Here is a 142,842-nt window from a genome sequence, read left to right on the forward strand (position 1 = left end):
TGTCGTATGCCTGTAATCCCCGTGATTTAGGAGGCTGAGGCAGGGGGATGACAAGTTTGAGGCCAGCCTGGACAACTTAGTGAGATTCTGTCTCAAAATAAAAAATAAAAAGAACTAGAGTTATAGCTTCAATCCCTAGTACCTACAAAAAAGAAGAAAAAAAAAAAAGGTTAATATTTTTAAGCACTTATATAGTGCCAGCCACTTAAAATACATTTAAAAATAAAATTTTTTTTTGGATCAGGTCTCACTATGTTGCCTAGGTTGGGCAGGAACTCCTGGGTTCCAGCAGTCCTCCTGCCTCAGACTCCAGAGTAGCTGAGATTCCAGATATGCACCGTCTCCACTTCTTACCACCTGAAAGTATCCTATGTGCTGATTTACCTTTTTATTATTCCTTTCCCCAACAGAATGTTCTCTCCATGAGGGCAGACACTTCTATTTTATTTACTGCTGTATCCCCCATTCCTAAAATTATGCCTGACACATAGTAAGTGCTCATTAAACATTTTATTGAATATACGATTTGCAAGCCTCTAAAATTCATCTAGAAAGCAATCAACGTTCCCAAATGCCCAAACTTTAAATGCAAGGATTTGGAGTTTCCCAAATGGATTTTGCAGTAATTGTTTCATCCCAGGCTGCACATGGTCTCCCTAGTCTCCCTCCCACGCCGGATCCTCACCCTGGGCCAGCAGATGTCCAGACACAGCTCAGCTGCCTACTGTCTGACCTCTTCCACACCCACAGCTTCTTCCCAGCAGAAACCCATGGGTCAAGGCCCGGCCGTGCTCTGAGCAACCTCGGAGTGGAGCTGCCTACCAGGGATTTACAGAACCACTTTCTGAGGCTGCCAGCCCTGGGGTTCCGCAGGCTGCTGGATAGATGGCTTCTGGAAATAGCTGGGACTCTGGTTCCTTTTGCCTGAAATCCTCCAAGCCTGTGGTTCCGGAACTGGGCTTGCTGTCGGGGCTACGCCAGGCCCCTCTGCTCTCTGTTCTGTTAGCCCCTGAGTCTCTCTCCTCCTCCTCTTTAGACCTGCACCACCCAGAACCCAGAACCGGACAAGGGGGAAGTCCTAGGAGAGTCTTCCTGCTTCCCCAGGCTTGGCTTCCTCAGGTTGGAAGGCTTCCCTGGCTGGGAATGATGTGGATTCTGTCACCGACCTCAAAGCAGCGAGGCTCTTTGCCCTGGTGGCCTGCCACAGGCTCCCTCCCCATCCCTTCCCCATTGCGAGCCCTCTCCCTTTCCTCTTCCACCCTGATCCCCGACTTGTGCCCCTTTCTCCTCTTGGCAGCCCTCTCATCCCACCTGTAGACTCCTTCTTAGTCTGGCCCTGGGGCTCAGGCCTGTCATCCCAGCAACTGGCAAGGCTGAGGCAGCTGGAAGGCAAGTTTCTTAGTTTTTGGTACCTGGGATTGAACCCAGGGGGCACTTAACCACTGAGCCACATCCCCAGCCCTATTTTATATTTTATTTAGAGGCAGGGACTTGCTGAGTTGCTTAGGGGCTAAATTGCTGAGGCTGGATTTCAACTCTCAATCCTCCTGCCTCAGCCTCCGGAGCCGCTGAGATTACAGGTGTCCTCCACCGCACTCAAGTTTGTGGGCAGCCTCAGCAATTTAGTGAGGCCCTAAGCAATTTAGCAAGATCCCGACTCAAAATAAAACAAACGCAATTTGAAAAAGTAAACATGGCTGGGGATGGAGCTCAGTGGTTAAGGGCCCTTGGGTTCAATCCCCAGTGCCACAAAAACAAAATAAGAAAAAAAAAAAAAGAGCTTCTACTCTCTGAAGCTTCAATTATTTTAATTTCTGGAATAAATCTACAGTAGACAGATCAACAGGAGAAAAGCCATTTTAATTACGTGCACATGCCCAGGAGTTACGGAAAATAAGAGACTCCAAGAGGAACCAGATAATGAAGTTTTTAATACCATCCTGAGGCTACAGAGATGAATAGGCCCTTGGGATTTCTGGGGAGCGGAGCAGGGAGCCACAATTATGGGAGGGAGAGGGGAGGCACTGCATGGGGAACAAAGGTTGTCTTGCTCTGCAGATAAAGTCCGCAGTAATCTCAGAATAGCCCACAGCCTGTGACAAAGTCCAATTTCTCAGCCAGGGCAGGTGCCCAATGTCTGTGACCCCAGAGACTTGGAATTGGAGGATGTCAGTCTGGGCGATTTAGCAAGACTCCATCTCAAAAAGTATGAAAAAGGGCTGGGCGGGGGTCTTGCTGAGCATGAAGCACCCTGGGGTCAATCCCCAGTCCTGCAAAAATCAAAACAGAACCCCCCCAAAAAATAAAAAGTAAAAAAAAGAAAACAACAACAAAAAATGAAGTTCAACTTTCTCTCATGTGAATATGTGAGTTAGTCTATTTCCAGGGAGGGGGCAGGTACTGGGGATGGAACCCAGAGGCACTTAACCACTGAGCCACATCCCCAGCCCTTTTTATATTTTTAAATTTTGATACAGGGTCTTGCTAAGTTTCTTAGGGCCTCACTAAATTGCTGAGGCTGGCCTCAAACTTGTAATCCTCCTGCCTCAGCCTCTCAGAGCTGCTGGGATTATAGGTGTGCACCACCACGCCCAGCTCCTCTGAGTCAGCCTTACTTAGGTCCTTCTTTAGGCAGATAAGGGGACCTCAGAGAAAACCTCTGTTTGCATTTGGTGTTCCCTGATACTGCCTAATCAGCCTGTGAGTGCCACGGGATGGAGTATTGTTTTCTGAACCCCAACACACCCCTCTCCCACCCCTCACTTCACCCCTTCACTACATCCCTGTCCTTGTCCCTACTCCATTTCCTCACACCACTGTTTCCCTGACACCTTCTGGGTACCATTCCGTGTAGCTGGGTGAGCATGGGGTAGAAATTAAAAAAATAAGACTCTGCCCCCTCAAATTCACATCAGGAAGACAGGCATGAAAAAAAAATGAAATTATAGGCATCAGGGACGGCTCTTGCTCTGTGCCTACCGTTGCCATATGTATCCAACTGTCATCTGGTTCCTTCTCACATATTAATTTCTTACATATTAATGTCACCAATTCATGTCTTTACACATGTACTTTTTTTTGCATTACAATTCTTATTACACATATACAGCACAATTTTTCACATCTCTGAATGTAAAGAAGGTTGACACCCAATTCCGTGTCTTCATACATGTACTTTGGGTGATGATGTCCATCACATTCCACCATCTTTGCTAATCCCCTGCCTCCTCCCTTTCCCTCCCCCTTTCCCTATCTAGAGTTCATCTATTCATCCCAAGTCCCCCCTCCCTACTCCATTATGAGTCAGTCAGCCTCCTTATATCAGAGAAAACATTCGGCATTTGTTTTTTTGGGATTGGCTAACTTCGCTTAGCATTCTATTCTCCAACCCCATCCATTTACTGGCAAATGCCATGATTTTTAAAGATGGTTATTTCAAACACAGAGACAAGGAGGCCATGGTTTTGTACAGATCTTCTGTATTGGGCCCCAACAGACCAGACTGAAAAATATGAAAGTGGAGCCCGGCCTGGTGGCTCATGCCTGTAATCACAGCAGCTTTGGGGGCTGAGACAGGAGGATTGCAAGTTTGAGGCCAGCCTGGGAGTCTTAATGAGCAATGAGCAACTTAATGAGCCCCTTCTCAAAAAAAAAAAAAAAAAAAAAAAAAAAGGAGTCACTCATGTACTCACGCTAAAGCTCCCTGTTACCAAACCAAATGTAAGTTGTGATCTGACGTTCCAAGAGATTGAGAGGGAGAGAAAGAACAGTCAAGTTTCCGGAGCAGGCGAGTTCAATTGATTTAAGGAAGTTCCTCTGCCCTAATCCTCGAACCAAACAGACAACCCGATGTTAAGCAATCAGTTATTTTCTTATTCTTCTGTCTCGGCCTTACAAGGAAAGTAACTTTGAAAGGACCAACATGCTGTTCTTCATTTTTGCTTTCTTTAGCACTTTTTATAAAAATCCAACTTCCTCTGCTGGGTTCTTTGGAACACTTATTCTGTTTTGTTACCTGATTCTAGAATCATAAACAAAGCCAATTAAGATCTTTTAATTAAGGCCTGCTATGGTAGCAACTTGGGAGCTTGGGAGGCTGAGGCAGGAGGATGACAAATTCGAGGCCAGCCTGGGAAACCTAGACAGACCCTGTTTCCACACACAAGAGAAAAAAGGTTGGGGATGTAGTTTAGTGGTAGAATGTCTGTGGGTTCAATCCCAAGTAATGTGGGGCAATAAATAATTTAAGTTGCAATTTTGTTATTTGACATGTTTTCATAAATTATTGTGACTGGGTATAAAAAATAATATTTAAACATTTTTACCATTATTTGTTTAAAGGAAGAAGATGCTCATGACTGCGTTGGGATCCCCAATACCATATAGTCTTTCTCTTGCACGAGATAGCCATCACTTTACAGCCAATATTCCAAGGTACCTTTTAATTTTTTACCATGCAGAATATTGGGTAAATATTATTTTGCATGCTTAAAAACATAGAACAGCACACAGAATACATTCTTTTGCAACTGTTCATTTTCTTCAGTTTTTGCAAAAAAAAACCAACCAAACAAACAAAAAAACCCAAAAAACTAGTTCATTTATCTTAATTCCTGGAAGAGATTTCACAGAATGGCCTTGTCAAAAAGTCTCCATCTATTTTCCCCATGGACATATCTGATTTCTAGTTTGATTCTACTCTTTCCCTTTTTAAATCAGCAAGTCATGCCATGTGTGGTGCTGCAGGCCTGTAATCCCATGGCTCAGGAGCCCGAGGCAGGAAGATGACAGATTCAAAGGCAGCCTCATCAACTTAGCAAGGCTGTGAGCAACATAGTGAGAGCCTGTCTCAAAATAAAAAAGTAAAAAGGATTGGGCATGTGGTTTAGGGTTAAGCACCTGGGGTTCAATCCCTAGTACAAAAACCAAAATAAAACAAAACACTTCAAAACAGCAACAACAACAACAAAACAACAAAAAGCCTCCAACATGTCAGAGGAGAAGAGATGTCTCCAAAGAGGGTCCTAGAAGTTCCCCAAGAGAAGAGGGAATTTCACTGAGGACCAGCGGCGTTATTGGCATACATGATAGAAAAGAATTTCAGCACATGCCAAAGACCCAGAGGTTTACTTAGGAAGGTAGATACATATTCAAGGGAGAGTGGGGCAATCTTAAGAGAGGCAGAGAGTGACATGCCTTTGTAAGTAGAGCAAGGAGTGCACATTCAAGGGACAATGAGGGTTATCACCAGAGGGAGGGACAGCGACCTGGTGGTTTGGGGTGTTAATATTTATACAGGGACGTTTGGTTGCTAGATGGGCTAGAAATGGAGCCAGTCTGGAGTTACACAAGGTCGCGCCTGTGCTTGTGCATTGCTGTGCATTGCATTATGTTTTCTTTGCAGACAAGGGCACGGGTAAGGGTGTGGGCCAAGAGCACAGAATGGGTCACTCAGGAATTACAACTGTTTGTGGGCGCTTCCTTTGAGACTCGTTATTTCTCCCTTTATCCCCAAATTCCTGTCGCAGGCACTGCATCTTTCTCTGGGTTGAGAATTGCATTTCACATGTCTGAGTCAGGGTGGTCTGATTTCTGGCTTCAGCTTCTGGCTTTGATCTGCCTCCTTCACTGGTCCAGCTGAGTCATGCTCCCACCAGGGCCCTTTCTGAATCTCCTCCCAAAGCTCCTGGCCTCTGGGCATTCCTCTCCCTGCTTCTCTGTATTTGCAGACAGATGTTCTTTTTTAAAAACAGGCTCAGCACTGGGGATGGGACCCAGGGCCTGTATCATCAAGCAGCATCCACAGCCAGGGCAGATGTGCTTGAAATCTTATATCTGAGCTTATTTGTCTAACTGGTTTCTCCACCTAGATCAGAGCTGGGCCCGGAGGAGGAACAGTTCCCATCAATCTTCCTCACCCTGGGAGCTTACCAGTCTCACTAGTGATCTGGGAGTTCTCCGAGGGCAAGAGCTATCTTGGTGGATGAAAGTATGTGGATCAGCCGGTTGGTGGAGGTGGGTGGTGGAGGCTGGAGAGGCAGTTTTAGAAAATGAGAGGTAGCAGGGGCGTGAGCTTAACGGTTTTGCAAGTTGACAAAGAACAGGAGAGGAGGGTGGAACCTCTGTTTTGGAAACTTTGGGTAGCTGCACTTACCGCAATTCAATTCTTTGCTATGGCCACTGCCTCTTTGTGAGACTTTGACCAAGTCTTCAACTTCTCAATTCTCCTCATCAGTAAATGGGCCTGAACAATTGGATCCATTCTCCACCTGTTAACTCCCCCCACCTTTTCTGGTACAGGGATTGGCTCTAGAGGTGCTTTGCCATTGAGCTACATCCCTAAATCCTTTTTCTTTTTCTTTTTTTTTGGGGGGGGGCGCTGGAGATTGAATCCAGGGCGTTTAATCACTGAACCACATCCCCAGCCCTTTTTAAAATTTATTTTGGGGTACCAAGGATTGAACTCAGGGGCACTGAGCCACTGAGCCACATCTCCAACCCTATTTTGTATTTTATTTAGAGACGGGACCTCACTGAGTTGATTAGTGCCCCACCAGGGTCTCACTGAATTGCTTAATACCTCCCCTTTGCTGAGGCTGGCTTTGATCCTCCTGTCTCAGCCTCCAGAGCCACTGTTTTATTTTTTATTTTGACACAGGCGTCTCTAAATTGCATAGAACTCGCTCAATTGCTGAGGCTGGTTTAGAATTTGGGATCCTCCTGCCTCAGCCTCCCGAGCCGCTGGGATTACAGGCGTGCGCCACCGCACCTGGCAAGTCCTTTTATTTTCTATTTCGAGACAGGGTCTCACTGAATCGCCCAGGCTGGCCTCCACCTTGGGATTTTTCCTGCCTCAGCCTGCCAAGTAGCTGGGATTACAGGTGCACGCCACCATGTCCAGCCTCAGTAGTTCTTTGAAGTAGGTATTACTCGTCATCTTGGATTGAGGAATTTGGGGCTGAAGGACGGAAGGTGATCTGCCCTGGTCACAGGGCTCCTAAGTGGCTATTGTTCTGGATGGTCCTTCACTTATCTGCCCTCCTTCCTTTTCCCAGTGCTCTCTGTCTGGGACTGTTTTGCTGCACTTCGCCCAGTCTAGAGCGGTACCTCCCAGCCCGGATAAAGTCATGAGTGCGCTCCACGCTGAGGACCACCTTTCCAAATCCGGGGGCGGGGGGGGGACTCTCCACGGTGCAGCTCTGTAATCCGCACTTGCCCTACGCCCAGTGGCGCCCTCCACACACGGTGTCCGTCGGGGGGCACCCCCGGCCTCTTAGCCGCTGCCGTGGGCTTTGTCCTTGCTGGTGGAGGGTGGGACCCAGGGCGGAGGAGGGGATGGTCCAGAGAGGGACTGAAAACCCTGGCCGGTGGAGAAGGATCGGGAATTGGAGAGAGATTGATAACCCTCTCCCTCCTTTCCTGCTTCCTGGGTTCCTACACGGGTAATCCCAACAGCTCAAGAGGCTGAGGCAGGAGGATCTCAAGTTGAAGGTCAGCCTGGGATATTTAGAGAGTTCTTGTCCTAAAATAAGACAAACAAGTGCTGATAAGAGTGCTCAAACAAATTGGTGGCGGCTCACCTGTAATCCCAGCCACTTGGGAGGCTGAGGCAGGAGGATTGTGAGTTGAGATCAGCCTCAGTAAATTAGCAGGCCCCAAGGATTTAGTGAGAACCTGTCTCAAAATAAAATATATAAAAAAGAAAGGGTTGGGGATGAGCCTCAGTGGTTAAGCGACATTGGGTTTAATCTCAGGTAACAACCACAACAAAAGACTACATTAAAATAAATTAATTAAAAAAAAAGAGAGAGAGAATTCCCTTTCTTCCTTCAACCCCTGTTCTAAGGTTTTCAGGCCATTTCAGCCCCCACCCAGGGCCCTGTCAGTCACCGGCAACTACAGCTGTTCTTGAAGTTCTTCAGCTTCCAGAACCAGCCAGAACCAGCCTGATCCTATATAATTTTTTTTGATCCAGAAGGGAGACCCGCCCTCAGAGAGCAGGAAAAGGTCGCCCGCTCCTGGATGTTACTTTGTGGAAATCACGACTCCCTTTACACACCCCAGTCTCCAAAGCTAAAGTGAATTCCATCTCCACTTAATTCTTTTATAAATTTCAACACACCTTGGCTTCCTCAATAAGGAGTGGTTGGAGAGGATCCAGCGGGTGAGAATGCAGAAGGCCCTCCCCAGGGTAGGTGTATCAGCTCTTGACAGGCAGGAGTGAGCCAGCCCTGAGCCCAGCTGGGCTGGGGGGTGCTGGGGACAGACACAGTGGGGGACAGAGACAGTCCTGATCTCAGGGACTCAGTCCAGTGGGGGAAACAGACTGGTCTACAATTTCTCTGAATAGCCAACTTGAAATATGCGAAAGAGATACATTTTGGATGGAAAACTTTGATCTCCTTCACCCTGAAAGAGTTTGAGTGAGATTGGCAAGCTTTCTTCCTTTAAACAGTCCATAAAATCCACTAGTGAAGCTGGGCCCAGTGAGCGGTGCCTGTAACTCTAGTTACTCTGGAGGCTGAGGCAGGAGGTTCACAAATTTGAGGCCAGCCATCTTCAATGCCCCCAGAAAGTTAGCAAGACCCTGTCTCAAATTTAAAAAAGAAGGGGAAAAAAAAAAAAGAAAGAAAGAAAGGAAAAAATAAAAAGAATAAGGGCTGGGGATTCGATTCAGTGATAGAGCGTCCCTGGGTTCCATCTCCAGTACAAACAAAACGAACGGGGGGAAGGTATTTAATTATAGATTATTCCTTTAATAATTTTAGGATTATTCATGTTTATTGCTTTTCTTTTTTAAAATATTTTTAAAGTTGGAGATGGACACAATATCTTTATTTATTTATTGTTACGCGGTGCTGAGGATCGAACCCAGCGCCTCACATGTGCGAGGCAGGTGCTCTGCCACTGAGCCCCAGCCCCAGCCCCAGCCCCACGTTTATTCCTTGTGTTAGTTTTGTTTTTTCTTTTTGTACTGGGGATTGAACTCAGGGATGCTTTACTACTAAGCTACACCCCTAATCCTTTTTTCTTTTTTTTTAAATTTTGGAACAGTGCTTTGCTAAATTGCCCAGGCTGGCCTCAAACTTGGGATCCTCCTGCTCAGCCTCCTGAGTTGCTGGGATTACAGGCCCTGTGCCACCACCCCTGGCTCTTGTTTCGGTTTTGTATTTATTTTTTTTTAAAGGAAATTTTTCCACTTACATTTTGCTGATATTCTTTCTTTGGTTTATTTTTGTTTAAACATTTCCCTCCCTCCTCTTGCTTCTGCTGCAAGCATGGAGAAAAGTGTTCACCTAACTAGATGGATAGGAATCCAGACTAGCAGTTCAGCGATTCCTTGAACTCTTTGAACTTCTAACCTGCATGCCAAAAATCAATTGTGACCTATCTCCAAAAAATTGCTTGGTGATTTCTCAATTGACAGGTAGCCTAGATCTTCCTCTGTTTTGTTTTGTTTTTGTTTACCAAATACAAAGTTTGGAAGCAAAGGTTTGTAAGAAGATTATATGACATACAGGAAACACCAAATATGTCCCAGTGACTCTTGAGGCTGAGGCAGGAGGATCACAAGTTCGAGGCCAGCCTCAGTAACTCAGCAAGACCCTGTCTCAAAATAAAAAAGGGCTGGGGATGTGGCTCAGTTGTAAAGCACCCCTGGGTTTGATTCTCAGAACAAACAAAACAAAACAAAACAAACCCCCAAACCAAAATGTGTTCCTCCTATTCTCCTCCTCCCCAACATGGGTGGTTTTCCTATAATCCAAACAATTCTGCAGCCAACACCAACTGGGTGTCCTCTAATGCAATTGTATCCTGATGCCATCTACCAGGAGATGGTGTCACATGCCACAGGTTGAGGGCTGAGTCCTAGAAGACTGCCCCCCACTGAAGATGCCAGTCCTAAGCTCTGGATGTTTAACCTGCGCCTCTGACTCACTGCCTGTTAATCCGGGTTCCCACAGCTCCCTCCTAGGGTTCAGCTAATTTTCTGGAATGACTCACAGAACTCAGGGAAGTGCTTATATTTCCTGGTGTATTAGAAAGTATATGATCAGTGATGAACAGGCAGTGAAGAGGTGCATGGGTGAGGGAGAAGAGGCCTGGAGCTTCCAAGTCCTCTGGGGGCGGCCACCACCCTCCTGGAACCTCCATGTGTCCAGCCCTCTGAACCCTGTCCTTTTAGGTACTGATGGAGGACTCATTACTTCATGAGCTGAGGCTGACAGTCCCAGCCCTCTGTTCCTGCCTTGGCCTTTCCAGTGACAGCCTTCATCCTGAGGCCTCCTCCGGAGCCTCCCACCACCATTCATCACTCTAAGTTTACAAAATACACTCTTATCACCGGAAATTCCAAGGGTTTCAAAAGCTGTAGTCAAGAAAACAAGAAGCAGACCAAGTGCATATTCCACATTATTACAGGGTTCATTACCAAGTTTTAGAGTTCTTCCATTCCTTTTTTAATTTTTGGTACTGAGGATTGAACCCAGGAGTGCTTAACACAGAGCCACATCCCCAGCCCTCTTTTATATTTTATTTAGAGACAGGGTCTCGCTGAGTTGCTTGGGGCCTTGCTAAATTGCTGAGACTGGCTTTGAGCTGGTGGTCCTCCTGCCTCAGCCTCCAGGGCCGCTGGGATTCCAGGTGTGTGTCACTGCACCTGGTGAGTTCTTCCATTGTTAATACCAGTATTTGTTGCTTAGGGCCTTGTTAAGTTGCTGAGGCTGGAAACTTGTACACCTCCTGCCTCAGCCTCCGAGGCAGCTGGGATTACAGGTGTGTCAACCATGCCCAGAGTCAGAACCTTTAAATATTAGGGCTGGAGCTCAGGTTAATCAGAATGTGAAGCCTTCGTCATGCTGCCTGAAGGCTCCGGACTCTCAAAATTGTGGAATTTTAATTTTTTTCTTTTGTTCTTTTTCCTTTATTTGGAATTTTAATCTTAGAGCCTCCTTAGAAGGCCTCATAAGAATCCAATGCTCTCGTTTTGCAAAGTAAGGACCTGGACCAAGAATTGGGAAGTGGCTTGTGTAGAACAGGTACAGGGGTGCGTGGGCTCTCTCTCCTCCAGCAAGGAGGTCCACAGAACAGGGTAGAGGAGAGCTTGGCTGCGGAATCGCTAATCAAGACCTCTGGAGACCAAGCAGGAAGCAGGTCTGATTTTACTGCACAGTTACCAAGCATATATATTCAGGCAGGAGCTAAGCAGATTACAGGCAGCCACCAATGCAATTTCTGGCCAAGTGTCCGTATAGTGACCCATGGAGGAGTGGGCTGTGGAGCAAGCACAGGGACTGCAACCCATGGCCTCATGCCCAGGGCTGTGCCTACGGGGTAAGTGGTTTACAGCTCAGACGCCTAGCACAAGGGGCGTGGCCTGCCACCCAGGTGCCCTTAACGTATGCCATGTATGCAGAACTCCATGCAGCTGTCCCCATACAAGGGGCATGGGAGAAGCTACAGGCAACAGTGGACGTCTCTCCCTGTTGACACTCATACCCAAGAGTTTGGCATAAGTTCTTTTGAAGATAAATACCCAGGGCAAGAAAGGTATTTACCAAGTTGAATGAATTCCTTATCTCTTGATAAATTTCTCTCAGGGACATGGCTGGGACGGCCTTGGGGAAGCCCAAACCAGGTGTCCCAACAGCTTAGATTCCCTGCCAGGGCTTGAGTGAGTGAGGTGGACAATCTCAGGATTGTTAAACCTTCAGGGAGTGTAAAAGCCAGCCAGCCACATCCTGCCCCAGTTGCAGACTGACCTCTGACCACAATTGGAATAGAAAAAAATTTATATGTATGTGTGTGTGTGTGTGTGTGTGTGTGTGTATATGTGTGTATATATATATATATATTTTTTTTTTGGGGGGGGGGAGTGTGATACTGGGGATTGAACCCATGGCCACTCTACCACTAAGCTCTACCCCTGCTCCCCAACATTTTTCCCCCTTTGGAGATAGAGACTCACTAAGTTGCCAAGGCTGGCCTTGAACTTATTGTTTTGTTACTAGGAATTAAACCTAGGGGCACTTAAGCACTGAACCACATCCTCAGACCTTTTTTTTTTTAGGGGGGGAGGTAACCAGGGACTGAACTCAGGGGCACTCAACCACTGAGCCATATCCCCAGCCCTATTTTGTATTTTATTTAAAGACAGGGTCTCACTGAGTTGCTTAGTGACTCGGTTTTTGCTGAAGGCTGGTTTTGAACTCATGATCCTCTTGCCTCAGCCTCCTGAGCCGCTGGGATTACAGGCATACACCACCACACCCAGCCCCAACCCTTTTTATTTTTGATTTTGAAATGGGGTCTTGCTAAGTTGCTGAGGCTAGCCTTGAACTTGTGATCCTCCTGCCTCAGCCTTCACAGTTGCTGGGATTACAGGTGCATGCTATCATACATGGTGTTGGAATGAATCTTTTTTTCCTCATGTTCTTATTAAAATTGTCATTTATTTAGGTTGTTCCCTTGGATGAATCTTAACTTTGGGCCTACACAGGATCCCAAGTCCAGCCACCAGATGGGTAGGGAAGAGCTCATGTAAAGACTAAGAGAAAGACTATATGGGATATGGCGGGGGAGTCTGGAGGGTTTCAGCCAGGGGGCCACCAGCTCCTTGTTGTCACATCAAAGCCACTGCAGCAGTACAGAGGGGAGGAGAGAAAGACTGGGACCATTCAGGCACCAGTCCTCCTTGCCTCCGGATCTGGAGAGATTTGATACTGTGGATGCTGTGACATATAACCACAAAGTTAGAGGCATCAACCAGCCCAGGTCTATTCTCTTACAGTTCTGGAGGCCAGAAGTCCCTCATGCATCAAAAGGGACTAAATCAAGGCACCGGCAGGTCTGGCTCCTCTGGAGCCTCTGGGGAGAGTCCAGCATTTAGAGGCTGCCCACATTCCTTGGCTCCTGGCTGCATCCTGCCAGGCTCTGCTTCTAACGTCCTCTCTCCTCCTTTTACTTTGACTGCTCTGCCTCCCTGTTATAGGGACCCTCATGATCACATAGGGTCACCAGGATAATCCAGAATAACTTCCATATCTCAAGACCCTTAATTCAATCACCTCTGCAGGATCTCTTTCACTACGTAGGGAAACACAGCTGCGGAGTCCAGATTCCTTCACTCGGCCTGCCACGCTGGACACGGGAGGTTCAGGGATCACAGTCTCCCAGGGCATTTCTCGAGGAGCCAGGTCCTGGGATGCCTTTGGTGAGAATTCCCTTCAGCAGTCACTCTCTTCCCTTCCCACAGTGACTCCATTTGACTTATCAGCCTTTCTAGTTAAATCAATATTGCCTGTTTACATGATCATGCTGTGTGACAGAGTCCAAGTTGGACCAGCAGCAACCTGTAAGCACATTTCTTTTCCCCTACAGGCATGTTTTCCCCAAGGTCGACCACAGCTTTGACTTTCATTTGCTTAATTTCCTAAACACTGGTCAGTATCCTTCTCCTCCACCCCACACGATTGGGGATTGAACCCAGGGGTGAGTTTCATCCCCAACCCTTTTTATTTTTTTATTTTGAAACAGGGACTTGCTAAATTGCACAGGCTGGTCTTGAACTTGTGATCCTGAGCTGCTGGGATTCCAGGCATGTGTCACCACGCCAGGCTCACGTTGAATTTTTCATATTTAGAAAGACTTTGGTGATAGACTCCAGCCATCTCAGACCTTCCTCTGCCCTTTGCCTACAGCCTGACACACACACACACACACACACACACACACACACACACACACACACGCTGGCTTGTTATCAGAGTCCTAGGCCAGAAGCCTCTGCAGGGGTCCTAATGAGCCAGGTCTGGCCACTCACCCCAAAAACCAAACTGAAAAGGTCATCATGGTAAAGATCTGGAAAGGAAACTTTAATCCACATGGCCTTATTGGGAGGGAGAGTGAGATCCAGCATAATTTCCAGGGGCAGTGACAGAAACTTTATTTATTTTTTACAAACTGGAGACTCAACTCAGGGGCACTTAACCACTGAGCCACATCCCAAATCCTTTTTTAAAACTTATTTAGAGGCAGGGTCTTGCTGAGTTGTTTAGGGCCTTTCTAAGTTGCTGAGGCTTTCTTTGAACTCCAGCCTCAGCCTCAGCCTCCCAAACTGCTGGAATTACAGTCGTAATTGGTGCCCAGCAGAAGCTTTGGTTTAAATAAAGGAATCATTTTTTGGGGGGGGGGGGAGGCTTGTGTAACTAAGCTGTCTTGGTCAGTGGTCTGGTTGGTCATTACTTCAGTTCTGGTTCTGGGAGGTGGTTCTGGAGAAGTCCTATTCCCATTGCTGCTCAGGCTGTTTATCCCGAGATCCAGGAAGGCTGGGATGCCTGGAGACTTCTAGGCACCACTCCAGGGAGCTGATGCTGCACGAGTGAGTTGACAGTCAATGTCCCTGCAGATCTTATCTCAGTCTCCTAGGGGATGAGATACCTTAGGTAAATTTAGGGCTAATAAACCTGGTATTACTAGGTTTTAGATGAACGTTCCTTAGTGCCTGAGTATAAGAGCTAAGCGGGACCTCACCCAAAGTTTAAGGTAATAAAGGAGACAGGTGCAAAAGGAAGGCAAAGATGTTAAGCTTTATCTTGCTTTGAGTTATCCCTAGGGCATCTGCAGACCTAAGAGTCTGTGCTTTTAGCAAAAACAGCTTCTCTAAATCCCTATTATACTTTCATGAAACCCTAGACCCACCCAGACTCAGACACAACATGCACAGGGTCACCCATTTCCCAGTTGACTAAGTGCTCCTCAGCTCCTTTCTAGTAACAACAGGGAATGTCTCAGGGCATCCCAGGGCTCTGTAACCCTCCACAGGTGAGCACCCCCTCCCAGGTACCCACTTCCAGTCTCATTGAACTCCTCTCCAAGGATCAGACCCTCCAGACCACCAGGTGGCGCTGTGAGCAAAAAAATGCTCCAGGGCAGGGCTGAGGTGTGGAGGAGGGGTGGGGTGGGAGAGGACAGAAATAACTTGAGTGGCAGGTGTAGAGCCAGAAAGGAAGGTACCAGGATCCCATTTAACTCTCAACAGTCCAAAGGGAAGTACGCTTGGGATTCCCTCTTAACAGATAAGAAAACTGATGCTCAGACAAGTGACACAGTTGCTTAAATTTACAACTGGACCAGGACTGAACTGAGATGTTCTGGCAATGACAAAATCCGTCCTTCCTTCCTTCCTCTCTCCCTCCCTCCGCTGAGCCACATCCCCAGTCCTATTTTGTATTTTATTTATATTAGAGACAGGGTCTTACTGAGTTGCTAAGCCCCTTGCTGTTACTGAGGCTGGCTTTGAACCTCCTCCTGCCTCAGCCTTCGGAGCTCCTGGGATTACAGGCCTGTGCCACTGCACCCAGTGAAGTTCTTTTCCTTAAGCGGGGTGTTTGACAATACGTGGCTCTGGTTTAGGGTATGGAGGTGGGTGAGGCTTTTGGTGGGTCGAAATTATCTGTGTTAGTCAGGCGTGGTGATGCATGCCTGTAATCTCAGCGACTCAGGAGGCTGAGGCAGGAGGATCTGAAGTTCAAAGCCAGCCTTGGCAATTTAGTGAGCCCCTGTTTAAAAATTTAAAAAAGTAAAAAGGACTTGGGGGGGGGTGCGGCTCAGTGGTAGGTTCAATACCTGGTACAAAAATAGAACAAACAGAACAAAACAATAAAACAACAACAACAAAAAACAATCTGTGTGGGCTGGGGCTGTAGCTTAGTGATAGGGTACATGGGTATATGCCTAGCATGTGAGGGGCCCTCAAAAAATCTGTATGCAAATATTAATATGGATATATTGTTAACATTAACAATAGCAGCAGTAGCTTCCTACCTCCAGCTTCACGGTAAACCCTTTGTTAAATCTTCACAATACCAGTGAGAAGTAGGTAGCATTTTATTTTTTTGGTACTGGGTATTGAACCCAGGAGCGCTTTCCTACTAGGGTCTTGCTAAGTTTCTGAGGCTGGCCTTGAACCTGAGATCCTCCTGCTTCAGCCTCCCAAGTTGCTGAGATGATAGGTGTGCGCCCCTGGACTTTAAAAAAAAGTCATTTAAGGGAAAACTAAAGACTTCATAGAAGTGTCAGGGGCTAGAAGGAAATTCTCCTTCAAAGAATAGTCTGACAGCCCCCTGGGAGACATCCTGCCTGGGAGACATCCTGAAGCTACCTATCTCCCTGGAACATCCTGCGGTTATCAGGATCATCAGACATCTTGCAGCTGGCAGTTTTACCACCCACATCCAGCAATTGCTGATTAGAGAGCTTCCCCATCCCCAGCATATAAATACCCCTGTGTGAACAATAAAAATTGGCAGCTTGATCCGAACTCCTGTCTCGCTGTCATCTCTCGTGTCTCTTGTCCCTTCATTCCTCCCCACCTAGGTTCGCTGCCCCGTTGATGTGTCCTGCCAGACGGGACATAGAAGAAAACCAGAAGTAGTTTTTTTATTTTTATTTTATTTTTTTTTAAGGCCATTGAACAACCATTGTCCTCCAAAGACCACGGGAAAGGCTTTTGTCTCTTCTGGGTCTCTTTTAACCAAGGACCCTCACTTGCTGGGCCCTGTCAGCCACCGAAGGCACTGCGGAGACGGGATGGCCTGGTGTTAGCCTGGTGTGTGGGGCCACAGGGGCGATAGGTAGAGTGTGGAACCAGGGATTAGGCCACTTCCCATCCTCTCCCCGAAATCTCATCGTGGTTTCAATTTTTTTTTTTTTTTTTTGAGTTTCCTAATTTTTTGGGTTGTTGAGCATCTTTCCCCACACTTTTTGGTCATCTGTGTATTTTCTTTGGTGCAAAGTCTGTTCAAATCTTTCATTTTCCACCTTTTGGCCAGGAATCCATCTTTCCCACTGAAATCAGGGAACTAATTTCAAAGGCTACACCAGCCACTTGAGTTTATTTTATTTTATTTTATTTACTAGTACCAGCCACCACTGGGCTCCTCAGCTGTTCCACCAGTGATGACCATTTCCTTCCCCACAAAGAAAAGCATTCCCCCCACTCCCCCGACTTTCATAGGATTTTAGCACTTCATGGTTGGTTTGGCATTTGATTTCCTCAGTATGATCATGAAGTGCCTGTTTTGGTATACTTTGCACGGTATGTATTGTAACTGGCTCCTTTGTTCAAAACTAGGTTTCTGAGATTCGTCTTTGTTGTCTAAAGCCGTAGTTCATTCATTCTCCTTGCTTTATAGTATGCCCTTATGAATGGATGGCAATTTATTCATTCTGCTTCTTTGCACTCATTTTGTTTAGGCATCACTTGTAAGCACACAGCTCACTGGGACATGTGCATAATAGGCACATGTGCTTAAATTGACCTTAAATGGCTCTGTCATGCCCCTTTTTCATGTGGTAACCACCAAATATAGACATTATTCTGACCTCTGTCACCTAAGGTACGTTTGCTTGTTTTTATTTTTTGGTACCAGGGATTGACCCTGGGAGTCTTTAGCCACTGAGCTACATCCCTAATTCTTTTTATTTTTTAATTTTGAGACTGGGTCTTGCTTAGTTGCTGAGGCTGGTTTTGAATTTGTGATTCTTTTGCCTCAGCCTCCCAGGTTGCTGGGATTACAGGTGTTTGCCATCACCCCAAACATTATATTGTTTACTTAGCCCACTCCTAGACCATTGTTCTTTCTTATCTATCCATCTGTCTATGGATCCATCTCGCTATGTTTGTTTTGTGTTGCTATAACCAAATACCACAGACTGGGTACATTATAAAGAACAGAAATATCCTCACAGATCTGGAGGCTGGAAATTCAAGGTCAAGGCACTGGTCGATTGAGTGCCTAGTAAGGGTTTGGCTTCTGTTTCCAAGATGGTGCCCTGAATTAAGTGTCCTTTAGAGGGGAAGGATGGAACATGGTGGTCAAGAGGAGTAAAGTCCCTTTATCAACTTCTATAAGGGCATCTCATCCCATTCATGAGGGTGGAGTCCTTAGGATGTAATCATCTCCCAAAGGCCACCCCTCCTGTGTTAGCCAGCTTTCCAGTGCTCTGACAACAACTTGAGATAAGTCAGTTTTGAAAGGGGAAAGGTTAGACAAGTATGGTGGCACATGTCTGTAGGGCTTGGGAGACTCAGGCAGGAGGATTGGAAATTTGAGGCCAGCCTCAGCAACTTAGTGAGGCCCTAAGAAACTTGGTGAGATCCTGTTTCAAAATAAAAAATTAAATAGGTCCCAGGATGTGGCTCAGAGGTTAAGCACTTCTGGGTCCAATCGTGGTACCAGTTCATGGTCACCTGATTTTTTCTTTCCTTTTTTCTTTATTTAACTCAGGGCCTTGTTTAGTTGCTGAGGCTGGCTTTGAACTCCTGCCTAGATCCTCCTGCCTCAGCCTCTGGAGCCCCTGGGATTACAGGTGTGCACCACTGCACTTGGCATACTTAGTTTTTTAGTAAGCAGGCAGACTACTGGAGTTCCATTTAGTTTGATCTGCACCCCATTAGCAAAGTGATTGATCAAGTTCTGAGACCTCCTTATACCTCCATTTCCCCAATGGCAAAATGGGGATAATTTTTAAAGTTTATTTTATTTTTTAAATTTATATATGGGGCTGGGGATGTGGCTCAAGCGGTAGCGCGCTCGCCTGGCATGCGTGCGGCCCGGGTTCTATCCTCAGCACCACATACAAAACAAAGATGTTGTGTCTGCCAATAACAACAACAACAAAAAAATAAAATAAAATAAAAAAATAAATAAATATTAAAATTCTCTCTCCTCTCTCACTCTCTCTTAAAAAAAAATTTATATATGACAGTGGAATGCATTACAATTCTTATTCCACATATAGAGCACAATTTTTCATATCTCTGGTTGTATACAAAGTATATTCACACCCATTCGTGTCTTCATACAAAATGGGGATAATTTTACAGATACATAGTGAAAATATTTACAGGTGAATGGATACAGTGTCTGGTCTTTGATTTAAATAATTATAGAAAAAAATTTTTTGGAGGGGCGTGGGGGGGACTATTGGGAGTATAGATAAGATTGGCCTTGAGTGGATTGTCATTAGAGCTGAATGATTGAAATCTCCCACAATGAAACGATTTTTTAAAAGAAAGAAAAGAAAAATAAAAGTGGGGATGGTGGTCGAAGCGATAAATCTCCTCAGAGGGATATTATGAGAAGGGATTAAAGAAATAAATTTAAATGAAATCGAAGCAAAGCGCCTGGAACAACGCCAGGCCCTCAGTTACGCTATCTTGTTGTAATTCGGCCAGTCGCCACCAGGGGGCGCTCACCACTGGGCGCTCAGACTTCGATGCTCTGAGCTTGAATCCCGGCTCGCACGGCCCAGCGGAGACCTCCTTCTCTCTCATCAGGTTGGGATGCAGCCTTTACCTTAGCCTCATTTTATTCATTTTAAAAATAGTATCGACTTCGAATTGTCGGGATAATTCAGAGACGGGGATGTATGGCGCCACCTAGATCCTGTGCGCGCCCCTCTCCCTGGACACCTCCTCCTGGACACGGACCTGCCTCCATCTTCCCTGTCTTTCCTACAGGACTCTCTCAACTGCCAAGTAGATCCGGAAATTCAGCAAAGACGACAAAGGGGAGTCGTTTGCAAAAATGGGAACTTTGGTTCGGAGTAGGGGGGAGTCTTCCTAGAAGCCGCAGGAACTTTTAGAAGCCGGTTTTCTTGAGAAGTGATTGAGATTTGAGGCTCTGTCAATCACACCTGAGTCAGAATTTTCAGTTCCAGCATCTACAATCTGCCTGACCTTGGACAAGTGACTTTGCCAGCCTACCCCTTAGTGTCCTCCTTTATAAAATGAATATTTTTAACAAGTATTTTGAAGTGAGCGTGTTCTCTGGATAACACACAGTTCACAGCAGACAACTCTCAGGACTCAGCATGATACTGTAGGGAAAGCATTTAGTACAAGTGCCTTGTTATCTTTCTGTCACTGTAACAAAACTCTTAGGCTTATTTTGGCTTATGGTTTCCTTGTTTTTGTATCAGGGATGTGGCCTGTGATTTTAGAGGTTACGGTCCATTGCTTTTCGGCTGGCTAGGCGGCCTCCGTGGGGAGCACAGGACAGGACAAGCTGTTTATCTCATGGCCCAGAGGGGGAGAACAAAGATCAAGGACGGAGCACACCCCAGTGACCTAAGGACTTCCGGTCAGACCCCGATTCCTAAAATTTCCATCACCTCCCAATATCTTCCCCCTGAGAAACAAGCCTTTAACACAGGACCTTCAAGTTTCTTCTGTCAATCCCGTCCCAGATTCCGCCAGTTTACCTCCTGGGATCTCTTGAATAGATCTCTGCATCTCTGCCACTGTTATTCTTTGAATTTGTCCCCCTGCAAAATGATATTGAAATCCTAACCTCTTCTGCCTGTGAAAATGGGAGCTTATTTGGAGATTGAGTCTTTACAGATGGTCAAGTTAAGGTGCCGGTAGGTCCTCAAGTGGCTTCATTGCAACACAGTTGTCTTCTTACCAAAGGGACGTTTGGACAGAGTGAAATGCACGGGGAGACGGCCATGCGAGGATGAAATCAGAGAGCAGGTCTATGTCTCCAGGCCACGGAGCACTAAAGGTTGGCAGCAAATCACCGGAAGGCGGGGGACTCCCCCAACAGCACTTGGAAGGAGCCATCGCCTCTGACATTTTGATCCTGGTGTCTATCCTCCAGTACTTTCTGTTGTTGGGGCCACCCAGTCGGTGGCACTTTGTTCTGCCAGCCTGGCTGACTTAAGCAGCCACCGTGGAGCAGGCTCCTTGCCTGCTTCCTGCCTTGGCTTCTCAAGAGCTCCCTCTGTCCCTCTTTTCACAGCAGCCACAGGCCTCTTGTCAAAATGCAGTTCTGATCATGCCCCTACCCTCTGCCTTTGGGGCGAAAGTTCAAGCTTTGGACAAGCTGCTGCTGCGCCAGCTTCATGTCCAGTCCCCCAGTATTTTCATGACTTGTGACCTCAGTGCCTCCAGGGGGCTCACCCTCTTGCCTGACTGCCTGGCTGAAGCCTGGCCAGGGCTCTTTGTTCTCCCACTTAGCTTTGTTCTTGTTCACACTATTCAACCAACTGACAAGGTGTTACTATTTGTTTACTAAACCCCCAGAAGGCAAGAAAGGGACATCAAGCCAGGAACGTGGCACATGCTGGCAATCCCAGCTACATGGGAGGCCGAGGCAGGAGGATTTCAAGTTTGAGGCCAGTCTGGGCAACTCAGTGAGACCCCCATCTCCAACTAAAAAATAAAAAGAGCTGGGGATGTAGCTCAGTGGTAGAGTGTCCATTGGTTCAATCGCTAGTGCTAAAAAAATGAAATAAAAATAAAAATGGATAACAGAAGTATTTTGGGGGGATAACATGGTGGGGACCTGCAGGCCCCAGTTCCTCTGAAGAGAGGATGGAGTACCTGCTCTGACCTCAGGGCCTCCTCCCAAGAGAAATTCCTCCAGAGATTAAGGCTTATTGTCCAGGGTGTTGTTTGTCCCCAGGGTTCAGATGGCCTGTGCCCAGGAGTGTCAACAGTGAAGAGGCCCCAGGCTTTGGCTCCTTTCTCTTTACCTTTTTGTGTGAACTTGACAGTTCTTCCCTGAGCTTCAATCCCCACCTCCAGCTAGAATTGTCCCATTATAGTTCTAAGCAGAGATTATGTTACCTGTACAATCAGGTTAGACTCTGTGCTGCCGAGGCAAGCATTAACCCTCTGAATGCTGGATTCTGGGGAGCTCTGAGGGTGCTGCGGTGGGCTCGGGACCCTCAGGTGGTGAGTATTTATCAGCCCATCCAGGAGGCGCTTCAGAATTTTACTAGCACACCAGCCATGTCAGCCTTGGCCCTAAGACCCTAAATTGCTGCAGTTCCACCATTTCAGAACTCCCTGGGTGTTCATGTAGCCCTGGCTGGTGAGACCCTGGACCCGACATTCAGAAGGACCCTCCCTCAGATCTGCTCCTGTTCATCCCTCCCTCCACCTCTTGGAGTGTCTGCTTTGCTACTTGTAAAATGCAATAATACCTGGCACACCTGAGTAAATGATCAATGAACGGGAATTGCTGCTGGGTTATTGAGGAGTCAAAACAATGTCATGGTTAAGGGTGAGTGTAGGCTGGGCACAGGAGTACAAGTCTGTCATCCTATTGACGTGGAGGCTGAGGCAGGAGGATTGCAAGTTCAAGACCAGTCCTAGCAATTTAGTGAGGCCCTAAGTAACTTTAGCAACACCCTGTCTCAAAAAAAAAAAAAAAAGGCTGGGGATATGGCTCAATGGTAAAGCACCCCTAGGTTCAGTTCCCAGTAACAAAAAAGCCAACCAACCAACCAACCAAACAAACAAACAAAAAACCCCAACGAGGCTGTAAAATTAAAGTGCATTTAAAAAAAGCCACCATATAACATATTGTCTGCACTGGGATTATTCAGAGAGTGGAAGAGGTGCTGTTAATAATGAAGCCAGGTCAGGATGTGTCAACTAGACGGAGTCTGGCAGATTCAGGCAAACAAATCACCTTGCAATAAACCCAGCAGCCAACAGGGGGCAGTAGGGAGCAGATGCTTCAGCCGTTGTCATGAAACCTGGTTCCCTGTGTGCCTTTGCCTAAGAGACCTTTTTACCTAACTTGAGACAGAGTTATGCAAAAGACAGGGGTGGGGAGTGTGTGTGTGTGTGTGTGTGTGTGTGTGTGTGTGTGTGTGTTGGTGGAGAGAAGGCGGAAGCACGTGATCCCTCTCTCCCCTAGGTTCCATGGCTCACAAGCAAGAGTGTGGCTACCTGGGCCTGGCACTCTGCTCCTGCAGGCTGTTGGTGGAGGCAGGGGGATGGAGGAAATGACTTTGGAGACCCTTGTTCCAGCACCTACTTCAGGGGCAACCTGGGCACAGACCAGTGTGCAGCTAGAGGGATTCCTTTAAAACGTAAACCAGGGGCTGGGAGTGTAGCTCAGTGGTAGAGTCCTTGCCTAGAATACCCTAGAGGCCCCGGATTCAGCCCCAGCACAACAAAACAAAAATACCAAAGCCAAAAGACCAAAAATCAGAGCAAGTCCCTTCTCTGGCCAAACTCTTTCTACAGGTTCCATCTGCACCACCTCTCTGTTCCCATCTGCAGAGCCCTGCTCACTCTCCTTCTTGCCTCTTCAAACTCCAGGCACATTTCTGCCAGGGGGCCTTTGCAGGGGCTGTTCCCGCTGCCTGGAGTTGTTCTCATTTAGACATCCATGCTGAGCACTCTCACCTTGACATTTCTGATCCATTGCTCTGTCCTCTGCAAGGTCTTCTCTGTCCCCCCCGACATGAAATGACAAACAGCCCCCTCCCATACTCCTGCTCCCCTCACCTGCTGCGATCCCCCCCCCCCCATAGATTTAATAACTTTCTGTCATTTCATACAATTTGGTAATTTCTAATGTCCTTTGATTACTCTTTATTCCCTTCCAGTCCCCTGTGGCAGGTCTGCAAGGACAAGAGTTTTGTCTGTTTTGCTGTGCTGTCCCACGCACCTTTGAAGCAGGTCTTTTTTATGACCCCATTTTACAGAGGAAGGAACTGAGGCTGTGAGAGGGGAGCCACTTGACCAGGGTCACATGGCCAGAATAAGTGTCAGGGCCAGGTTTCATTGAAAAACTTTCATTTATTCAGGAGATGTTTACTGAGCACCTACTGTGTGTCAGCTGCTCTTCCAGGAATCAGCAGTGGCCAGGGGAGGGAAGACCCAGACCGTGGAGTCAACAAAACCCTCTGCGTTGTGTACAGGGGGAGCCGAGGCCAGGCGCTGGGGGAGGCTCAGGCTCAGGCCAGGGGAGGGGGGCTGTCAGGGCGGGAGGTGTCCTTGGGTCTGTAGTGCTGTCGTGGCTGCAGGATGAGCTGGAAAGGGGGAGGCTGCTTCCCGAAGCCACTGTTCCGGGGCTGCAGGTGCAGGGCCGCAGGGGGCAGAGGCGAGGTGGGGGAGAAGCGCTGCAGCAGCCACGTCAGGTAGAGGAAGAGCTCGGCGCGGGGCCAGAGCCTCTCCTGGGCATGCGCGGCGCCCTGCAGGAGTGGGCGGCTCCGAGATTAGCGGGGAGGGAGGGGGCGGGGCGGGGCGCGATGGGGCGGGGCGGGGCGCGATGGGGCGGGGCGGGGCGCGATGGGGCGGGGCGGGGCGCGATGGGGCGGGGCGGGGCGGGGCGCGAGGGGGCGGGGCGGGGAGCGGAGGAGGGAGATCCGCCCGGAGGAGGCGGGGGGTACCGCGGAGAGGGTGGGGGGTTCGGAGATCAGGGCCCGGAGAGTCCGGTACCGACAAAGCAGATCTAAGGACCTCGGGGCCGCAGTCTGAGCCTGGTGCAGTGGGGCAAGCTGGCAATGCGGGCAACTTGGGAGGCTGACGCCGGAGGATCGCAGGTTCAAGGCCCGTCTCAGCAACTTAAGAGAGGCCCTAAGCAAAAGTGCCTCAAAATAAAAACTAAACAAGGGCTGGGGATGTAGCTCTTTGGTAAAGCGCATCTGGCTATCAAAAATAAAAATAAAAAGGGGGGGGGATTGTCGTTCAGAGGCTGGGTGATTGATAAAAATGGAAGTTTATTTATTTGGCTCATGGTTCTGGAGGCTTGAGGATCTAGAGTGTGGCGCCAGCATCTCACCGGGGCTTCTGTGTCCTGGTGACTCGTGGCAGAAGGGCAAGTGAGCAGGTATGTAAGGCAGAAGAAACTGGGGTGAATACATTCATATGAAATGAATGAGCCCCCTCGCAAAATTATGCTGAAATTGCATTGCCATTGTGACCGTATTAAGGGTGACCTTTAAGGGATGGCCAGAGCTTGACCTTCTCAACAGACTGATACCTGTTATTACAGGACAGTCAAACCAAAGACCATGAGTTCAGCTCCATATTCCCTGATTTCCTCCTTAAAGGGGTATTTTCTTTTTCTTTTTTGGTACTGGGGATTGAATCCAGGGGTGCTTAATCACTGAGCCACATCCTCAGCTCCTTCTTATATTTTATTTAGAGACAGGGTCTCACTGAGTTGCTTAGGGTCTTGCTAAGTTGCTGAGGCTTTGAACTTGCGATCCTGCCTCAACCTCCCAAGCTGCTGGGATATAGGCTGGCACTACAGGGCCTGGCTTTATTTATTTATTTGTTTATTTATTTGTTTTTGCTACATCTCCAGCCCCTGAACTTTCCACCTTCTAAAACTGAGCTGAACAGACTCTTTCCTTTAGAGCATACCCAGCCTCAGGTATTTTATTATTGGAACACAGACTATGACCCTAGGCTCACCTGGTTTTGTAAACTGTGTGCGTCAGTTGGTATTTGGGCTTGACTTTATTAAGACAAATTCCTGAAGGAGACACATAAAACCATAAGACGTGTTTACCTCTGGACTTAGGACCTTCAATAGGGGGAACAGAATCAAGGAGAGAGACTTCACATTCATTGTGGACTCTTGTTCTGCTTGACTTTCAAATCAAGTGTTTGCACTACACATACAATTAAAAACTGGTTTAAATAAAAATATTTGCCAGTGTTTACACAGCTTGTAACTTTTTGGTAACTCTAACAAAGTGATCATTGAAAAAGCATTGAGTATTTTCGATTAAATGTGCTTTGATTTAGAACTTGGGGAATTAGTCTTTTTTTTTTTTTTTTTTTAAACTAAGCTTTGGGTGTTTTTTATGGCCTAAGACAATTTATAGTTTCTGAGTGAACTGTGTGCTCTCAGGGTTCAGTGTAGCTGGGGCAGATTTGTATTTCCCTTCCCTGAGCCTGGCTGTAGCTTCTATCTTCCAAACCAGCAATCAGAAAAGCAGTAACTAGTTTAGGTTAACAAAAGAGGACCAGAGAGGGCAGGCATCCTCCCTGGAGTCACGCAGCATGGACACTGACCTGCAGAGAAGGGCAGGAAGGCAGGGCTTCTCCTAAAAGCTCCGCTGGCATCTAGGAACCTCTCAGGCTGGAAGCAGGACGGGTCTTGGAACTGGTCAGGGTCATGGAGGACGGAGTGGAGCAGTGGGAACACCATGGTGCCTTGTAGGAGGAGTCAGGACAGATCATCCACCCAGGTCAACACCTGGAGGGGGCTCCTGCCACCTGAGCCAAAGCTTCCTGGATCTAGTCCACCTGGGAACAGCAGCGGGGGCAGGGGGTGTGCTCTGGGGTCAGCGGAGTAAGTCCCAGCTCAGTTCCTTCCTAGCGGGGTGACCTGGCAGGTGACTTCTCTCTGAATCTTAGTCCCTCTCCTTGTAAAATGGGCATAATAACTCAGAGGGGTCAAGGAAATAGGGAGGGTGCCCCTCCAGTTGCCATGGGAACTGTCAATTGAAGACACATTTGCTCCACCTGAGCCGCCCACCGTGTGACCACCCTGCGGCTGACCCGGAGCTGTGGCCCCTGCCCCTTGTCTCCAGACTGCCTCACGTGGCCTGGGAAAGGTCAAAATTCAAAATTCCAAGAAGGGTTCCCAGTGAGGGTGCTTTGTTTTTGCACCACCGTGAGGTTGGAAGATGGCAAGTCGCCCCCATCTGCCGCGAGAAACGCCTGTCACCTAAACAGACTCAGCAAGCGCTTATTATTATTGCCGTCGGTATTGATGGTCATCGCCCTCGCTCAGGGCTACCCCTTAAGTAATAATAACCCGTGAGAACACAAGTCTGTGCCCGGCACTAGCAGGACCCGAGTCCCAGAAGGGCTTTTTGTTGATGCCAGGCATTTCAGAAGGGCCTTGTGCCCAGGGGAGGTGCCTTTGAAGTCTCACACAGGGGCCTCCCGAGGACCGTGGCGGCCCTGCTGTGCTTGTGCTGGCCGTGGTGACCGTGGAACAGCTGGAACAGCCCCCACGAGGGCGCTGTTTGGATCCTCCTTCGCTGTTCTCGCTGCTTTTGCAAAAGTCACCCATTTCCTGCTCCCTCTCCCAAAGGGCACCTTTTTTTTGCTGTCAGTTTGGGCAAGTGAGCCAGGCAGCCAATGCTAGGACATCTGGGGACACTGAACTGCTGAGGATCACGGCGGGTAGATTGCACCCACTCCCTAGGACAGACGCAGATGCCTGACTCGGACCAAAACCAACAGACACTCCCCTCGGCACCATGCCCAGTGGCTCTTGAGGTGCCAAGGAGGCCTCCCGGAGGAGGAGGAGGAGGAGGAGGAGGAGGAGGAGGAGGAGGAGGAGGAGACTGCTGGGTAAGTTCTGAAGGACAGGGGGAGCAGGCTGTGGGGCTGTCTGCAGGAAGAGCACTCAGGACAGAGGGAACAGTCCGTGACAAGGTCCTGAGGCAGAGGAGCCCTGGAACATGCAGGGATACTGAGCAAGAAAGAGAGTGTAATGAGCCCAGAGAGAGGTGTCAGAGCATGCAGGGTCTCCTGGACCATTTGGCTTTTATTTCCAGTGAGACGGGAGCCATGGAGGGCTTTTGAGCAGAGGCGGGATTTGGTCTAACAGGTTTTATTTTTTATTTATTAGTTTTGGTGGTACTGGGGACTGAACCCAGGGGCACTTAACCACTGAGATATATTCCCCAACCCTTTTTATTTCTTATTTTGAGACAAGGTCTTGCTTAGGTGCTGAGGGTGGCTTCAAACTTCTAATCCTCCTGCCTTAGTCTCCTGAGACACCAGGATTACAGGCCTGGCTCCCTAATGGGTTTTATAAGACCACTCTGACTTTGGTGTTGGGAACAGACATCTGGTTGTAGTCATAATAAAAAACAAACAACAACAACAACAAAAAAAACCCCTACAATTTTTAAGCATTTACTATGGATCCCAACTCACTGGATCTCTATAATCAGTGTAGGTAGTATATTAATGCACAGTGCATAGAAAAGGAGACTGGCGTTCAGAGAGGTTGAGTCACTTGCTCAGGGTCACACAATTTATACGTGGCAGTTCTGGGATTCTGGATGTCTCTAGGGCCCTAGTTCTAACTGATGTACTCTGGTACTCTGCAATCTCAGTCCTCCTTGGGTTGAGGGACATGGAGTGAGGGTCAGGTTCTGGGAGAATCTGAGAACCTAGTACTGGGAGGTCCAGCCTTGCAGCTCCATGTAGGAGACCTGACACTCCAGATGGACCAGAGGGACCCACACTCTGTACCTTGGGGATGTGGTAACCACGGAACTCGGTGTCTTGGGTGACGGCACGGGGCACTCCCAGAGGCATGATGCCCGCAAACCTCTGGATCTCATGGAGGGCCGCCTCTGTGTAGGGCATCCGGGGCCTGTCCCCGAGGCAGGGCCGTCTCTCTGGGCCCACTACTTGGTCAATCTCTTGCTGTATGAGTTCTGCTCCCTCCGAAAAAGGTGTGGGAAACAGACAGTCTTGACTGTGGGAAGGGCGATTGCCCTGGGCACCTGCCTGCCTTCCCACCTCGCCTTCCCAGACTTTAAACCCAGGATGTGTTAACTGTAATTTCCCTCCAGCTTCTAAAATGGATGTTCCCACCAGGCACCGTGGCTCATGCCTGTAATCCCAGAAACTCGGGAGGCTGAGGCAGGAGGATCGCAAGTTCAAGCCAGCCTCAACAACTTAGTGAGGTCTTAAGCAACTTAGCGAGCAACTGTCTTTAAATAAAAATCTAAAAAGGGCTGGGGATGTGGCTCAGTGGTTAAGCACCCCTGGGTTCAGCCCACAGTGCCAAAAAAAAAAAAAAAAAGGTTGTTCTCCAATTCCTAACCCAACCCCCCAGCAATACAAACTGGACCTTGTACCAATTTGACATCAGGCTGGGGAGGGAGAGGGCTGGTCCGGTAACCTGGGCTCCGTACCTGTAACCTGTGGGAACTTCAGGAGCATCAGGAGCCCATATCTGAGCGTGGTACTGGGTGTCTCCATCCCAGCAAAGAAGATGTCCAGAGCAGAATTGAGCAGATTCTCTTGGTTGAATTCTGTGTGAGGGTCTCCCTGCTCCTGCACACAAAAGCACAGAGTATCTGAGCTAGAGAAGGATCCAAAGGAACCATCCAGCCCAGGGGAGGCAAATATGTGGCATGTGTACATTCACTGCCAAATTATTTGCCCATAGCAGGCATTACCAATCAATTCCAGTACTTTTTTTTTTTTAGTTGTAGATGGACACAATACTTTTATTTTATTTGTTTATTTCCTTGTGGTGCTGAGGATTCAACCCAGGGCCTTGCACGTGCAAGGCAAGCACTCTATCACTGAGTCCCATCCCCAGCCCTTTTTATATTTTATTTACAGACAGGGTCTCACTGAGTCGCTTAGGGCCTCACTAAGTGGCTGAGGTCGGCTTTGAACTTGCGATCCTCCTGCCTCAGCCTCCCGAGCCACTAGGATTACAGGCGTGGGCCCCCACACCTGGCTGCAGGCATTTATTTCACAAAAAACCTCAGAAACCTCCTCAGATCCCTGTTGTCAACTGAACAAAGACAACACACGAGATGGAGCCTGGTTGCAAATCTAGACCAAAGCTCCACTGCCGGCCCCCGGATTTTATGAATAGAAAACTCGAGATTTGGAGAAAATTGCAACTGGTTACACAGGAACCTGAAAGGCCACAGGGAGGACCCCGTCTCATTCCAGGGCGCTCCAAGAACCTCAGGCCCCCGAAACCCAGAAAGGAGCGTGTCTTACTGCAAGCCCACCTGCTGCCTGCGGATGAGGGAAGCATCAATGAAGTCCCGAGGCTGAGCTGTGTCGAGAGAGTCCTGGTGCTCCTTCACCACCCGGGCCACAGACTCCTTCTGCTTCTCAAAGACCTCAAAGAGCCGGTTATGTGGTCCAGGAAGGTGCCTCAGGAGAGCGGGGAAAAGACCATATGCCTAGAGGGAGAAGGAGGCCATGGAGAGGAAATGTCTTAGCACCTGCTGTTCCCTCTGCCTTCAATGCTGTTCCACACACTTCCTCTCTGCCCCCACCCCGACATCAGCTTGCTCCTGTTCACTGCTTAGGTCTTCACCGGGATGGAATGTCCTCTCTGTCCTCCAGAGAGCCTCCCCTGACCTCTGGACCCTGCCGGGCAGTGCCTCTGAGGTGCCACAGAGCCTCCCCATCCTGGCCCCGACTCTTCAGCCTGTGCCCTTCCCATCCTGACCTCCTCTCTGTGCCTCCCCTCCCTGGCACTGTCCATCCTAAGGGGTTCACCTGCCCCCCTGGAGTGAGGGCTTCACGAGGGAGTCCCTGGTCACCTCTGTGTCCTTGGCAGCCCCCAGCACAGGCTGGCTCTGAGCGGGGGGTTCAGTGGGTGCTGGCTGGCTGTCACAGCCTGACGACTCTGGGTCACCCGGGTCTGGCGATGGGTCTGTGTGTCCCCCCCCCCCAAGGCTGTGGGCCCCATAAGGACAGGGTGGGGGCTGCACCCAGTGGAGGTGATCACGGTGGCCCTGAGAGTTTGACGGGACCTGGGAGGAGGCCTGTGGCCCTGGGGTGGTGGGGGGACTGGAGAGGGGACTTAGGCACCTGCACCCAGAACGTGTCCATCTGCTTGAGGTTTTCGGCCAGCAGCCCCAGGAAGGTCCTGAAGTCCTCCTCCTGGTAGTGGAAACGGCGGCCAAAGACCACAGAGCAGACGATGTTGGCCGTGGAGCGGCAAATGGGGAAGGTGGGGTCAAAGGGCGTTCCTGGGGGGGGGCAGCATGTGAGAGCCTGGGGATGCCTGCTGGGCACTCATCTGACCACTCACTCCCCTGCTCTAAAACATTCCATGGCTCCCGTGCACCCTCCAGGCAGCCGGCAAGCCCTTAACAAGGACAAAGAGGCCTCTGTCCGGCCCTGCCTGTCACTCTAACCTCGCTCTTGCCACCACCCTGTCGGCCTCAGGAAGTTGGAACTTAGAGTAGGCTCAGACAGCTCCTCCGGAGAGCCTCCTCCAAGCCCCCCAGCCTGGTCGAGAGCCTCTCCTGCGGTCCCCATCATGGTCCAGGAATGTCTGTGCTGCGAGGGGAAGCACAGCGCTCCTGGGAGCCCAGAGGTGGCCCCGACAGCCTGGCATGGAGGGGGACAGGGTTGGTCAGCGGAGACTTCCTGGAGCAGTGCGTCTGAGCCGAGACCTGAATGTGCAGGATTTGCAGCTGGACAGGCTCAGGAGGGGGACACACATTCTGGGTCAAGGGTTTGGTTCTGTTAAGGTCCTGCGGACAGGCATCCGGGAGATGGTGCAGGTTGTGCACTGCTCCAAGGTGCGGCATCTGAGGGGCTCCAGTGACACTGCAGACGCCTGGATTCATAATGTTGTAGGGACAGACGACGCAGGGCACCGGAGACAGCAGGACACAGTTTTATTTGGCTGGAGCCAGGTTCAGAGGGCACAGCTTCTGCTGTCATCAATCAACCCCCTGAACCCCGAGTTCAGGAGTTTTATACCCAGCATGTAAGGGGAGGGGCTCAGAAGTTCCCAGTCTGCAGAAGTTCACATAAAGCAGCTTTTTCTCTCACTGTTCTGGGCAAGTTAACCCTTCAAGGACAGCACCTGAGAAGGGGGGAGCCTCTCCTCCCCCTCCTTCCTCCCCTGCCAGCGGTTACCATGGAGCCCAGGTGGTAACGTCTCTCCTCTTAGGAATGCAGACATCTCTGTGAAGCCCAGCCCAAGGCCAGAGGTCTTGTTTGCACATTTCTACAAACTACTCTACTGGATACGTTTGTGAAAACTAGTGACCGATGTCCAGCACCTGGAGGGCTGGTGTCTTCCTGGCCAGTGGCCAAGTAAACAGGGCGACAGGAAAATAGGAAGTTTATCTCCACTGGACTCTTTTGCAGAGACTCTTCTGCTGACAGTCCTAAGCCGGCCGTGGTGGGGCTGTCTGGAGCAGCCCAGTTAGGACTCTTCTGTGGAGGAGGGGGCGCCACTTCAATATACCTATGATGACCGCCCAGGTGTCCTGAGAGAGGGGCACCCTTTCTAATTCACAGAGGGGAACCTGTGGCCCCAGCAGTAGCTCTGCCCTGAAGCTCCCGGAGGTTTTAAATTTAACATAAAACTTACTCTCCTATTGGCCAAGGAAAAGGAATGGATGTGCTCTCTTTAAGGACAGGGGCCACCAGGAACGGAAGGGGCAGGGGCTGGTCAAGGCCACAGGGGAGGGGGTCCGGACTCTCAGTACGAACTGGATTCCCACCCGCAGGAGCCCTCGGACGCACGCGTGTGTGCACCACGCCCCCTCCCGGCCCGGCTCTCACCGCACGTGCTCTGCAGCTCCCGCTCCCGGCAGCCCACCTCCTCCTGGATCCCCTCTTCCAGGCTCCGCCTCCCCAGGCCCAGGTCGCGAAGAGTGGTCAGAGCGAACCTCCGCAGGGTCCTCCACCGCTCGCCCTGACTGAAAGCGATGCCTGCAGGGAGCAAGTAGAATATTCTCACAGATAGGGAGGGGAGGCACAGAGAGGTTAGGTAACCTGCCGGCTGTCACACTGCAGGAAGGGGCCACATCTTCTGGCTCCCAGCACGTGGGCACTTACACTCGGCGCAGGGATGCGTCACCAGAGCCCTGTGCCCGCCACTCCCGCTCCCCTCCAGCCTCACCGTAGCCTCGGTTGGTCTTCTCGGAGATGGCCACGTCTGCGCGCCCCCCGAAGGCGTCCGCTTGGTCCACTAGAGCCTCACGCACCGCCTGGGCTCCGCACAGCACCACCACCGGGGTCGGGCCCAAGCGCACGGTGAACACCGGCCCATACTGGTCCTTCAGCTGCAGGGACAGGACAGTGACCTTGAGCCCGAGCTGCCCAGGGCCTGTCCAGAGTGTGTCTGCAGGTTCTGGGCAGGGGGTCGTCTCCTTCAGCCTTGGTCTCTGTCGCTGTCCCCCGAGTGTGTGTCTCCATCTCACTGTTTCTTTTGGTTCCTGGGCAGCGCTGGGCACCTCGGTCTCTGTCTCTGATTCTCAGTGCCCTGTCCTGCATGTCTCCACGGAGCCACATGTGCTCTGCTCTATCCCAGCCCAGCTTCTTCCAGAGCCCCTTCACTGGTGGCCACCTCTCTTGGTTTCTCCCATCTCACGATGGTCTCTCTGAGGTCCCCCAGCCCTCCTTTGGTTTCTTGGTCTGAGTGTCTCGGCCTCAGCCCGGCCCGACAGCCCGGCTGCTCTTCCTGTGCACCTCGGCCCACCCTCTCTGTTCCTCTCCTGGTTCCGGCTCTAGACTCTAGTCTAGTGATCCCTGCGTCTCCTCTCCTCCTCCTTCTCTGTCTCTTCTGGTTGCTTGTCTCTATGTCTCTTCTTACCTCTGGGTGTTTCTGATCAGAAAACCCTTCTCCTCCTGGCTGCCATCTCGTGCCCCTGTCCCCTGTCCCCACTGTTACCTGTCCTGGGAGAGGGGTGGGAGCCGCAGAGGGAGCCTGGGCTCTGAGCCCCTTCTGGGCTTACCCTGAGCAGAGCCTGGAGGAGGTTGCCCAGCCCTGGGAGGGGGGGTGGGCCGGGGGGCAGGCCGGCGCCTGTGTCCCTAGCCCTGCTCCAGAGGACCAGGCCCACCAGCAGGAGAAGGAGGAAGAAAGAGAGGAGAGCCACTGGGAGGGCCATGGGGCTGGGCAGGCCTGAGCGCAGGACCAGGGCAGGCCCAGCAGGAAGAGGAAGGAGCTGTACAAGCGCCTGCAAGTCCCAGGCGCAGGCAGGGAGGGGCAGGCACTTCTGCCGGGATCCTTCCCGCTGCTTTCCCTGCCTCTCAGCGTCTGTGGCTCCCAAGTCCCTCCTCGGCCTGTCTCCAGCCCCCTCCAGATCTCCCGCTTCTTGGCTTCTTCACCATCTCCAGCCCCTTTCCCGTGTCTCTGCCCCCCTCCCAGCCCGACTGCGGCCCCTCAGCATCATTTCTGTCTCCCAGGGTGGCCCCCGTCTCCAAGTGTCTCTCCTCCCGTCCTTCACCCAAGGCTGGCAATGGAAACGCCTCGCACTTGGCATTTAGTGGACACGCACAGATCAAAACGGATGCTGGCAGAAGAGCACCTGCAGGCCACACCAGAGCGTCACCTTGACACTGGGAATCGCTGTGTCCATCTCTGTTTCCCTGACTTTTGTCTTTCCTGCTGGATGCTGTCTCCTGAGGGCCTGTTTGGTTCATCGCTCTGTCCCCAGTGCCTAGAAGAGAGCCTGGCACATAATAGGTGCTCAACAAATGCTGGTCAAATGAATAAATGAGTGACCACCTTGCCATGTCCCTCCCTGTCTCACTCTCATCTTTCCTGGTCTGTCTGTCCTCCTGCCACCCTCAGCCTCCGACTCTGAGTCTCTGTGTCTTTCCCTGTGGCAACTCTGCATCCACTGAGCACGAGCAAAGTGCCCTGTCCCCACAGCGTCCAGATGAGGACACTTGGGGCTAAGCTGAGCAGGCATTTGCCCAAGGGTCAGCACAACCGATGAACAGCCCAGCTGTGGGGGGAGCTCAAGCCTGACTCTAAAACTCAGTGCTTCCTTCTAACTCGTGAGCACTTCTCAGAGTGTGCCCATGGCTCTGAGAGGGGCAGCGAAGCAACGTGGGTACAATAGCAGGCACTCGGGTTAGACAGCCTGGGTCTGTCTACAGCTGCCCCGGCGAGGCTTGGGCAGGTCTCAAGCTCTGTGCTTCCCTCCCTCCTTCCACGACACGGGGGACGGGGGACGACAGCAGCTCCTTCCTTGAAAGGTGAGGACTCGGTGAATTTCTCTGTGGAAAGCCCTTCACGGCTTCCTGGGGCCGGAAGGAGGACCCAAGCTCAATGCCACAAGAGCCAGCCCAGCAGGAGCAAGGTCCTGAGGTCAGGAAAGTCCATGGTGGCACCTCTCCCAGGTCAGGAGCAAACAGGGCGCACTGTGCTGCTCCCTCCTCCTGGGTCAGGGGGGACAGGGCGTGGCCGCTTGGACTTTGAGATTCACACTGAGCACCACCTTCAGCTGAGCCTCATGCCCCGGATGACTCAGCTGTCCCCACTCCCTAGACCAGGTTCTTTGGTGGTGGCAAGCGGTTAGTTTGGTTTTGCAGGAAATGTGTCAACTCCCTATTTTGGAAGAGAGAGAAGGGCTGATGGGGTCCTCTTCATTCATGTATTAATTAGGATCTGACCCCTGGCTGGGCCAGGAAGGGTGCAGGTTCACACAATGGAGACCATCAATCACCCTGGACCCAACTCTGTGCTCCAGGAGCTCAGAGACCAGGAAAGGACAGATACAGAGCAAGAGGGAGAGAAGGAGGGAGGAGAAAGATGGGGCAGGGGAGAGGAGTGTCCAGCCCAAGTCAGAGAGGCACAGAACTGCAAGAGACAGGCCTCTCAAATGGCTGTGTCCTGATGTCCCCAGGTCACAGTCTCACTGCCTCCCCCCACCTCTACCACCCCTGCTCTGACTCTCACCTCCTGCGTCTTTCCCATCCTCTCTCTGTCCCTCTCATCATCTCTGTGTCTGTGGCTGTCCCAGAAGAGGAGAAGTGGAGGAGAAAGAAACGGGTCCTCAGCAGAGACCAGGACACACACACACACACACACACACACACACACACACACACGAGGAGCCCACACCACCCCTCCACACAAGTGCAAATGAATGGTGTCTTATGGCCAAGACAAGTCACAGTGAGGGACCTGCCTTCCCACAGAAACAACCACAGAATGAAAAACACGTGTGGAAACAAACCAGTGTTCAAGGCACAGGGCGTCAGGCAATAAGGTCAGGGATCCCTGAGGGATGGCCACAGAAGAGAGGACCCCTACAACCGCGTCAGGTAGTGGCCTTTGTCTCCAAGCTGCAGTGCAGGAAGGAGGAACCCGGGGAGCCCAAGGTACTCCCTGGTGGAGAGTCTTCCTGGACCAAGGCAGCTGAGTTCACAGGACAGGGTGCAGGGTTGGAGCTGCACGGGGAGGGTGGTGAGACCTTCAGAGGGTTCTGTAGAGGGTGTAGCTGACAACTGCTGGGTGCATGTGAGGAGATCACCTGAGGCGAGGGGTGAACCCTGGAGAGGACTGGAGGAAGCTGTGCCAGTTGCTCACACAGGGCCAGGGCGAGGTCTGTTGCCATCAGCCAGACTGAACACAGTGCACATTTATGGGGCAGTGGGACGCAGGACAGTCTTGCCTGGTGATTGAGAATAATTAGCCATAGACTGAACATTTCTCAAAATTCATGAAAAAAATCTTACAAACAAGAGCAGAAGGAATAAATGCCTTCCAAATAACTTATTTGTACTCTAAAATATAGCTCTGGAATGTTTATATGAATACAAACAACCAGCTCCTAACAAGATAAAAAGCATGATTTCTGGAATTGAAAAAAGTTACTTGCATGAGAATATGGAGGAAAACTATCAATCAAGACTGACACAAATGCTAAAATTAACAGACAAGGACATTAAGAGAGTCCTATGAATTCAGGAATACACTGGATTGTATTTAAGGTAGATTAGACATTGCTGAAGGGAAGATTGGTGAAGTGGAAGTCCTAGCAACAGGAACTATTCAAAGTGAAATTCAGAGAGAAGAGAAAATTAAACAGAGCCTCAGTGAATCCTGTGACAGAATCAAGTTGTCTCATGTATGTATAAATGGAATTCCTGAGAAAAGGAGGGAAAGGTGAGGAGAGAAAAATGTTAGAAGAAAGAAGGCTGAACAATTTTCCAAATTTAGTGAAAATTATGCACATAGAACCAAGAATATTAAGGAACTTCAAACACAAAAACATGATATCATAAAAGATGCAGAATAATCAGATTACTCAAAATCAATGTAAAAAGAAAATCTTAAAAGCAGACTAAGAAAAAGACACAGTACATACAGAGGAATAAGGATAACAGCAGATTTCTCGTCGGAAATAGGGCAAGAACGGAAATGGAAGGAGACCTTCATTGTTATACAAAATTACATATAAGAGGAAGTGAGGGGAAAGGAAAAAAAAAACAAGGGGGAGAAATGAGTTACAGTAGATGGGGTAGAGAGAGAAGATGGGAGGGGAGCGGGGATAGTAGAGGATAGGAAAGGCAGCAGAACACATCAGACACTAGTATGGCAATATGTAAAACAGTGGATGTGTAACCGATGTGATTCTGCAGTCTGTATATGGGGTAAATATGGGAGTTCATAACCCACTTGAATCAAATGTATGAAATATGATATGTCAAGAACTATGTAATGTTTTGAACAACCAATAATAAAAAAAATCACACCAAAAAAACCCAAAAAGCACTTTTAGAAACCTCTTTTAATATTTTTCTAAATTTTTCAAATATAAGTGACAAAATTATGTATATTCAAGGTGGAGAACACAATTAATTTGATATTTGTGTACATTGTACCATGATTGCTATAATCAAATTAATCAAAACATCCATCACTACACTTAGTTATCAGTGAGTATGTTTGGTGAGAATTCTTGAGATCTAGCTCTTTGCTTATTCCCAGTACACAATATGGTTTTGTTGATTTTTATAGTTGCAGAGCTACACATTAGATCTTCAGGACTTAAGAATAGCTAAAATCAATTTTGCTTTCAAATCTTTAAAGCAACATTCCTAATAAATAGTTTAACATAGTACCATTTTAATATGACTAAGTCATATTTAACTGCTCACTGGCACCCTCTGACCCACATCTTCTCTTCTACCCCACCCACAAGTCTTAGGAACTGTCTTATGACTTTGTTGTTTGTTGAACTTCACAGATAAGGCATTGAGATGATTCTTGAACTGGCTGAAAAACTAATTTAACTCATTATCTCTAGGGAGTTTCAGAAAAGAGGTCCCGAAGCTTACTGAAGTATCTGTAGATGTCACCCAACAGGCGTAGATTGTGGTCTTATATTGAGAATATCTCAACATAACTGCTTAGAAGTTAATGAGGACCCAAGAAGTTCATAAAGGACAAACAATGGTTTTGATTTTATATATTATGTCACTGTGATCTAAAACAAATTCAATTGTGTTTTTAAAAATAACTTTAACTTACTAAAACTTTGTGGATTCTATGCTACTAAGACCATGTTCTAGGGCTGGGGATGTGGCTCAAGCGGTAGCGCGCTCGCCTGGCATGCGTGCAGCCCGGGTTAGATCCTCAGCACCACATACAAACAAAGATGTGTCTGCCGAAAAATAAAATATTAAAAAAACCCACTGATTTAAAAAGAAAGAGAGACCATGTTCTAGTTGTTTTGAAGTGCCAAACTATGTTTCAATATAACCAGATTATCTTGGAGAGTAAATTCAGTTTCTCTAATTCTTTATTCCAGTTGTAGTAATGAATAATTTGGACAACAAAAGCCAGATGTTTTGTACTGAGTAAATAATTAATTTGGTAGTAAAGAACTTGATATGATATAGTTGAATCTATTGTCTAGATAATCTTGTTCTCTGTAAATTTGTTTTAAAATATTTTTTAATTGTCAAAAAAAAAAAAAATAGGGCAAGAGAAAAAACAGTGGAGCAACATCTTTACTGAAATAACCAATATTTCCACCCAGAATACTCTACCTACAGAAATGTCTTCCAAAAAGTAAGACAACATAGAAATGTTTTTAGATACAAAAATTTAAAGACTTAATCACCAGCCAACCCTCACTATGAGAAATGTTAATGGAAGTTCTTCGGGTGGAAGGAACATGGTATCAGATTAAAGCATGAATCTACACAGAAGAACGAAGAACACCAGAAATGGTAACGATATGTATAAATATGTGAGTTCCCCCCCATTATTTAACCTTTAAAAAGAGAATTAAAACAGATGAACGGATAAAGAAAATGTGATACACCCCCCCCACACACACACACAATGGAGTATTACTGAGTCATAAAGAACAACAACTTTATGGCATTTGCTGATAAATGTATGGAACTGGAGACTATCATGCTAAGTGAAATAGTACCAAGTAGTGCTAAGTCAGTCCCCAAAAGTCAAAGGTCAGATGTTTTCTCTGACATGCAGAAGCAAATCCAAAATAAGGGAGCAGGAATAATAATAATAATAATAATAATAATAATAATAATAATAAAGAATAGAAGGTTAGTGGAGTAGACAAAGGGAAATGAAGGGAAGGGAGGAGGGATGGGATAGAAAAGGCAGTGGAAGGAATCTGACCTGACATTTCAATGTACATACATGAACACACACAGTGAATCCCACCACCACGGACATCCATAAGACACTTATTTAAAAAAAAGTAAGTAAATAGCAGAAATATCAGAAGAGTGGAGGGAAGGGAACTGGGGGTGGGGGGGGGAGGGGAAGGGGAAGAACTGGGAGCCGAAGGAGAACAGATTATATTCCGTGTTTTCATAAAGTAAATTCGGTTATCGTGTATAACTAAAAGAAACCAAGAAAAAAAAAAGAGAATTGACTGCTTAAAAAAAATAGAAACAATGTTGAGTGAGGCTCATAGCACAGGTTTGGGTAAAAACTACGATGACGGGCTGGGGCTGGGGCTCAGTGGTAGAGGCTCACCTAGCCCAGGGAGGCCTTGGGTTCCATCCTCAGCACCACATACAAATAAATGAATACGTATATAAACAAATACACAAATAAAATAAAGGTACTGTGTCCATCTACAACTTGAAAAATATTTTAAAAGTATGATAACAACAGCCAAAGGACCAGGGCATTCTATAGAAAGGTCCTTGTTCTTCAGGTGAAGTGGCATTCGGTGGCTGGAAGGCAGACTGTGATAACGATGTGCACTCTGAACCCCAAATCATCCACAAAAAGAAGAAAGCAAGGATTTATAGTTAGTAACTGAATGAAGGAGATAAAATGGAGTCTTAAGAGTATGGGATAAGCTGGGTGTGATGGTGCCACGTCCATAATTCCAGTGGCTCAGGAGGCTGCGGCCGGAGGATGGCGAGTTCAGAGCCAGCCTCAGCAACAGTGAGGCACTAAGCAACTCAGTGAGGAGGCCCTGTCTCTACATAAAGTACAAAATCGGGCTGGGGATGGGGCTCAGTGGTTGAGTGCCCCTGGGTTCAATCCCCAATAACACCCCCCAAAATATAATTATGTGATAAGGTCAAGTTGTATACCATATCCTCAAGCAGTCACAACAGCAGCCAAACCAGGAGCAAGGAGTTATAGCTAGTGAGCCAGGTGACAAAATGCAATCATGAAAAAGAGTTAGTCCAAAAGAAAGCAGAAAGAGAGGGAAAGGGAACGAAGAAGAGTCGGGCCACGGATGTTGTTTATACTCTTACACCTGCCACTTAACCTCCATGATCAGATTAGACGCCAACTGTCCAAATATCCAAACCAAAATGTTGGAGAAAAAGAAAAGCAACACCGATGATCTATTGCCTCTAAGAGACCTAAGCACAAAGACACTGTCAGCTTTACAGCCAACCAGAGGCCAGGGAATTCAGCCCGATAAAAGGCGTCACCACGGAGTCTGCAGATAAGTCACACTTAAGGCTGGCTGGAGTGTGGGTCTGGATGTCCCCAAATGGTCATATGCTTTATGCTGGGAACTGGAAGAAATGGGCCTAGTGAGAAGTCTTCAGGTCACTGGGGCTGTGCCCTTGAAGGGATAGGGGTACCCCACACCCTTACTTTTTTTTTTTTCCTTTCCCTTTTTTTCTGGAACTGGGGATTGAACCTAGCATCTTGCACACACCAGGCACGTGCTCCCTTACTGAGCTACATCCCCAACTCAGTTTATTTTATTTCAAGACAGGGTCTTGCTAAGTTGAGGAGGCTGGCCTCAAACTTGTGATCCTCCTGCCTCTGCCTCCTGCATGGCTAGGATAATAGGTGTGCGCCACCATACCTGGTTCTCTTTCTCTTTCATCCTGGCCCTGAGGTGAGTGCTTTTGCTCTGTCATGCACTTGGGCCTTGATGTGCTGACCCCAACTAGATCCTGAGTTTGATCTCTAGCAGTCCTTCCCCCCAAAGAAATTGACACGTGTGTGTATGTGTGTGTGTGTGTGTGTGTGTGTGTGTATCTCAGACTTTTTTTGGTGTTGGAGATAAAACCCAGGGTCTTGTGCTTGATAGACAAGCTCTACCACAAAGCTTCATCCTCAGCCTCTATTCAGCTCTCTGTTTTTTTTGAGGTGGGCTCTTACTATGTTGCCTGGATTGGTCTTGAATTCCTTGGATTCAAGGGATTCTCCCCCAGCCTTTGCACTTCAGAAGTTTTTAATTTGATGCCATCCCACTTATTGATTCTTTTTTAAAATATTTTTTTTAGTTGTAGATTGACAGAATGCCTTTATTTTATTTATTTTTAGGTGGTGCTGAGGATGGAACTCAGGGCCTCACGTGTGCTAGATGAGTGCTCTACCACTGAGCCACAGCTCCAGCCCCCGACTTATTGATCCTTGATTTTATTTGTTAGACTTTAGGGGTCTTGTTAAGGAGGTGGGTACCAGAGCCAATATAGTGGAGTTTTCTTGTAGCAGTTTTAAAGTTTTTGGTCTAAGTTCTAGGTCTTTGATCCACTTTGAGCTGACTTTTGTGCAGGTTGAAGGACAGAGGTCTAGCTTCATTCTTCTACATATGGATAGCTAATTTTCCTAGCACCCTGTTACAAAGGCTATCTTTTCTCCAGTGTATATTTTTGACACCTTTGTCAAGTATCAGATGACTGTAACTATGTGGGTTTGTCTCTGTGTATTCTATTCTATTCCATTTGTCTTCACTTCTTTCTATCTATCTATCTATCTATCTATCTATCTATCTATCTATCTATCATCTATCTATCTATCTATCTTTTTAGTGCTGGGCTCATACTCAGGGGGGCTTAACCACTGAGTCACATCTCCAGCCCTTGAAAATTTTTATTTTGAGACAGGATCTCGCCAAGTTGCTTAGGGTCTTGCTAAATTGTTGAGGCTGGTTTTAAACTTGCTATCCTGCCTCAGCCTTCCTGGCTGCTGAGATTATAGGTGTGCACCACAGTAGCCAACTTCATGTCTGTTTTGATGTTGATATCCTGCCATTTTTGTTACTATACTTTATTGTAACTTGAGATTAAGTATCATGATGCCTGTAGCATCACTCTTCTTGCCCAGAAATACTTTGACTAATCTGGGGCTTGCATTCTTCCAAATGAATTTTTAAGACTGTTTTTTTTTCTAGTTCTATAAAGAATGTCACTGGTATTTTGATGGGGATTGCATTGAATTTTACCAATTGAACATTTTGACAATATTAATTCTGCCTATCCAAGAACATGGGAGGTCTTCCTTAGTATTTTTTCTTCAGTGTTCTGTAGTTTTCCTTGTAGAGATCTTTCACCTCCTTGGTTAGATTTATTTCCAAAATTTTTTGAAGTTATTATAAGCAAGATAGTTTTCCTGATTTCTTTCCCAGCAGATTCACTACTGGAGTTTAGGAAGGGTATTTGATTTTGGGGTGTTGATCATGTATCCTACTATTTTGCTGAATTTATTAATCATCTCTAGAACTTTTCTAGTAGAGTTTTTTTTTTGGGGGGGTTTTCTAGATACAGGGTTATGTCATCAGCAAACAGAGATAATTAGACTTCTTCTCTTCCTATTCGTATCTCTTCAATTTCCTTCTCTTGCCTGATTGCTTTGGCTAGCATTTTAAGAACCATTTCTTTTTCGTTTATTTTTTTGTTCCTGATTTTAGAGGCAATGCTTTCAGTTTTTCTGTATCAGTATGATGTTAACTTTGGGCTTGTCATATATAGCCTTTATAATGTTGAGATAAGTTCCTTCTATCCCTAGTTTCTCTAGCATTTTTAATATAAATTGCTGCTGGATTTTCTTTTCTTTTTTTTTTGGTACTGGGTATTTAACATAGTGGTGCTTATCCACTGAGCTACATCCCCAGCCCTTTTTTGTATTTTATTTAGAGACAGGGACTCACTGATTTTGCTTAGGGCCTTTGTAGGTAGCTGAGGCTGGCTTTGAACTTATGATCTTCCTGCCTCAGCTTCCTAAGCTGCTGGGATTGCAGGAGTGTGCCACTGAGCCTGGCACTGCTGAATTTTTTCAAAGACCTTTTCTGCATCTATTGAGATGATCATATGATTCTTGTCCCTCAGTCTATTTATGTGGTGAATTACATTTATTCAAATGCATATGTTGAACCAGTCTTCAATCCATGGGATAAAACCCACTTGATCATGGTGTACTTAATATCTTCTTGATATGTTTTTGTGGTTTGCTAATATTTTATTAAGGATTTTTTTGCATTCATGTTCATCAAAGATATTGGCCTGTAGTTTTCTTTCTTTGGTGTTCTTTTTTGTTTATTGTTCAAAATCAAGGTTATACTAGCTTCACTGTGCATATTTGGGAGGGTTTCCTCCCTTTGTATTTCATGGAATAATTTGAGGAAGACTGGTGTAGATTTCTTAGAGCTCTGGTAGCTGGTAGAACTCCATCTGATCCTGGGCTTTTCTTTGTTGGAAGACTTTTGATTCCTGCTTTGATTTCATTAGTCACTGTCTTTCTTTCTTTCTTTTTTTTTTTTTAAAGAATGAAAATTTTATGTCATGAAATGAAATAAAAAATCAGCACTATCCATATTCCAATAGTTTATATAGCAACTCCAATTTCCATACTGTGATTAATATTGGTCCTGATGTAGACCATTCTTTTTTATTTGTTCTAATTCGTTATACATGACAGCAGAATGCATTTTGTTTCATGGTACACAAATGGAGCACAAATTTTCTTTTCTCTGTGTGTATATGATGTAGAGTCACACTATTTGTGCAATCATACATGTACCTAGGCTAATGATGTCTATCTCATTCCACCATCTTTCTTACTTCCCATTACCTTTGCCCAACCCAAAGTTCCTCCATTCTTCCCATGGCCCCTCCCCCCATTACGGATCCACATCCATTTATCAGAGAAAACATTTGGCCTTTAGTGTTTTGGGATTGTCTTACTTCACATAGTATGATATTCTCTAACTCCATCCATTTACCTGCAAATGCCATGATTTTATTCTCTTTTAATGCTGAGTAATATTCCATTGTGTATGTGTACCACAGTTTCTTTATTCATTCATCTACTGAGGGGCATCTAGGTTGGTTCTACAGTTTAGCTGTTGTGAATTGAGCTGCTATAAACATTGATGTGGCTGTGTCACTGTAGTATGGTGATTTAAGTCCTTTGGGTATAGACTGAGGAGTGGGATAGCTGGGTCAAATGGTAGTTCCATTCCAAGTTTTCTAAGGCATCCTCATACTGCTTTCCCGAGTGGTTGCACCACTCTGCAGTCCCACCAGCGATGTAAGAGTGTGTCTTTCCCCCCACATCCTCGCCAATACTTACTGTTGCTTGTACTGAAGTCCTTTCTTAAGTCAGGCCTAGGGCTGGGATAGTTTTCGGCGGACACAACACCTTTATATGTATGTGGTGCTGAGGATCGAACCCAGGCCTCACGCATGCCAGGCGAGCGCGCTACCACTTGAGCCACATCCCCAGCCCCATCTTTTAAGGTCTTATATAGGGATTTGACTATTAGTTCAAAATTAGAAACCCAAATATGGCAGAAATCTGACATTTCCCCCAAACCCACATAACCATCTCTGGATCCTGGCTTCTGTCTGCACGGCTGACACCACGGCCACGTCCTTTTGCCCCCCGCCCCAGCAGAGGAGGCTGGGAGGCAGGGCCGAGGCCAGTTTCTCTTTGCCAAAAGCCATTGGAAACAGTAATGGTGAAAGCAGAAAGGGAGCTTTCATCAGCATGGCCATGCTGGGAAGACATGGGGGCCGAGTGTTTCTAGCCCTGTCTTTGGGGGTATTGATGTGAGCTCCCAGATTATACAGACAGGGGAGATCAGACGTAGGCACAGGCAATCAGTCTTGATCAAACTAGTCTCATTGATCCTTGCCTTGGATTGGTTAGATGGGGCCTCCTTGGTAGCAATAAGAAAGTTGCTGTTGTGCTGACCACGGGGACCCAGGTGTCTCTAAAATATGCTGACTTTCATTCTTTTGGCAAATATCAAGGAAAGGCATAACAGGAGCATATTGTTCTATTTTTAGTTTTATGGGGAACCTCCATATTGATTTACACTGTGGCTGTACATTCCCACCAGCTGTGTATGGGAATTTCACTTCACTATACCTGGCTTTCTTGCTAGCATTTGTTGTTATTTGTATTTTCTTTCTTTCTTTCTTTTTTTTTTTGTGGTACTGGGAGTGAACCCAGGGGTGCTGTGCCACTGAGCTACATCAGCAACCATTTTTATTTTTTATTTTGAGACAGGGATTTGCTAAGTTGCTGAGGCTGGGCTTGAACATGTGATCCTTCTGCCTCAGCCTCTCAAGTTGTTGGGATTGTAGCCATGTGCCACTGAGCCCAGAGTTATTTGTATTCTTGATGACTACCATTTTCTCATATGTGGGCAATATATCCAAACCTATCAAATTGTACACTTTGATTACATACAATATATTATTTATCATTTATTGCTCAGTAAAGCTGTCACGAATTTAGAAAATAATAAAAAGCACCCTTTTGGATATAAAAACAAGCACTTTCACAGATGCAAACTCCCTTTGGAAGCTTTAGAATTCTTTAACAGCACAAAATGACTTCATAATTGAAAAGAAAATTCCCTACGTACTTCAGTTGTTTCAAACATACTTAGATGTTTTTCAATGGCTGAATTGAGTATTGATATTTAAAACTGAATTAAATTTAAATTTCATGGGTGGGTGTGGGGTCTGGTGTGGTGGGCGCAGGCCCTTATGGGCCCCTCAGCTGCAGGGTCAGGGTTATCACAGTGAAAGGTCCAGACTGTACCCCTCTCTGAGACCAACACGCAGAAGATGAGAGGTGGTAGGATGGATTCAGGGTTATCAAGTGCTGGTGTTCTGGAGAAGACTGAGGAACTCAGAGGTGCTAAGGAGGAAAAGGAGTCACAGGAGACACTGGGAGGTGAGTCGCACGCTGAGGCAGATCTTGACCATCGGGGGGGGCATCTCCTTTCCCCCTTCTGACTAGAACTTGGAAACGGATCTTGACCATGGCCGATCTTGCATTTTCTTAAAATTAACTCTCACAACAACTAGCGTACTTTGGGTTGGTACTAAGAATAAGAAGGGGTGTTAGGAAGGTCAACAGACTTCTGAGTTCTACACATCATGGGAAGATTATGCAGTAGTTCGTATTACCCTTCAGGTGGGGCTTTGCTTTAGAATTTAGAGCACCAGGCCCAAAGGGAGGGGGTGTAAAGGGATTAAGGCAGAACCCTGCCAAGGACAACTCCTCAAAAGAGCCGCCCTGGTACAATAGGCTGGCAGTTCAGGCCCTGTGCTGCCAGTACCCAGCCCAGGGAACCTGTCTAGATTCCTGCTGGCTGACTTTGACAGGACAGAGTTCTTTCTGGATCAAATCTCTTTCTTCCTCAAAGCCACCTTTTAATAAGCCTGTTTTTCTTTTTCTTTTCTTTTCTTTCTTTTTTTTTTTGCCAACCAGCTTCTCAAATTTCTGCGTACTGCCATGCCCACCTAGAAATACTTGATTTGTGCTTAGCTTTCCTATGCTTCATGATTGAAAAAAGAAAATCACCCACGTACTTCAGTTGTTTCAAACATACTTAGATGTTTTCCAATGGCGGAATTGAGTACTGATATTTAATATTGAATTAAATTTAAATTTCACTCATCAGACCACATTTCAAGTGTTGAATGGCCATGTGCAGCAAATGGCGACCATATTGGAAATACAGTTTTAACCCACTGTATGAACTTGGGCAACCTTTCTGAGCTTTACTGTCTCCATCTACAAAATGGGAGGCTATCCATACTTTCCAGAAAGAATGAAGACTCAGTGAATTTCTCTGGGGAAAGCCGGGGCTGGAATGAGGGCTCAAGCTCAATGCCACCACCCAGCCCTGTAGGAGCAAAGGTCCTGAGGTTAGGGAAGTCCATGGTGGCACCTCTCCCAGGTCAGGAGCAAACAGGTGCACTTTGTTGCTCCCTCCTCCTGGGTCAGGGAGTATGGGGCGAGGCTGGACTCGGCAGCTTGGACTTTCAGACTCACATAAAACATTGCCTCATTCTCATGCCACCCCTGTCTCCTGGGTCAGAATCTTTGGTTGGGGGTAATGGTTCCTTTAGGTTTCAAGCAAGATACTGTCTCCCTATTTTAAAGGAGCGAGGAAAAAGAAGCAGAGGCAGGCAGAGACAGTCACATTCACATACTGGATAATTAGGACCTGGCTCCTGCCTGGGACAGGGAGGGTGCAGACGACAGTGATGTGGTGGGCATCAATCACAGTGGACCCAACCTACTCCTGGGGCTCAGAGGGCAGGAAAGAATAGGTCCAGAGAAAGATGGAAGGAAGGAGGGCAGGGGGGAAGGAGCAGGGGGCAGAAAAAGACAGAGAGTGAGACACACAGGAAAAGGGGAGAGTGTCCCAGCAATAAGTCAGAGAGACACAGAAAGAGGCCTCTCAAATGGCTGTGTCCCCAGGTCACAGTCTCACTGCCTCCCCCCACCTCTACCACCCCTGCTCTGACTCTCACCTCCTCCGTCTTTCCCATCCTCTCTCTGTCCCTCTCATCATCTCTGTGTCTGTGGCTGTCCCAGAAGAGAAGTGGAGGAGAAAGAAACGGGTCCTCAGCAGAGACCAGGACACACACACACACACACACACACACACATGCACACACACACGACAGGCACACACAGAGGAGCCCACACCACCCCTCCACACAAGTGCAAATGAATGGTGTCTTATGGCCAAGACAAGTCACAGTGAGGGACCTGCCTTCCCACAGAAACAACCACAGAATGAAAAACACGTGTGGAAACAAACCAGTGTTCAAGGCACAGGGCGTCAGGCAATAAGGTCAGGGATCCCTGAGGGATGGCAACAGAAGAGAGGACCCCTACAACCGCATCAGGTAGTGGCCTTTGTCTCCAAGCTGCAGTGCAGGAAGGAGGAACCCGGGGAGCCCAAGGTACTCCCTGGTGGAGAGTCTTCCTGGACCAAGGCAGCTGAGTTCACAGGACAGGGTGCAGGGTTGGAGCTGCACGGGGAGGGTGGTGAGACCTTCAGAGGGTTCTGTAGAGGGTGTAGCTGACAACTGCTGGGTGCATGTGAGGAGATCACCTGAGGCGAGGGGTGAACCCTGGAGAGGACTGGAGGAAGCTGTGCCAGTTGCTCACACAGGGCCAGGGCGAGGTCTGTTGCCATCAGCCAGACTGAACACAGTGCACAATTTATGGGGCAGTGGGACGCAGGACAGTCTTGCCTGGTGATTGAGAATAATTATGATTGCAGACTAAACATTTATCAAAACTCACAGAACAAATCCAAAACACAAAAGGTGGATGTATATAACCAAGTAACTTATCTTCACCTCAGAACAAAGGTCTAGAATATTTATATGCCTACAAATATCCAGAACCTAAGATAAAATTCACAATAGCTAAAATTCAACAAAATTATCTTGTATGCAAAGAAACAAAAAAATATGAGCCCAAATGAGGATAAAAAGTATTAGTTAAAACCAATACAGGATAGGGCACAGTGGCAATTCCTGTAATCCTAGCAACTCCAGAGGCTGAGTCAGAAGGATTACAAGTTTGGAAACATTCTCAGCAGCTTAGCAAGTCTCAAGCAACTTAGCAAGGTGCTGTCTCAAATTGAGAAATAAAAATGGCTGGGGATATGGCTCAGGGATAAAGTGCCACTAGGTTCAGTCTTCAGTACTAAAACAAACAAACAAACAAAAAAACCCCCAAACAATAAAAATGATACAGATGTTGAAAGTAGCAGATAAAACATTAAAACAGCTCTTATAACTTTTTTTTTTTTTGTAATTTCTCTCTCTTTTTTTTTTTTTTGGTGGTGCTGGGGATTGAACCCAGGGCTTTGTACATGCAAGGCAAGCACTCTACCAACTGAGCTATATCCCCATCCCTTTTTTTGAAATTTCAAAGAGTTATGAAGAAATACGGAAGACTCAAGTAAAACTTCAAGAGATGAAAACTCTAGTACATAAGCTGGAAAATATACTAGATGGGATTCATGGCTGATTAAACATGGCTGAAGAAAAGATTAATGAACTTGATGACATAGCATTAGAAAATTTTCTAAGCGAAATGGAGAGAAAAGAGAATTAAAATAAACAAAGCTCAAGTGAGATCTGAGATAACATCAGATTGCCTCACATATGTACAAACTGAATCCCCCTAAGAAAGAAGAGAGATGTAGAGACAGAAAATATTTGAAGACATGAAGGCTGAAAATTTTCCAACCTTGGTGAAAAGTATAAATTCATAGACACTCTAATATTAAGGCACCTCATGTATAAAAGACACAAAAAGTTTCACCAATGTGTATCATAATTAAAATTCTCAAAATCAGTGTGAAAAACTTAGCCACATTATGTAAAGAAAAATAAAAATAAGGATGATAAGAGATTTCTCATCAGATATAGGGAAAGAGGAAAAACAGTGGAACATCTTTAAAGTACTGAAATAACAAATCTATCAACCTTCTACTTTATACCCAGCAAAAATTCCCTCAAAAAACAAAATCAAAATACAGATGTTTTTAGATATACAAAAATTTAAGAAATTCATTGCTAGCAGACCTGCACTGCAAGAAATGTTAAAGTTCTTCAGGCAGAAGGAAAACGATACCAGATGCTGATATCCACACAAAAGAAGAAGAACATTTGGGATGTTAGTTATGAGGTTAATTGTATGTGTGATTGTTTCTTATTAAACTTTAAGAAAGATAATTGTTTAAACAAAAATAGCCTAGTTTCAGGGGATGAGATTGTAAAGTTCTGATATTCTATGTGACATGGCATGATATCATTTAAATTCAGACCATGATAAGTTAAGTTGTGTACTATGAATGTTAAAAACACATACACAAACACACTCTCTCACACACGCACACACACACACACACACACACACACACACAGAGTAATATTTAGTATGCCAAACAAGGAGAGGGAATAATAAAAATATGTAATAGGTTACATAGAAAATATCCTATAGCAATCACAAATATAACAAAACAAAGAGAGATTCTATGATCCCATTTTCCAAGTTAGAAAATGGAATCATGAAAAATCTAAATGAAGGCAAAGATAAGAGGAAAAAATGGAAGAAAAAACAGATGGGACAAAGAAATTACACATAGACTTAAGTCTAAAAATCATATTAGATACTAATTGTCTAAATACCCAAATTAAAGTATGGTTTGCATTGAAAAAGATGATTCACATACCCCAGTTGTGAGAATATAGAGAAAAATAAAAATACGGAGATGTTTTTCCAATAGCTGACCTGAGTGTCAACTTTTGAAATGAAGATTAAATTAAATATCAATTTGGTTGATTGCATCACATTTCAAATGTTTTAGTGGCCCTGTGTGGCAACGATGAGCACATTGGACAAGGTCACTCTAAATCGCTGTGCGACTTTTGGTGAGATTCTCGACCTCTTTGTACTTTATCATAAAATGGGGAGGACAACAAAACACCCCTCAAAACACGAGGATGTAACTAACTCAGGCTCTTATGAGCACTGGAGGGTTCTTGTATCACGTGCTGAAAGAATGAAGTATGCAGACAACGATGGTGAAAATCCAGTAGCGGATTTATGAGAAGCAAACATGGAGAGCTCTCATAACATGGGGACAGTCCCAAAGAGGGCACTGTTGGAGATGCTCTCTCCAAGGGTTTTTCTGTCGATTTGATGAGGACCTAACCTGTCATTGGAAAGTCTGTCTTGATTGTTCTCTTTTTCTGACTCAGTTGAAGGTGTATAATATTTTTTAAAAAATATATTTTTTAGTTGTTGATGGACATTTACTTATTTATATGTGGCACTGAGAATCGAACTCAGCGCCTCACACATGCTAGGCAAGTGCTCTGCCACTGAGCCACCACCCCAGCCCCAAAGATGTACAATTTTAATTTCTTATCCCCATCCCCATAATGGGATGGTTTGATGTCTTTGTTAGCCCGAGTTTGTCCTACACTTGTTCCTTAAAACAAATGAGTTTCTGAGGTTCAGAATGACTGGGGTTGACTAATGTCACGGGGCTCAAGAAGCCTGGGGCAATAATACAATGTCTGGGCCTCCAGTTTGAGTGAGGCTCTCCCCATTTTGTTCAGGTGACTAAAACCCCAAATCACACCCCACCACAGCAAAACCGAACCAGAACAGAATAAAAACCCCCTCCAACAAGCTTTCGCTAGGGTTTTAATCTGGTCCCCATTTCTACCTCCTGCCTCAAGCACTCAGTGAATGTCTCTGTGTAGAGCATGCATTGCCCCTGACCAGGAAGCCCTGGGTCCTCACTCTGTGAGATGACCCCTCCCAGCAGAAGCAAGGTCCTGGGGTCAGGAAAGGCTATGGTGGCACCTCTCCAATGTCAGTAAAGCAGGTTCTATCCTGGAAAAACATCCTGTTTCTCTGTCCCTTCTTCATGAGTCAAAGCAGGAAGAGTCAGATGCCAGGGCCAGGGTCTGGGAGGGGTTTGCTTAGCATTGCAGGAATGATGTCACCTCATTTCTCCCCAGACCCCACCTCATTCTGTAAGAGGGCCGTGTCTGTAAAAAGGATGCGCCAGGGGCGTGAAGAGAGCCAGACCCAGGTCCTGTGGTTTGAATGTTGTCCCCTTCAAAACTCCTGCTGATGCCATTGTGACATTCTTAAGATATTGCAGCTGTGAAATTTACCTACAACTGTCCTCTCCTCCATGAGGGATGCCTCCTAACATGCACAGTGACCCCTGACCCTTTGGATAGTACTGACCCCTATAGATACTATGTTTTTTCCTATAGGAATATCTGTATGAAAAAGTTTGATAAGTTAGGCACAGCAAGAGATTAACCAAAATAACAGAGTAAAATAGAAGAATTATAATAACATACTGTAATAAAAGTTAGGTTGAGTTTGGTCTTTGTCTTAAAGTATTTTATTGTACTGACTCACTTTTTTTTTTTTTTTTTTGGTACCAGGGATTGAATCCAGGGGAGTTTAACTGCTGAGCCACATCCCTAGTCCTTTTATTTATTTTTCATTTATCTTTTTATTTTGAGACAGGTTCTCACTAAGTTGCTGAGGCTGGCCTTGAACTCACAATCCTCCTGCCTCAGCCTCCTGAGCCCCTGGGATTACAGATATGTGCCACTGTGCCCAGACTGTACTCACCTTTCTTGTGATGTAAGATGGTTCAGTGCCTAGGTGATGAGACCAATGGAGGTGAATGACATGAAATTGTGACATAACATTAGGCTACTGGTGCACGGGCGGGACCATCTGCTTCAGGTGATCCTGCATCATTGACCCAGGACGACTCTGATGGTTGGATGTCAGGAGTAGATGAAGCTGATGCTTGGGAATCCTTGGCAGTTGAGATTTCATTTTGAAAGAACTCTGGGACGAACATGATAATCAGAAGTTGATGCTGCCAGTCCCTGTGGCACATGCCTGTAATCCAAGAGATTTGGGAGGTAGGGGCAGGAGGATCACAAGTTTGGGGACAACCTGGGCAACTTAGCCAGACCCTGTTCCTAAATAAATAAATAATGGGCTGGGGGTGTACTCAGTGGTAGAGCACTTGCCTAGTATGTGCAAGGCCCAGGATTGAATTTCCAGTGTCACACGCACAAAGAAAGAAAAAAAGTTGACTTTTTTTTTTTTTTTTTTAGCTCATCCATGTTGCTGTGGACATTGTAATAGTTTGCTGGTCACATGGGTGACTTCAATGCTGTATTCCTTCCAGCATTCATTCTGTCCTTTAATGTCTGAAATCTGAAAACATCCACAAATTTTACTGATTCCCGCTGGGCTGGTTCTGCTTCATCATCTTCTTCCTCTTCCTCTGCAGACGACTCCACACGTTCTTCCAATTCCTCATTTGCTGGCATTTCTTGCTGGCCTCCGGGACGTTTGCCTCCTTCTTCATCAAGCATGTTGGCAAATCCTCTCCACCATGGTGTCTTGTGGCCTCATCAGGAATTTTTCTGGATTTTTAATCCCCCCACCCCTGTCCCCCCTTACTTGCAGTAACTGGCTTGGTGTAACTCTTTTCAGGGGATCGTCACTGAGCTAGCTCTTCATCAGGGGCTCGGTGCTCTCTAGTAAAACACTTGCCGTCAACCAGGACAGGTTCTCTCTTCCCAGCTTCCTTCTGCAAACTTGGAAGCCTTTCTGTCTTCAGTAAGTACTAATTAACTTTTGCTTTTTTTTTTTTTTTTTTTTTTGGTACTGAGCTACAACCCCAGCCCTTTTTATTGTTTAACTTTGATACAGGGTCTCACTAAGTTGCTCACACTGGCCTCTAGCTTGTGATTCTCATGCCTTAGCCTCCCACGTTGCTGGGACCACAGGCATATGCCACCACCCTCAGCTCCCTTTTATATTTGAGGCACAACAGCAAGACTGGTGTGATTTCATTTTCTCTCTTCACCATTTTATGGCTAGAAGATTCATTCCTATCATAGATCTTGGTGACCTCAACATAACATTTTTTTTTCCTTTTCCTTATTAAAATTGAGAACGTTCACCTTTCGTGGCTTCTGACTTGTCAACATCACTATTCTTGTAGTTTGGTGCCGCAGTCTGGCTGGGCACAAATCATGAGCCACTCACAGCTTTGTAGATTCAAACAGCAATTTCTTTATTCCCGATCTCACACCAGCCGTCTACAAACACGTTCTGGGGAAATCCACGTTCTCTGCCCAAATCCACACCTCATGGGCTTCTGTCTCCCAAATATATTCTGAATCCCGTGAGAACTCAAGGGGAACTCAGGCAGCAGGATACGCCCTATTCTAAACGGGGAACGCCCTAAACTCAGATTATCCTAAACTGGGAACACCCTAAACACGGATCAGCCCTGGTCCTTGAGCAAGGTCACCTTACATGCAATGTTGCTGCAAAATGTCCTATTTCCACGAGTCCTTCCACTAGACAGCATGGGGGTACGCTGGCAAGGAAATTGTCATACCTACTTGGCTGATGGCTCCCAGCAGTTTGGGACCATTTTTTTGAGTCCAGCAAGGGTGACTTGAACACAGGCACAGAGATACTGTGACCCTGGGATGGTGTGAGCTGAGGCACACTGCTCACAATGGCACCCAGCGTGGGAAGCCATTCTCGCACGTGATTGGGCACCTCCCTGACTGGGTGTGAGGCGTTCTGGCCAAACTGTCTTGAACTAATCCCCACCCTCTCTAGGTGCGAGAGCCCATCCGTGTGGGGGTGTGACTGACCATTGACCCTGAGACCAATCACTCGGTGGAAGTGGTTGTGATGATATGGTATCAATCAAATTTTGTACAAAAGGTGAATTTCGACCATACGTCTCACAAGCACTCTTCAATTCCTTAATAGTCTTAAATGGAATTATAGCATGAACTCGAACCCTTTGGTCCTGGTCATTAAATTGCTCAAAAACTGGGAAAAGTTGAAAACCGCTAATATCCTCTCCCGCCTCCTGCGCCTTCTTAATACCTTGCTGGAACGGGGTAAGAAAAGTTATCGTTAATTCAGAGTACCTGTTAAATTTTGTCCTTTTAGCAGATAATGGCCGAATTCTAATAGCCTGGGCAGGTGGTGTTAAATGCAGTCTGTTAAAATTTCTCCGTAAGTCCTGAATTTCAATGTCTGATTCCTCTTCCTCAGACTGCAACTCGTGGGAAGAATCTCCACTGTCCCCATTTTGAAATTGGGCTTCTAAGCCACGTGGTGGAGAAGGGCTTTGTGCCTCTGTAAGAATTACTTCCGGATTTTCCTCTCCGGGAGGATTGTCTATCTCTTCCGGAGGACTCTCTATGACTGTGGATGTTTCCTCTCTATGACCCTGACTTCTACAATGTTCCTCCAGGCTATCCTGATCTTGTTCCTGCAAGCTCAAACTTTTGTTTAGCCCCAAGAGCTTTCGTTTTTTTTTTTAAATGGCTCAAGGGAAAAGAAATTAACTTAGCCTCAGGCAGATTTTCCATTTGAATAGACTTAATAGCTCTCTGAATGCCTTTCAATAGATCTTCAGGGGGCCAGGAACTATGGCCCATGTATTCAAAAAGATAAATTTCTAAGGCTGTCCAAGTTTTTTGAATATTTTCGATGCCTCCAGGTAATTCATTAAAAAGGCAATTTTTTTTTTATTTCCTCCCTAATTTCTCCCAAGTATGTAAATTTGGCGAATCTTGGTCACAAAACCAAGGGCAAAATTCACCTACAACCTTTAAGAATTATAATAACTGAGTCTTTTTTATCTGTTTTCCTTTCTGACTAATTATAGTTTCTGGAACAGTCATATACATCTCCTTATCAGTAGAAGTTGAATTTCCCATTTTATATAATTTAATGTCTTGTTCCTTCAGTACCTCCAGATACTTTTGTGACCCCAAATTGTCACCAATTCCTTTATCTTTATAGCGCGCTCCCACTCAATCTAGTTGAACTAAAATGTCCCTTTGTGGTCGCCAATTCCACCGCGCGACCAGCACGCTGGCTTCATACAAGAGGTTCTGAGCATGGAAGTTAACTGGTGAGATCGAAATAAACACACAGACTCAGTTTACCTTTTTCTTTGACCAGGTCTGAGACAGCCCTCCCTCTGGCTCCTGCCTCCAGCCACCCGGTGGGGCAGCGAGGCTTACTCAGGGCCAGCAGGAGAGAGAGAGAGAGAGAGAGAGAGAGAGAGAGAGAGAGAGCACACCAGGAGTGGCCTTTAATTGGGGAACAAGAAATTCAGGGGAAAACCCCATCAATGAAGGTCGAGGGGGACAGCATTCCAAGGTCAGGGTCAGTGATTGGTCTCAGGGTCAATGGTCGGTCACACCCCCACACAAATGGGCTCTTAGAGAGGGTGGGGATTAGTTCGACACAGTTTAGCCAGAACGCCTCACACCCAATCAGGGAGGTGCCCAATCACGTGCGAGAATGGCTTCCCACAACCCAGTTTAAAATTTAGGATCTGTCCATTTCTGGAATTTTCCATTTAATATTTTTGAACTGCAGTTGACCATGGGTAGCTGAAACCCCTCCCCCAGGAGGGGACGACTGTATTTTACAAGACGATAACTTGTTCTGACCTCACAAGCTCATTCGCTGCAGGATGAATCATGACTTGAGTCTCACCTGTATGTGACTAAGAAAAGACTTTGGACTTTTGAGTTGGTGCTGGAACAACCAATTAGATCCCGGGGGCTATTGGGAATGACTGTGTTCTGCACGTGAGAAGAACATGAGTTATTTTTCTTGGGGGGTGGTGGTGGGGGTTGAGGGGGGACAACGCCTAATGTGATAGTTTGAAGGTTCCCTCTAAAAATCATTTTGAAATTTGATTGCTTTTCTAACATTATTAAGAGAGGCATTTAAGGGCTGGGGTTGTGGCTCGGTGGTAGAGCGCTCATAGCCCGTGTGAGGCACTGGTTGGATCCTCAGCACCTCATAGAAATAAATAAATAAAATAAAGTCACTGTGTCCACCTACAGCTAAAGGAAAAAAAATGGGGTGGGGAGGCATTTAAGGGGTCATTAGGTCGCCAGGGCTCTGGCCTCTGAGTGGATTAGTTGCTGTGGGGGTAGGTTAGGCATCCAGAGAGTCGTACTCCCCCCCCCCCCCCTTCTCTCTTAGGCATGTCCCCTTGCCTTTTTGCCATGTTATGACCCAGCTCAAAGGCCTTCACCAAATGCAGCACCATGCTCCTGGGGCTTCTCAGACTGAACCAAATAAATTTCTATCCATTATTAACCACTCAAGCTCTGATAACCAATTACAGAAGACAACAACAACGGTGACAAAAAACAGACCAGACACCGTCCCCACGCTCCCGGAGCTCAGAGTCTAAAGGGGAAATAGAGGCAGAGCCAGAGAAAGAGAAGGAGAGCGTCAGAGAGTTTCCTGCACGGGGAAATCAGCCAGAGTCAGAGAGGGAGCCAGCCTGCACTGGCCGGAAGGACCAGAGACCAAGGGACCGGCTGCTCCTGCCTGGGGTCTGTCCTGACTCCCTCTGGGTCACAGTCCTGTATCTCTTGCTCCTCCCTGTTTCTCCATCACTCCCACCTGTGTCTGTCACAGAAGAGGGAGTGAAAGGAAGAACCTGGAGACCGCCACCCCAAACATCTGCAGGCCTTACAGAGACAGGGGCTCAGAGATGCACAAACCCAGCCGGCTCACAGGAACGCACAGGGACGCACATCGCCACCAGCCCCACGACTCAAATGCAACTCCTTTTCACATATGAAACCCAACGAATATGTAGAAGCCCTCACACAGGCAAGAACGTCTGCATAACAACACCCAGACTCCCGAGCAAAAAAGCACACCAGCACCTTCATGTAGAAAACGTCCCTTTGCTGGTCAAAAGCACACCAGCGCCCACACGGTGGCAAGCAGGCAGGGACAATCGCATGGCAGCATAAACAAGCAGACAATATCTGTGGACACCGCACACCCAACCACACCCAAGAACACAGAAGAAAAGACACAACACCGCACAGAGCAGCACACACCCCCGTGCACTGTGGTATCACTTTCACAGAATCTCTGCCAATATCTGGGGAGGAGGCAGAGGGGAAGGGAGGGGGCAGGTCGCCGGGCCAAGCAAGCAGGAAGTGTGAGCACCCAGCACCTCTCTGCTACTTCACACTCTTGGACGGTGACGAAGGAGGCGGGGAGCAGATGGGGTTGCATAACGGGGTGGGGAGGAGGCTCAGGATAAAAGGTCCAGCTGAGGCTGCCGCTGGTGGACGGCGGTCAGACCAGGACCATGGAGCTCAGTGTCCTCCTGCTCCTTGCTCTGCTCACAGGCCTCTTTCTTCTGCTGGTCAGGGGTCAGCCAAAGGCCCGCGGCCGCCTCCCACCAGGCCCCCGTCCTCTGCCCTTCTTGGGGAACCTTCTGCAGATGGATAGGAAAGGCTTGCTCAATTCCTTCTTGCGGGTGAGACAGATGGACGGGGCCCTGCGGTGGGCTGGTTGCTGCCTCTGTACTTGGGGATCCCTCAGCAGGAAGAGCAAGGCCTCCTTCCAGCTCAGGGGTTGGGGGGGGACGGCTGGTGTGTGAAGGGCCTGAGCCTGAATCTTGATGGAGAGTGGTCAGATGGCCAGAGGCATCCCTGCTCAACTGGAGCTGTGCGAGGGGCGCTGTCCTGGGGGGTGGTGGTGGTGAGTGGCCGTGCAGAGGTGTGTGGATGTGAGCCACAGTGCAGACCTTTGCTGTCCTCTGTCACCCTCGGCTGTGACCTGGGTGCCTGCCTATCCCTGGAAGAGAGGAACAGGGTGGCACCAGTCCAGGGCATATTATTTCTGCCAACAAAAGGGAGCAAAGGCTGGCCTGAGTCAGGGCTGGGACCAGGCGTGGGAGGGGGGCCAGAGGGAGGGTGGGTAGGGAGCGCTTGTTAACATAAATAGCCAGTTGACACTCTCCGTCATTTACCAGGCCCTGTGTCAATTCTCTGATGCATGCATTTGTGTTTAAATATCTGCTTATTAATAATTAATCGACATCCATGACCCTACTTTCCAGTGGGGGAGCTGGAACCCTGACAGTGGCTCCCAGCTCCTCTGTCCCTTTCCCCCGCCCTGCAGACCACCCTCCTGAATCTCAGGTCTGTTCTCCCTTTTGTTTTGATACATATATATATATATATATATATTTCTGATCAGTGGCCTATTAGTTAATAACATTTTGTTGTTGTTGTTGTTGTTTGGTGCTGAGGCTGGAACCCAGGGCCTCATGCATACTAGGCAAGTTCTCTACCAAGCAGCTATACCCTCAGCTCCATCTCAGTGTCATTTTTTTTTTTTTTTTTGGTACCGGGGCACTCGACCACTGAGTCACATCCCCAGCCCTATTTTGGATTTTATTTAGAGACAGGGTCTCACTGAGTTGCTTAGCGCCTAACTTTTGCTGAGGCTGGCTTTGAACTCATGATCCTCCTGCCTCAGCCTTCTGAGCCACTGGGATTACAGGTGTGTGTGTCACCATGCCTGGCTATCTCAGTGTCTTGTGACAAAAACTATTTTTTTTAGTACAATACTTATTTGAGAATAAAAACTATTTGCTTAAGGAGCATATAAATGATGAATGATTATAATTTATGTATGTACATATGTGTTTATCATAGACAGTCAAGTCAAGCATGTGGTCTTTAGTGACTATTTGACATTGTCCATCAGACCTGAGAGATGCAATGTATCTGAGTCTCAGACTCTCAAGTTATGGGACCTTTTGAATTTTTCAGAGGAGTTACACAGAGAGTCTCATGATTAGATAAGACATTGTTTGAGTTGCATCTGTGCTAGGCAGTGCTCATAATCATAGTGTGAGCTGTGACAAGATTTGGGAAGGTGGTTAGAGGCCAAGTTGGTTCAACTTTTGGACAGAAACATCCTCTTCATCTCAATTCACTGAACTTCCTCTTTTATAAAACGTGCATTATACTTGTACATAATGGTGGGATTCATTTCAACATAATCACACATGATGAAATAATCTTTTCTCTTTCTCAGTCCCCAGTGCTTCCTCTCTCCATCCCCTCTTCTCCCCCTTCCCCTCCCTCTACTCTCCTGGTCTTCCATTTATTTATTAATTTATTTTTATTTTGTGCTATACATAAAGGTGAAATTCACTGTGTACGTTCACAGGTGTACATAGCACAACTTTGTTAATTTCATTCCAAGTTACTTCCTTTTCCCATCCATCTTCCCTCCCCCTCAATCTTTTCCCTCTACTCTACAGATCTCAATTCTGTTTTTATGGGTTCTCCCCTGACTCTTATCTTGCTTAAGCTTCTGCACATGAGAGGAAACATTTGACCCTTGATTTTCTGAGTCTGGCTTATTTCACTTAGCATGATGCTCTTCAGTTCCATCCATTTACCAGAGAATGACATAATGTCATTCTTTTTTATGGCTGAGTAGAACTCCATTGTGTACATATACCACATTTTCTTTATTCTTTCATCTGTTGACAGGGATCTGGACAATTCCTTATTTTGGGTATTGTGAATTGTGCTGCTATGAATATTGATATGCCAGTGTCACTATAAGATGCTGATTTTAGTTCTTTTGGATAAATACCAAGGAGTGGGATAATTGGGACTTATGGTGGTTCTTTTCCTAGTTTTTGAGGAATCTCCATTCTTCTTTTGAAAATGGTTGTATTAATTTACAGTCTCACAACAATGTATGAAAGTACCTCCCCCCCCCCAGAAAATCAACCTACATAATTCACCATATAAATGGAATTAAGGAAAAGAATCATGATCATTTCAATAGATACATAAAAGGCCTTTGATAAAACCCAACACTCATTCATGTTAAAATTCTGGAGAAACTAAGGATAGAAAGAACTTACTTCACCATTATAATGGCTATTATATGACAAATCCAAAGTCAACATCATCCTGAATACAGAAAAACTGGAAGTATTTCCTCTAAAATCAGAAACAAGACAAGGATGTCCACTTTTACCACTTGTATTCAATATAGTTATTGAAACTTATAGCCAGAGCAATAAGGCAGGAAAAGGAAATTAAAGGGATACAAATAGGAAGAGAAGAAGTCAAATTATCTCTTTTTGCTGATGACATGATCCTCTATCTAGAAGACCCCCCCAAAAAAACTCCACCAGAAGACTTCTAGAGCTGATAAATAAATTCAGCAAAGTAGCAGGATACAAGAGCAACATACCCAAATCAATAGCTTTCCTATACTCCAATGGAACTGCTGAGAAAGAAATCACAAACACTATCCTGTTTACAACATCAGAAACCAGAACAAAATAAAAAGTTGGGAATAAATCTGACCAAGGCAGTGAAAGACTAGAGAACATTGAAGAAAGAAACTGGAGACCTTAGAAGATGGGAAGTGTCCCCCATGTTCTGGTATGGGCAGAATGAATATTGTCAAAATGGTCATACTACCAAAACTGTCATACAGACTCAATGCAATTCCCATGAAAACAGCAATGATATTCTTAAGATAACTAGAAATAACAGTTCTAAAATTAATTTGGAAGAACAATAGACCCAGAATAGGCCAAAGAAATCTAGAACAAGAGGAGCAATGCTGGAGGCATTGATCTCAAATTATACTACAGAGCGATAGTAACAAAAACAGCATGGTATTGGCACAAAAACAGACATGGAAATGAATGAAATGGAAAAGAAGACACAGAGTCAAATCCGCATAGATACAGCCATCTGATACTTGACCAAGGTGCGAAAAACATACGTTAGAGAAAAGATAGACTTTTAAACAAATGGTGCTGTAAAAGCTGGATATCCATATGAAAACAAAGGAAGATTTCTGTCTTTTACCCCGCCCCAAATTCAACCCAAAGTGGACCAAAGACCTAGGAATTGGACCAGAAACTTTGCAACTGCTAGAAGAAGACAGAGAATCAACACTCCAACATATTGGCTCCGACACCAACTTCCTTAACAAGACTCCTAAAGTGCAAGAATCAAAACTGAGAATCAATAAGTGCAACAGCATCCAATGAAAAAGCTTCCGCACAGCGAAGGAAATGATTAAGACAATGAAGAGAGAGCCGACAGAGTGGGGAAAATCCTTCCCAGTCTCTCCTTTGACAGGGGATTAATATCCAGGATATATAAAGAATTCAAAAAACTCAACATCAAAGAAAAAAAGTTCAATCAATCAATAGGCACTTCTCAAAAGAAGTGGGCAACAGATAAATAAAAAAAGTTCAACATTCCTAAGAAGCAGGTAAATGCAAATAAAAAACGACATTGAGATTTTCTCTTGCTCTTGTTGGGATGGCAATCATCAAGAGCACTGGCTCCTCTTCAAGGGAGCTTTCTAAGGCCTCAGAGGCTAACTGGGTGCCCACCGTCCTTCCACTAGCAGAATTTGCTGCCCCCCCCCCCCAGCTCTTGGTGTCTTACTGCCTCTTTTCCTAATGAGGGTTGTTGAAGATATTGGCAATAAAATCCTTTACAGATTCTGAAACAAGTCAAACTGACCACGGGATTCCTATTTGCCTAAGATGTGAGTTTAAAAAAAGACGTGGTGGTCAACTTGTCGGAGTGCAGGCAGCGGGGACTTCTTAGGAAGGGATTTTATATGGAGCGTGGAAGGGGTGGACATTCGCTGATCTCTGAGGCATCTTTTCACTGTAAGATTCTATGATCCTGGGTATCCTGTATATTTTACAAAAGTAGTTCAGACTCTATGTGCTAATCATTTGTTGGAAAGGCTAAGTTAGCTTTGTGTCATAATAACCCTGCCATGGTGATGTCTGGGGACAGTGAAGGAGATCACTAGGGGTGAGACAGGGTGGAGTAGCCCAGAAACCACTGCCAACAGCTGCTCTGAGGAGGTATCTGGTTGACCTTCTACCTGTAACTAATGCAAATAAAGAATGTTTATAAACCTGATTCCACTCTATAGTAGGACCAGTTGCAGGTTCAAGGACATAAGCTGAAGGACCTGCCCTTGAGGAATGGACAGTCTGGCTAGAGATACGAAAAAACCCACAAAGATAAATTAGGTAACAGTTAAGGGCTCTCTTGGGTGGTTCCAAATACAAGTGAAGAAACATGAGTTTTGGGATCATTTGAAGGTCCAGAAAGGGTTTATGTAAGAGGTAGGACATGAACAGAGCCTCAAAGACTGGATGGAGTAAGGATGAGTGGGGAGAAGAAGCCATTTCTGAGGATATTCGGGAGAGTTGAGCAAGGAGCAGGCCCGAGTGAATGAGAGCAGGACACGGGGAGTGGAGAGGAGGTGGGAATGGAATGATGGTAACAGGGTAAGGAATTGACTTGTCTGAGCCAAGGGGAACAGTAAGAAATAATGTGCTCCACCAGACGGCAAGACAGTCTTCGTCTTATTTCTGTTGCTATCAAAATGCCCAAGTTCAGGTGTTTTATAAAGTAAAGAGGTTTGTTTGACTCAGAGTTTTGGAGGCTGACAGTCCAAGACCAGGCAGTTCCATCTGTTCAGCCTCTGGTGAAGGTGTCCTTAGGTGTGTCACACATGGAAGAGAAGAGAAAAGGGAAGTGGTCATGTACAGAAGAGGCCAAACATGTGGGGTGGCCTCCTTTTATAACAACGTGGTCACTCAAGAACTAGCTCTCTCTGCAAGACCAGTATCAATTCCTTCTGAGGGTGGTGCCATCATGAACTACCTGCCACCTCTAATAGTCCAACTCTACAGGTTCTACCATCTTTCCATGCTGTCACATGAGGGCCCAAGCCTCCAGGACATGAATCCATCTCTCATAAAATAGGTAGGAAGCCAGGGGTAACTACTCCACGCAGAAAGTTCCTAGTGCCAAGTGCTGGTGATCTCCAGTGGTGATCCCCGGAAAGAGCCAGTAAGGATCTCCCAGGCACGCTGCGGAAATGTGAGGGTGGTGGCCTGATTCATTCACAGAGGATAACAGCCATGTAAGCTTGGAATGCTGTGGCTCTTTTCCATGTGGCTTCCCACACCAGCTTGCTGGTAGCCCTGTGGCTTGTGGACGTGTCCCTTAGGGTAGTGTCTGGTGGCTGTGATTTTTGGCTTAAGAAGTCCAGAGCTGCTCTGGCAGGCAATTGTGTCTGGGAGGTGGTTTTGTGGGTTTTGGTTCAGCTGTGGATGTTACTATGATTGACAACTTAACAATGTGTGGGGTTTCCTAGATCTGCAGGGGAGTTTCAGTTCCTTTAGGAAGTCATTCCTGAGACCCAGATGTGGTCAGATCTCTACCATGCACTTTCATGGTTGCTATGATTATCACTTGCCTCTCCTAATTGGGCCGATGTCCATGGCAATGCTACATTTTCCTTAACCCAAAGCATATGAATGCTATGGTTCAGGTCTGGAATGTTCTCCAAAGACTTACCTGTTGTAGGCTAGTCCTCATTGCAGTGATGTTCAGAGGTGGGGATTTTAGAAAATGATTGACTCATGAGGGCTCTCATTAATGGATTAATCTACTGATGGATTCATAATTTCATGGAAATATTGGCAGGTTGTAGAAATGGTAGGAGGTGGGACCCAGTTGAAGGAGTAGGTCCTGGGGATCATGCTTTTGGATCTATATTTTGTCTTGACCTCCCAAACCCATGCTTCTTGGCCGTCATGAGCTAAACATATTTCCCCACCACACCCCTCTGCCACAGTGTTCTGTTCACTTCAGGACCAAAGCAATGGAGTTAGTGAACTATGGACTGAAACTATGAGTCAAAACAAATATTTTCTCCCTTAATTTGTTTTTCTCAGGTATTTTGTCTCAGTAACGGAAACTGAATAACACAGGATATTGGTGTTGAGAAGAGGGTTGTTGCTATGATTACATTTGATCATGTTTTGGAAACCCTTGGAACAGGTTTGCAGGAGGAATTTGGAAAATCTTGGCAATGAGGGATAGAGAAGCCTGAGAATGTTGTAAGCAGAGACTGCCGCAGTCTGGCTGGGCACAATTCAGGAGCCACTTGTCAAAGGAAACGAACTTTATTTTTAGAACACACACACTGCACCACACAGCTCTTCAGGAAAACCCTCAGAGCCCAACTGCCACCACCGGCTTCCCACAAGCCTCTCAACCTCCCCCACTCCTCCTGCTCTTGAGGCCAATTGGCTGGGTCGCATGTGCAGAGCCAAAAAAAGTCCCCCAATGAGCAGCTCTGTGGTCTGAAAGGGCGGGGAAACAGCCCAATGAGCATCACCACAGAGGAGCCAATCAGTTGGCAGCTAGAAGTTTGCTGGGGCTGCTGTGAGCCAATCATCAGCTGGCAGCTGGAAGTTTGCTGGCAGCTGGAAGTTTGCTGGGGCCCCTTCGGCTGTGGCTCTCAACAGAGACTAAGGGATATTTCTGGTGCAAGATCAGAAAACCAGAATGCTGTCAGGAATGAAGGTAGTGAAGACCGTGCTCATGAGGTTTCCGATGGGAGCAAGGATTCTAGTGGGTGTTGAACCAGAGGCCATTTATGACACATTCTGACAAAAATCTTGTATACATTTTGTCTGTGCCCTGAGACTTTGTGTGAAGTTGAATGTAAATTAATCTGGAAAAGGAAATTTCAAGGTAGTACAGCATTCAGGCAGCAACATGTGGACTGCTGGCTGCTTGTGGCTATATTTACTAGGCAAATTGAGAGCAAGAAGCAGAGCAGAAAGATTCTGAAAAATCTTTAGTTTGGTTGGAAAAGAAGTCCATATAAAGTTGGGGCCAATGAAAGTGTGGTCGCTTCAAGGATTGGCAGCTCTAAAAAGAAGCCAAGTACATCGCAGCTGAACAATAGAAAAGATGTTTTGAGGGTATCTCAGGAACTGGCCAGACCCCCTCAACCCCCTTTGCAGGCTCAAGGGTGTAAAAGTGTAAACTCCTCTGAAATAGCTTGCTTTAAGGAGAGAGTGCCAGGGCACCCTGTTCCCACAGTGCCACCAGGAAGTTGTTTCCCAGGATCCTTTTCACTGTGTCAACCATCCAGGCATTTAGAGGCCACTATGAAATGGTCCAAGGGGGTCTGCCTACCACTGCTCCTTCTGGTAGCAGAGCAGACCTGGGTGTCAGCCACATGGTGCTGGCTTTTTAGGAACGTAGAATGCTAGAGTTATAGGGTCATAGAGGCTTTCCTCTTTCTCAGCACCAATGTTCTGTGTTATTCAGCTAGGAGACCAGGCAGTGTGGGACAGGATCAAGATCCTTGTGGGCAGCTCCTAAGAGGGGACGCTCGAAGCTGGGAGAGTGAAGCCAGCACAGACCCCAGGAATTCGGAGAGGATGGGAATGCAGAATATCTGCTCAGGGAAGCACCTGGCGGTGAGCAGAGACACCCAAGACAGAGGCCATGTGGACTGCCACCAGCAAGGCCATCAGGTGGAGCTCTTCAAACCCTGGGGGTACACCTCCTATCACCATGGGGCCAGAGTACCCAACGTGGAGCTGCAGGAGTTAGTGTTTGCCTGTTGGGGTTCAGTCGTGCTTTGGCCCCAGCCCTCTTTTTCTGGGCCTCCACCCTGACCTCTTGGAATGGCTGTGCTGACCCATGCATGTCCCACCGCTGGGTGTCGGGAGCATGGAACTTGCTTTTTGCTTTTTATAGGGGCTCACAGAGAAGAGTTTGCCTTGAACCTCAGAGTAGCCTTTTGAATTTGGACTTTTGGGAAATGCCAGCACTGTTTAGTCTCTGTGGATTCTTAGAAAGGGACTAAATGCATTTCGCATTGCAAAATGTGCATGAGATTTTGGGGGCCAGGGATAAAATGTTATGATTTAAATCTAGAATGTCCCCCCAAGGTTCAAGCATCGAAGGCCTGATGCTCCATGCAGTCGTGTTCAGAGGTGGGATTTTTAGAAAGTGATTGGATGACGAGGGCTCCGATCTCATCAATGGATGAATACATTGATAGAATCACATTTTGATGGCATTCTTGGCAGGTGGTGGAAAATGCAAGAGGTGGGGCTTAGAAGGGAATGGGTCCTTGGGGACTATAGTTTGTTTCCAACTTTTTTCTCTCTGCTTCCTCGATGTCGTGAGTGGAGCAGCATTTTTCTGATACACCCTTCTGCCATGATATCCCACCTTTCCTCAGGCCCAAAGTAGTGCAGCTAGTCAACCATGGATGGAAACCTCTGAAACCAAGAGCCAAAATAAGTATTTCCTCCTTTAAATTGTTTTTCTCAGGTGTTTTGTCACAGTGACAAAAAACTGACTAACATATCTGAGCACAGTGCTGCTCATAGTATCTGGCACACAGTAGGTGCTCAGTAAATATGTGTACATGAGTAAAGGAGTAAGTGCATGAAAACACAGGTCTTCCTTGGCTGGCCTTGCTACAGGAAGGGTTGCCACAGACCCAGTGCCTGCCCCCTTACTGGTTTTTATCACATAGGCAGAGGCCCCGAGTGCATATGATTTCATTTTAATTGCTTTCCATATATCACAGGGGTCCTATAGTGTTCTCCCTGTTGATTTTAGGGCTTACTTGAGACCAGCTGCCTATTTCTTCTGGCTTATTTCTATCTTTTGGAATGCAAATGTCTTCCCTAGGCCTGTCTCACCACTGCAGTTTGGAAATCTATAACTTAGTTTGATTTCACAGGCTCATAGCTGGAGGGGAATCTGCCTCAGGGTAAATTGTGCCTTGAGTCTTAAGACTTTGGTGGCTACTGGGATGGGATGAATGTGTTTTGAGTGGGGAAGGCACATGAAGTAGTCCCTTGGGGCCAGTGGTGCAAGGCTATGGGCAGAATGTGTCCCTCGATGTTCATGTGATGAAAACTTAGTCCCAAGGCAACTGTGTAGAAAGATGGGGCATTTAAGGTGACTGGGCCTGAGGGCTCTGCTTTTAAGGTCAAAGTGGAGAGGCATCTGGCAGGGCCTAGTTGTGTGTCATCTCTAGCAGAAGCCACAAGAGAGGTGGCTGAACTCACTTCTATAGCAAACCCACTCTTTTTTTTTTTTTTTTTAAAGAGAGAGTGAGAGAGGAGAGAGAGAGAGAGAGAGAATTTTTTAATATTTATTTTTTAGTTATCAGCGGAGACAACATCTTTGTTTGTATGTGGTGCTGAGAATCGAACCCGGGCCGCACGCATGCCAGGCGAGCGTGCTACCACTTGAGCCACATCCCCAGCCCCAGCAAACCCACTCTTATGATGATGACAGTGATCCACTCCCAAAGCAAGGCTTGACCCATGATCGAAAACCAAAATGACCCAGGCTGTGCACACACAATTTGTAGAATACCCTGAGGATTCCAGAGCCCCTAAAGCACTGTCACGGTCCCTCCCAGGATCTTCTAGGTCTCCACGATCCTCCTCCTGAATGGGAAGGAGGGCGTGCCGTGTGTGTCAGGATCTGAAGGACTCGGGGAGGTGCTGCTGTTCCTTCTCCATTCCCCAATAAGCCCCCAGATCCTCCTGGAGTCAGAGAGATGTAGATTTGTGTCAAAAGTTCAACTCTTCTGGAATCTTCTATAAAATGAGATAGTACCCGTAGAAACGTGTGACTCTCACGGTTGGTAGGCAGGTCAAATGGGACTCTGCCTAGAGGTGGCGTCTGGTAAGTGCTCGCCACGACTCTTACTTTGACCCACTCAACCGTTTACTCACTAACTGAATAATGATCCACTGGCCAACTTCATTCCACAGTTGCTCCACTGTCCCGTCCCTCCTCCCTCCTCCTTGATCCCCTCCCTCTGCTCTACCATTCTCCCTTCTATTTTTCATGAGATCCTCCTTTTATTGTTTATTTTTCTCTAATTCCTGCATATAAAACATTTGACCCTTCACTTTCTGAATCTGGCTTATTTCACTTAGCATGGTTCTCTCCAGTTCCACCCATTTACCAGCAAACGACGTATTATTATTCTTTACGGATGAGTAACATTCCATATATGTATGTGTATCTATAGCCAAACCTATACCTGTACCTAGATGTATATCTGTCTCTCCTTTTCTTTAAAATTTTTTTTCTGCTGAGGGACACCAAGGCTGTTTCCATAACTTGGCTGTTGTGAATTGCATTTCTATAAACGTTGGTGTGTGTGTATCACTATAGCATGATGATTTTAGAGTTTTTTTTTTTTTTTTTTTGATAAATACCAAAGAGTGGGCTAGCTCGGTCATATAGTGGTTCTAATCCTAATCTTTTGAGGAACCTCTATATTGGTTTCCAAAGTGGTTGTACTAATTATGGTTCCATCAGCAATGTGTAAGTGTAGCTTTTCCCCCAAATTCTCATAAGCAATTATCATTATTTCTATTCTTGACGACTGCTGTTCTAACAGGGGTGAGATGAAAGCTTAGTACAGCTTTGATTTGCATCTCCCTGATTCCTAAGGATGTTGAACATTTTTTTTTGGTATATTTGTTGGCCATTTGTATTTATTCTTTTGAGAAGTGTCCATTCAGATCATTTGCCCATTGACTGAGTGGGTTATTATTATTATTATTTTTTTGGTGTTAAGCTTTTTGAATTTTTTATATATTCTGGTTGGAAGCCTGGCTGGGAAAGATCCACCCCCCCATTCTGTAGGTTCTCTCTGCCATTCTTAACTATTTCCTTTGTGGTACAGAAAATTTTTAATTTAAGGCCATCCCATTGATTGATTTTTTTGGTTTTATTTCTTGAGCTCTTAGGAATCTATTTATTTATTTATTTTGGCCGGGGACTTTTTATTTTTTCACTAGAGCATTATAATTATACATAGTATTTGGGTTCATTTTGACAAAATCATACATGCAAGAATTTCTTTTTTAAAATTTTAGTTGTAGTTGGACACAATACTTTATTTTTATTTAATTATTTTTATGCGGTGCTGAGGATTCAACCCAGTGCCTCACAGGTGCTAGGCAAATGCTCTGCCACTGAGCCACTACCTCAGCCCCATGCAAGGAATTTGATTTCAATCCCCATCCCTGCCTCTTTCCTCCCCGCCTCCCTCCTGTACATAAAGGTGAAATTTCCTTGAATTGAAGGATTATTTGAAGCCATCTCTTCCCCTGAAGTCCATTCTGTCATTTTAAATTTCGCCATTGATGGTGCTTTTTTTTTTTTTTTTTGTAGTTGAATATTAACTCCATAAGATCCCTGTTAGATTGAGCCAGTTTGGGGGATGGGTTGTGGTAAAGACATGTCAGGGGGCTGGGGATGTGGCTCAAGCGGTAGTGCAATGCGCAGGGCGCTGGGTTCGATCCTCAGCACCACATAAAGATAAAATGAACATATTGTTTCCACCTAAAACTAAAAAATAGATATTAAAAAAAAGAAGATGTCAGTATCCATTAACCTGGCACTGCTGGGAGCCCCTGAGGAACAAGCTGTCTCCTTGGGAGGCAGTGACACAAGAAGGCATTGTATTAACCATGGGGAATAATTAAGAAAACGTGGAACTTAAAGCATTTTTTTTTCCCTGGAAGAGCAGGTTCTTGTACGGCCTCATCAAGACGGTGTGCTTCTGGGCCCAGGTGCAGTGGTTTTATACATATATTTAGTTGTAGATGAACACACAATATCTTTATTTATTTTTTATGTGGTGGCTCAGGATCAAACCCAGTGCCTCACACATGCAAGGCAAGTGCTTTACCACTGAGCTGCAGCCCCAACCCAGCTGCAGCATTTTTAAGGAGTCCTATTAAGGGAATTGGTGCTTGCACCCATATGCTGGAGTGTTGACCCTGAGTTTTTTTTTTTGTTGTTGTTGTTTGTTTGTTTTTTTTTCTAGCAATTTCAATGTTTCTGGTCTAATTCCTAGGGCCTTTGATCCACTTTGAGCTGATTTTTATACAGGGTGAGATAGAGATATGGTTTCATTCTTCCACATAATGGATATCCTGTTTCCCCAGCACCCTTTGTTCAAAAGACCTTTTTTCCAAGGCTCATGTTTGGGAATCTTTGTCAAGGACCCCATGACTGTATGCTGTGTGAATGAATGAATGTATCACAATGAAGTCCACTTTTATGTATAAGGAACCAATTAAAAAACAAAAACCAGACAGAAGGAAGACTAGTAGAGGAAGAGAATCGGGGGACGGAGAGGGGAAGGGATAGGGAAAATACTGGGGATGGAAATGGAGCAAATTATGTTTATAAATAAGGAAATCCTGTCGTCTGAGGTGTCCATCACTGGGGGACATTATGTTAAGAGAAATAAGTGGGGCACAGAAGGACAAATACTGCATGACCACACTTATGTTAAGTGGATTGTGCAAGTGTCACACTCATTCAAATAAAGGGTAGATTGCACACTACCAGAGGCTGGGGGAACTGGGGAGATGTTGGTCAGAGGATACAAATTTCAGTTAGGCAGGAAGAATAAGTTCCAGAGGCCTTCTGTTCTTCCTGGAGACTACAGTTCCTAACAATATATTGCATGGGTAAAAGTTGCTATGAGAGGTGATTTTTATGGGTTCCCACCATGAAAAGGTGATAAGTGTGTGAGGTAATAATGAGCTTGATTTAGCCATTTCACAATGTATTCAGATGTCAACACATTATGCTGCATGTACAACTTCACTTGTCAATTAAAAGATAAATTAAAAATATATATGTAAAAAAATTCACAGGGCACCTTGTGTGTGCTGAGGGATATTCCAGGCATGGATGATGTGGCATCTGAAACAGGAACACAAGGTCGCTATGCTCCTGGACATTCCACAGGGAGAGACATGTTAACCAAAAAAATAGGGTGAAGTTAGGTAGATGAGCAATGATTGACATAAAGCAGTGTGATATTTTAGAAAGTGCTGGGAGATTATTTTAGATGCATGGTCAGGAAATAGACATGGTCCTGCTTTGTTTCTGGTATAGACCCTGAAAGAAGCAGAGGGAGGTATGGCACCAGGGGGAGCAGGTGGTGTTCAAAGAACCTGAACAGGAATGAGCTCAGGGGACAGCACGGAGGCTGATCAGGGCGAGCAAGGGAAAAGGGGAAGAAGTCAGATAATGGGGGGGACCACAGGGTTTGCAGCTGAGTGGACCAGGATGGAGACTGTGGTGTCATTCTCAGTGGCATGGGGACATTGGAGGGCTTGGAGAGGGTCAGGGATATTAACTAAATGACACTTAAATAGTATTGCTGTGGCTTGGAGAATGGCGAAACCGTATCAAGGGGCATAAGAGTAAAAGCAGAGAAGTCAGTGGGGGGACTTTGCACAGATCAATGCAAGATGTTTTTAAAGTAAACTTAACAATTTCTATTTTACTTTATTTATTTATTTTTTGGTACTGGGGATCGAACCCAGGGGCACTTAACCACTGAGCCACATCCCCAGCCCTTTATATATTTTATTTTGAAATAAGGTCTTGCTAGGTCACTTAGGGCCCCACTAAGCTACTGAGGCTGTCTTTGAACTTGCAATCCTCCTACCTCAGCCTCCCGAGTCCCTGGGAGTATAGATGTGTGCTAACATGCCTGGCCATTTTTATGATTCTTTGAGTCAAGTTTTTTCGTAATGTTTAACTCATCCTAAAATGTGCACAACTTAATGAATTTCTACAAACAGCACACTTATATCATTGACATACAGATCAAGTAACAACTGGGCTGGTCCCCTTCCAGTCACTACCCTTCCACTTATTCTGACACTCTGGGTTGGTTTTCTTTGTGTCTTTGAACTTCATGTAAATAGATGTAAGTGTAAAATCACTTTTCTTTTGTGACTGGCTGCTTCCATTCAACGTGTCTGTGAGTTTTCCAAAGTTATTGGTTGTAGCTGTATTTTGTTCTTTGTCAATGCTGCATAATGTTCAGTTGTTGGAAATTGTCATTGGATTTATTCTATATCTACACTGATAAACACTGTGTCAAGCAATCTTCTATGAATGTTGTGGTTGATATTTTTGATGAACACGTTTGCTGGGCAAGTATTGAGGGATGAAGTTGCAGAGTATGCATGTGATCAACTTTAATAAACAAAGTTTTCCTCCATAGCTGAATTTTCTACATCTATAGGTCCATTAAATTGTGGATTGAAAATACTTGAAAAAAGTTGTGTTCATTTTGACTATGTAATGACATTTTTCTCTTGACATTATTCCCTAAGCAATACAACCTATTTATAGGAACACATTTGCATTCCATTAGGTATATGTCATCTAGAGATGACTTAAGTATACAGAAGGATGAATATATACACAAGTATTATGCCATTGTATATTAGGGACTTCAGCATCTCAGGGTTTTGGTATTACTCTGAGGTCCTAGGACCAATTCCCATAGACGCCAAGGGGGTAATGGCACAGTCTAGCAATTTCCCAAGCTGTACAGATATGATGGCTTTTACCATTTCATGAGCATCATTAGAAGACCCTTCACATCTGCCAAGTGGGTGGGTCAGAGTTGTCTTCTCAGGAAATGGTCAGGAGGCGGAAAGCAGTTGGGTCACAGAAAGATTCTTTGAGAGGCGCAGGAGATGCGGCCAGACTCAAGGGTACAGGCAGGATGGCATTAGAAATACTGAAGCATGTGGATGCTTAGGGCCCAACCAATCAGAGTGGACCTGCCCAGACTGTGCATTGACCCTTTAATGGCTGGAACCTGAGAAGGGGGCTGGCGGCTGAGGGAGGAGGGTCTTGTGGGAGACCCCTCTGGACCAATCTGCATCTAAGCATTTCATGGTTAACAATGGAGGTGTGCACAGACTAACATCAACCCTGGTGTGGATGTGCTTGGCAGCTTCGAGAGAAATATGGGGATGTGTTCACGGTGTACCTGGGACCAAGGCCTGTAGTCATGCTGTGTGGGACAGAGGCCATACGGGAGGCCCTGGTGGACCAAGCTGAGGATTTCTCTGGCCGGGGGAAAATATCTATGGTTGAGCCAATCTTCCAGGGATACGGTGAGGACATAGAAGTCCCTGGGATGGGGTGGGATGGAAGATGGGACCTGGGAAAGGGGAGTCTGAGAAGGGAGGACAAGGGGTGGGGACAGAGCCAGACTCCTTCCAACTTCCTCTGCAACCCTTGCCTCTCCTACATCCCCAGGTGTGATCTTTGCCAATGGAGAACGTTGGAAAACCCTTCGGAGATTCTCTCTGGCCACCATGAGGGACTTCGGGATGGGAAAGCGGAGCATAGAGGAACGGATTCAGGAGGAGGCTCAGTGTTTGGTGGAGGAGCTGAGGAAATCCAAGGGTGAGGCCCAGGGATGCACAGGAAAGAAAGAAGTGGAACAGAGAGGGATGTGGGGTGCACAGCAACAGAAAGACAGAGAAGTACACATGCACAAAAAGAGAGTAATGATGGAGAAACAGAAAGCCAGAGAGAGAGAGAGAGAGAGAGAGAGAGAGAGAGAGAAACAAAGCAGAGAGAGAAACCGAGTCACAAAATTAGAAGGACAGACAGACAACAAACCTTAGAGAAAAGTCTGCAGAGGAATGAGAGAAAACAGGTGAGACCCAGAGAGAGGGGGTCACTCTCACCTGAGGTTCCTGGGCTCCCAGCCCCCTCCTTCCCAGCCTCAGAGACCAGGACTGCGCCTGCCAAGCACAGGCATCAGTGAACAAGTGAAGAATGATTCAAAAAGAACAGAGAGCCCTCAGGGTGCAGGGAAGAGACTACCTGGGTGTGGGAGTGAGAGGTGCAGCCATTGAGGATTCTAAATCTGCACAAGGCATTGATGGAGCTCTGCTCTGCAGCCCTGCCCCAAGGACTTGATTCTAGGAGGTCACACAGTCAGAGGTGGGCCCCAGAAGGGAGGCAGGGGAGTGGCCAACAGCACTGGTGTGTGGATCTGAATTCTGCCCTTGTAATGAGAAACTACCGTGAATAAATTATTGAACCTGTCTGTCCATCTACAGTGTGTGGGGGATAATAGTAGAATTGTATTTTTTTACTATGTTCTGGTGAAAACTAAATATGCAAAGGGCTTGGAATAAGGCCTGATACAGGCTGTGCTAGTAAGTGGGCGTTGTATGGATATTCTTACCTTTTATTACTGAGCAGCAGTGGACAATCCCAGAGAGCTGGGGCAGCAGCCAATTGTCCCCAGGCTCTGGAGTCTGTGACCTGTGACCTGCTGCCTTCTCCTCCTAGGGGCCCTCCTGGACCCCACCTTCCTCTTCCAGTCCATCACGGCCAACATCATCTGCTCCATCGTCTTTGGAGAACGATTCGACTATAAAGACCGAGAGTTCCTGCGGCTGCTGGACATGTTCTACCAGTCATTCGCGCTGATCAGCTCTTTCTCTGGCCAGGTCTGGGAAAGGAAGGAGGCTGGGGGTGAGGGGAACAGTAGGGTCGTGGGAAAGGATGATCTGCTTTTGGGGAACAGAACTGCATCTAGAGTTGGAAGAAAGGTAGATGCCACATGGAGGGCCGGGATGTGAGATGTGTAGAGAGGGAGAGACGGTGAGCAGGGATCAGAAACAGAGTCCCAGAGAGACGAAGAAGAGGAGGGTTGGGAGAAAGAAGAGAGGAAAAGAGAGAAGACAGAATAAGACAAAGGTGGGGGGAGAGAGAGATTCGCCCTAGAGGTGTTGGGCCCCTGGATGTCTACTCCCCCCACCTGCTAGCTCAGTGAGGGAGACCTCACGGCCCCTTCCTTCTTGCAGGTGTTTGAATTGTTCTCCGACGTCCTGAAGTACTTTCCCGGCACCCACAGGCAAGTCTACGAGAATCTGCAGGAGGTGCTCACCTTCATCGGCCACAGTGTGGAGAAGCACCGAGCAACCCTGGACCCCAGCGCCCCCAGAGACTTCATTGACACCTACCTGCTCCGCATGGACAAAGTGAGGCCTGGGGCGGGGAGGTGGGGGAAAGAGGGAGGATGAGGAAAGGAGTAGGCAGGGGGGAGGGGGCGGGGGAGGAGCTGGGGGGGAGAGGAAGACCAGGGAAAGGAGGAGGGTCTGACATGAGAGGGAGAGGGGAAGGGGCGCTGGTGATGGGGACACACAGGGACCAAAAGAAACAGGAGAAAAGACCCTTAGAGGCAGGAAGGGACTGGGGGACAAAAACCAGAAACAAGCCAAAGAGACGGAGAGAGAGACACCAAGCCAGGGAGAGCCAAGAGGCGGAGGGAGAGAGACTGTGGCTTGGCCCTGCTGAGACCCAGGGACCCCGGGGGAGACCCAGAGAAAGAGGGAGGGGCCTGGGGGCAGGCGAGTCCCCTGTGGGCTCCAGGCCCTGACCTGCCCTCCCTCTCCTCACCTCTGGGCCCAGGAGAAGTCCAACCTGCAGAGCGAGTTCCACCACAAGAACCTCGCCATTACCTTGCTGTCCCTCTTCTTCGCGGGCACCGAGACCACCAGCACCACTCTGCGCTACGGCTTCCTGCTCATGCTCAAGTACCCTCACGTGGCAGGTGGGCCCGGGGGAGCGCGTGGGGAGGTCCTCTGATCCCCTCCTGGCTGCAGAGGTGGGGCTGGGGTCCTCCACGGATGAGAGGCACCCTGACCTCTGTTTCAGGAGCTGGGCAGGCTCAGGAGGTCTCCTGCTGAGCCCGTGCTGTGGGCGGTGGTGAACGTAGAATCTGTTGACTTGTTCTTCCAAGGTTTTCTGTCATCCTTCATTTATTTATCCAACCTTTTATTGATTCACATACATTGAGACTCCCTGATTCTTTCATCAATGATTCATCCAAGGACATTCTCATTCCTTTACTTATGAGTGAGTTGACCTTCAGACAATGATAGTTGAGTGACTGTTTTCATTGAATCATGGCTCATTCATTGGCATGGATCCATCCATCCTTCCCTGAACTGTCTCATTCCTTAATCATTCCATCAAATAGTCTTCAGTGCATCCTTCTTGCATTAAATAAATTATTCATTTATACATCCCTCATTTATTTATCATTTAATCTATGCATTCATTTTCTCCATTATTTTGCATACCTCCACTAATTTATTCATATATGTATTTCATAAATTAAGCATTCATGTGATTAGTGACTCATAGGGTTCATTTTTTTTTGTCCAAGAATCATTTATTAATGGACTTATTCATTGATCCACCTATTGATAAGTTGAATCATCATTCATTCATTGGTTTGCCCATTCATTCATTAATCTTCACATTCAGGCATTGATTTATTATTGATAGGATTGATGTAGGTGGCCATTTCTTTATCTGTTGTTCATGGATTCACCACTGGTCTTTTCCACTGTTCTATTCCCGAGGACTTAACACAGTGCTTCATCTATAATGCACTCATGATAAATATTAGATATTTTTTATTCATTTTAGAGGGATGGGTGTAACAGCTTTTTAGCTTGTAGTCCTTCATCTCAAATTGCATGTGAAATCATGGGGTGTGTGTGTGTGTGTGCGTGCACGCGTGCGTGCACACACAAGGTACCTGTGCATGGGAGAGATGACGCATCACATTCATTAGAATTCAAATAATGAGATTTCTGGTTGCATCTCCCTCTTCCCATCCCCCAGCTAATTGCTCTGAGGTTATCAATGATCTGAGCCTTGATGTAGGAATTTTGTGGCTCAGTAGTCCACAGAGAACAGCCTCACTGATGAAACAGAGCTCATTGGTCCCCTTTTCTGTGCAGAAAGAGTCAAAGAGGAGATTGCACAGGTGATTGGCTCACACAGGCCACCTGCCCTGGATGATCACTCCAAAATGCCATACACGGAGGCAGTCATCCACGAGATTCAGAGATTTGGAGACCTCCTCCCCATTGGTGTGCCCCACAAAGTCACTAAAGACACTGTCTTCCGAGGGTACCTCATCCCCAAGGTGAGCCCAGCTGGGTTTGGGTCTGCTCTCTGTGGGCGTCCTTGATTCGCTTAATCCCTAATTTCAACCTCCTGTGCGTTTCTCGGCTGGGCCCCTTGTTTTCCTTTTTGTTTGTTTTATCACTTTACTTATTTTTCGTGGGGCCAGGAATGGCAGTGTCTCTTGATCTTTCAACCTTTCCTCAGAACACTGAAGTGTACCCCATCCTGAGCTCTGCTCTCCACGACCCGCATTACTTTGAAGAACCAGACACCTTCAACCCTGACCACTTTCTGGATGCCAACGGGGCACTGAAGAAGAACGAAGCTTTTATGCCCTTCTCGGCAGGTAGGCTGGACCTGGGATCCCTTTGCAGACACTAGAGGCAGGTCCCATCTGCTAGGTCTTTGTTTAGTGAGCATCAACATATTCCAGTTGCTTTACCTGTACTGTCCCATTCCATCTTCACTACCGCCCTGCTAGGAGACTTGAAAAGTGACATTATGTCCCAAGGCTCACTTTGATAAGCCGGATCTTGGGCAAATGTTGGAAAATCCCTAGACCTGAGCAAAGTTGTTTTCTTAAAAATCAACAACCAAAAAGTATTTATTAGCATGACTCCAAGCCCAGTGCTTAATAAAGGGCTAAGATAATGCAGCTAAAAACTCAGAGAGGTTTCATCCCTAGTCTATTGCCTCCATATGACCCAGCTATCCCACTCCTTGGTTTTCATCCAGAAGAACTAAAATCAGCATACTATAGCTATAAATGCACACCAATGTTTATAATGACAGAATTCACGATAGCTATGTTATGGAACCAGCCTTGGTGTCTGTCAGCAGATAAAGGGATAAAGAAAATGTGGTATAGTTGCAAGGCATGACTAATCCCAGCAGTTTAGGAGGCTGAGGCAGGAGGATTGCAAGTTCAAAGCTGGCTTCAGCAACTTAGCAAGGTCCTAAATAACTCTGTGAGACCCTGTGTGTAATTAAAATATAAAATAGGGCTGGGAATGTGGCTTAGTGGTTAAGGACCCCTGAGTTCAATGTTCAATACCTGGTAACAAAAAAAAAAAAAATGTGGGGTGTGTGTGTGTGTGTGTGTGTGTGTGTGTGTATTCATCCATACAGAAGAATGAAATGATATCATTTGCTGGTAAATGGATAAATGGATGGAATTGGAGAACATCATGCTATATGAAATAAGCCAGAAAGTCAAGTGTGAAATGTTTCTTTCATATGTGGAAACTATAGGAAAAAAAAAAGGAATAAAAAAGCGATCTCACGAAAACGGAAGTGAGACCAGTAGAGCAGAGGAAGGGGATCAAGGCAGAGGGCAAAGGAGAAGGAGAGGGAGCTACTTGGGAATAAAACTGACCAAGTTATGCTCTGTGCATGTACAAACTCACAAACCCCACTTTTATCTATAAGTATTATACAACAACTAAAAAAATAAATGGAGGGGGAAATCAGTAAAGAAGAGGAAGGTGGAGACAGGGCTCTGGCTCAGTGGTAGAGCACTTGCCTAGCATGCATGAGGCCCTGGATTAGATCCCCTGCACCACATAAAAATAAAAAGAGAAGGAATAAAACTGACCAAGTTATGCTCTGTGGGTGTACAACCCCCCCACTTTTATCTATAATTATAATACAACAATTAAAAAAATAAATAAAGAAGAGTAATTAAGAGGAAGGTGGTCAGGGGGAGGGAGGACGGAGGTATAGAGAAGTCCTGGGAACCAAGATAGTTATGTGCACTTTTAATATGTCACAATGAATCTATGATGTCTAATTATTATGCATCAATAAAAGTGTAAAAAAAAAATCCAGATCATGTACAGACACAATTCCTGCTCCAGGAAACTTATAGTCCACAGTTGGTTTTCATCAAGTTGTCCCCAAATAATGATCTTATTAAATTATTAAATGCCTGGCACTTAGAACTGCCTGGCACAAATCAGTTACTATCGTTAATAATCTGGCGTTATTTGGGAGCACAAAGTAGGAAATACTAATTTTGGTGGGTAGGTGAGGAAAAGCTCACCTGAGAAACTGGTTTCCAGGCAGAGGCCTGGTGGGCGAATGTTGATCAGCTACGGGAAAGAAGATTCCAGGTGGAGGCAACAGCAGGGTAGAGTTAGGTGGCCCATTAGAGCAACTGTAAGAAGCTCCAGCTATAGATTAGGAAAGGGACTGAGTGTGAGGAGCTCAGCCCGGAAGGGCCTTGAGGGCTGGAGAGGAGTTTGGATTGCTCTTTGAATACTGGGGCTGGGGAAAGTTTTTTTTTTTTTTTTTTTTTTTTTTGTGTGTGTGTGTAGGTGTGTGTGCGCGCGCTAGGGATTCAACCCTGGAATGTTTAACCACATCCCAGCCCTTTTTATTTATTTTTAAGATTTAGAGACAGGGTCTCCCTAAATTGCTGAGGGCCTTGCTGAGTAGCTGAGGCTGGCATTGAATTTATAATCCTGCTTCAGGCTCCCCATCCTCTGGGATTACAGGCACGGGGAAAGTCTTGGACACACTTGGCCCTGTTCCCACTCTTTACTCTGGCTTGGTAAAATAAAATTTCAGACAAGGTAAATTTGTAGAGTTTATTTGAGCAAAGTAACAATTCATGAATTGGACCACATCTTGCAGTGGTGAAGCTTTAGAGAGCTCCACCCAGCTGCATGGGCAGGTAGTGATAGACAGAAAAGGAACCAAATAGCAGAAACAGCTAGCTTGGTCCAGAGGTTGGTCCACGTGGCCGCCTTTGTCGTGTCTGAGCAGTTGATAGCTTGTGATTGGCTGAAGTGTAGCGCTGTGATTGGCTGAGGCACAGTGCTGGGATTGGTTGAAGTGCAGGGCTGGGATTGGCTGAAGAGCAGCGCTGGGATTGGCTGAAGTGCAGCGCTGGGATTGGCTGAAGTGCAGCGCTGGGATTGGCTGAAGTACAGGGCTGGGAGAGGCTGAAGAGCAGCGCTGAGATTGGCTGAGGCTCGGTTATTTGTTCCAGGAATGTGGTCTCCGATCGGTTGCCCTTTAGTTAATGTTAAGTTACTGTGCAGTTTGCTCAGTGGGGTTTAGGCCAGATTTAACTTGTAAGCCCCACCCAAGGAAACCCCAACATCCAGGTTCCTCATGTTTTGGGAGGAAGGAAGGCCCCAGAAACAAGATCCTAATTATCAGTTCCATCAGTGACTTCAGTGGCCCAGGGCCCTGGCTTAGCTCCCGCCTCTGTGGAATGTGGTCCTCAGGGTCCGTTCTGTCTTAAGTGAGAGCAGGGAACACGTGGGGTGGTGGGTGAAGGTCAGCTCCCCATCCAGTAGCCCCATCCTAAGTTTAGGGAGAGGCAGAGACTTAGAGAAGTAAGGACTGAAACAGAGCTAAGCAACAGAGAAGAGATGGGGACTAGGCAGAGACAGGGAGATCATGGCGAAGGAGACAGTCTGTTAGAGACAGAGAGTGAACCTGAGACCACAGAGGAAGGAGAGAGAGAGAATGAATAGACAGAAGTGAAGAAGAAAATGTAAAATGGATAAAACAAACATAAAACAACAAAACTTCTTAGGTATAGACCAAGTGCCCCAAGCCGAAAAAAGAACAAAGTGAACCAATAGAGTGTTGGAATAAAGGAGCCAAAGAAGGGAAGGGTGTGCTGAGAGAAGACAGCAGGCCTTAGGCTACTGGAAAGATCTGGATCCCCAGCCAGTTCCAGAAGAACCCTCCCAGAGACCTGCCCTGAGTACTTCCAAGGTCCCATCTCCTGACATCTGGAAGTGCCAAAAGTACACAGACCCCTTGCCAGATGCATCCAAGCAGGCACAACTTGGCAGCAGCTTGAAAAGCACAGGGGATGCCTGGAATTCTGCCCTCCACTGGGCCTTCCCAGGGCGGTCAGTCTGCAGATGAGGAAGCACTGAAGCACCTGGAGGCGCTCTGTGTCCCTGCCCGACTTTTCAGGTCATCTCTGTCCTCCTTCCTCTCTAAGCCTGTGGTCTAAAACTCAAACCCCTCTGAGTATCCATCTGAGGGAAGCCATAGAAACCCTGCTCATGGGCATTGGTCCATTCACTACTTTATGAACAATTTTGGGGGGAAAATTTTTGAAGCTGGTGGATTTCAGGTTGAAACTAGAAGAAAACCCAGAGACAGACGTAACACAGAGTGCCAGAAACACACACACACACACACACACACACACACACAGACACACACACACACACACACACACACACACTCACACATGCTTACTGGCTCTTAGATCCAAACAGCAATAACTACACCTGTAGGATTCCTAATGCAAGCCAGGTGTTAGTCTAGGAGTTTCTACAAATTCCAACTTTGCCTTCAGTCATCCTGCCAGTGCCTGGTAAGTACTATTCTCCTTGTGAAAATGAAGAATGTTAAAAATGTCAAGTCAGAAATATGCACACACATACCTACACACACTGACACACCCAAACACAAGTGGGTCCTTATCTCCTAGGAGGCCACTGAACCCTTTGAAAATCAAACAATAGCTATAAACTCTCTCCTATAACAATCAACTTGAAGAGTCCAACAGGTTAAATATGAAGCCTGTGACAATCCGTAGCAGTGCACAGGTGCCTGGGCTTTGGGGTATGGCAGGCAAAGCATGTGCCTTGGCCCCAATCCCACATGGTGATCCTCTGTGCCCACAGGGAAGCGCATCTGTCTTGGTGAAGGCATCGCTCGCAACGAACTGTTCCTCTTCTTCACCACCATCCTCCAGAACTTCTCTGTGGCCAGCCCGGTGGCTCCCCAGGACATCGACCTCACTCCCCGGGAGAGTGGTGTGGGCAGAGTGCCCCCAACATACCAGATCCGCTTCCTGCCCCACTGAATGGGCTGAGGGACAAGGGCCAAAGGATCCAGGGTGATTGTTTCTACCCTGTAGAGAATGACCTCGATGGCCTCCACATTTTCCTGTGTCTGAGAGACCTGCTGTACCCAGCATCTTCCCTGTCCTTGTCTGCATCAACATGGGAAGGTCCTTTGTGTAGTCCTACTTCCTTCCATCATGCTGTAGCTCTTCCCAGTCCCTCAGGTGTACTCCTTTCCCCTATTCATAGAATTTCAAAAGTCAGAACCAACCTTGAAGGTAATCAAGTACCTTTCTAGGTGTATATAACTGGGGACAAGAGAGGAAACCTGGCAGTAGGTCCTTCTGCAGTTCTGCCTCCCAGGACACAGCTCATGCTGAATAAATTCTTCCTTGCTCAGAATAAATACAGCCCCATTTATCCATTCCTTGTGCTCCATCATCTGTGCTGAAGGGCTTCACATAAGACCTCCCTCTCTCTTTCTCCCCCCCCCTCTTGTTTTGGTAACAGGACTGAATTCGGGGACATTTAACCCAGGCCCCTAGAGTCAGGGTCACACTAAGTTGCTCAGGGCCTCACTAAGTGGCCGAGGCTGGCTTTGAACTTGCAGTCTTCCTGCGCCACTTGGATTACTGGCTGTCCAACCTCAAACCTGGCAGCCCTCTCTTGAGGCCTCTCCCCAGCAGCCCCCTGTGGTGGATGCGGTGACCATGCCCATTTTACAGATCAATAACAGAGGACAGGAGAGAGCCTGTTCTCCTGAGGTCCCAGAGCTAGCGGGTGGAGGAGCCAGGCTGCACTCTGGCTCTAGAACCCAAACTCTCCCCACAGAGCCTTCCTCCATATGTATATGTATACATATGTTTATATTGAGATAAATTAACATAACACAAAATTGACCATTTCGGAGTGTAGAATTTAGTTCAATCCCAATTGTGAACAAGTACCACCATCTCGTTCCCGATGTTCACGTCGCTCTTCCCCAACCCCCTGGACCTATTAAAAGCCACTCCTCAGTCCCACTGGCCCAGGCCCTGCAAACGCCAACCTCGTTTCTGTCTGATGGACCTGCCTGGTCCAGCCGTTTCACATAAAGGAATCCTCCGACGTGTGGTTGCGTGTGTCGGGTTCTTTTTCTTCACACAGCACCTCGTGGTCCCCCACACCTCGGAAGCAGTCTTGCCCGCCGTGGTCCTCCTGCTGCTGTTCCTGGCTGCCTGTCCCTATGGCTCCTCTCTGGGGAGGGGCCTCCAAGCCCACGTGTCCTGAAGCAGCACGATTCCACGGTGGCACCTTGGATCCCTGGATATTTATTTGAAATCTTCTGAAATCAAACCAACATCCACAGCCTGACCTCCCACATCAGGAGGGGACCCCACCTTTTTGCCTATGACTTATTGATGGTCATGTCCCCAGGCACCTTTTCAGAGGGACTGCCAGCTCTGTGAAGGGACAGTCTGCCATTCCCTTCACTGCTGCCCTCGGAGCACCCCAGCAGTGTGTGGCCTCTGACGGGCCTTCGAAATACCTGGTGGGTGTGCGTGGATAAAAGACAACATCAGCCACCCTCCACCCACCCCAAACCCAACCAGACCTCTGCCATCAGACCATGTCACCTCTGTGGGTCACTGTCTTTCAATACCTAGAATAACTTCCTGCCACCAAGGGGCTCAGGGAGGCCCCCATTCTGCCTGCCAGGTCTCTTCGCCTCTCATGCTGGATGCCATCCCCTGATGAAAATGACTGAGAGTCACTTGTCAATGGAGTCACTTGAAACCAGCCTGGACACATCCCACCCATTGGCATGTCCTTGAGGGACATCCCACATTCTAGGAGCTGTCTCCCTGCAGCTAGTGGCCAATGGGAAGCTGGCTCTGGGACTAAACATGTGGCCTGCTCAGTGCCTGCCTCCCTCGGAGCTCTGCCAAGGTAGGGTCCTGGCACACCCTCCTCCGACAACCACAGATGGTGAGGAGGGCGGGGAGAGAGGAGAGAAAACAAAATAAAACAAAAAACAAAAAAAGACAGAGAAAAGCCAGGGAGGCAATGATAGATCTAGAAAGAAAAATCCAAAGAACAGATTTATAATGAAAAAGCTAAAGCTAGAATCAGGGGTGAAACAGAGGGTTAGTGAGGTGAAGGGGAGGGGGATCAAGGACTGATGGGCGCAGACAAGAGAGTGGACAGCCTCACAGAGGGTCAGAGGTGGAGAGAGACATGTACACAGAGAGTGAGACAAGACAGACCCTGAAACACTAGAGAGAGAGGGGTGTGAAGACAGCGCTCGACTGAAAGACCCATGAAAGACCTGGCCAAGTGACAGAGACCAACCACGCAAGGGAAGATGGCCCAGCCAGGTCAGAGTCACGCAGGAGGACAGTGCAATGCAGGGACACGCAGACCTCCACCATGGGCCTCTCATCCCCAGGGACCTATCCGGACCCCACCCTCCTCTTTCACTCCATCACGGCCAACCTCATCTGCGCCGTTGTCTTTGGTGAACGCTTTAGTTACCAGGATCCCAAATTCCTACGTCTGCAGAGTTTACTGAAGGAAACCTTCACCATCCTCAGCTCCTTCTATATCCACGTGAGGTCAAAGATTCTAGGATGGGCCAGGAATCTGGGTGGTGGATCCTGGGATGGGACCTGGTGCTCCCTGTCCCGAGCTCAGGAGCAGGAAGGCAGTGTGGTTCTGATCCTGGAAGGGGAGGCGGTTATTTAATCTCTCCCTGCTTCTGACTTCTGAGTAACAGGCCCACAAGGCCCCTGCCAGCATCTGCCGTGCCTTTTTTTTTTTGAACTCAACTTTGTTTTATTTTTATCTACAATTTTTTCCCCCAGAAATAAAACATCTACATAGCTTTCAGTAATACTTGAGTTGAATACATGCTTAGGACACTGTCTATCTTTTTAATGGTGTTCATGGCTACATTGATTAAATGAATTCCTTTTTGAACCAATAACAAGTAGAAAGACAAGAACAATTTAATATTAATAAGCAGCTCAAATAACACTTGGTTAAACTACGTACAATACAAACCATTCAGACAAATGAAGAGTAGGATATTGAACTTGTTACCCTATGTGTAGTAAAGATAAGACAGGCCTTTCCCTTTTTATATAAGGATTGTAACTTGTTTTAAGTGGCCTTAGCACGTCTCAACTTTGCCAATGATTGGCAATGAAATTTGTAATCCCAATGTCTGCCCACATGTAAATTCCAAATGTTTGCTCATCTTTACTGAAAACAGACACCCTCCACTGAGGAGGAGGAGGGGGAAGAGTCATTTTGTATCACCTTGAATGTGCCTACTGTATGCTGGAAAAAAGTGGCTACCCTTTGTGTTCATAAAATAAAGAATAAAGAGCTCTAAAGACACTTTTTTTTGCATTTTAATAAGCATATGCAGTAGTGTTTACCAGTTTAGCTACCTGAAGCTCAGGAATGCCTCAGTGGAAATTATTAATTAGTCTAACTTAAGACTTTGAAAGAGATTTCCAGAGCAGTGAGTGTTAGAAACATTTTCTGCTTAGTTTGTCCTTTTGATGATAGATTATCTTGAATTATTATGAGTCAATGAAAGTCCTCTTGATAGGTGATAGATGAGTGTGTGTTTGTGTATCTTAAGAGTGTGTCCTCAACTGTAACTTTAAAATCTGTGGTGACAATGGAGTATTACTCAGCCATAAAGAGGAACGACTTTATGGCATTTGCTGGTAAATGGATGGAACCAGAGACTATCATGCTAAGCAAAATGAACAGTCCCCAAAGGTTGAAGTTTGAATATTTTCTCTGATATGTGGAAGCTGACTCAAAATAAGCGGGGGGGCGGGGGCGCTAAAAAAAGAATAGAAGAGTGATCAGTGGAGCAGACAAAGGGGAATGAAGCGAAGGGGGAGGGTGGAAAGGGAAGGGCAGTGGAAGGAATCTGACCTGACTTTCCTGTACATATACACAGAGTGAATCTCACCATCATGCGCATCCACAAGATACTGAATAAAAAAAAACTTTAATAGCAAAAGATCAGTAGAGGAGAGGGAAGAGAACCCTTTTCCCTCTAGAGGGGACATAAAGTGGAGGGAAAGGGGAAGGACTGGGGGCTGAATTAGAACAAGTCATGTTCCATGCTTTCATAATTTTGTCCACATGAAAACTAATGTTATGTATTAGAACCAATAAAAATAAATTTAAAAAACCCGTGGTGACTTACAACCACACCGAGAGAGGAAGCTGACTGGGCAGAGGTGACGTCAGATTGCTTTCCACGCGTCTTTGACACAGACAAGAACAGCCGTGTAGATACACTCCCGGCCACAGCTGTGACCTTCTTTTGAGACAACAGCCCTGTCAGGTGATCTTTAATTCCTCAGTCTTCAGCCCCATCCCTTTGTCTGTCCTCATGGGGGGGGGGTCCACATGGCAGTTGTAGTGGGGACACTTTCTGTACTCATCTATAATCTACTATAAAAGGGAATGTAAATACAGGCCCCTGGAGGGCTTGGAGCAGAGCCAGGGCACTTGGCCTTGGGTGTGCTCCTGGTAACAGGTGTTGGAAGAGCTGCTGTTTCAGAGTGAGTTCTTAGAGACTTGTCAATCCTTTCATATTTGACACGACAGGTAAGTGACTTGGGATCTTTGGCATCCATCACAGTTTATTGAGCCAAGTCAAATCCCACAATTTTTGTAGGAGGCACTGACGTGACAGTTACAATCCCCCACTAGTGGGATTATGCCCCAAATAAGCACTAAATGCCCCATGGCTATGATCTACAATTTCCCCAGTTGTCAACAGGTTCATCTTTGCTGTTTTTGATGCTGGAATGAAAATCGCCCCATTTTCTTAAACCTTTCCTTATTTACAGTGGTCCTTTTCTTAGCCCTGGGCTGAGGCTTTTGAACATCTGTGGATTGCCTCAGCCAGTCCCAGGAGTCTTGCTCAGACCGAGGTTCTGGGGGTCATATCATAGGTCCAAATCTGCATCCTTTTCCTTGCCATGAAAAGTCTGTGACAGGAGTCGGCTGATAGACAACTCTTCACTGCTTTCTGTCCACATGTGCTTTACTGTGGATTTGCATCTTCCCAACTTCAGAAGTTCTGAGTTTCCACCATTTGTGAAATTGGCACACGTGACAGTCTCAGAAGCTCTGTCCGTGGTCAGCCAACTCCATAGCTATGGGCCGAGGGGAGGCAGAACACCATGATGAAGAGCATGGTGGGGGAAAGCAGCTCAGACAGGACGGCCAGGGAGCAGAGAGAGCCTATGGTGCCTGATTTCTTTTTTCAATTTTCTTATTTTCTTATTATAATTTTTAACTTTTAAAGTACAATTTAGAATCCAGAGTGTACAGTAACAATAATCACAGGTCTGCATAGGTGAACCAAAGTCAAAGCATAGCCTCAAATCTCTTATACAGTTAGGAAACAGTGTTAATAGTCAGAAATAGATTCAATCAAAGCAAACATACATAAGACAGATCTTCAAATGACAATGTGGCTCTTTTGTGTCAGATACAATGTATAAAAGAGAGCACTTATGGGTTGTCTTGTTAGGAAACTTACATAAACTTTCATTTTATAAACTTTTACATAACTCTTAGGTAAGGCTTAAATAACAGTTATTTGTTTAACCAGTTACAAAGGAATCATTTAAGACTTTAAAAGAGGTGCAAATCCTAATTCCTTTAAGACTTAGATTCCCCAAGTAATAAAACCTAACAAATACTGTAAAATCATCCGTATGTAAGAGCAGATCAATGTTTCAGACTTTGCTTCATATCAGTTCATTAGAGTTCAAGTAACTGTGACTGACTGTGCTAATTACGGCCAATTTGATCAGAAACACAAACTTTTTGAGATTTACCCTCCACAAACCTTCTGTGACTTACTTGGACATTACCTGGTGCCTTTCTAAAGGAACTAGAAAATGGCACCCCTTCCTTGAGGAAAATGCTGTAAGTTTATTTACTATTGCAGAGCCCAGGAAGCTCTGCCCTGGGAGCTGCCCAAGTACTGGCTATAAGCACATGTGCTCTCGCTTTACCTGCTCAAACATACTCCTGTCCTTGGACTCCCAGGTACATAGGCCACCAGCCCTGCACACAGGCCACCCCACCCCTGACTCACCAGCTGAGGCCATGAGTCAGGTTGGGGGTAGGAATTAGGTCTGCAGAAGATGTGGATGCAATAGTGAGTGGACCAGGGGATCTAAGATGGTGGGACGGAGGGAAGCAGCATTCTGTGTCGCTCTGTGACCTGGGACTCAAGCAGTGAGAATACTGCTCCTCTGCCAGCGATATTCCTGCTCCCATCCAGGAATCATGGCTACTGTACTGTGCAGGGCTCCAGGCCTCAGTGTCAGAGTAGGTCTCCCAACCTCTCGCCCACACAGGGCTACCAGGTGCCTGAGCAGGACCATCTGCATCAGCACCCACACAGAACTTTTGGCCACACAGGCTCTGAACCCAGCAGACAGCACACCCTGGAGGCCACAGAGCTGTCTCTGAACACAATGTCCATGTACAACACCGTCACCCGGCTCCCCCGCACCTGACCTGACACTCCATTGCTGAAAGCAGCCACCTCCATCTTGGGTCACCTTCACCACCATCTTTAGTGGGGCAACTCCCAGTTTGGACTCCAGGATACCAAGTACTCAGCTTCTAACTCTCCCTTCTCCCCAGAAGCCGCTAATCTCGCACAGTGACACCCTGGTTACATTCACCATTCTGAGGGTGGAGATACCAGCTAACAACAGATGACCCCACCTATTGGATGACAGGGAAGCAGGAAAGATACTGATCTCCAACCAAAACAATCCTTGTTTCTTTCTTTGAGATTTTTTTCCCTTCTCCTTCTCACATCCCCAACATATGTGAAACCAACTGCTTTGCGTGAATTAGGGTTTTGAGGACTGCGACATCTGAATACTATAGAACAGTTGATGTATATTCTTTTTTCCTCCAATTTTTACATGTTAACATTTTTATTTTTCTTAATATATGTGTGTTCGTTTTATGTACTCTACTGTATTCCCACTCACTTGTCTACCCAAAATTACTTCCTCTCTATTCCCTTGATACTTACCTTCTTCTTTAGATTTCTCTTTCACACTTCCTAAGATATAATAACTCTATATCCTCACCTCCTACCTCTTCAGCATATCAACCCAAACAGAAATCCTTGAAATGAAAGAAACAATGAACCAAATTATGTAAGCATTGCCAACAGGTTAGACCACAGGAAGAGAGGACCTCAGACCATGAAGACAAAGTATATAATCTTGAAAAGAATATGGACCACAGAGTAAGAAACCATGAGCAGAACTGAAAGGTTAATAAAATAGGTACTTGTCACTCCATTTTTCTGTATGCTTAACAAAACACTGTGGAAATCTTAAGAACTGTTTGCTAATCTTGTTCCCAGAATGTGCTGTCCCCAACTGCCAAACTGCAGAATGTAACTTCCCTCCCTGCCCTCTCCAAGGAAAGTATATAAGCTCTGCTTAAGCTGTTCTCAGGGCTCTTTGCTCTATTCAAGTGAGCTCTGAGCCCCAGCATGCTGGACCCCCAATAAACCCTTTGCTGTTGCATGAGACAGTCTCTTGGTGGTCTCTTCCTCCAAGGCTCGCCTGACCTCTACATCTGGAGGCCCCAGCGAGATCTGGCAGCGGCGGAAGAAAGACCCCAATGGGCTCCTCTCGGGGTAAGTAAGGCGCCTCTTTCTGGTTTCTGCTTTCTGGTTTCTGGTTTCAGGTTTCAGATTTCTGGTTTCAAGTTTCAGATTTCTGGTTTCAGTTTCAGATTTCTGGTTTCAGTTTCAGATTTTTGGTTTCAGGTTTCAGTTTTCAGGTTTCAGGTTAGGGCTGGCAAAGTGGCTTTCGGTGAAGAACGTGAGCTCTCTGCGATGGTGGCTGACAGACGTGTCACAGAGCCACAGGCCACGTCCCTGGGGGATGCCCCAGAAGACTCGGGAAATTGAGGAACAATAGTCTCCTCGACTCAGTGATATTTTGTTTCGGATTCTGTATTGCCAGCCCATCGGGTTTTGCCGGCTATTCAGTCCTGGTCTCAGTGTTGGACGTCCATTGCCTGTCTTTATTGTCTTGTCTTATCTGTGTAATGTGTCGTTGCTATCACTGTTTGTGTATCTTTCATTATGGCACAGAGCACTTCAACGCCTCTGTCCCTGACCCTTGATCACTGGACCGAAGTCCGCTTAAGGGCTCAGAATCTTTCTTTTTTAGTAAAACGCCGGACCTGGCAGACTCTCTGTGCCTCAGAATGGCCCACCTTTGGAGTCGAATGGCCCCCAGGAGGATCTTTCTACTCCCCACTAATTCGAAAAGTCAGAGATATTGTCTTTCAGCCGGGGCCACATAGCCATCCAGATCAACAGCCGTATATCTTAACTTTCAGGACCTCTTTGAATCTCCTCCTCCGTGGGTGAAGCCTTTCCTTGTCCCTGCCCCCGCTCCTATTCCTTCCCCCACAATTCTATCTCTCAAACCCTCTGCTCCTCCTCCTCCTCCACCCTCTGTTCTCCCTGAGTCTCAAGATTTGACTCTACTGGACTCCCCTCCCCCTCCTTATCTCCTGCCCTCATCCCCCAACCCCCAACTCCCTCTAAGTGATTCCCCTGCTGCTGATTCAGCCTCTCCACCATTGGAGGAGGCTGAGCCGGCCCAGCGTCCTCCAGATGACTTCCCTGTGGCACACACAGCCCCTCCTCCCCTGGAGGAAGCTAGCCCCGCTAAAGGAACTCGCTGGCGGCAAATGATTAAAAACCCTGAAGCCCCCGTGATACTCCCCCTCCATCCTACGGGCCAATGATAGACGATGGCCATGGAGGAGAAATGCAAGCCTACCAGTTTTGGCCTTTCTCCTATTCAGACCTATATAACTGGAAAAATAACAATCCCCCTTTTTCCGAGGACCCCACCCGGCTCACAGGTCTGATTGAGTCATTGATGTTTTCACACCAGCCTACTTGGGATGACTGCCAACAACTCTTAGGCACTCTCTTCATGACAGAGGAACGAGAGAGAATCCTCCTGGAAGCTAAAAAAAATATCCTCGGACCAGATGGACGACCGACACAACTTCCCCTTGAACCGACCCAACTGGGACCCCAACACCTTTGAAGGTAGGGGGCATCTGTCCACTGATCGCTGGGCTCTAATACTGGGTGTCTGAGCGGCCGCTAGGTGACCAACTAACTTGGCCAAGGTCAGAGAGATTATTCAAGGACCTGATGAATCTCCCTCTATGTTTCTAGAGAGAATCATGGAGGCATATAGGAGATATACTCCTTTCGATCCTCAGGCAGAGGATCAGAAGGCATCTGTCACGATGGCCTTTATTGGACAAGCTGCCCTGGATATTAAAAGAAAGTTACAATGCTTAGATGGATTACAAGATATGACTTTGAGAGATTTAGTCAGAGAAGCTGAAAAGGTATAGTATAAGAGAGAAACTGAGGAAGAGAAGGAACAAAGGAGGGAGAGAGAAAGGGAGCAAAGGGAGGATGAGAGAAGCAAAAACAGACTAAGGCATTGACTAAGGTCCTGGTTGCAAAAACAAATAGGCCAGAAATTAAGAAACAGGGAGATAGGAAGGGATACCTGGGCCCACGCCGGAGGCCCCCTCTGGCCTCAGATCAATGTGCCTACTGTAGAGAAAAAGGACACTGGGCCAAAGAGTGCCCTAGAAAGAGCCAGCCATGCCAGCCAGCCATTCTGACTCTGGAGGATGACTAGGAAAGTCAGGGCTCGGATCCCCTCCCCGAGCTCAGGGTAACTTTTGAAGTGGAAGGAACCCCAGTGAACTTTGAGGTGGATACAGGGGCAGTATACTCAGCCCTTAAGGCCCCATTGGGCCCTCTATCAACTAAAAGGTCTCTAATTCAAGGGGCTAATGGCAGTAAATATCGGGCTTGGACAACTAAGAGGACCATGGACCTGGGGAAAGGAAAAGACCATCACTCCTTCCTAGTGATCCCAGAATGCCCGGCCCCATTGATGGGCAGAGATCTGCTCACCAAGCTCTGGGCCAAAATAACTTTTAACCCTGAAGGCCCCCAAATGGAATTTCTAAATCCTTCAGTAAAAACTCCTATAGTCACGGCTTTATCTATGTCAGTAGAAGATGAACATCAACTCTTTACACCCCCCAAGGCTGATCAAACAGGCAAGCTACACCAGAAATGGATAACAGATTACCCAGATGCCTGGGCAAAAACTGCTGGGTTAGGCCTAACCGTTGAACAACCTCCAAGAACAATGGAGTTAAAAACCTCAGCCTCCCCCACTAATGTCAAACAGTGTCCTCTGAGCAAAGAAGCTAAAGATGGGATAAGGCCCCATATTCAGAAATATCTGGCCTTAGGGGTCCTAAGGCCCTGTCAATCGGCCTGGAACAGTCCCCTGCTACCAGTAAAAAAGCCAGGAACCGGGGACTATCGCCCTGTACAAGACCTAAGAGAGATCAACAACAGGGTGCAGGACATTCACCCCACAGTACCTAATCTGTACAATCTGCTCAACACTCGGAACCCTGAGCGAAAATGGTATACTGTTCTCGACTTAAAAGATGCTTTCTTTTGCTTGCCTCTGCATAAAGATAATCAGTTGCTGTTTGCTTTCGAGTGGGTAAACCCAGAAACTGGAACGTCTGGTCAGCTAACTTGGACTAGACTCCCACAGGGGTTCAAAAACTCCCCCACTCTCTTTGATGAAGCCCTCCACAGAGATCTCAACAACTTCAGAACTACACATCCCGAAGTCACCCTGCTTCAATATGTGGATGACCTGCTACAGGCAGCTGACACCAAGAAAAAAAGAAAAAAACGTGAATCTGGGACCCAAGTACTATTATCCGAGCTTGCTCAACTCGGATATAAAGCTTCTGCCAAAAAGGCCCAAATTTGCCAACAAGAAGTAATCTTCCTGGGCTATTCCCTTAGGGGCGGTAAACGATGGCTCACTGAGCCCAGAAAACAAACCGTTGTGCAGATACCACCCCCATCTAACAGGAGGGCAGATGAAGAAGCTAAATTGGCAGCCCTAAACAGAGTAACTATGTTAACACTTTCCACACTGGGGGAACATAAGTCAGGAGATTTAACTACGTTGGAACACCCCGACAACTTAACATCTAAGGACACTGACACTGAACTCCTCGATTTTACTGAGTTCAGCCTGCAATTTCAGAAAGCCCTACAATACGTTAAAAATGTACATCAACTCACTCACCTTGGTTCAAAGAAACTGCAGGCATTCCTGAAGGATCAAGAACATAGTTTTCCACTAACTGACTCACAGCGAAAGGAAATAGCTGAACAGGTAACAAAAGCCTGTCGGGTCTGTCAATTGGTTAATGCTTACCCTTCCAAGATTCCTACAGGAAAGCGCCTATGAGGAACCAGACCAGGACAATTCTAGAAAGTGGACTTTACTGAAATTAAGCCAACAAGGTATGGACTTAAATATCTCCTAATCTTTGTAGATACATTTTCAGGATGGACTGAAGCCTTTCACACACACACACACACACACACACACACACACACACACAAAAGGCGCAAAATGGTGGTCAAAAAGATCCTAGAAGATATTTTTCCAAGATACGGCCTGCCTAAGGTAATAGGGTCTGATAATGGACCAGCGTTAGTGGCCCAGGTAAGTCAGGGGTTAGCCAGGACCCTGGGGATTAATTGGAAGTTACATTGTGCTTATAGACCCCAGAGCTCAGGACAGGTAAAAAAAAATAAATAGAATCATTAAAGAGACCTTAACGAAATTAAACGTAGAGACCGGCATAAAAGATTGGACTATGCTCCTGCCTTATGCACTGTTTCGTGCAAAAAATACTCCCTCTGTTTCTTTGTGTAACCTCACCCCCTATGAAATTCTCTATGGTGCCCCTCCTCCAGTAAGGGACCTGACGCCAACTCTAAGACCTAACGATTCCTTTCACACCCCCTTGCTTGACAGACTTAAAGCTCTTGAAAGAACCCAGCGATACCTGTGGAAACAGCTGGCCACTGCCTACCAACCTGGGGACGAAGGGACTCCACACTGATATCAAGTGGGAGACTTCGTCTACGTAAGACGACATCAGGTGTCATCCCTGGAACCCCGCTGGAAAGGACCATACCAGGTGCTACTTATAACACCTACAGTGGTAAAGGTAGACGGAATCACTTCCTGGATCCATGCCTCTCATCTCAAGCCTGCGCCCTATCCAGACTCTGGCTGGAAATTGGAAAAAAACTGATAACCCTCTCAAATTGTGTATTCACCATGTAGATAGGGCTATAGACTCTCCCCTTGACCACCAGTAGTCCTAACCCTCATCAGCCCATTCACCAGCGATGGCTGATCACAAATCCTACTGGACAAAAAGTATGGTCTATCTCACATACAGCCCCCTTAGGGACCTGGTGGCCATCTCTCCACCCAAAGATTTGTCAGCTGGCTATAGGTCTTTCCTATTGGGATATCCCTGATGAAGAAGATCCCACTAAAATTCTATTAAATCCCTTCCGTACCATAGATAATAAAAATAACCATTATGGATGTAGGGACACGCAAGCCAGATGCAGGTTGGCTAACCTAGATTACTATGTTTGCCCGGCGGACTATCAAAGCCACAAACAGTCACGGCTGTGTAGGGGAAAAACGGACTTCTTCTGTAAGTCATAAAGATATAAACATACAGGGGCTACCTGATGGAACCAAACCTCCGCCGGTTCTCAGACCATTGCTCCCTTGCTGAGGTAACAGGTACTGAGGTACCCCTCCACCCATTCACTCCTCTCTTCTCCTGTCAGTGCCCACACGGGGTCCCACCAAGTCCTCTTACCAGCTAACCCAAAGCTCAAACCAGCTGAGGAGAGCCTTCAGACCCCTATCCAAGATGTAATGAAAATGGCCTTTAAAGTTGCTTTGTCATCACTGAAAACAGGTTACTAAGAATTTAAAGTCCCTCACAGGCTTTTTGGGATACTCACTCCAGTCTTCCCCTCTGCTCTACCTGTTCTACTACTCAAGTTTTTGTTGCTAGGAAAATCCCAAACCCCTTTCCCTTTATTCTTTTACATCTCTCCTTCCTCATTCTCAGATCCACGGAGCTGCTCTCAGCCCCGCCTTCCCCGTCTTCCCCCTCTGTACTAGGCCCACAGAAAAGTCTTAACTGACCTTCTCCAGAAGTCTTCACCATGGCTGACTTTAAGACTTTCAGCAAAAGAGTCCCTATAAAAGAGTTCAGTATAGATAAACTTCCTCTTTTCACGTTGCCCTGTTCTACTTGGCCACTGGCTGGAAAAATCAGCACTCCTAAGCTAGACACCCCCTTACTAGTTTTTCACAAAATATGTGAACAAGGCCTCTGGCCTTGAGCTGGGGCTTCACAGAGATGGCTACATTTCTAAGATAAAAAAGTTACCAACTGGGCTCCATGGTAACAGCTGGCAGGGGAAAAAAAAGGAAAGAAAAAGTTCTCCCCGTCCCAGGTGTCCTTGAAAAGTTAACTTGCCCAGAACAGAGGAAAAAAAAACAGAAACAAAAACTGCTTTTTGTGAACTTCTGCAGACTCTGAACTTCTGAGCCCCTCCCCTTACATGTTGAGTACAAAATTCTGAAACTACCTAAACTTGGGGTTCAGGGGATTAATTGATTACAACAGAAGCAATGCCCTCTGAATCTGGTTGCAATCAAATAGGACTGTTTCCCTGTCTTCAGCGCTATCTTAGGTGGCTTGCCTTGTCCGTCCCTACAACAGTATAACTCTATATACTTAAACATTGTTTATGTTTTCATGAAATGGTCAACAGATGTAATTAATTGTATAATGGTGCAGATATTTCCCAGAGTGCTCTATCATGACGCAGGTTTATTTAAAGATCAAATAGGGGGGCATACAACCCGGTTCCGCCGGGAACCTGTATCCCTCACTTCAGCCATCCTATTAGGAATAGGAGTTGCTGCAGGGATGGACACAAGAACCACTGCCCTGGTCCATGGGACACAACAAATGACCCAATTAAAAGCAGCAATGGACCAAAACTTAAAGATATTAGAAACCTCCATAACAGCTTTGCAGGAATCTTTAACTCTCTCTCTAAAGTTGTTTTACAGAACAGGCGAGGTTTGGACCTCCTCTTCATGAGAGAAGAGGGCCTTTATGCTGCATTGAGGGAAAAATGTTGTTTTTATGCCAACCATACTGGAGTTGTGAAAAAATCTATGTGTAAATTAAAAACATGCCTTAAAGAGCGTCAATGAGAGAGAGAAACCCAAAAAGGGTGGTTTGAGTCTTGGTTCACACAGTCCCCCTAGTTAACTACACTTTTATCAGCCCTGGCCGGTCCATTAATAATCCTCATATTATTGCTAACTGTAAGACCCTGTTTGCTCAACTGGGTAATTTCTTTTCTCCAAGCTCAAATTGGACAAATTAAACTTATGGTAATCAGACAACAATATACCCCACTAGCAGACATAAAATGTGACACCCCCCAATGATCACTTTTATGATTAAAAGTAGCCAGAAGAAGAAGTGGGGAATGAAAGGTTAATAAAATAGGTACTTGTCACTCCATTTTTCTGTATGCTTAACAAAACACTGTTGAAATCTTAAGAACTGTTTGCTAATCTTGTTCTCAGAATGTGCTGTCCCCAACATCGAACTGTTTGCTAATCTTGTTCCCAAAGTGTGCTGTCCCCAACTGCCAAACTGCAGAATGTAACTTCCCTCCCTGCCCTCTCCAAGCAAAGTATATAAACTCTGCTTAAGCTGTTCTCAGGGCTCTTTGCTCTATTCAAGTGAGCTCTGAGCCCCAGCATGCTGGACCCCCAATAAACCCTTTGCTGTTGCATGAGACAGTCTCTTGGTGGTCTCTTCCTCCGATGCTTGCCCGACCTCTACAGAACATTCAAGAAATATGGGATAGCATGAAAAGGCCAAATGTAAGAGTTACTTGGATAGAGAAAGGCATAGAGTTACAAACCAAAGGAATGAAGAATCTATTCAATAAAATAATATCAGAAAATTTTCCAAACATGAAGAATGAATTGGAAAACCAAGTTCAAGAATCCTACAGGATGCCAATGTACAAAATCACAACAGATCCACACCAAGGCACATTATTATGAAAATGGCTAACATACAGAATAAGGAAAGAATAGTAAAAGCCAAGAGAGAAAGTAATCAGATTACATTTGGGGGAAACCAATTAGGTTATGTGCAGATTTTTCAACCCAGACCCTGAAAGCTAGAAGATCCTGGAACAACATATATCAAGATCTGTAGGAAAATGGATACCAACCAGGAATCTTGTATCCAGAAAAATTAAGCTTTAGAATTGATGATGAAATAAAAACCTTCCATGACAAACAAAATTCTAAAAACAATTTTCAGCAAGAAAACCTGCACTACAGAACATCTTTGGCAAAATATTCCATGAAAAGGAAATGAAAAACAACAATGAAAACAGCAGAGGGAAGTGTTACACTAAAGGAAAAACTAATCAAAGGAGAAATCAAGTCAATTTAAATAATAAAAATAAATAAAAATGGCTGGGAATACAAATGATGTCTCCATAATGACCTTGAATGTTAATGGCCTAAACTCTTCTATCAAAAGACATAGACTAGCTGACTGAATAAAAAAAAAAAGACCCAATAATATGCTGCCTCCAGGGAACTTATCTCATAGGAAAAGACATCCACAGACTGAAGGTGAAAGATTGGGAAAAATTATACCACTCACATGGACTGTGGAAGCAAGCAGGGCTTCTCTTCCTCATATCAAATAAAGTAGACGTCAAGCTAAAGTTAATCAAAAGGGATAAAGAAGGACATTTCATCCTGCTCAATGGAACCATACACCAACGAGACTCAACAATTATAAATATACATGCCCCAAACAATGGAGCATCTATGTTCATCAAACAAATTCTTCTGAAATTCAAGTCAAATTGACAACAACACAATAATTTTGGGTGACTTTAACACACCTGTTTCTCCACTGAATAGATCTTCCATACAAAAGCTGAACAAAGAATCTATGGAACTCAATAATACAATCAATAACTTAGACTTAACTGACATATATAGAATATTTCATCCTTCAGTGAGTGAATACACTTTCTTCTTAGCAGCACATGGATCCTTCTCTAAAATAGACCACATATTATGTCACAAAGAAACTCTTAGGAAAAACAAAAAGTAAAGATACTACCCTGCATTTTATTAGATCACAATGCAATGAAATTATAAATCAATGATAAAATAACAAATAAAAACTACTCCAACACCTGGAGACTAAATAATATGCTACTGACTGGATAATGGATTGCAAAAGACACCAAGGAGGAGATTAAAAATTCTTAGAGGTAAATGAGAACACTGATACAACATATTGATACAACATATTGAAATCTGTGGGACACTATGAAGGCAGTACTAAGAAGAAAGTTCATTGCATGGAGTCATTCCTTAAAAGAAGAAAAGTCAACAAACAAATGACCTAATGCTACTCTCAAAGCCCTAGAAAAAGAACAAATCAACACCAAAAGTGGTAGAAGACAGGAAATAATTAAAATCAGAGCTGAAATCAATGAAATTGAAACATTTGAAAAAAATTGACAAAAAAGTTGATCTTTGAAAAAATAAATAAAATTAACAAACCCTTATCCATGCTAACAAAGAGAAGGAAAGAGAAAACTCAAATTACTAATGTCCATGATGAAAAAGGAAATATCATGACAGACACTACAGAAATACAGAAGACAATTAGAAATTATTTTGAAAACTTGTACTCCAATAAAATAGAAAATATCAAAGGGATCAACCAATTTCTAGAGTCATGTGATTTGCCCAAATTGAATCAGGATGATATACACAATTTAAACAGACCAATTTCAAGGAATGAAATCGAAGATACCATCAGAAGCCTACCAACCAAAAAAAGCCCAGGACTGAATGGATACACAGATTAGTTCCACAAGACTTATAAAGAAGAACTAATGCCTTTACTCTTCAAATTATTTCAGGAAATAGAAAAAGAGGCAGCACTTCCAAACTCATTCTCTGAGACCAATATTACCCTGATTCCAAAACCAGGCAAAGACACATCAAAGAAAGAAAACTTGAGACCAATATCTCTAATGAACATAGATGCAAAAATTCTTAATAAAATTCTGACAAATCAAATACAAAAACATGTCAAAAAGATAGTGCACCAAGATCAAGTGGGGTTCATCCCAGGGATGCAAGGTTGAGGCAACATATGAAAATCAAAAAATGTAATTCATCGCATCAATAGACTTAAAGAGAAGAATCATATGAGTCACTCAATAGATGCAGAAAAAGCATTTGACAAAATACAGCACCCAATTATGTTCAAAACACTAAAAAAAACTAGGGATAACAGGAACATATTTTAACATCATAAAGGCTATCTATGCTAAGACCCAGGCCAACATTATTCTAAATGGAGAAAATTGAAAACATTCCCTCTAAAAACTGGAATAAGACAGGGATGCCCACTTCTATTTAACATAGTTCTTGAAATACTGGCCAGAGCAATTAGACAGATGAAAGAAATTAAAGAGCTCTCTGCCTACTTCATGCTCCGCCACCTCAGCTTCCGGAGCGAGCCCTGTGGCTGCTGGAGCAACTCCCGCGGGGGAGCAGGAGCCGGTTGTCAGAGGAGCCCGGCAGCCCCAGCAGCTGCGGAGTCGCCTGGCCCCCAGACTGACTGGCACACTGGAGAAAGCACCTCGAAAACGGAAAAGCAGATTGAATCCATGGCCTTTCACATGCAAAGCAGGTGCTCTTGTGATCCTCCTCCTTCAGCCTCCCGAGTTGCTGGGATTGCAGGAATCTGAGAGGCTTAGGAGGAGCTAGGAGAAGGGTAGAAGATGAGTGTTCAGTCCATTTGGCTGTGTCCAGGTCTCACTAAATTACTGATGCTGGCCTTGAACTTGTGATCCTCTTGTCTCAGCCTCCCGAGTAGCTTGGATTACAGGCAGACCTGCGACCGACCGGCAGAATAGGCCCAGCAGCCTGCCGGCATGATAGACAGATCACCCCAATTTGAGGCGGAGCACAGCTGCAGCCCGCCCCTGCAAGGGAGACTTTGCAACTATACAAGAGCAATATAAGTATATAGGGGGGAATTCAATAACACAACAGTTTCACCAAGCAGAAAGAAACGTGAGCAGTATGAAAAGACAAGGAAAGAAAGGACCACAAGCAATGCAGGTCAACTCAACTTTAGAAGAGGTAATAGCTGCAGCAGATGGAATGTCAGATAAAGAATTCAGGATTTACATGCTTCAGATGATCTGGAGTCTCAAGGAAGACATTAGAGAGCAAAATCAGACAATGAAAGATCACTTCAACAATGAATTACATAAACAAATCCAAGAAGCAAAAGATCAACTATAAAGAGAGATAGAGGTTATAAAAACAAACAGAAATCCTAGAAATGCAGGAAGCAATAAACCAACTTAAAAACTCAAATGAGAATACTACCAGCAGTGTAGAACACTTAGAAGATAGAACATCAGACAATGAAGACAAAGTATTTCAACTTTAAAAGAACATAGACAGCTCAGTGAGACTCTTAAGAAACCATGAGCAGAACATCCAAGAAATATGGGATAACATAAAGAGACCAAACTTAAGAGTCATTGGGATACAGGAAGGTATAGAGGTCCAAACCAAAGGAATGAGTAATCTGTTCAACGAAATAATAGGAGAAAACTTCCCAGACTTGAAGAATGAGACAGAATCCCAAATCCTAGAAGCCTACAGGAACCCGAACGTGCAAAATAATAAGAGATCCACACCTAGACACATTATAATGAAGATGCCCAACATACAGAATAAGGAGAGAATTTTAAAAGCTTCAAGAAAAAGGAAGCAGATTACATTTAGGGGTAAACCAATCAGGATAACAGCTGATCTTTCAACACAGACTCTGAAAGCTAGAAGATCCTGGAACAACATATTTCAAATGCTGAAAGAAAATGGGTTCCAACCAAGAATTGTGTATCCAGCGAAATTAAGCTTCAGGATGGAACATGAAATTAAAACCTTCCACGATAAACAAAAGCTAAAAGAATTTGCAGCTAGAAAACCATCTCTTCAAAACATCCTTGGCAAAACATTACAGGAAGAGGAAATGGAAAATAACAATGAAAACCAACAGTGGGAGGTAGTACAGCAAAGGAAAAAAATAATCAAAGAGGAAAAACAAACCATGTTAAGTAACATAAATAAACAAATATGCCTGGAAGAACAATCCATATCTCAATAATAACCCTAAATGTTAATGGCTTAAACTCACCAATTAAGAGACACAGGCTAGTACAGGGATAAAAAAAAGATCCAACAATATGCTGCCCACAGGAGATGCATTTGATAGGAAAAGACATACATAGACTGAAGGTGAAAGGTTGGGAAAAATCATATCACTCATATGGACTTCGGAAACAAGCAGGAGTGTCCATACTCAAATCAAATAAAATAGATTTCAAGCCAAAGTTAATCAAAAGGGATAAAGAGGGACACTACATACTGCTCAAGGGAACCATACACCAACAAGACATAACAATCATAAATATATATGCTCCAAACAATGGTGCAGCTATGTTCATCAAACAAACTGTTCTCAAGTTCCAGAGTCTAATAGACCACCATACAATAATTATGGGAGACTTCAACACACCTCTCTCACCACTGGACAGATCTTCCAAACAAAAGTTGAATAAAGAAACTATAGAACTCAATAATACAATTAATAACCTAGACTTAATTGACATATATAGAATGTACCACCCAACATCAAGCAGTTACACTTTTTTTCTCAGCAGCACATGGATCCTTCTCAAAAATAGATCATATATTATGTCACAGGGCAACTCTTAGACAATATAAAGGAGTATAGATAATACCATGCATCTTATCTGATCATAATGGAATGAAACTGGAAATCAACGATAAAAGAAGGAAGGAAAAATCATGCATCACTTGGAGAATGAACAATAGGTTACTGAATGATCAATGGGTTATAGAAGACATAAAGGAGGAAATTAAAAAATTCTTAGAGATAAATGAAAACACAGACACAACATATCGGAATCTATGGGACACAATGAAAGCAGTTCTAAGAGGAAAATTCATTGCCTGGAGTTCATTCCTTAAAAAAAGAAAAAACCAACAAATAAATGATCTCACACTTCATCTCAAAATCCTAGAAAAAGAAGAGCAAAACAACAGCAAAAGAAGTAGAAGGCAAGAAATAATTAAAATCAGAGCTGAAATTAATGAAATCGAAACAAAAGAAACAATTGAAAAAATTGACAAAACTAAAAGTTGGTTCTTTGAAAAAATAAATAAGATTGACAGACCCTTAGCCATGCTAACGAAGAGAAAAAGAGAGAGAACTCAAATTACTAGCATATGGGATGAAAAAGGCAATATCACAACAGACACTTCAGAAATACAGAAGATAATTAGAAATTATTTTGAATCCTTATACTCCAATAAAATAGAAGATAGTGAAGGCATCGATAAATTTCTTAAGTCATATGATCTACCCAGATTGAGTCAGGATGATATAGACAATCTAAACAGACCAATATCAATTGAGGAAATAGAAGAAGCCATCAAAAGACTACCAACTAAGAAAAGCCCAGGGCCGGATGGGTATACAGCAGAGTTTTACAAAACCTTTAAAAAAGAACTAATACCAATACTTTCCAAGCTATTCCGGGAAATAGAATCAGAGGGAGAACTTCCAAATTCATTCTACGAGGCCAACATCACCCTGATTCCTAAACCAGACAAAGACACTTCAAAGAAAGAAAACTACAGACCAATATCTCTAATGAATCTAGATGCAAAAATCCTCAATAAAATTCTGGCGAATCGAATACAAAAACATATCAAAAAAATTGTGCACCATGATCAAGTAGGATTCATCCCTGGGATGCAAGGCTGGTTCAATATACGGAAATCAATAAATGTTATTCACCACATCAATAAACTTAAAGATAATAACCATATGATCAAGTCAATAGATGCAGAAAAAGCATTCGACAAAGTACAGCATCCCTTTATGTTCAAAACTCTAGAAAAACTAGGGATAACAGGAACATACCTCAATATTGTAAAAGCTATCTATGCTAAGCCTCAGGCTAGCTTCATTCTAAATGGAGAAAAATTGAAGGCATTCCCTCTAAAATATGGAACAAGACAGGGATGCCCTCTCTCACCACTTCTGTTCAACATAGTTCTCGAAACACTGGCCAGAGCAATTAGACAGACGAAAGAAATTAAAGGCATAAAAATAGGAAAAGAAGAACTTAAATTATCACTATTTGCAGATGACATGATTCTATACCTAGCAGACCCAAAAGGGACTACAAAGAAACTATTAGAGCTAATAAATGGATTCAGCAAAGTGGCAGGATATAAAATCAACATGCATAAATCAAAAGCATTCCTATATATCAGCAACAAATCCTCTGGAATGGAAATGAGGACAACCACTCCATTCACAATATCCTCAAAAAAAAAATACTTGGGAATCAACCTAACAAAAGAGGTGAAAGACTTATACAATGAAAACTACAGAACCCTAAAGAGAGAAATAGAAAATCTTAGAAGATGGAAAAATATACCCTGTTCATGGATAGGCAGAACTAACATCATCAAAATGGCGATATTACCAAAAGTTCTCTATAGGTTTAATGCAATGCCAATCAAAATCCCAATGGCATTTCTTGTAGAAATAGATAAAGCAATCATGAAATTCATATGGAAAAATAAAAGACCCAGAATAGCAAAAACAACTCTAAGCAGGAAGTGTGAATCAGGTGGTATAGTGATACCAGACTTCAAACTATACTACAGAGCAATAGTAACAAAAACAGCATGGTACTGGTACCAAAACAGACGGGTGGACAAATGGTACAGAATAGAGGACACAGAAACCAATCCACAATATTACAACTATCTTATATTTGATAAAGGGCCTAAAAACGTGTAATGGAGGAAGGATAGCATCTTCAACAAATGGTGCTGGGAAAACTGGAAATCCATATGCAACAAAATGAAACTGAATCCCTTTCTCTCTCCATGCACAAATGTTAACTCAAAATGGATCAAGGAGCTTGATATCAAATCAGAGACTCGGCATCTGATAGAAGAAAAAGTTGGCTCTGATCTACATATTGTGGGGTCGGGCTCCAAATTCCTCAATAGGACACCCATAGCACAAGAGTTAATAACTAGAATTAACAAATGGGACTTACTCAAACTAAAAAGTTTTTTCTCAGCAAAAGAAACAATAAGAGAGGTAAATAGGGAGCCTACATCCTGGGAACAAATCTTTACTCCTCACACTTCAGATAGAGCCCTAATATCCAGAGTATACAAAGAACTCAAAAAATTAAACAATAAGAAAACAAATAACCCAATCAACAAATGGGCCAAGGACCTGAACAGACACTTCTCAGAGGAGGACATACAATCAATCAACAAGTACATGAAAAAATGCTCACCATCTTTAGCAGTCAGAGAAATGCAAATCAAAACCACCCTAAGATACCATCTCACTCCAGTAAGATTGGCAGCCATTAGGAAGTCAAACAACAACAAGTGCTGGCGAGGATGTGGGGAAAAGGGTACACTTGTACATTGCTGGTGGGACTGCAAATTGGTGTGGCCCATTTGGAAAGCAGTATGGAGATTTCTTGGAAAGCTGGGAATGGAACCACCATTTGACCCAGCTATTCCCCTTCTTGGTCTAGTCCCTAAAGACCTAAAAAGAGCATACTACAGGGATACTGCTACATCGATGTTCATAGCAGCACAATTCACAATAGCAAGACTGTGGAACCAATCTAGATGCCCTTCAATAGATGAATGGATAAAAATATGGCATTTATACACACTGGAGTATTACTCTGCATTAAAAATGACAAAATCATAGAATTTGCAGGGAAATGGATGGCATTAGAGCAGATTATGCTAAGTGAAGCTAGCCAATCCCTAAAAAACAAATGCCAAATGTCTTCTTTAATATAAGGAGAGCAACTAAGAACAGAGTAGGGAGGAAGAGCATGAGAAGAAGATTAACATTGAACAGGGATGAGAGGTGGGAGGGAAAGGGAGAGAGAAGGGAAATTGCATGGAAATGGAAGGAGACCCTCATTGTTATACAAAATTACATACAAGAGGAAGTGAGGGGAAAGGGAAAAAAACAAGGGGGAGAAATGAATTACAGTAGATGGGGTAGATGGGGTAGAAGAGGGGAGGGGAGGGGAGGGGAGGGGGGATAGCAGAGGATAGGAAAGGCAGCAGAATACAACAGACACTAGTATGGCAATATGTAAATCATTGGATGTGTAACCAATGTGATTCTGCAATCTGTATATGGGGTAAAAATGGGAGTTCATAACCCACTTGAATCAAAATGTGAAATATGATATATCAAGAACTATGTAATGTTTTGAACAACCAACAATAAAAATTATAAAAAAAATCAACATCTTTTGATAAATTGCAATAAATAAGAAAAATGAAAAAAAGAAAGAAATTAAAGAGATAGATAGGAACAGAAGAACTCAAATTAGCACTATTTGCTGACAATATGATTCTATACCTAGAAGAAATGAATTCAGTAATGTAGCAGGATACAAAATCAACACCCATAATCAAAGGCATTTCTGTATATCAGGGACAAAACCTCTAAAAGGGAAACAAGGAAAACTACCCCATTTACAATAGCCTCAAAAAAATAAACAAACAACAAGAAAAACAAACAAACAACAACAAAAAAACACCCCAGGAATCAACCTAACAAAAGAGGTGAAAGGCCTCTATAACAAAAACTACAGGATACCAAGGAAAGAAATTAAAGAAGACCTTAGAAGATGGACAGATCTCCCGTGTTCTTGGATAGGCAGAATTAATATTGTCAAAATGATCATACTACCAAAAGCACTATACTTCACACAATTCCAATCAAAATCCCAATGACATTCCTCATAGAAATAGAAAAAACAGTCATGAAATTCATCTGGAAAAATAAACTAAAGCAATCCTTAGCAAGAAAAGTGATGCAGGTAGCATCACTAAACCAGAGTTTATACTACAGAGCAACAATAACAAAAACAGCATAGGATTGGCACCAAAAATAGACTGGTAGACAAATGGTACAGAATAGAGGACAGAAAGACAAACCCACATAATTACAGTTATCTTGTATTAGACAAAGTTGCCAAAAACATACATTGGAGAAAAGATTGTTTATTCAACAAATGGTGCTGGGAAAACTGAAAATCCATATGCAATAAAATGAAATTAAACCCCTATCTCTCACCATGCACAAAATTCATCTCAAAGTGTGTCAAAGACCTAGTTATTAAACCAGAGACCCTGCGTCTGATAGAAGAAAAAGTAGGTCCAAATCTCTATCATGTCAGATTAGGCCCCAACTTCCTTAACAAGATTCCTACAGTGCAAGAATTAAAGTCAAGAATCAATAAATGGGATGGATTTAAACTAAAAAGCTTCTTCTCCGCAAAAGAAACAATCAGTGAGGTGAACAGAGAGTCTATATTTTGGGAGGAAATTTTTACCACTTGTGTATCAGATAGAGCACTAATCTCTAGGATATATAAAGAACTCAAAAATTTAAACAGAAAAAAAACACCCAAATGACCCAATCAATAAATGGGCCAAGGAACTAACAGACACTTCTTAGAAGATGATATACAACCAATCAACAAATACATGAAAAAAGTTCAAAATCTCTAGCAATTAAAGAAATGCAAATCAAAACTAAGATTTCATCTCACTTCAGTCAGAATGGCAGGTATTAAGACTACAAACAACAATAAGTGTTGGCGAGGATATGAGGGAAAGGCACACTCTTACTGCAAATTGGTGCAGCCAATATGGAAAGCAGTATGGAGATTCCTTGGAAAACTGGGAATGGAACCAATATTTGACCCAGATATCCCACTCCTCAGTCTATACCCAAAGGACTTAAATACAGCATACTACAGGGACAGAGACACATCAATGTTCCTAGTAGCAGGATTCACAATAGCTTAACTGTGGAGCCAACCTAGAAGCCCTTCAGTAGATGAATGGATAAAGAAACTGTGGAATATTACTCAGCCTTAAAAGAGAATAAAACCATGGCATTTGCAGGAAAATGGATGGCGTTGGAGAATATAATACTAAGTGAAGTCAGCCAATCCCCAAAAACCAAATGCCAAATGTTCTCTCTGACGTAAGGAGGCTGATTCATAGTGGGGTTAGTAGGAGGAGTATAGGAGGATTAGACAAACTCTAGATAGGACAGAGGGCTGGGAGGGGAAGGGAGGGGGTATGGGGGTAGAAACGATGGTGGAACGTGATGGTCATCACTACCCTAAGTACATGTATGAAGGCACAAATGGTGTGAATATACTTTGTATACAACCAGAGATATGAAAAGTCGTGCTCTATATGTGTAATATGAATTGTAAGGCATTCCCCTGTCATACGTAACAAATTAGAATAAAAAATAAATCAGAAAAAAATAGTGGTTGGACAGCCAGCTGCTGTGCACGTGGCATCATGTGTCCCCTGTATTGTCCCCTGGGTGACTCGGACCTGGCTAGTGCCATCCTCACTGGTGTGGTTGGTTTCTCTGTCTCTTGACCAGCCCGTCCCTCAGTGGGTCTTTGCGGCTAAGTTTCTCTTTCTTCATCTCTCCCTCTCTGTCTCCTGTGCTTTAGGTGTCTGTCTGGGTCTGTCTTTCTCTGGTCATCTGACACCATGTACATTCTCTTCTCCGCCCGATTGTCTTTGTGACCCCCTTCTTCTTTGCCTCATTAATATTTTATGTCTCCCTAGCTCTACTTCTATCATTATTTTTTGTTGTTTCTAAGTCTTCTCCTTCACACCACCCCCTTCGTGCAGGCCCCCAGTGACCTAAGGACCACATGGTTCTAACTCCCAAGGACTCTTCATCTTTTTAAAGGCTTTAGCAGTGCAATAGGACTGCGCCCCTCTGTTCCTGGGTCTCTCAGTCTCTGCCCCCCTCTTGGTCTTCTCCTCTCTCTCTCTGTGAGTCTTGATCCTTCTTGTTCTCTAGCTGTATCTCTGTCTGATGTCCTGGTCTATCTTTGTTGTCCTCTTTATCTCTGAGTTTCGTCCTCTTTTTGTCTCTGCCATCAATCATCTTTCTCTTTCTCTTATTTTCAAACTGTATCTTTGAAATCTGGTGTCCTTAATCAGGACTCTAAATTTTCTTTAGAAATCCTTGATATTTTTTTTAACTTTCATGAATTTTACCATTGGAAGAGATGGTTGGCGTATCTCAGTTGTACCAACATACTTGGAAGTTTTGCAATAGCTGAACTGCATGTTGACTTTTGCGATTAAATTAAATGAAGTGTGAGTTGTTTTGGCCAGACCACATTTCAAGTTTAAAGGCCGAGTATGGCAAGTGGCTTCCCTGTTGAACAATGGAGCTCAAACTTCTGCCCGACCTCGGGTAAGATTTTTGATCTGCCTGTGCTCTACTCCCTCCATCGGTAAAATGGGGAGCATGATGGTACCTCCCTTCAAGGGTGAGAACTCAGTGGAAAGCACTTTTCTTGCCTCCCAGTGAGTGTTTCCTGGGTCTGGAATGAGGACCATTCTGCAACCTAGTGCCACGTGGCCCAGCACAGCAGAAGCAAGATCCTGAGTTCAGGAAAGTCCACGGTGACACAGCTCCAAGGTCAGGGATGAACAGAGTGCACCCTGTTGCTTCCTTCTTCCTGGGTCAGAGGAGGCTGGGGTGAGGCTGGACCCAGCAGCTTGGACTTTCAGACTCACATAGAGCACTGGCTTCACCTCACCCTGGTGCCACCCCATCTCCTCTGCCAGGCTCCTGGTTGGTTTTGCATTGGCAAGCAAGATGTAAGAAAGGAACAAGAAAGAAAGAGATGGGCAGATGTGTACACACTAATTCTCATGTTGGGCAATTAGGGCCTGACCTTCTGCTGGGGGCGGGGAGAGTACAGGTGAGCAATGGTGATGTAGACAGAGCCAAGCATATTGGACCCAACACTGTGCTCCTAGAGCTCAGAGATTAGAAAAGAACAGATACAGAGTGAGAGGGATGTGGGAGGGGCAGGGGGGTCCACCAGGGGAAGAAGAAAGTACTCAGAAACAGGGAGACAAGTGTCCAGCTCAGAGAGATACAGGGGTCCAGAGCTCTCTGCGGTTATGTCCTGATGTCCTAGGTCACATCCCTGCCTGGGTCTCACCCATTATGGCTTTCCCATCTGCTCTCTGTTTCTCTCATCATCTCTGTGCCTATGGTTATCCCAGAAGAGGAGAAGTGAAGGAGGAAGACACTGAGCACTTGCAGACCACCACAAAGGCAGAGACCAGGACACACACACACACACACACACACACGCACATACACACAAACACACACACATAAACAGGACCAGCACAAGCAGACACACACAGAAGCACACAACACAACACCACACAAATACAAACAGGGCATCTTGGGGCCAAGGTGAAGACACAGTGGTCAGACCAACCTTCCCAAAGAAATAACCGCACAACAGAGAACTTGTTCTAAAAACTGTTTTCAAGGCACGGGGCACCAGGCAATAAGGTCAGTGTTCCCTGAGGGATGGCAACAAAGAAGAGGAACCCATAACACTCTCAGTTAGTGGCCTTGACAGGGCATCCCACTTACCATTAATCAAGCTGATTCATAAAAATTTCCCAAAAATAGCTAACAGTTCCCCAATAGCTGAATTGAATATCAACTTTTAAAGTTAAAATCAAATTTAAATTTGATGGAGCATGTAAACTTCGAGGTGTTTGAGGCCCTGTGTGGCAAGCTGGTACCACATTGGATGATGTAGCTCTAACCCACTGGGCGATCTTGGGGGAGACTCTCAACTTCTTTTTCAGGCTTTTCAATAAAATGGGGATGACAATATCTCCCTCAAAGCAAAAAGATTCAGTAAATTTCTCTGTAAGAGCAAAAAGCACTTCATGCGCCCTTCACCAGGAAGTCCTGGCTGGCATGGTAACCCAGGCTCGGCGCCAGATGACCCAGCGCAGGGGAGCAAGGTTCTGAGGTCAGGAAAGTCTATGGTAGCACCTTTCCAATATCAGAAAAGCAAATTTCCACCCCTGAAAAATACATTATGTTTTTCTCTCCGCTCAACAATCATTGGTAAATGGATTGTGACTCAGATGTCAGGGTCAGGGTCCTGGGTCTGGCAAAAGGTCTGCTTAACTTTGTTGCCTCATCACAGCGAAGAGCTTCTGGAACCAGTGGAAGCAATGAGGAGAAGGGAGATCCTGCAGGATGCGAGGAGATCTTTGCCAGCTACTCTTCTGGTAGAGGATTAATATTCAGATTATACAAAGAACTGAAACAACTCCTCAACATTAAAAAAGTTTTTACAAAGCCCAGCCAGGCTTGGAGGCCCATGCCTGTAATCCCAGCAGCTTGGTAGGCTGAGGCAGGAGGACGCAAGTTCAAGGCCAGTCTCAGCAATTTTACAAGGCCATGAACAACTTGACAAGAACCTGTCTCAAAATTTAAAAAAAGGGCTGGGGGTATCGCTCAGTGGTAAAGTGCCTCTGGGTTAAATTTCCACAGCACCACCCCTTGCCCTGCCTAACCAAAAAAACAAAAACAAAAACAACCCCAAAACAAACAAATAAACAAAAAACAAATCCCCAGAATTAACCCATTCAATAAATGAGTGACTGAACTGAACAGACCCTTCTCAAGTGAAGACACACAAATGGCCAACAATTGTATGAAAAAAAATGTTCGAGATCTTTAGCTGTCATTGAAATGCAAATCAAAACCACAGGGAGATTTCATCTCACTCCTGTTGAAGAGCAGTCATCAAGAATACAAATAAGAATAAATGATGGCAAGAGTACAGGGGAAAAGACTCTCTCATAAGTGATGGTAGGACTGTCAACTAGTACAAGCACCATGGAAATCATTGTTGAAGTTGCTTTGAAGACTAGGAATGGAACCACCATACAACCCAGTTCTTCCGCTCCTCAGTATTTGATCCAAAAGAATCAAAGTCAGCATATTAGAGTGACATATGCGTACCCAGGTTTATTACAGCACAATTCACAATAGCTATGTTACGGAACCAGCCTGGATGTCGGTCAACAGATGAATGGATAAAGAAAATGTGGTCTATTACAAGGTCAAGTTTTACTCAGCCGTAGAGAAGAACTAAGTTCTATCATTTGCAGGAAAATGGGTGGAACTTGAGAGCACAATGTTAAGTGAGATAAGTGAGACTCAGAAGGAAATGGGTTGTGTTTTCTCACATATGTGGAAACTAGAGAGGGAGAGAGGGGTGAAGACTGAAGGGAAGCCATTAGGATACAAGAAGGGGACTGGGAGGGAGGAGGAGCAGGAAAGAGGATGTACTTGAGAGGAATATCAACCATGTTACTTTACATGCACGTAGGAATGAGTCACAACGAAGTCCATCATTGTGTATGATTAATATGAACCAATAAATAACAATTTTCAAAAAGAACGATGCTGCTTCATCCCCTCTCACTCTTCCCTCACTCCCCCTTAAAGAGAAGGAGGTGCGGTTACTTTATTTTGTGATTTCAGACCCAGGGATCTCACCCAGGACCTCACACTAGCTAGGCAAGTGCTGCACCACTGAGCTACGTCCCGGTCCTGGGAGGACCCCTTAAAACAGAGAGTTAGAGAGCGGGCCCAGGCCAACACGGGCTGCAGGGGATGGAAACCTTTACTCTCATATTTGGCAAATATGGACTGACCACACCAGAAGCCACATGGGTGAAGGCTCACAGCAAAGGAGAGATAGACTGGAGCAGAGTGGCCAGAGAAACCTGGAGCCATCTTATGGTTTGAATGTTCCCGCCAAAGTTCATGCTGGTATTTGTTGCCACCTTGACAGTCTTAAGAGATCGCAGCTTTTGGATCTATACGGAGCAGCATATAGAACGCATCCATAGCAAACTCGGGGATACCGGAAACTTTGGATACTGCTGAACCCTGTAGACACTTTGCTTTACAAATATCTGTATGGAAGTTTAATTGGCAAGTTAGGCTCAGTAGGAGATTAACAAAAGTAGCATATAGAAAAACATAACATGATTATAATAATAGACTGTAATGAAAGTTATGAGTATGGCCTTTCTCTCAAAATATCCCATTGTACTGTGCTCCCCCTTCTTGTGATGTGAGATGGTGCTGTGGCCAGGGGAGAGAGGAGGCGAGGTGAAGGACATAGAAATTGTGATGTAAGCTCAGGCTACTGATGAGCTGATGATGTGCAGGTTGTCACAGCACAGAAATGCACACCAGCACCCTCACGAAGAAAATGTCCCTTCATGTGTGGGAAACATCCCTTGGCATATCAAAAGCACACCAGCACACACAGGGTGGCAAGCAGGCATGGACAAGTGCAGGCCAGTATAAACAAGTAGACAAATCTTGTGGACAGCTACATGCTCAACCACACACACCTACAGAAGAAAAGATGCAAACACACACACACACACACACACACACACACACACACACACAGCAGCATGCCCCCGCCCTATGCACTGTGGTATCACTTTCCCAGATTCACTGCCAACATCTAGGGAGGAGGCGGGTCATGGGGCGAAGCAAGCAGGAAGTGTGAGCACTCAGCACCTCTCTGCTACCTTCACACTATGGACAGTTGGACAGTGATGGGAGGGAGGTGGGGAGCAGATGGGGTTGCATAATGGGGTGGGGAGGAGGCTCAGGATAAAAGGTCCAGCTCAGGCTGCAGCTGGTAGACGGCGGTCAGACCAGGACCATGGAGCTCAGTGTCCTCCTGCTCCTTGCTCTGCTCACAGGCCTCTTTCTTCTGCTGGTCAGGGGTCGCCCAAAGGCCCGCGGCCGCCTCCCACCAGGCCCCCGTCCTCTGCCCTTCTTGGGGAACCTTCTGCATCTACAGAGAGGAGGCTTGCTCAATTCCTTCCTGAGGGTGAGACAGATGGACGGGGCCCTGCGGCGGGCTGGTCGCTGCCTCTTTACTTGGGGATCCCTCAGCAGGAAGAGCAAGGCCTCCATCCAGCTCAGGGGTTGGGTGGATGGCTGGTGTGTGAAGGGCCTGAGCCTGAATCTTGATGGAGAGTGGTCAGATGGCCAGAGGCATCCGGCTCAGCTGGAGCTGTGTGAGGGGCGCTGTCCTCGAGGGGGCGGGTGGCCTTGCAGAGGTGTGTGGATGTGAGCTACAGTGCAGACCTTTGCTGTCCTCCGTCACCCTCGGCTTTGACCTTGGGTGCCTGCCTATCCCTGGAAGAGAGGAACAGGGTGGCACCAGTCCAGGGGATATTATTTTTGGAAACAAGAGGGAGCAGAGGCTGGCCTGAGTCAGGCCTGGGATGGACGCAATATATTCCTCCAGGTTTATCAGTAATCTAGAGATGATTTAAAGTACATTGGAGGATGAACATTTATTATATGCAAATACTACACCATTGTAAGTACTTAACTTTAGCATTCGAGGGGTTTTGGTATTCCAGGGATGTCCTGGGCCAGTTCCGGTGGATGCTAAGGAGCGACTGTACTGCCCAGCATTTTCCCAAGTGGCTGATACGATGGCTTTTACCATTTCATGAGCAAGGCTAGAAGGCCATCACTATCCCTTCACGTCTGCCAAGTGGGTGGGTCAGAGTCGTCCTCTAAGGAAATGGTCAGGAGGCATAAAGCAGTTGGGTCACAGGAGACTCTTTGAGAGGCGCAGGAGATGTGGCCAGACTCAAGGGCACAGGCAGGATGGCATTAGAAACACTGAAGCATGTGGATTCTTAGGGCCCAGCCAATCAGAGTGGACCTGCCTGGACTGTGCATTGACACTTTAGTGGCTGGGTCCTGGGAAGGGGGCTGGCGTCTGTGGGAGGAGGGTCTTGTGGGAGACCCCTCTGTACCAATCTGCATCTAAGCATTTCATGGTTAACAATGGAGGTGTGCACAGACTAACATCATCCCTGGTGTGGATGTGCTTGGCAGCTTCGAGAGAAATATGGGGATGTGTTCACGGTGTACCTGGGACCAAAGCCCGTGGTCATGCTGTGTGGGACAGAGGCCATACGGGAGGCCCTGGTGGACCAAGCTGAGGATTTCTCTGGTCGGGGAACACTGGCCATCGTTGAGCCAATCTTCCAGGGATACGGTGAGGACATAGAAGTCCCTGGGATGGGGTGGGATGGAAGATGGGACCTGGGAAAGGGGAGTCTGATAAGGGAGGACAAGGGGGGGGGACAGAGCCAGACTCCTTCCAACTTCCTCTGCCACCCATGCCTCTCCTACATTCCCAGGTGTGACCTTTGCCAATGGAGAACGTTGGAAAACCCTTCGGAGATTCTCTCTGGCCACCATGAGGGACCTCGGGATGGGAAAGCGGAGCATTGAGGAACGGATTCAAGAGGAGGCCCAGTGTCTGGTGGAGGAGCTGAGGAAATCCAAGGGTGAGGCCCAGGGATGCACAGGAAAGAAAGAAGTGGAACAGAGAGGGATGTGGGGTGCACAGCAACAGAAAGACAGAGAGGTACACGTGGGCAGAGAAAGAAGGGCAGAGAGAGATAAAGAAACAGAGAAGGAAATGGAGATGGAGACGGGAGGTGAGAAACCAAGAAAGTTAGGGAAAGAGATGTGAAGTTTTTAGCATCCAAGACAGACTGAGTGATTAGCTTGCAATTCACTTGTGTTCAATGAAATCAATTTAGGGATTGATCGTATGTGTCAAAGTAAAAAATAGGACATGTAAAAGAAAGCAAAGAGAAGCAACAGATTAGCAGACATGGAAAATAATGAACTGTGTTTTTCTTTCCTTGGGTGATATGCCAGCAAGCCAAGAGGCAGGGGCTGTGTTCTGCTCTGGGGCAGCCCCAGGAAACTTCTGGTGATTTTAGATTCTTCATAATGTGGCATGTAGATGGCAGGCCCTTTATCAGCACGTCCACCCCATTTATACCAGGTCTTTATCAGCACTCTTAGCAACACTTCTCAGGAGACTCTGAGACATCTATGTGGAGCCTGGAAGGAGTGACAGAGACACACAGACTGATAAGAAGGACAGAGGAACAGTGCGAAAGAGACAGGGAAGGAGAAGGAGACAGTGGTGAAAGAAAAGAAAGATGAGAGAGAGAGAGAGAGAGGGAAAGAGAATGAGAGAGGTAAAAATAAAGGAAGATAATTGGAGACAGAAAATTAGAGGGACAGACAGACAAACCTCAAAGAAAGGTCTGCAGACGAATGAGCTAAAGCAGGTGAGATCCAGAGACAGGGGTCGCACTCACTTGAGGTTCCTGGGCTCCCAGCCTTCTCCCTCCCGGCCTCAGGGACCAGGACTGCACCTGCCAAGCACAGGCTTCAGCAAGCAAATGAAAAATGATTCAAGCAAGACCAGAGAACCCTTTGGATGGAGAGAAGATACTACCTGGGTGTGGGAGTGAGGGGTGCAGCCGTCGGGGCTTCTAAATCTGCACAAGGCATTGATGGAGCTCAGCTCTGCAGCCCTGCCCCAAGGACTTGACTCTAGGAGGTCACACTGTCAGAGATGGGTCCCAGAAGAGAGGCAGGGGAGTGGCCAACAGCACTGGCCCTGTCTCTGGGTCTGAATGCTGCCCTCAGGAAGGAGAATCTGTGCAACCTTCCATTACTCGACCTATGTGTCCAACTGTAAAGTGGGAGGTAATAATAGAAGAGCATCTGCCTTACAAAGTTTTGGTGAAAACTGATTGAAAGAAAATGTGAGTTCTAAGAGTAGGGCCTGGCCGTCTGTGCCAGCGCAAGCTGTAACAAATATTCTTTTATTTTGGAGCAGCAGTGGACAGTCACAGAGAGATGGGGCAGCAGCCAGATTGTCCCCAGGCTCTGGAGTCTGTGACCTGTGACCTGCCGCCTTCTCCTCCTAGGGGCCCTCCTGGACCCCACCTTCCTCTTCCAGTCCATCACGGCCAACATCATCTGCTCCATCGTCTTTGGAGAACGCTTCGACTATAAAGACCGAGAGTTCCTGCGGCTGCTGGACATGTTCTATCAGTCATTCACGCTGATCAGCTCCTTCTCCAGCCAGGTCAGTGGCAGGAGGAGAAGAGGACGAGGGGGACATTCAGGGAGGTGGGAAAGGATGGTCAGCTCTAGGAGAAAAGAAATGCATTTAGGGCCGAAGAAGGACAGAAACCACATGGAGAGAGAGGGATGTTGAGTCCTGGAGGGGAAGAGGGGGAACGGAGTAGGAAGGTTGAAAGAAAGGAGGGGGAGTGAAGGGGAGGGAGAAACACAGGGTCAGAAAGACTAAGAAAACTAGGGCTCAGGCTCAGTTGATATGGTCGAGTGGTCATTTACTCAAAGCTCTCTCCAGGTTCAATGCAGTCCCCATCAAAAGACCAGGTGTTTTAATCAGTTTTTTTTTTTTTTTTCGCTGCTCACTAAAGATCTGCCCAGACAAATTGTAGAGGAGGAAAAGTTTAACTAAGGGCTCAGGGTTTCAGAGGTCTCAATCCACAGACAACAGGCTCCATTGCTCAGGGCTCTAGATGAGACAAGAGCCACAAGGCAGGAGAGTGTGGCAGAGGGAAGCAGGTCACATGGTGATCAGAGAGCAGAGAAAGAAACTCCACTCTCCAGATACAAATACATACCCAGATACCTTATCCACTTCCTCCAGTCACACCCCACCTGCCTCCCTTGACCATTCAGTTAATCCCACCAGGGATTAATTCACTGATTAGGTTAAGGCTATAATCCAATAATTTCTTCTCCGAACTTTCTTGTATTGTCTCACACGGGAGCTTCTGGGGGACACCACTCTAAACCATAACACCAGGAGATATTCTCTGCAGAACTAGGAAAAACAGGTCTAGAATTCATTTGGAAGAATAAAAGACCCAGTATAGCCAAAGCAAGAATGAATTAGAAGAGCCACAGTGGAGGCATCACAACATCTGGTCTCAAATCATACTGCAGAGACAGAAATGAAACAGCATGGTCTTGGCCTTCCAACACTCACCAAGACCAGTGGAACAGAATGAAAGGCACGAGACAAATCCAACAGACACAGTCACCTGATCCTTCACAAAGGTGACAAAAATATATGTTGGAGAAATTTAACAAATGGTGCTAAGAAAACTGAGTATCTATATGTAGAACATTGAAACTAGATCTCTGTTTTTAAAAAATTATTTTAAGATGTTGATGGAGCTTTATTTTTTATTCATTTTTATTTATATGAGATGCTGAGAATCAAACCTAGTGCATTGTACATGCTAGGTAAGCGGTCTACCACTTAGCCACAACCCCAGGCCCTAGATCTCCATGTTTAGCACAGAAAAATCAACTCAAAATGGATCAAAGACCTAGGAATTAGAGAGGAAACTTTGCAACTGCTAGAAGAAAACTTAGGGGCAGAAACCCACCATATTGGCACAGGAACCAACTTCCTTAACAAGACCCTTAAAGCTCAAGAAAGGAAACAAAAAATCAATAAGTGGGATGCCACCATATTAAAAAGTTTCTGCACAGCAAAAGAAATTAAAGAGCATAAGAGAGGGCCTACAGAATGGGAGAAAATCCCTGCCAGCTACTCCTCTGACAGAAGATAAATACCCAGAATATGTAAAAAACTCAAAAACAATACCCAGTTGATAAATGGGCAAGAGATCTAAATAAACATTTTCAAAAGAAAAATAAAAATGGCCAACAAATACATGAAAGAATGTTCAACATCCACAGCAATCAGGGAAATGCAAATGAAAACTACATTGAGATTTCATCTGACTCTAGTCAGAATGGCAATCATCAAGAATACAAATAATAATAATTTCTGGTGAGGATGTGGGGAAATAGGTACACTCATATTTTTGGTGGGAATGAAAATTAGTACAACCACTTTGGAAAGCAGTATGGAGATTCCTCAAAAGATTAGAAATAGAACCACCACATGACCCAGATATCCCACTCTTTGGTATGTATCCAAAAGATCTAAAATAGGATACTATATTGGTATGTGAATACTAATGTTTACAGATGTGCAATTCACAATAGTCATATTATGGATCTAGCCTAGGTGCCAATCAACAGACTAAGATAAATGTGGTGTCTATACACAGTGGCATTCTACTCAGCTATAAATAAGAATGAAATTATGCCATTTGCAAGAAAATGGATGGATGGGAGAAATTAAGTGACATAGCCAGATTCAGAAAGTTATGGATTGAATGTTTTTTGTTTTTTTTTTGTATGTAGAAGCCAAAGGGCAGGGGAGAAGACACCTAAAAATGAGGTGTCTCTCAAAAAACAGAAGAAAGAACTGGGTGTGGTGGTACACACCTATAATCTCAGTATCTCAAGAGGCTGAGGCGGGAATATCAGGAGTTCAAAACCAGCCTCAGCAACTTATCCAGCCTGAGTCACTTAGCAATTCAGAAAGACCCTGTCTCTCCATGCTTAAGTGCCCCGGGGTTCAATCCCCAGTATCAAAAGAGTAGGGGAACAAGATTGGGAGGTATGGAGAAGGGGAGGATTGGGGAAGTACTGGGGGCTGAATAACGTTATGTCAGTGTACAAATATCATACAAGGATTCATGTATATATAAATCATGATGTACTAATTAAGATAATAGTAGAACCAACAGAAAAAGGATGGGCAGAGTGGATGGGGAGGGAAGGGAAGAGAAAGGGAAGGTACTGGGGAATGAAATTGATCAAATTAGAGTATGTGCATGTATGAATATGGCATAGTGAATTGCACTGTTATGTACAATTACAAGGTGCCAAAAATATTTTTAAAAAATCAAAAAGTAAAAAAAAAAAAAGCAAATGAGGGCTTGGGAGAAAGAATAAAGGAAAAAAGAGAAGACAAAGAGACTGGGGATAGAGATTGAGTGTGATGAGGGGTGGAGGAGGGACAGGGTGAAGAAGAGAAGGGGTGGGGGGGAGACAGAGGTTCCCCACAGAGGCGTTGGGGCCCCGCATGGCTGCCCTCCACGTGACGTGCTAGCTAGGCCCCTGGAACTCCTCACGGCCCCTTCCTTCTTGCAGGTGTTTGAGTTCTTCTCCGACGTCCTGAAGCACTTTCCCGGCACCCACAGGCAAGTCTACGAGAACCTGCAGGAGGTGCTCACCTTCATCGGCCACAGTGTGGAGAAGCACCGAGCAACCCTGGACCCCAGCGCCCCCAGAGACTTCATCGACGCCTACCTGCTCCGCATGGACAAAGTGAGGCCTGGGGCGGGGAGGTGGGGGAAAGAGGGAGGATGAGGAAAGGAGTAGGCAGGGGGGAGGGGGCGGGGGAGGAGCTGGGGGGGAGAGGAAGACCAGGGAAAGGAGGAGGGTCTGACATGAGAGGGAGAGGGGAAGGGGCGCTGGTGATGGGGACACACAGGGACCAAAAGAAACAGGAGAAAAGACCCTTAGAGGCAGGAAGGGTCTGGGGGACAAAAACCAGAAACAAGCCAAAGAGACGGAGAGAGAGACACCAAGCCAGGCAGAGCCATGAGGCGGTGGGAGAGAGAGACTGGGGCTTGGCCCTGCTGAGACCCAGGGACCCCGGGGGAGACCCAGAGACAGACGGAGGGGCCTGGGGGGCAGGCGAGTCCCCAGTGGGCTCCAGGCCCTGACCTGCCCTCCCTCTCCTCACCTCTGGGCCCAGGAGAAGTCCAACCTGCAGAGCGAGTTCCACCACAAGAACCTCACCATTACCTTGCTGTCCCTCTTCTTCGCGGGCACCGAGACCACCAGCACCACTCTGCGCTACGGCTTCCTGCTCATGCTCAAGTACCCTCACGTGGCAGGTTGGCCCCGGGGGAGCGCGTGGGGAGGTCCTCTGATCCCCTCCTGGCTGCAGAGGTGGGGCTGGGGTCCTCCACGGATGAGAGGCACCCTGACCTCTGTTTCAGGAGCTGGGCAGCCTCAGGAGGTCTCCTGCTGAGCCCGTGCTGTGGGCCGGTGGTGAACGTAGAATCTGTTGACTTGTTCTTCCAAGGTTTTCTGTGATCCTTCATTTATTTATCCAACCTTTTATTGATTCACGTACATGGACACTCACTGATCCTTTCATCCATGGTTCTCCAAGGACATTCACATTCTTCATTTATGAGTCAACTCATTCATTGACCCTAGGACAGTGAGTGAACTCGTTGTTATTGATTCATGGCTCATTCATTGGCCTGGATCCACGCATCCTTCCCTGAACTAGATCTCATTCCTTAATCATTCCATCAAATAGCCTTCAGTCCATCCTTCTTGCATTAAATAAATAATTCATTTATTCATCCTTCATTTATTTATCCTTTAACCTATGCATTCATTTTCTCCATTATTTATGCATACCTCCACTAATTATTCATCTATGTACTTCATAAATCAAGCATTCATGTAATTAGTGATTCTTAAGGTTTATTTTTTTGTCCAAAAACCATTTAGTAATGGATTTATTAATTTATCCACCTTGATAATTTGAATACATCATCCATTCATTGGTCTGCTCATTCATTCATTAATTTTCACATTCAGACATTGATTTATTATTGATAGGATTGATGTAGGTGGCCATTTCTTTATCTAGTTGTTCATGGATTCACCACTGGTCTTTTCCACTGTTCTGTTCCAGAGGATCTAACACAGTGCTTCACCTGTAATACACTCAGGATAAACATTAGATCATTTTTTATTCATCTTAGAGGGATGGGTTTGACAGGTTTTTAGCTTGGAGTCCTTCATCTACAATTGCATGTGAAATCATGGTGTGTGTGTGTGTGTGTGTGTGTGTGTGCGTGCGTGCATGCACACATAGGGTACCTATGCATGGGAGATAAGACTTATCACATTCATTAGAATTCAAATGGTGGGAGTTCTGGTTGAGTGTTTCTCTTCCCATCCCCCAGCTAATTGCTCTGAGGTTATCAATGATCTGAGCCTTGATGTAGGAATTTTGTGGCTCAGTAGTCCACAGAGAACAGTCTCACCAATGAAACAGAGCTCATTGGTCCCCTTTTCTGTGCAGAAAGAGTCAAAGAGGAGATTGCACAGGTGATTGGCTCACACAGGCCACCTGCCCTGGATGATCACTCCAAAATGCCATACACGGAGGCAGTCATCCACGAGATTCAGAGATTTGGAGACCTCCTCCCCATGGGTGTGCCCCACATAGTCACTAAAGACACTGTCTTCCGAGGGTACCTCATCCCCAAGGTGAGCCCAGCTGGGTTTGGGTCTGCTCTCTGTGGGCGTCCTTGATTCGCTTAATCCCTAATTTCAACCTCCTGTGCGTTTCTCGGCAGGGCCCCTTGTTTTCCTTTTTGTTTGTTTTATCACTTTACTTATTTTTCCTGGGGCCAGGAATGGCAGTGTCTCTTGATCTTTCAACCTTTCCTCAGAACACTGAAGTGTACCCCATCCTGAGCTCTGCTCTCCACGACCCGCATTACTTTAAAGAACCAGACACCTTCAACCCTGACCACTTTCTGGATGCCAACGGGGCACTGAAGAAGACCGAAGCTTTTATGCCCTTCTCGGCAGGTAGGCTGGACCTGGGATCCCTTTGCAGACACTAGGGGCAGGTCCCATCTGCTCCTCGAGACAGACAATGATAGGTCTTTGTTTAGTGAGCATCAACATATTCCAGTTGCTTTACCTGTACTGTCCCATTCCATCTTCACTACCGCCCTGCTAGGAGACTTGAAAAGTGACATTATGTCCCAAGGCTCACTTTGATAAGCCGGATCTTGGGCAAATGTTGGAAAATCCCTAGACCTGAGCAAAGTCGTTTTCTTAAAAATCAACAACCAAAAAGTATTTATTAGCATGACTCCAAGCCCAGTGCTTAATAAAGGGCTAAGATAATGCAGCTAAAAACTCAGAGAGGTTTCATCCCTAGTCTATTGCCTCCATATGACCCAGCTATCCCACTCCTTGGTTTTCATCCAGAAGAACTAAAATCAGCATACTATAGCTATAAATGCACACCAATGTTTATAATGACAGAATTCACGATAGCTATGTTATGGAACCAGCCTTGGTGTCTGTCAGCAGATAAAGGGATAAAGAAAATGTGGTATAGTTGCAAGGCATGAGTAATCCCAGCAGTTTAGGAGGCTGAGCAGGAGGATTGCAAGTTCAAAGCTGGCTTCAGCAACTTAGCAAGGTCCTAGGTAACTCTGTGAGACCTTGACTGTAAATAAAATGTAAAAAAGGGCTGGGAATGTGGTTTAGTGGTTAAGCACCCTTGAGTTCAATGTTCCATACCCAGTACCAAAAAAAAAAAAAAAAAAGAATAGAAAATGGGGTATGTGTGTGTGTATTTGTCCACACAGAAGAATGAAATAATATCATTTGCCGGTAAATTGATAAACAGATGGAACTGGAGAACATTATGCTATATGAAATAAGCCAGATTTGGAAAGTCAAGTGTGAATGTTTCCTTCATATGTGAAAACTACAGGAAAAAAAGGAATAAAAAAGCAAACTCATGAAAACAGAAGTGAGACCAGTAGAGCAGAGGAAGGGGATCAAGGCAGAGGGCAAAGGAGAAGGAGAGGGAGCTACTTGGGAATAAAACTGACCAAGTTATGCTCTGTGCATGTACAAACTCACAAACCCCACTTTTATGTATAATTATTATACAACAACAAAAAAAATAAATGGAGGGGGAAACCAGTAAAGAAGAGGAAGGTGGAGACAGGGCTCTGGCTCAGTGGTAGAGCACTTGCCTAGCATGCATGAGGCCCTGGATTGGATTCCCTGCACCACATAAAAATAAACAAATAAAATAAAGGTATTGTGTCCATCTACAACTAAAAATAATATTAAAAAAAGAGGAAGGTGGTCAGGGGGAGGGAGGAAGGAAGTACAGAGAAGTCCTGGGAACCTAGATCATTATGTGCACATATAAATATGTCACAGTGAATCTCTGATGTCTAATTATAATGCATCAATAAAAGTGTAAAAGAACCCAGATCATATACAGATTCAATTCCTGCTCCAGGAAACTTATAGTCCACAGGGAGAAGGATGTTCATCAAATTGTCCCCAAATAATGATCTTATTAAATTGTTAAATGCTTGGCACTTAGAATTGCTTGGCACAAAGTAAGTGATGGGCACTTTGTATCATTAATAATCTGGCATTATTTGGGAGCACAAAGTAGGAAATACTAATTTTGGTGGGTAGGAAAGGAAAAGCTCACCTGAGAAACTGGTTTCCAGGCCGAGGCTGGTGGGTGAGTGTTGATCAGCTACGGGAAAGAAAGTTCCAGGTGGAGGCAACAGCAGGGCAGAGCCAGCTGGTCCATGAGAGGAACTGTAAGAAGCTCCAGGTGTAGATTAGGAGAGGGATTGAGTGTGAGGAGCTCAGCAGGGCAGGGCCTTGAGGGCTGGGGAGGAATTTAGATTGATCTCTGAGCACTGGAGCTGGGAAAAGTCTTTTATTTTATTTTTCGTAGCACGGATTGAGCCCAGGAATGTTAACCACATCCCAGGCTTTTTATTTATTATTTAAATTTAGAGACAGGGTCTCGATAAAATGCTTAGGGCCTTGCTAAGTAGCTGAGGCTGGCATTGAATTTACAATCCTGCTTCACCCTCCCCTTCCTCTGGGATTACAGGCCCTGTGCGGCTTGGGGAAAGTCTTGGACACACTTGGCCCCGTTCCCACTGTACACTCTGGTTTGGTAAAATAACATTTCAGACAAGGTAAATTTGTAGAGTTTACTTGAGCAAAGTAACGATTCATGAATTGGACCATAACCTGCAGTGGTGAAGCTTTAGGGAGTTCCACCCAGCTGCATGGGCAGGTAGCGACATAGACAGAAAAAGGAACCAAATAGCAGAAACAGCTTGGTTGGTCCAGAGGTGGGTTCACGTGGCCGCCTTTGGTGGGTCTGAGCAGTTGGCCATTTGGGATTGGCTGAGGCACAGCGCTGGGATTGGCTGAAGAGTGCCCTGGGATTGGCTGAGGCTTGGTTACTTGTTCCAGGAATGTGCTCTCAGGTTCGGTTGCCCTTTGGTTAATATTAAGTCAAGGTGCAGTTTACTTAGTGGGGTTTAGGCCAGATTTAACTTGAAAGTTCCACCCAAGGACACCCCAACATTCAGTTCCTCGTGTTTGGGGAGGAAGGAAGGCCCCAGAAACAAGTTCCTAGTTATGACTTTCATCAGTGACTTCAGTGGCCCAGGGCCCTGGCTTAGCTCCTGCCTCTGTGGAATGTGGTCCTCAGGGTCCGTTCTGCCTTCAGTGAGAGCAGGGAACACGTGGGGTGGTGGGTGAAGGTCAGCCCCCCATCCATTACCCCCGTCCTAAGTTTAGGGAGAGGCAGAGACTTAGAGAAGTAAGGACTGAAACAGAGCTAAGCACCGGAGAAGAGATGGGGACTAGACAGAGAGATCATGGCGGAGGAGACAGTCTGTTAGAGACAGAGAGTGAACCTGAGACCACAGAGGAAGGAGAGAGAGAGAGAATGGATAGACAGGAGTGAAGAAGAAAATGTAAAAGGGATAAAACAAACAAAAAACAAAACAAAACTTCTTAGGTATAGACCAAGTGTCTCAAGCAGAAAAAAGAACAAAGTGAACCAATAGAGTGTTGGAATAAAGGAGCCAAAGAAGGGGAGGGTGTGCTGAGAGAAGACAGCAGGCCTTAGGCTACTGGAAAGGTCTGGATCCCCAGCCAGTTCCAGGAGAAGAACCCTCCCAGAGACCTGCCCTGAGTACTTCCAAGGTCCCATCTCCTGACATCTGGAAGTGCCAAAAGTACACAGACCCCTTGCCAGATGCATCCAAGCAGGCACAACTTTGCAGCAGCTTGAAAAGCACAGGGGATGCCTGGAATTCTGCCCTCCACTGGGGCTTCCCAGGGCGGTCAGTTTGCAGATGAGGAAGCACTGAAGCACCTGGAGGCGCTCTGTGTCCCTGCCCGACTTTTCAGGTCATCTCTGTCCTCCTTCCTCTCTAAGCCTGTGGTCTGTAAACTCAAACCCCTCTGAGTATCCATCTGAGGGAAGCCATAGAAACCCTGCTCATGGGCATTGGTCCATTCACTACTTTATGAACAATTTTGGGGGGAAAATTTTTGAAGCTGGTGGATTTCAGGTTGAAACTAGAAGAAAACCCAGAGACAGACATAACACAGAGTGCCAGAAACACACACAGGCACAGACACACACACAGACACACACACACACACACACACACACACACACACACACACATGCTTACTGGCTCTTAGATCCAAACAGCAATAACTACACCTGTAGGATTCCTAATGCAAGCCAGGTGTTAGTCTAGGAGTTTCTACAAATTCCAACTTTGCCTTCAGTCATCCTGCCAGTGCCTGGTAAGTACTATTCTCCTTGTGAAAATGAAGAATGTTAAAAATGTCAAGTCAGAAATATGCACACACATACCTACACACACTGACACACCCAAACACAAGTGGGTCCTTATCTCCTAGGAGGCCACTGAACCCTTTGAAAATCAAACAATAGCTATAAACTCTCTCCTATAACAATCAACTTGAAGAGTCCAACAGGTTAAATATGAAGCCTGTGACAATCCGTAGCAGTGCACAGGTGCCTGGGCTTTGGGGTATGGCAGGCAAAGCATGTGCCTTGGCCCCAATCCCACATGGTGATCCTCTGTGCCCACAGGGAAGCGCATCTGTCTTGGTGAAGGCATCGCTCGCAACGAACTGTTCCTCTTCTTCACCACCATCCTCCAGAACTTCTCTGTGGCCAGCCCGGTGGCTCCCCAGGACATCGACCTCACTCCCCGGGAGAGTGGTGTGGGCAGAGTGCCCCCAACATACCAGATCCGCTTCCTGCCCCACTGAATGGGCTGAGGGACAAGGGCCAAAGGATCCAGGGTGATTGTTTCTACCCTGTAGAGAATGACCTCGATGGCCTCCACATTTTCCTGTGTCTGAGAGACCTGCTGTACCCAGCATCTTCCCTGTCCTTGTCTGCATCAACATGGGAAGGTCCTTTGTGTAGTCCCACTTCCTTCCATCATGCTGTAGCTCTTCCCAGTCCCTCAGGTGTACTCCTTTCCCCTATTCATAGAATTTCAAAAGTCAGAACCAACCTTGAAGGTAATCAAGTACCTTTCTAGGTGTATATAACTGGGGACAAGAGAGGAAACCTGGCAGTAGGTCCTTCTGCAGTTCTGCCTCCCAGGACACAGCTCATGCTGAATAAATTCTCCCTTGCTCAGAATAAATACAGTCCCATTTATCCATTCCTTGTGCTCCATCATCTGTGCTGAAGGGCTTCACATATGACCTCCCTCTCTCTTTCTCCCCCCTCTCTCCTGTTTTGGTAACAGGACTGAATTCGGGGACATTTAACCCAAGTCCCTAGAGTCAGGGTCACACTAAGTTGCTCAGGGCCTCACTAAGTGGCTGAGGCTGGCTTTGAACTTGCAGTCCTCCTGCGCCACTTGGATTACTGGCTGCCAACCTCAAACCTGGCAGCCCTCTCTTGAGGCCTCTCCCCAACAGCCCCCTGACCATGCCCATTTTACAGATCAATAACAGAGGACAGGAGAGAGCCTCTTTTCCTGAGGTCCCAGAGCTAGCCAGGCTGCGCTCTGGCTCTAGAACCCAAACTCTCCCCACAGAGCCTTCCTCCATATGTATATGCATACATATGTTTATATTGAGATAAATTAACATAACACAAAATTGACCATTTTGGAGTGTAGAATTTAGTTCATTCCCAATGGTGAACAAGTACCACCATCTCGTTCCCGATGTTCACGTCGCTCTTCCCCAACCCCCTGGACCTATTAAAAGTCACTCCTCAGTCCCACTGGCCCAGGCCCTGCAAACGCCAACCTCGTTTCTGTCTGATGGACCTGCCTGGTCCAGCCGTTTCACGTAAAGGAATCATCCAACATGTGGTTGCGTGTGTCGGGTTCTTTTTCTTCACACAGCACCTCGTGGTCCCCCTAACCCCGGATGCAGTCTTGCCCGCCGTGGTCCTCCTGCTGCTGTTCCTGGCTGCCTGTCCCTGTGGCTCCTCTTTGGGGAGGGGCCTCCATCCCACTTGTCCTGAAGCAGCGCGATTCCACGGTGGCACCTTGGATCCCTGGATATTTATTTGAAATCTTCTGAAATCAAACCAACATCCACAGCCTGACCTCCCACGTCAGGAGGGGACCCCACCTTTTTGCCTAGGACTTATTGATGGTCATGTCCCCAGGCACCTTTTCAGAGGGACTGCCAGCTCTGTGAAGGGACAGTCTGCCATCCCCTTCACTGCTGTCCTCGGAGCACCCCAGCAGTGTGTGGCCTCTGACGGGCCTTCGAAATACCTGGGGGTGTGCGTGGATAAAAGACAACATCAGCCACCCTCCACCCACCCCAAACCCAACCAGACCTCTGCCATCAGACCATGTCACCTCTGTGGGTCACTGTTGATTAATACCCAGAATAACTTCCTGCCACCAAGGGGCTCAGGGAGGCCCCCATTCTGCCTGCCAGGTCTCTTCACCTCTCAGGCTGGATGCCATCCCCTGACGAAAATGGCTGAGAGTCACTTGGCAATGGAGCCACTTGAAACCAGCCTGGACACATCCCACCCATTGGCATGTCTTTGAGGGACATACCACATTCTAGGAGCTGTCTCCCTGCAGCTAGTGGCCAATGGGAAGCTGGCTCTGGGACTAAACATGTGGCCTGCTCAGTGCCTGCCTCCCTCGGAGCTCTGCCAAGGTAGGGTCCTGGCACACCCTCCTCCGACAACCACAGATGGTGAGGAGGGCGGGGAGAGAGGAGAGAAAACAAAATAAAACAAAAAACAAAAAAAGACAGAGAAAAGCCAGGGAGGCAATGATAGATCTAGAAAGAAAAATCCAAAGAACAGATTTATAATGAAAAAGCTAAAGATAGAAACAGGGGTGAAACAGAGGGTTAGTGAGGTGAAGGGGAGGGGGATCAAGGACTGATGGGCGCAGACAAGAGAGTGGACAGCCTCACAGAGGGTCAGAGGTGGAGAGAGAGACATGTACACAGAGAGTGAGACAAGACAGACCCTGAAACACTAGAGAGAGAGGGGTGTGAAGACAGAGCTCGACTGAAAAACCCATGAAAGACCTGGCCAAGTGACAGAAACCAACCACGCAAGTGAAGATGGCCCAGGTCAGAGTCACGCAGGAGGACAGTGCAACGCAGGGACACGCAGACCTCCACCATGGGCCTCTCATCCCAAGGGACCTATCCGGACCCCACCCTCCTCTTTCACTCCATCACGGCCAACCTCATCTGCGCCGTTCTTTGGTGAACGCTTTAGTTACCAGGATCCCAAATTCCTACGTCTGCTGAGTTTACTGAAGGAAACCTTCACCATCCTCAGCTCCTTCTATATCCACGTGAGGTCAAAGATTCCAGGATGGGCCAGGAATCTGGGTGGTGGATCCTGGGATGGGTCCTGGTGTTCCCTGTCCCGAGCTCAGGAGCAGGAAGGCAGGGTGTTTCTGGTTCTGATCCTGGAAGGGGAGGCGGTTATTTAATCTCTCCCTGCTTCTGACTTCTGAGTAACAGGCCCACAAGGCCCCTGCCAGCATCTGAGGTGCCTTTTTTTTTTGAACTCAACTTTGTTTTATTTTTATATACATTTTGTTTTTTCCAGAAATATTATGTCTACATAGCTTTCAGTAATACTTGAGCTGAATACATGCTTTGAGACAACAGCCCTGTCATGTGATCTTTAATTCCTCAGTCTTCAGCCCCATCCCTTTGTCTGTCCTCATGGGGGGGGGGGTCCACATGGCAGTTGTAGTGGGGACACTTTCTGTACTCATCTATAATCTACTATAAAAGGGAATGTAAATACAGGTCCCTGGAGGGGCTTGGAGCAGAGCCAGGGCACTTGGCCTTGGGTGTGCTCCTGGTAACAGGTGTTGGAAGAGCTGCTGTTGCAGAGTGAGTTCTTAGAGACTTGTCAATCCTTTCATATTTGACACGACAGGTAAGTGACTTGGGATCTTTGGCATCCATCACAGTTTATTGAGCCAAGTCAAATCCCACAATTTTTGTAGGAGGCACTGACCTGACAGTTACAATCCCCCACTAGTGGGATTATGCCCCAAATAAGCACTAAATGCCCCATGGCTATGATCTACAATTTCCCCAGTTGTCAACAGGTTCATCTTTGCTGTTTTTGATGTTGAATGAAAATTGCCCAGTCTTCTTAAACTTTTTCTTATTTACAATGGCCCTTTTCTTAGCTCTGGGCTGAGGATTTTGAAGATCTGTGGATTGCCTCAGCCAGTCCCAGGAGTCTTGCTGAGACCAAGGTTCTGGGGGTCATATCATAGGTCCAAATCTGCATCCTTTTCCTTGCCATGAAAAGTCTGTGACAGGAGTCGGCTGATAGACAACTGTTCACTGCTTTCTGTCCACATGAGCTTTACTGTGGATTTGCATCTTCCCAACTTCAGAAGTTCTGAGTTTCCACCATTTGCGAAATTGGCACACGTGACAGTCTCAGAAGCTCTGTCTGTGGTCAGCCAACTCCACAGCTATGGGCTGAGGGGAGGCAGAACACCATGATGAAGAGCATGGTGGGGGAAAGCAGCTCAGACAGGACGGCCAGGGAGCAGAGAGAGCCTATGGTGCCTGATTTCTTTTTTCAATTTTCTTATTTTATTATTATAATTTTTAACTTTTAAAGTACAATTTAGAATCCAGAGTGTACAGTAACAATAATCACAGGTCTGCATAGGTGAACCAAAGTCAAAGCATAGCCTCAAATCTCTTATACAGTTAGGAAACAGTGTTAATAGTCAGAAATAGATTGAATCAAAGCAAACATACATAAGACAGATCTTCAAATGACAATGTGGCTCTTTTGTGTCAGATACAATGTATAAAAGAGAGCACTTATGGGTTGTCTTGTCAGGAAACTTACATAAACTTTCATTTTATAAACTTTTACATAACTCTTAGGCAAGGCTTAAATAACAGTTATTTGTTTAACCAGTTACAAAGGAATCATTTAAGACTTTAAAAGAGGTGCAAATCCTAATTCCTTTAAGACTTAGATTCCCCAAGTAATAAAACCTAACAAATACTGTAAAATCATCCGTATGTAAGAGCAGATCAATGTTTCAGACTTTGCTTCATATCAGTTCATTAGAGTTCAAGTAACTGTGACTGACTGTGCTAATTACGGCCAATTTGATCAGAAACACAAACTTTTTGAGATTTACCCTCCACAAACCTTCTGTGACTTATTTGGACATTACCTGGTGCCTTTCTAAAGGAACTACAAAATGGCACCCCTTCCTGGAGGAAAATGCTGTTTAAGTTTATTTACTATTGCAGAGCCCAGGAAGCTCTGCCCTGGGAGCTGCCCAAGTACTGGCTATAAGCACATGTGCTCTCGCTTTACCTGCTCAAACATACTCCTGTCCTTGGACTCCCAGGTACATAGGCCACCAGCCCTGCACACAGGCCACCCCACCCCTGACTCACCAGCTGAGGCCATGAGTCAGGTTGGGGGTAGGAATTAGGTCTGCAGAAGATGTGGATGCAATAGTGAGTGGACCAGGGGATCCAAGATGGTGGGACGGAGGGAAGCAGCATTCTGTGTTGCTCTGTGACCTGGGACTCAAGCAGTGAGAATACTGCTCCTCTGCCAGCGATATTCCTGCTCCCATCCAGGAATCATGGCTACTGTACTGTGCAGGGCTCCAGGCCTCAGTGTCAGAGTAGGTCTCCCAACCTCTCGCCCACACAGGACTACCAGGTGCCTGAGCAGGACCATCTGCATCGGCACCCACACAGAACTTTTGGCCACACAGGCTCTGAACCCAGCAGACAGCACACCCTGGAGGCCACAGAGCTGTCTCTGAACACATTTTCCATGTACAACACCGTCACCCGGCTCCCCCGCACCTGACCTGACACTCCATTGCTGAAAGCAGCCACCTCCATCTTGGGTCACCTTCACCACCATCTTTAGTGGGGCAACTCCCAGTTTGGAACTCCAGGATACCAAGTACTCAGCTTCTAACTCTCCCTTCTCCCCAGAAGCCGCTAATCTCGCACAGTGACACCCTGGTTACATTCACCATTCTGAGGGTGGAGATACCAGCTAACAACAGATGACCCCACCTATTGGATGACAGGGAAGCAGGAAAGATACTGATCTCCAACCAAAACAATCCTTGTTTCTTCCTTTGAGATTTTTTTTCCCTTCTCCTTCTCACATCCCCAACATATGTGAAACCAACTGCTTTGCGTGAATTAGGGTTTTGAGGACTGCGACATCTGAATACTATAGAACAGTTGATGTATATTCTTTTTTCCTCCAATTTTTACATGTTAACATTTTTATTTTTCTTAATATATGTGTGTTCGTTTTATGTACTCTACTGTATTCCCACTTACTTGTCTACGCAAAATTACTTCCTCTCTATTCCCTTGATACTTACCTTCTTCTTTAGATTTCTCTTTCACATTTCCTAAGATATAATAACTCTATATCCTCACCTCCTACCTCTTCAGCATATCAACCCAAACAGAAATCCTTGAAATGAAAGAAACAATGAACCAAATTATGTAAGCATTGCCAACAGGTTAGACCACAGGAAGAGAGGACCTCAGACCATGAAGACAAAGTATATAATCTTGAAAAGAATATGGACCACAGAGTAAGAAACCATGAGCAGAACTGACAGGTTAATAAAATAGGTACTTGTCACTCCATTTTTCTGTATGCTTAACAAAACACTGGAAATCTTAAGAACTGTTTGCTAATCTTGTTCCCAGAATGTGCTGTCCCCAACTGCCAAACTGCAGAATGTAACTTCCCTCCCTGCCCTCTCCAAAGAAATATATAAGCTCCGCTTAAGCTGTTCTCAGGGCTCTTTGCTCTATTCAAGTGAGCTCTGAGCCCCAGCATGCTGGACCCCCAATAAACCCTTTGCTGTTGCATGAGACAGTCTCTTGGCGGTCTCTTCCTCCGACGCTCGCCTGACCTCTACATCTGGAGGCCCCAGCGAGATCTGGCAGCGACGGACGAAAGACCCCAATGGGCTCCTCTCGGGGTAAGTAAGGTGCCTCTTTCTGGTTTCTGGTTTCAGGTTTCAGATTTCTGGTTTCAGGTTTCAGATTTCTGGTTTCAGGTTTCAGATTTTTGGTTTCAGGTTTCAGTTTTCAGGTTTCAGGTTAGGGCTGGCAAAGTGGCTTTTGGTGAAGAACGTGAGCTCTCTGCGATGGTGGCTGACAGACGTGTCACAGAGCCACAGGCCACGTCCCTGGGGGATGCCCCAGAAGACTCAGGAAATCGAGGAACAATAGTCTCCTCGACTCAGTGATATTTTGTTTCGGATTCTGTATTGCCAGCCCATCGGGTTTTGCCGGCTATTCAGTCCTGGTCTCAGTGTTGGACGTCCATTGCCTGTCTTTATTGTCTTGTCTTATCTGTGTAGTGTGTCGTTGCTATCACTGTTTGTGTATCTTTCATTATGGCACAGAGCACTTCAATGCCTCTGTCCCTGACCCTTGATCACTGGACCGAAGTCTGCTTAAGGGCTCAGAATCTTTCTTTTTTAGTAAAACGCCAGACCTGGCAGACTCTCTGTGCCTCAGAATGACCCACCTTTGGAGTCGGATGGCCCCCAGGAGGATCTTTCTACTCCCCACTAATTCGAAAAGTCAGAGATATTGTCTTTCAGCCGGGGCCACATAGCCATCCAGATCAACAGCCGTATATCTTAACTTTCAGGACCTCTTCGAATCTCCTCCTCCGTGGGTGAAGCCTTTCCTTGTCCCTGCCCCCGCTCCTATTCCTTCCCCCACAATTCTATCTCTCAAACCCTCTGCTCCTCCTCCTCCTCCACCCTCTGTTCTCCCTGAGTCTCAAGATTTGACTCTACTGGACTCCCCTCCCCCTCCTTATCTCCTGCCCTCATCCCCCAATCCCCAACTCCCTCTAAGTGATTCCCCTGCTGCTCATTCAGCCTCTCCACCATTGGAGGAGGCTGAGCTGGCCCAGCGCCCTCCAGATGACTTCCCCGTGGCACACACAGCCCCTCCTCCCCTGGAGGAAGCTGGCCCGGCTAAAGGAACTTGCTGGCGGTGAATGATTAAAAACCCTGAAGCCCCCGTGATACTCCCCCTCCGTCCTACGGGCCAATGATAGACGATGGCCATGGAGGAGAAATGCAAGCCTACCAGTTTTGGCCTTTCTCCTATTCAGATCTATATAACTGGAAAAATAACAATCCCCCTTTTTCCGAGGACCCCACCCGGCTCACAGGTCTGATTGAGTCATTGATGTTTTCACACCAGCCTACTTGGGATGACTGCCAACAACTCTTAGGCACTCTCTTCATGACAGAGGAACAAAAGAGAATCCTCCTAGAAACTAGAAAAAAAAATATCCTCGGACCAGATGGGCGACTGACACAACTTCCCCTTGAACCGACCCAACTGGGACCCCAACACCTTTGAAGGTAGGGGGCATCTGTCCACTTATCGCTGGGCTCTAATAGTGGGTGTCCGAGCGGCCGCTAGGTGACCAACTAATTTGGCCAAGGTAAGAGAGATTATTCAAGGGCCTGATGAATCTCCCTCTATGTTTCTAGAGAGAATTATGGAGGCATATAGGAGATATACTCCTTTCGATCCTCAGGCAGAGGATCAAAAGGCATCTGTCACGATGGCCTTTATTGGGCAAGCTGCCCTGGATGTTAAAAGAAAGTTACAACGCTTAGATGGATATGACTTTGAGAGATTTAGTCAGAGAAGCCAAAAAGGTATACTATAAGAGAGAAACTGAGGAAGAGAAGGAACAAAGGAGGGAGAAAGAAAGGGAGCAAAGGAAGGATGAAAGAAGCAAAAAACAGACTAAGGCATTGACTAAGGTCCTGGTCGCAAAAAATAGGCCAGAAGTTAAGAAACAGGGAGACAGGAAGGGATACCTGGGCCCACGCCGGAGGCCCCCTCTGGCCTCAGATCAATGTGCCTACTGTAGAGAAAAAGGACACTGGGCCAAAGAGTGCCCTAGAAAGAGACAGCCATGCCAGCCAGCCATTCTGACTCTGGAGGATGACTAGGAAAGTCAGGGCTCGGATCCCCTCCCCGAGCTCAGGGTAACTTTTGAAGTGGAAGGAACCCCAGTGAACTTTGAGGTGGATACAGGGGCAATATACTCAGCCCTTAAGGCCCCATTGGGCCCTCTATCAACTAAAAGGTCTCTAATTCAAGGGGCTAACGGCAGTAAATATCGGGCTTGGACAACTAAGAGGACCATGGACCTGGGGAAAGGAAAAGTCCATCACTCCTTCCTAGTGATCCCAGAAGGCCCGGCCCCATAGATGGGCAGAGATCTGCTCACCAAGCTCTGGGCCAAAATAACTTTTAACCCTGAAGGCCCCCAAATGGAATTTCTAAATCCTTCAGTAAATACTCCTATAGTCACGGCTTTATCTATGTCAGTAGAGATGAACATCAACTCTTCACAGCCCCCAAGACTGATCAAACAGGCAAGCTACCCCAGAAATGGATAACAGATTACCCAGATGCCTGGGCAGAAACTGCTGGGTTAGGCCTAACCGTGAAACAACCTCCAAGAACAATGGAGTTAAAAACCTCAGCCTCCCCCATTAATGTCAAACAGTATCCTCTGAGCAAAGAAGCTAAAGATGGGATAAGGCCCCATATTCAGAAATATCTGGCCTTAGGGGTCCTAAGGCCCTGTCAATCAGCCTGGAACACTCCCCTGCTACCAGTAAAAAAGCCAGGAACCGGGGACTATCGCCCTGTACAAGACCTAAGAGAGATCAACAACAGGGTGCAGGACATTCACCCCACAGTACCTAATCTGTACAATCTGCTCAACACTCGGAACCCTGAGCGAAAATGGTATACTGTTCTCGACTTAAAAGATGCTTTCTTTTGCTTGCCTCTGCATAAAGATAATCAGTTGCTGTTTGCTTTCGAGTGGGTAAACCCAGAAACTGGAACGTCTAGTCAGCTAACTTGGACTAGACTCCCACAGGGGTTCAAAAACTCCCCCACTCTCTTTGATGAAGCCCTCCACAGAGATCTCAACAACTTCAGAACTATACATCCCGAAGTCACCCTGCTTCAATATGTGGATGACCTGCTACTGGCAGCTGACACCAAGAAAAAAAAAACAAAAAACCGTGAGTCTGGGACCCAAGTACTATTATCTGAGCTTGCTCAACTCAGATATAAAGCTTCTGCCAAAAAGGCCCAAATTTGCCAACAAGAAGTAATCTTCCTGGGCTATTCCCTTAGGGGCGGTAAACGATGGCTCACTGAGCCCAGAAAACAAACCGTTGTGCAGATACCACCCCCATCTAACAGGAGGGCAGATGAAGAAGCTAAATCGGCAGCCCTAAACAGAGTAACCATGTTAACACTTTCCAAACCGGGGGAACATAAGTCAGGAGATTTAACTACGTTGGAACACCCCAACAACTTAACATCTAAGGACACTGACACTGAACTCCTCGATTTTACTGAGTTCAGCCTGCAATTTCAGAAAGCCCTACACTACGTTAAAAATGTACATCAACTCACTCACCTTGGTTCAAAGAAACTGCAGGCATTCCTGAAGGATCAAGAACATAGTTTTCCACTAACTGACTCACAGCGAAAGGAAATAGCTGAACAGGTAACAAAAGCCTGTCGGGTCTGTCAATTGGTTAATGCTTACCCTTCCAAGATTCCTACAGGAAAGCGCCTATGAGGAACCAGACCAGGACAATTCTAGAAAGTGGACTTTACTGAAATTAAGCCAACAAGGTATGGACTTAAATATCTCCTAATCTTTGTAGATACATTTTCAGGATGGACTGAAGCCTTTTCCACACACACACACACACACACACACAGACACACACACACACACAAAACGGCGCAAAATGGTGGTCAAAAAGATCCTAGAAGATATTTTTCCAAGATACAGCCTGTCTAAGGTAATAGGGTCTGATAATGGACCAGTGTTAGTGGCCCAGGTAAGTCAGGGGTTAGCCAGGACCCTGGGGATTAATTGGAAGTTACATTGTGCTTATAGACTCCAGAGCTCAGGACAGGTAAAAAAAATAAATAGAATCATTAAAGAAACCTTAACAAAATTAAACGTAGAGACCGGCATAAAAGATTGGACTATGCTCCTGCCTTATGCACTGTTTCGTGCAAAAAATACTCCCTCTGTTTCTTTGTGTAACCTCACCCCCTATGAAATTCTCTATGGTGCCCCTCCTCCAGTAAGGGACCTAACCCCAACTCTAAGACCTAACGATTCCTTTCACACCCCCTTGCTTGACAGACTTAAAGCTCTTGAAAGAACCCAGTGATACCTGTGGAAACAGCTGGCCACTGCCTACCAACCTGGGGACGAAGGGAATCCACACTGATATCAAGTGGGAGACTTCGTCTACGTAAGACGACATCAGGTGTCAGCCCTGGAACCCCGCTGGAAAGGACCATACCAGGTGCTACTTATAACACCTACAGTGGTAAAGGTAGACGGAATCACTTCCTGGATCCATGCCTCTCATCTCAAGCCTGCGCCCTATCCAGACTCTGGCTGGAAATTGGAAAAAAACTGGTAACCCTCTCAAATTGCATATTCGCCGTGTGGATAGGGCTATAGACTCTCCCCTTGACCACCAGTAGTCCTAACCCTCATCAGCCCATTCACCAGTGATGGCTGAACACAAATCCTACTGGACAAAAAGTATGGTCTGTCTCACATACAGCCCCCTTAGGGACCTGGTGGCCATCTCTCCACCCAGGTGGCTATAGGTCTTTCCTATTGGGATATCCCTGATGAAGAAGATCCCACTAAAATTCTATTAAATCCCTTCCGTACCATAGATAATAAAAATAAACATTATGGATGTAGGGACACGCAAGCCAGATGCAGGTTGGCTAACCTAGATTACTATGTTTGCCTGGCGGACTATCAAAGCCACAAACAGTCACGGCTGTGTAGGGGAAAAACGGACTTCTTCTGTAAGTCATAAAGATATAAACATACAGGGGCTACCTGATGGAACCAAACCTCCGCCGGTTCTCAGACCATTGCTCCCTTGCTGAGGTAACAGGTACTGAGGTACCCCTCCACCCATTCACTCCTCTCTTCTCCTGTCAGTGCCCACACGGGGTCCCACCAAGTCCTCTTACCAGCTAACCCAAAGCTCAAACCAGCTGAGGAGAGCCCTTAGACCCCTATCCAAGATGTAATGAAAATGGCCTTTAAAGTTGCTTTGTCATCACTGGAAACAGGTTACTAAGAATTTAAAGTCCCTCACAGGCTTTTTGGGATACTCACTCCAGTCTTCCCCTCTGCTCTACCTGTTCTACTACTCAAGTTTTTGTTGCTAGGAAAATCCCAAACCCCTTTCCCTTTATTATTTTACATCTCTCCTTCTTCATTCTCAGATCCACGGAGCTGCTCTCAGCCCCGCCTTCCCCGTCTTCCCCCTCTGTACTAGGCCCACAGAAAAGTCTTAACTGACCTTCTCCAGAAGTCTTCACCATGGCTGACTTTAGGACTTTCAGCAAAAGTGTCCCTATAAAAGAGTTCAGTATAGATAAACTTCCTCTTTTCACGTTGCCCTGTTCTACTTGGCCACTGGCTGGAAAAATCAGCACTCCTAAGCTAGATACCCTCTTACTAGTTTTTCACAAAATATGTGAACAAGACCTCTGGCCTTGAGCTGGGGCTTCACAGAGATGGCTACATTTCTAAGATAAAAAAGTTACAAACTGGGCTCCATGGTAACCGCTGGCAGGGGAAAAAAAAAAAAAAGGAAAGAAAAAGTTCTCTCCCTCCCAGGTGTCCTTGAAAAGTTAACTTGCCCAAAACAGAGGAAAAAAAACAGAAACAAAAACTGCTTTTTGTGAACTTCTGCAGACTGTGAACTTCTGAGCCCCTTCCCTTACATGTTGAGGACAAAATTCTGAAACTACCTAAACTTGGGGTTCAGGGGATTAATTGATTACAACAGAAGCAATGCCCTCTGAATCTGGTTGCAACCAAATAGGACTGTTTCCCTGTCTTCGGTGCTATCTTGGGTGCCTTGCCTTGTCCGTCTGTACAACAGTATAATTCTATATACTTAAACATTGTTTATGTTTTCATGAAATGGTCAACAGATGTAATTAATTGTATAATGGTGCAGATATTTCCCAGAGTGCTCTATCATGACGCAGGTTCATTTGAAGATCAAATAGGAGGGCATACAACCCGGTTCCGCCGGGAACCTGTATCCCTCACTTTAGCCATCCTCTTAGGAATAGGAGTTACCGCAGGGGTGGACACAAGAACCACTGCCCTGGTCCATGGGACACAACAAATGACCCAATTAAAAGCAGCAATGGACCAAAACTTAAAGATATTAGAAACCTCCATCACAGCTTTGCAGTAATCTTTAACCTCTCTCTCTCTAAAGTTGTTTTACAGAACAGGCGAGGTTTGGACCTCCTCTTCATGAGAGAAGAGGGCCTTTATGCTGTATTGAGGGAAAAATGTTGTTTTTATGCCAACCATACTGGAGTTGTGAAAAAATCTATGAGTAAATTAAAAAGACGCCTTAAAGAGCGTCAACGAGAGAGAGAAACCCAAAAAGGGTGGTTTGAGTCTTGGTTCACACAGTCCCCCTAGTTAACTATACTTTTATCAGCCCTGGCCGGTCCATTAATAATCCTCATATTATTGCTAACTGTAAGACCCTGTTTGCTCAACCGTGTAATTTCTTTTCTCCAAGCTCAAATTGGACAAATTAAACTTATGCTAATCAGACAACAATATACCCCACTAGCAGACATAAAATGTGACACCCCCCAATGATCACTTTTATGATTAAAAGTAGCCAGAAGAAGAAGTGGGGAATGAAAGGTTAATAAAATAGGTACTTGTCACTCCATTTTTCTGTATGCTTAACAAAACACTGTGGAAATCTTAAGAACTGTTTGCTAATCTTGTTCTCAGAATGTGCTGTCCCCAACTTCGAACTGTTTGCTAATCTTGTTCCCAAAAAGTGCTGTCCCCAACTGCCAAACTGCAGAATGTAACTTCCCTCCCTGCCCTCTCCAAGCAAAGTATATAAGCTCTGCTTAAGCTGTTCTCAGGGCTCTTTGCTCTATTCAAGTGAGCTCTGAGCCCCAGCATGCTGGACCCCCAATAAACCCTTTGCTGTTGCATGAGACAGTCTCTTGGTGGTCTCTTCCTCCGACACTCGCCCGACCTCTACAGAACATTCAAGAAATATGGGATAGCATGAAAAGGCCAAATTTAAGAGTTGCTTGGATAGAGAAAGGCATAGAGTTACAAACCAAAGGAATGAAGAATCTATTCAATAAAATAATATCAGAAAATTTTCCAAACATGAAGAATGAATTGGAAAACCAAGTTCAAGAATCCTACAGGATGCCAAATGTACAAAATCACAACAGATCCACACCAAGGCACATTATTATGAAAATGGCTAACATACAGAATAAGGAAAGAATAGTAAAAGCCAAGAGAGAAAGTAATCAGATTACATTTGGGGGAAACCATTTAGGTTATGTGCAGATTTTTCAACCCAGACCCTGAAAGCTAGAAGATCCTGGAACAATATATGTCAAGATCTGAAGGAAAATGGATACCAACCAGGAATCTTGTATCCAGAAAAATTAAGCTTTAGAATTGATGATGAAATAAAAACCTTCCATGACAAACAAAATTCTAAAAAGAATTTTCAGCAAGAAAACCTGCACTACAGAACATCTTTGGCAAAATATTCCATGAAAAGGAAATGAAAAACAACAATGAAAATCAGCAGAGGGAGGTGTTACACTAAAGGAAAAACTAATCAAAGGAGAAATCAAGTCAATTTAAATAATAAAAATAAATAAAAATGGCTGGGAATACAAATGATGTCTCCATAATGACCTTGAATGTTAATGGCCTAAACTCTTCTATCAAAAGACATAGAGTAGCTGACTGAGTTAAAAAAAAAAGACACAATAATATGCTGCCTCCAGGGAACTTATCTCATAGGAAAAGACATCCACAGACTGAAGGTGAAAGATTGGGAAAAATTATACCACTCACATGGACTGTGGAAGCAAGCAGGGCTTCTCATCCTCATATCAAATAAAGTAGACGTCAAGCTAAAGTTAATCAAAAGGGATAATGGAACCTGCTCAATGGAACCATAAAATTCCTGCTCAATGGAACCATACACCAATGAGACTCAACAATTATAAATATACATGCCCCAAACAATGGAGCATCTATGTTCATCAAACAAATTCTTCTGAAATTGAAGTCAAATTGACAACAACACAATAATTTTGGGTGACTTTAACACACCTGTTTCTCCACTGAATAGATCTTCCATACAAAAGCTGAACAAAGAAACTATGGAACTCAATAATACAATCAATAACTTAGACTTAACTGACATATATAGAATATTTCATCCTTCAGTGAGTGAATACACTTTCTTCTTAGCAGCACATGGATCCTTCTCTAAAATAGACCATATATTATGTCACAAAGAAACTCTTAGGAAAAACAAAAAAGTAGAGATACTACCCTGCATTTTATTAGATCACAATGCAATGAAATTATAAATCAATGATAAAATAACAAATAAAAACTACTCCAAGACCTGGAGACTAAATAATATGCTACTGACTGGATAATGGATTGCAAAAGACACCAAGGAGGAGATTAAAAATTCTTAGAGGTAAATGAGAACACTGATACAACATATTGAAATCTCTGGGACACTATGAAGGCAGTACTAAGAAGAAAGTACATTGCATGGAGTCATTCCTTAAAAGAAGAAAAGTCAACAAACAAATGACCTAATGTTACTCTCAAAGCCCTAGAAAAAGAACAAATCAACACCAAAAGTGGTAGAAGACAGGAAATAATTAAAATCAGAGCTGAAATCAATGAAATTGAAACAATTGAAAAAAATTGACAAAAAGTTGATTCTTTGAAAAAATAAATAAAATTAACAAACCCTTATTCATGCTAACAAAGAGAAGGAAAGAGAAAACTCAAATTACTAATGTCCATGATGAAAAAGGAAATATCATGACAGACATTATAGAAATACAGAAGACAATTGGAAATTATTTTGAAAACTTGTACTCCAATAAAATAGAAAATATCAAAGGGATCAACCAATTTCTAGAGTCATGTGATTTGCCCAAATTGAATCAGGATGATATACACAATTTAAACAGACCAATTTCAAGCAATGAAATCAAAGATACCATCAGAAGCCTACCAACCATAAAAAGCCCAGGACTGAATGGATACACAGATTAGTTCCACAAGACTTATAAAAAAGAACTAATGCCTTTACTCTTCAAATTATTTCAGGAAATAGAAAAAGAGGCAGCACTTCCAAACTCATTCTCTGAGACCAATATTACCCTGATACCAGGTCAACTCAACTTTAGAAGAGGTAATAGCTGTAGCAGATGGAATGTCAGATAAAGAATTCAGGATTTACATGCTTCAGATGATCTGGAGTCTCAAGGAAGACATTAGACAGCAAAATCAGACAATGAAAGATCACTTCAACAATGAATTACATAAACAAATCCAAGAAGCAAAAGATCAACTATACAGGGAGATAGAGGTTATAAAAACAAACAAACAGAAATCCTAGAAATGCAGGAAGCAATAAACCAACTTAAAAACTCAAATGAGAATACTACCAGCAGAGTAGAACACTTAGAAGATAGAACATCAGACAATGAAGACAAAGTATTTCAACTTTAAAAGAACATAGACAGCTCAGCGAGACTCTTAAGAAACCATGAGCAGAACATCCAAGAAATATGGGATAACATAAAGAGACCAAACTTAAGAGTCATTGGGATACAGGAAGGTATAGAGGTCCAAACCAAAGGAATGAGCAATCTGTTCAATGAAATAATAGGAGAAAACTTCCCAGACTTGAAGAATGAGACAGAATCCCAAATCCTAGAAGCCTACAGGACGCCGAATGTGCAAAATCATAAGAGATCCACACCTAGACACATTATAATGAAGATACCCAACATACAGAATAAGGAGAGAATTTTAAAAGCTTCAAGAGAAAGGAAGCAGATTACATTTAGGGGTAAACCAATCAGAATAACAACTGATCTTTCAACACAGACTCTGAAAGCTAGAAGATCCTGGAACAACATATTTCAAACGCTGAAAGAAAATGGGTTCCAACCAAGAATTGTGTATCCAGCGAAATTAAGCTTCAGGATGGAAGATGAAATTAAAACCTTCCACAATAAACAAAAGCTAAAAGAATTTGCAGCTAGAAAACCATCTCTTCAAAACATCCTCGGCAAAACATTACAGAAAGAGGAAATGGAAAATAACAATGAAAACCAACAGTGGGAGGTAGTACAGTAAAGGGAAAAAATAATCAAAGAGGAAAAACAAACCATGTTAAGTAACATAAATAAACAAATATGGCTGGAAGAACAATCCATATCTCAATAATAACCCTAAATGTTAATGGCTTAAACTCACCAATTAAGAGACACAGGCTAGTACAGGGATCAAAAAAAAAAAAAAGATCCAACAATATGCTGCCTACAGGAGATGCATTTGATAGGAAAAGACATACATAGACTGAAGGTGAAAGGTTGGGAAAAATCATATCACTCATATGGACTTCGGAAACAAGCAGGAGTGTCCATACTCATATCAAATAAAATAGATTTCAAGCCAAAGTTAATCAAAAGGGATAAAGAGGGACACTACATACTGCTCAAGGGAACCATACACCAATAAGACATAACAATCATAAATATATATGCTCCAAACAATGGTGCAGCTATGTTCATCAAACAAACTCTTCTCAAGTTCCAGTGTCTAACAGACCACCATACAATAATTATGGGAGACTTCAACACACCTCTCTCACCACTGGACAGATCTTCCAAACAAAAGTTGAATAAAGAAACTATAGAACTCAATAATACAATTAATAACCTAGACTTAATTGACATATATAGAATGTACCACTCAACATCAAGCAG

General features: G+C 45.6%; 2 protein-coding genes and 3 pseudogenes across 2 annotated transcripts; 2 read left to right on the forward strand and 3 right to left on the reverse strand.

Moving 5' to 3' along the window:
- Positions 1-23,766: 23,766 nt before the first annotated feature.
- On the reverse strand, positions 23,767-52,714 carry LOC143383162 (cytochrome P450 2B4-like; annotated as a pseudogene).
- A 4,768-nt stretch (positions 52,715-57,482) lies between these two features.
- On the forward strand, positions 57,483-83,777 carry LOC143384379 (cytochrome P450 2B4-like). Its single transcript, XM_076839429.2, has 9 exons — positions 57,483-57,693; positions 72,891-73,053; positions 73,199-73,348; positions 74,249-74,409; positions 74,767-74,943; positions 75,374-75,515; positions 76,717-76,904; positions 77,090-77,231; positions 81,547-83,777. The coding sequence occupies exons 1-9, from the start codon at positions 57,523-57,525 to the stop codon at positions 81,726-81,728; spliced, it is 1,476 nt and encodes a 491-aa protein (XP_076695544.2). The 5' UTR covers positions 57,483-57,522; the 3' UTR covers positions 81,729-83,777.
- Positions 83,778-86,172: 2,395 nt separating this feature from the next.
- Positions 86,173-88,297, reverse strand: LOC143383163 (neurexophilin-1 pseudogene; annotated as a pseudogene).
- A 24,318-nt stretch (positions 88,298-112,615) lies between these two features.
- On the forward strand, positions 112,616-126,029 carry LOC143384526 (cytochrome P450 2B1-like). Its single transcript, XM_077105656.1, has 9 exons — positions 112,616-112,786; positions 113,815-113,977; positions 114,123-114,272; positions 115,722-115,882; positions 118,849-119,025; positions 119,459-119,600; positions 120,812-120,999; positions 121,185-121,326; positions 125,450-126,029. Exons 1-9 carry the CDS (start codon positions 112,616-112,618, stop codon positions 125,629-125,631), a joined length of 1,476 nt encoding a protein of 491 aa, XP_076961771.1. The 3' UTR covers positions 125,632-126,029.
- Positions 126,030-128,596: 2,567 nt separating this feature from the next.
- Positions 128,597-130,737, reverse strand: LOC143638143 (neurexophilin-1 pseudogene; annotated as a pseudogene).
- Positions 130,738-142,842: the final 12,105 nt, after the last annotated feature.

Source organism: Callospermophilus lateralis, chromosome 18 (genome assembly GCF_048772815.1).
Source record: "Callospermophilus lateralis isolate mCalLat2 chromosome 18, mCalLat2.hap1, whole genome shotgun sequence".
In the NCBI taxonomy this organism is placed as follows: Eukaryota; Metazoa; Chordata; class Mammalia; order Rodentia; family Sciuridae; genus Callospermophilus; species Callospermophilus lateralis.

Bases quoted from the DNA above. Each gene is read 5' to 3' on its own strand.
- LOC143384379 (XM_076839429.2), top strand. From the start codon at position 57,523: ATGGAGCTCAGTGTCCTCCTGCTCCTTGCTCTGCTCACAGGCCTCTTT. The intron at 73,054-73,198 runs GTGAGGACATAG...CTACATCCCCAG, and splicing joins GCCAATCTTCCAGGGATACG to GTGTGATCTTTGCCAATGGA. The intron at 77,232-81,546 runs GTAGGCTGGACC...CTGTGCCCACAG, and splicing joins TTTTATGCCCTTCTCGGCAG to GGAAGCGCATCTGTCTTGGT.
- LOC143384526 (XM_077105656.1), top strand. From the start codon at position 112,616: ATGGAGCTCAGTGTCCTCCTGCTCCTTGCTCTGCTCACAGGCCTCTTT. The intron at 114,273-115,721 runs GTGAGGCCCAGG...TTCTCCTCCTAG, and splicing joins GGAGCTGAGGAAATCCAAGG to GGGCCCTCCTGGACCCCACC. The intron at 119,601-120,811 runs GTTGGCCCCGGG...TTTTCTGTGCAG, and splicing joins CAAGTACCCTCACGTGGCAG to AAAGAGTCAAAGAGGAGATT.